This window comes from Gossypium arboreum, chromosome 12 (assembly GCF_025698485.1).
Source record: "Gossypium arboreum isolate Shixiya-1 chromosome 12, ASM2569848v2, whole genome shotgun sequence".
NCBI classification, from domain to species: Eukaryota; Viridiplantae; Streptophyta; class Magnoliopsida; order Malvales; family Malvaceae; genus Gossypium; species Gossypium arboreum.
In genome coordinates this window covers 118662791-118799941 of record NC_069081.1, presented here as the reverse complement: position 1 = coordinate 118799941, position 137151 = coordinate 118662791, and the positions used below count along the sequence as shown (strand labels likewise).

The 137151-nt window shown below is 30.3% G+C and overlaps 15 protein-coding genes, 1 long non-coding RNA gene and 1 pseudogene across 18 annotated transcripts; 9 read left to right on the top strand and 8 right to left on the bottom strand.

Annotated features, from left to right (window-relative positions):
- Positions 1-16859: 16859 nt before the first annotated feature.
- LOC108477261 (40S ribosomal protein S13) lies at positions 16860-18950 on the bottom strand. The gene is made up of 5 exons (XM_017779758.2): positions 18806-18950; positions 18605-18677; positions 18380-18518; positions 17724-17910; positions 16860-17170 (listed from the first exon to the last, which is right to left on the bottom strand). Exons 1-5 carry the CDS (start codon positions 18826-18828, stop codon positions 17137-17139), a joined length of 456 nt encoding a protein of 151 aa, XP_017635247.1. The 5' UTR covers positions 18829-18950; the 3' UTR covers positions 16860-17136.
- A 9039-nt stretch (positions 18951-27989) lies between these two features.
- LOC108479755 (LRR receptor kinase SERK2-like) lies at positions 27990-30891 on the top strand. The gene is made up of 4 exons (XM_017782529.2): positions 27990-28674; positions 28768-29028; positions 29119-29967; positions 30045-30891. The coding sequence occupies exons 1-4, from the start codon at positions 28248-28250 to the stop codon at positions 30524-30526; spliced, it is 2019 nt and encodes a 672-aa protein (XP_017638018.1). The 5' UTR covers positions 27990-28247; the 3' UTR covers positions 30527-30891.
- Positions 30892-32799: 1908 nt separating this feature from the next.
- On the top strand, positions 32800-36222 carry LOC108478395 (protein PPLZ12-like). 2 transcript variants are annotated; one of them, XM_017780853.2, is made up of 6 exons: positions 32800-33045; positions 34277-34397; positions 34529-34620; positions 35119-35215; positions 35486-35881; positions 35966-36222. In XM_017780853.2, exons 1-5 carry the CDS (start codon positions 32851-32853, stop codon positions 35854-35856), a joined length of 876 nt encoding a protein of 291 aa, XP_017636342.1. In that variant the 5' UTR covers positions 32800-32850; the 3' UTR covers positions 35857-35881; positions 35966-36222. The 2 variants fall into 2 exon arrangements, with proteins under 2 accessions (XP_017636342.1, XP_017636341.1); XM_017780852.2 differs by having other exon boundaries at positions 35957-36222.
- Positions 36223-40505: 4283 nt separating this feature from the next.
- On the bottom strand, positions 40506-42873 carry LOC128285661 (uncharacterized). Its single transcript, XR_008276180.1, has 5 exons — positions 42736-42873; positions 42034-42258; positions 41674-41838; positions 41194-41309; positions 40506-40901 (listed from the first exon to the last, which is right to left on the bottom strand). It is a non-coding gene; the product is annotated as an uncharacterized LOC128285661 (long non-coding RNA).
- A 389-nt stretch (positions 42874-43262) lies between these two features.
- Positions 43263-46111, bottom strand: LOC108477086 (uncharacterized). The gene has a single exon (XM_017779529.2). It carries the CDS (start codon positions 45841-45843, stop codon positions 43480-43482), a length of 2364 nt encoding a protein of 787 aa, XP_017635018.1. The 5' UTR covers positions 45844-46111; the 3' UTR covers positions 43263-43479.
- Positions 46112-55832: 9721 nt separating this feature from the next.
- Positions 55833-57414, top strand: LOC108476861 (probable rRNA-processing protein EBP2 homolog; annotated as a pseudogene).
- LOC108476860 (AT-hook motif nuclear-localized protein 6-like) lies at positions 57363-61122 on the bottom strand. Its single transcript, XM_053023430.1, has 6 exons — positions 60915-61122; positions 60280-60687; positions 58631-58698; positions 58387-58518; positions 58030-58191; positions 57363-57934 (listed from the first exon to the last, which is right to left on the bottom strand). The coding sequence occupies exons 2-6, from the start codon at positions 60629-60631 to the stop codon at positions 57641-57643; spliced, it is 1008 nt and encodes a 335-aa protein (XP_052879390.1). The 5' UTR covers positions 60632-60687; positions 60915-61122; the 3' UTR covers positions 57363-57640.
- A 1826-nt stretch (positions 61123-62948) lies between these two features.
- Positions 62949-65998, bottom strand: LOC108477198 (protein YLS7). Its single transcript, XM_017779669.2, has 4 exons — positions 65869-65998; positions 64785-65530; positions 64196-64470; positions 62949-63937 (listed from the first exon to the last, which is right to left on the bottom strand). The coding sequence occupies exons 2-4, from the start codon at positions 65296-65298 to the stop codon at positions 63128-63130; spliced, it is 1599 nt and encodes a 532-aa protein (XP_017635158.1). The 5' UTR covers positions 65299-65530; positions 65869-65998; the 3' UTR covers positions 62949-63127.
- A 7078-nt stretch (positions 65999-73076) lies between these two features.
- LOC108476589 (uncharacterized) lies at positions 73077-77461 on the top strand. Its single transcript, XM_017778837.2, has 2 exons — positions 73077-76903; positions 77126-77461. The coding sequence occupies exons 1-2, from the start codon at positions 76103-76105 to the stop codon at positions 77234-77236; spliced, it is 912 nt and encodes a 303-aa protein (XP_017634326.2). The 5' UTR covers positions 73077-76102; the 3' UTR covers positions 77237-77461.
- LOC108478884 (protein PSK SIMULATOR 1-like) lies at positions 73085-74396 on the top strand. Its single transcript, XM_017781340.2, has one exon. The coding sequence runs from the start codon at positions 73085-73087 to the stop codon at positions 74261-74263; it is 1179 nt and encodes a 392-aa protein (XP_017636829.1). The 3' UTR covers positions 74264-74396.
- LOC108476588 (probable aminotransferase ACS12) lies at positions 76920-80102 on the bottom strand. The gene is made up of 4 exons (XM_017778836.2): positions 79579-80102; positions 79360-79494; positions 78405-78565; positions 76920-78307 (listed from the first exon to the last, which is right to left on the bottom strand). Exons 1-4 carry the CDS (start codon positions 79948-79950, stop codon positions 77443-77445), a joined length of 1533 nt encoding a protein of 510 aa, XP_017634325.1. The 5' UTR covers positions 79951-80102; the 3' UTR covers positions 76920-77442.
- A 1574-nt stretch (positions 80103-81676) lies between these two features.
- LOC108478138 (cation/H(+) antiporter 23, chloroplastic) lies at positions 81677-87072 on the bottom strand. Its single transcript, XM_017780559.2, has 3 exons — positions 86737-87072; positions 84744-85724; positions 81677-83127 (listed from the first exon to the last, which is right to left on the bottom strand). Exons 1-3 carry the CDS (start codon positions 86962-86964, stop codon positions 81889-81891), a joined length of 2448 nt encoding a protein of 815 aa, XP_017636048.2. The 5' UTR covers positions 86965-87072; the 3' UTR covers positions 81677-81888.
- A 5434-nt stretch (positions 87073-92506) lies between these two features.
- Positions 92507-94867, top strand: LOC108479114 (xyloglucan galactosyltransferase XLT2). Of its 2 annotated transcripts, XR_008275545.1 has the most exons (3): positions 92507-94312; positions 94420-94467; positions 94551-94867. XR_008275545.1 is itself a non-coding variant. In XM_017781528.2 (2 exons), exon 1 carries the CDS (start codon positions 92747-92749, stop codon positions 94298-94300), a length of 1554 nt encoding a protein of 517 aa, XP_017637017.1. In that variant the 5' UTR covers positions 92507-92746; the 3' UTR covers positions 94301-94312; positions 94420-94867. The 2 variants fall into 2 exon arrangements, 1 of the variants encoding a protein (XP_017637017.1); XM_017781528.2 differs by having other exon boundaries at positions 94420-94867.
- Positions 94868-99392: 4525 nt separating this feature from the next.
- Positions 99393-101116, top strand: LOC108477392 (embryo-specific protein ATS3B). Its single transcript, XM_017779922.2, has 3 exons — positions 99393-99615; positions 99738-99845; positions 100659-101116. Exons 1-3 carry the CDS (start codon positions 99409-99411, stop codon positions 100980-100982), a joined length of 639 nt encoding a protein of 212 aa, XP_017635411.2. The 5' UTR covers positions 99393-99408; the 3' UTR covers positions 100983-101116.
- Positions 101117-103653: 2537 nt separating this feature from the next.
- Positions 103654-108551, top strand: LOC108478435 (DEAD-box ATP-dependent RNA helicase 7). The gene is made up of 15 exons (XM_053023421.1): positions 103654-104031; positions 104083-104295; positions 104505-104639; positions 104719-104859; positions 104974-105085; positions 105215-105285; positions 105401-105555; positions 105627-105738; positions 105835-105936; positions 106022-106082; positions 106681-106849; positions 106929-107025; positions 107179-107273; positions 107406-107539; positions 108038-108551. The coding sequence occupies exons 1-15, from the start codon at positions 103804-103806 to the stop codon at positions 108292-108294; spliced, it is 2082 nt and encodes a 693-aa protein (XP_052879381.1). The 5' UTR covers positions 103654-103803; the 3' UTR covers positions 108295-108551.
- A 1824-nt stretch (positions 108552-110375) lies between these two features.
- LOC108476781 (alpha-L-fucosidase 1-like) lies at positions 110376-112987 on the bottom strand. Its single transcript, XM_017779108.2, has 3 exons — positions 112211-112987; positions 111873-112112; positions 110376-111214 (listed from the first exon to the last, which is right to left on the bottom strand). Exons 1-3 carry the CDS (start codon positions 112759-112761, stop codon positions 110545-110547), a joined length of 1461 nt encoding a protein of 486 aa, XP_017634597.1. The 5' UTR covers positions 112762-112987; the 3' UTR covers positions 110376-110544.
- Positions 112988-119194: 6207 nt separating this feature from the next.
- LOC108477272 (probable protein phosphatase 2C 75) lies at positions 119195-122753 on the top strand. Its single transcript, XM_017779777.2, has 5 exons — positions 119195-119329; positions 119491-119950; positions 120157-120537; positions 120975-121080; positions 122060-122753. Exons 1-5 carry the CDS (start codon positions 119277-119279, stop codon positions 122386-122388), a joined length of 1329 nt encoding a protein of 442 aa, XP_017635266.2. The 5' UTR covers positions 119195-119276; the 3' UTR covers positions 122389-122753.
- The last annotated feature ends 14398 nt before the right edge of the window (positions 122754-137151 follow it).

Sequence of the window (137151 nt, the reverse complement as noted above, 5' to 3'; positions counted from 1 at the left end):
AGGACAAAAAATGACAGAGGGACTTATTTGAATTATTAAATGATAATGTACTTCACCAATTTCCTAATAATTGAAACGTTATAAATTTTTATACATATTTTACACTGCCATTCAATCGTTTAGAAATTATAAATTTTGGATGTAATTACACGCCAAACTATTCTTTAGTAAATAAAATCTAAATGAAATCTTTCTAAAACTAAATTTCTATATTTGATAACCTTTATATATAATCAGTCAAAGCATAACAGATCATATGCAGTGGAAACTTTCAACTCTGCCTATTTTTTATTTTAAATATCTTACTCTTTTTTCTTCTTTTTTTTGTTTTTTTAATAAATAAGTTATTAACCGTGTAACGGCGTAAATTCAAGGTTATCGGAACAGTGGTTTCGTAACCACAAATCTAATTTAAAGAAAAATTTATTTCAATATTTTTGCTTAAAAATTTATATGATAGGAAAATCGTATGAAAATATTGATAGAAAATTTTTTTACCGATTTAGTGGTTAGTTAAAAAGAGAAATTATTGAAGAAATTGGGTAAAAACAAGGTATCGGGACCTCTATCTCTTAAAACCGAGTCGAAAATAATTTTATAAATATTTATGAAATGTTAGTAATGTGGTATTAAAATTTCGTTAGGAAATTTTAATGTTTGGGTAGTCAATTAAATGAAAAGGACTAAATTGTAATAGGTGTAAAAGTTGCTAGAATGATTAAATAGCTTAAGAGTCTAATGAGAAAGGATTTAAAAGACAATTAGACCCAAAATTTATTTGGGCTGGACGGCAAGGGTATGAAATCAGCAGAAAAATTGATAAATGAAGGGTAAAATTAGAATATTGCAAAATTAACTAAATAAAGCTAGGACCAAATAGAAAATATCTAGATTTCTCTTCATTTCTCTTCAATTCCAGCAGCTAAAAACACCATAGGAGGGTTCTATAAGCTGGTCTTTCATAATTTTTGCACCAAGTGAGTTAATCCTTGCCTTTTTCTTGTAATTTTTGTGTTTCTAAGACTTTTGCAACTAGGTCCTACTATTAAATTCATTAGTTTTGGATTTCATGGATGAAATTTAAAGTCACCATGATTGATTTCTGTAATTTTATGATGAAATAGAATGAAATTAAAGCTTTAATTTGTTTATGAGATGATTTTATTAGGTAATTTCAATAGAAATTGATTTTTAGGACCTAATTGTGAAAATGCTTGGAATTCAAGTCTATTGCTGAAATTCTGATTCCTAAAGGTTGTAAAATAGTTTAAGGTGATAGAATAAAATATTAATTGAGAAAAATCAGTTCAATTGAGAGGCTAATTGAGTAGCGACAAAATTATCATTTATTAAAAACTTAGGGGAAAAATGGTAATAAACAGCTTGCACAAAAACAGTTTAGACAGCAACAGTAGACTAACTTTGAAAAATCATTATAAATTGTAGAAATCGAATTAGAAGATGAAAAAAATATGGAATTAAAGCTTATTAAGTCTAGTTTCTCATAGAAGAAATAGTGTAAGCAATGGATTTGTAAATTTTGAGATATAATGAATTTTGTGAGACAAGGTCAGAATGAATTAAAAAATTGAAGAAAAATAATTAGGGGCTTAAATTTATATGTCTAGAATCCTTAATGAGTTTATTTTTAAGAGAAACAAACGAGAACATCATTTGAATTTTGTATGAAGAGATAATTAATTTTTAGTGAATAAGGGTTAGAACTATCGACAGCAGAACAGGGGTGACTTTAAAGAATAAACTGTACTTATTGGCTAAACCAAAAATTCTGAAAATTTTGTGGTAAAAAGATATATGAGTCTAGTTTCAGGAAAAATTAATGGATCTTAATTTGGAGTTCTGTATCTCAAGATAAAAATAATTTAGTGACTATGACTCAAGTAGACAGCTTTGAATGAACTATAAATAATAGTTGAATTATAGAGAATGTTGCATATGAACATGAAATGTATTAAATTGATAATTAAATTTATTTATTTAGATCCAGAAGATTCAAATACGAAGCTAGATCGAGGAAAGGAAAAAGTTCGGGATTAGTAGATTTTTTGTTTACAAACAAGTATCAAGGTAAGTTCATGTAACTTGAATTATATTCTTAAATGCTTGAAATGCATGTTTTTGATATGAATATGATTTGAATGCTCATTATATGAAATTTATGAAACATTGATATATTTGATAAAAGGGGAAGAAATCCCGGTTGAATGAAAGGAAAATTCAATGGATCTCTGAAAAGGAATTGACGGTAAAAAGGATCTAGCCCGGACGGGTGATCCTATTCTGATATAGCCCTCCCGAAGAATATGTGGAAAATGGATTTAGCCCGGATGGGTAATCCGAATTAGGGTCTGAATTTAGCCTGGACTGGTAATTCAGATCCAAGCTCATTAGAGTAATTGTCGTTGCAGGGGATTTAGCCTGGACTGGTAATCCCGACAATACTCTATGAGTTTATATTGCAGGGGATTTAGCCTGGACTGGTAATCCCGCTGCAAGGTTGAGGTTCGCGGGAGTGTGCTCTCTGAAATGGAAATGTGCGCACTTGAATATGAATTGACAGACCCGGAATTGTACACTAAAAGTGTACCTCTGAAAAATCCATTGAAATTCCGATAAATTCAACGGGATAAATATGAAAAAATAACAAGGAAATGGAAATTATGATATTGATGAGTACACCAATCATGGTATATATTATTGGTACATGGAAATTATTGTACTAACTTGAATGTTGAGTTTGTGCATATTAGGGTAATGATGCATTGAATGGATGTAGGAATGTTTATTGTATTGTATTGAAAACATCACACTAAGTATAATTCTTGTTACATGAGCTTACTAAGCACAAAGTGCTTACCCCGTTTCCTTTTTTCCTATTTTGTAGTGTTAAGAGCTCGGAGGTTGGATTTGGTCAGAGACACATCACACTATCAACCTCAGGACTTCGGTATATAAAGAAACTTTATTTTGGAAATCAATGGTATGTATAAGCTAATAAAGTAAATGATTCTATGAAATGAATGTAAGGTCAGCCAATGGTATGGCTAACAAATCTTGGTTTAGTTATGTGATGAGGTTATCTTATAAAAATGCATGAATCTATCTTGAAAAATATGTTGAATTGGATTGGTTGATTTGGATTGGTCTCGATATAATATTGCAGGGAAGGTTAGATATCTGTAAAGGGATTATATTGAGTTTTCCTAAAAAAAAAAAAGAAAAAAAATTATTTATTTGTAAACTCCGGTAATACCTCGTACCCTATTCCGGCAATGAATACGGGTAGGGGGTATTACAAACCGAATACTTTAATTAAAAAAATAGAGAAAATTATCACCAAATTTGAATATAAAGAAGGATGTAGGGATGACAATTGGGTGAGGCGAGACTGATATTGTTAAATCCATTACTGTTTCATAATTGGCACACTCTGCTTTACCACCCTTCCTACTCTACTATAGATGTATAATCTTGAAATCTACTACCACCTCCATGGATGTTGGATGCATCCATCTCCATCCTACTCCGCTCAGTTTCAATTTAATTGTTGATACTTATCTTTAATTTTTTTTCAATCTTTTTGAAGTCAAGTGAATATTTAAGCATAATTCTTTAAAAAAATATTTAAACATAAAATATATAATATTTTTTTCTATATTCCATTATTATATTTTTTACCCTTTTAATAGTTTATATATACAAAGATAAAACAATGTATATAATGGAGCAGGTCGAAAATGGTAAGAAATTACTATAGTCGTCCATAGTTACTATTCAACAGAAAAAAATCCACTCACCCTATCCCATATCTATTTTTCAAACAAAAAAATGCACTTCATTTAAAATAAATCAATTCAAAATTCATGAGGCAGTTTAATTTTTGACATCCTTAATGTAAAAAAACATCCTTTTCTTTAAAAATAAATAAATAAATAAAGTGATGTTAGAGTATTTTCTTTCATTTTCCACTGCTTTCTTACCAACCAAATAGAAACAAAATCAAAATGCAAAATTTGACCTTTAATCAACCCAAAAATGAATAATGAGAGAATATCAAAAATACAAAGAAATATAAAAAATATTAAAGAGTACCAAAATCATAAGTGACTATCAAAAATTGGTTGATCTTTTAAATTTATTTCATTTATTAAATTTTTAATTTTTAAAAGAATATCAAAATTATAAAAGTGTATCGAAAATTATGAAGGAAGATCAAACATTATAAGAGTATATCAATTATTATGAAGAAATGCCAAAAATTATGCCAAATATTTTATCTTGTAACTAGTTGAATTGGAAAAGGCTTATTGCAAAGAGATTTATGCTGGTTGGCTAAAGTACTCCAGGGCAGATGAGGGAGTTTGTGGGATCAAAAATCGTTGATTTCTTTCTCCATCACATACTTCTATTTTTAAAAAAAAAAACATAAATTATACTCACAATCACATTTATTGATTACTCAACAGTGAAAAGTTATAAAATAATCATTTGATTTTTATTTTATTTTATTTTATAATCAACCGTTAAATGATTAATGAAAAGTTGACGTAGTAGTTTATCACCAGCCGTTAACTTTAACATTCAATATTTATATATTATGTCAATTTAGTATTGATTCTAAAAATTCAACTCTTAACATTTTTCACATTAACTAATTTGTATAAATAAATTATGAAATTATTGTAAGAAATATACTACTGCAAAACAAAATTGTTAGCACTGACTGGATAAATAAATTGTGTGTAAATAAATGAAATAATAACTATGTCGTGGAAGAACCACTACCTTTGAAGCAAATTCGCCCTGATCACTGTAATCGTATAGTGGATATCGCCTCCAAAGTTGACACAGTATTTTAATATTCGTACATCGGAATAAAGAAGTTAAAACAAAATTGGTGTTGCTCTTCTCAAAAGAATAGAAAAATAACCAGAAAATATAACTTGAAAAATTGATCGGAAAATATACTATAAGATCTTAAAATTTGGGTTAGAAGAAATTGAGTTTTTAAACCAAAAATGGTCATCCCTCGATTTGAGTTTAGATTTTAGAAATTTTTAACAAGTAAATTGATCTAGTTCAATAGTTAAGTGTTTTGAATATATGCGTGAGGTTCTAAGTTCAAATTTTATTTTTGGAAATTTTGTTATTTTGCTTAAACTTTTACCTCTTTAGCATAGTGTGATAGTTCCGATTGGTTAAATTTTGGTCACCGTCCTCGACGACTTTTTACAATTTATTTGGGTGTCGTAGAAGTTGATCGTGGGTGGGTAATCTAGTTGGAATAGAAAAAAGGCAGAGGGAATGGGGGACTTATTTGGAATATTAGAAGATTATGTATTTTCACCACTTCCCTAAGAATTGGAATCACTATTTATAATCATAGGAGGTTGTGCATATTTTACACGTGAGAAATTATAAATCTTGAATGTAAATTACACGCCATACTATTCTTGAGTAAATAAAATCTAAATGAAATCTTGATAAGATTGCATTTCCATATTTTATAACCTTTTATACATATATATTCAAGCAAAGTATACACTGGAAACTTTGAACTCTTATCAAGACTATATCAAATTATTACGAAGAAATACCAAAATTATGCCAAATATTTTAAATTGTTCATATCTCTAATTTCCATCATATATTTTTATTTAAAATAAATAAAATTATATTTACGGTCACTCAATTATTAATAAAGTTCATTTTTTATTAATTACTCAATTATGAAAAATTATAAAATAATTATTTAATTATTTAATTTTTATCTTTTTCTATCACTTGTCGTTGGATGACTTTAATATTTAACATTTATATGTTATATCAATTTTATTTTAATTCTAAAAATTAACTCTCAATGTTTTTTCACATTACCTAATTTATATAAATAAATTATAGACATGAAATTTTGGTTGATATTAGATAGTAAATGTATAGTGTCGAATAATTTATGTTGTTTTATATCTTTATTTACATTAAATTTTTTTAGAAATATTTATTAAAAAGACCTTAATTTTTTGTTAAATAATATTCAAAAGGCATAAAACAAAACTCATTTTACTAAAATAAGCTTAAAATCTAAAATAAAAATTAATATAAAAAACTAAGAATTAAATCAAATTATGATAAATAGTTCAAAAATCCTAAGGAAAACTGGACCGTGAGCAAATATATATCAATCCGGCAAAAACATTTGAGGGAGAAAATGAGAATGAACGGAATATCAAATATGCAATTACTAATACATATTTTGTGTCCAATTGGATGTCAGCATAAACAAAATAAACTTTTACTAATATTTTATTTAGTAACATTTAAAAAATCAATAAAAGTATTACGGAGGTGTTTATATTAGAAATTAGATTATATTTTCCCACTCTAATAAAAAAATGTGTTAATTATTTCATATACGTTAAATCAAAGAGTAAAATAGTCGTTCTATTTAAAGTTTCATCAATTTATATTGTTAAAAACTTGTCTTTGTACGTCAACATGAGGCATATGTGGCAAATCATGTGTTACTGTTTGATTATTTTGTCTACCATATCAATTTTAGTAATAGAAATGGATGACATTCTTAACAAAAAAAGACCAATTTCCTCTTTGATATAATGTACAAGGAATAATTTGCCTATTTTTTGAGTTAATAGGGCAAAATACAATTTAACACTTTATACAAGGGCTTCCACGATATTTGTACCAAAAATTTCTAAAAGCATACAAATAAGCTTGGAACGCTTTACACATGAATTTTTCGCTTTTGACGGTGATCATGTAGGGGTGAGCATTCGATCGGATTAAATACATTTTTTTTGAGTTGAGTCCTATATATTTTATCATTTTAATTTGATTTGAAAATTTTTTAAATCGAGTCAAGTTAAATAAAATTCGAGTCGAATCAAATCGAGTGAAATTGTTAGAGTTAAATTTAAAAAATTAAAAAAATCAAATTAAATTTTTGTTACAATATAATTAATTCCATATTAAGGCAAAAACATCTTTTTAATTATAATAATACAATATATTGTATTATACCACATATGCATATTAATAATGAATTTATAAAATAAACACAAAATATCTTATTTACAATGAGCTCCTTAATATAACATTGATAAACTAGTCTCAAGATCAAAATCTTAAGTTTGATGTATTTTCCCATTTCGAGTTTTATTTTCTTTAAAAAAACACACATAAAATTGGAATTTTAAGTAAAATTCATGATCAAAGTCCAAAATTAGATTAAGTTCTAAATTTTAAACAAAACATAAAATTTCAATAAATTTTAACCGAAAAGATATTCAAATTAATCTAGATATGAGCATAACTCCAATAGAAAATGGTTATTACAATACTAATAATAAAAAGTAGAGAAATAAATTTATGGAAATAAAATAACAAGTTTTAAATTCTAAAGTTATTAAAAATATAGTGACGTAAAGCATATTTTAACCACAATATCCCCACTTAGATGAACGTGAAATGGGCACGACAACAAGCAGCTCCACCTTTGACAACAACAAATATAGCTGCTCTTTCACATCAGGTTTTCGCCTGTTCGGTAATTTCCATTCAAAACAATGCAACGTCGCCAACATCAGCATAATAATTTTCTCTGCCATTGAAATCCCAATACAAATCCTCCTCCCTGATCCAAACAGGAAAAAATCGAAACTATTTCCCTTATAATTCCTTTTCTCAATGACATTCAAGAACCTTTCCGGCTCGAATTGAAGAGGGTTTTCCAAAAATTCGGCATCCCTTTGTATTGCCCACACGTTGAAGAAAATATTAGAATTTTTGAGATAGTGTAACCGGCTACGACAGTGGTCTCGCTCAGCATGTGTGGCATTAGCAAAGGAGCCGGTGGGTGAATTCGTAACGTCTCTTTCACCACAGCTTGTAAATAGAGTAGGCGAGGAAGATGGAACTCTTCAACGATGTTTTGTCACCTATTATTGCATCCAATTCCTCGAAAACTCTTTGCAATTTATCTGGGTGTCGTAGTAATTCTGTCATCGCCCACTCCATTGTTGCAAATGTTGTGTCTGTAGTACCGGCTACAATATTCTATACCCACAATTAAAGACAAAGGATCAAAGTTGAACAAATTTAATTAAAATTAAATTAATCGATCAAATCGAGATAATTTAATTAATTTGATTCTATTAATTTGCTTTTGATTAAAGTGTTAAATTAAAACACATTACGTAGGCTGAATGTTTATTTTTATATCAATAGCCGGATTAATTGATTTTATATTATAAATTTTATATACTTTAAAATAAGTTTCAATCCAATTAAATGTACCCTTTATTCAAAGGTCAAATATTTTTACTAATTTGAGATTTATTCAATATATTTTCAATTTTCAATTTATAGTTTTATCATTTAACACTTTTAGTATTTCAATTAAATTTTATTAACTTATCATATTTATTTTTTATCAAATATTATCAACGACATTCAAATTAACATTTTGAGTTGATAAATTTTGACGAAAAGTGTTTTAATATTAATAATTAAATTAAGACTTTGAATAAAAAAAATAAGAGACAAAATCCTAAATTTTATTGAAATGAAAATAATAACAATGTATTTTAAGTTTATTCAAAACCTAAGCATAAATACTAAATATATTTTAACAAAATAATGAAATCCGCCAATGTTGCTTATTTTTTCATTTAAATCAGAATCAGTTCGATTATTGAAATTTTATCTTTAAATTAGCTCAGTTACTAATTTTTATTTTTGAAAAATCGACTAATTTTTGAAGCTGGATTACACATCTTAAAAAAGATACCATAAATCTCTAAAATCATATTGTTTATAATTAAACGGACCAATTTCATGGATTGCTATGTGTTTTTTTTAACCATGCCTATATATATATATATATGGGAAGGGATCAACTTACATCGATGTGAAATTGGAGTAATTTACACAATTTCGTATATTTTTGTACGACTAATATTTTAACAAATCAACCGTTGAATTTATCGATATAATCGTACTTATCATGCATGTAAATTTTCAAATTGATTCAAGATCTCTATTGTATTGATCTAAAAAGATGTCTATATTAATACTTATTGAACGGTTTAAAGTTTTTTTTATATATAATAAATAGTTTAATAATTTTAATTTATTTCAAATTTAACATGAATGATTTATATAAATGGCGTATGAAATATAACAGTTGGACCTTTAAAATGTTAATCATACAAAAACATACGAGAAGGGCATAAGTACTTTAATTTTATATCGGTGTAACTGGATCCCTCCCCAAATGTGTATTTATATCTAATGTAAAACTTAAGTGGTATTACACCCTTCCGTAACTTTTTATACGATTAATATTTTAAAAGTTCCACAGGTAAATTTATCAGTATATTTGCACTTCTCATGCATATACATTTTTTAATCAATCTAATATCTCATCGTATCACTCTAGGATATTGTCTATATTAATATATATATATATAACGTTAAAATATGTATAATCCTTTATAGTTTTTGTAAATTTTGAAGTTTAGTAATGTAGTTTTATTTTTAGAATTCCGGGTTCCAAATTTAGTGTGTAGGCTTACCAGCAGCATAGCGTTTATTTCCTTCATGGATAATGAAGTTTTGATATCTCCTGTTTGTTTCAGGTCCAACAATTGCTGCAAAATATCCTTTATTTATTACGAAGGAATATCAAACACTATAAGACTATCATTTATTACGAAGAAATACCAAAGATTTCTGCCGGTTGGTTGAAGTACTCCAGAGCAGATGAGAGAGTTAGTGGGATAAAAAATCGTTCATCTCTTTCCATCACGTATTTCTATTTAAAAAAACATAAATTATAATCAAAGTTGTTTAATTATCAAAAAAATATTTAAGAAGTTTATTTACTAATTACTTAATTATAAAAGTTATAAAATAATTATTTGATTATTCAATTTTATCTCTCATTTTATCACCAACCGTTAAATGACTAATGGAAGATTGACGTGATAGTTTTTTTAAATTGAGATAATAACAATTATAATCTTTAACATTTATATATTATGTTAATTTAGTTTTAATTTTAAAAATTTAACTCTTTTAACATTTTCACATTACCTAATTTGTATAAATAAATTATAGACATGAAATTTTTGTTGATATTAGATAGTAAATGTATAGTGTTAAATTCTAAAAGTCATAAACAAAACTCATTTTACTAAAATAAGCTTAAATTCGAAAATAAAAAATTAATATAAAAAATAACAATCAAACGAAATCCAGCCAAATCAAATTATAATAAATAGTTAAAAAATCCAAGAAAACCGGACCATGAACCCTCCTAATAATTGTTGAGTACAATTATTTTGTTTTAATAGCTAAAACATTTGAGGAGAAAATGAGAATGAATGGAATATCAAATATGCAATTACTAATACATATTTTGTGTCCAATTGGATGTCAGCATAAACAAAATAAACTGTGTAATATTTTATTTAGTAAAATTTTAAAAAGTTTCATTAAAGTATTATGGAGGTGTTTATATTAGAAATTAGATTATATTTTTCTACTCTAATAAAAAAATGTGTTAATTTACGCATATTAGATCAAAGAGTGAATTGGTCCTTCTATTAAAAATTATATCAATTTCTATTGTTAAAAACTAGTTTATGTACATCAACATGAGATATACATGGTGTAACAGTCCAGTTTTAGCTAAATTGGAACAGTGGTTTCGGAACTATAAATCCGAAGTCGTAGAATTATTTTAATATTATTTTTGGTGTTTACAGCATGTTAATTGATATGTATGGAAATTTTGTAATTTAATTTTACCGTTTGTATGCTTAATTTGATAAAAAGGACTTAATCGCGTAAAATATAAAAGTGACATTCTATTTGTTAAAGTACTAATTTACTATGGTTTATTAATTGTTAAGTCCTTAAAATGAAATTAGGCCACTATTAAATTTAATGTACGGTAATGGCATGCATTATATGGTTTTATAATTAAATTATAAAGGTTAATTTGGTAAATGATTAATAAATGTTAATAAAATAAAACATGAAGTAAAAACCATGCATGTTCATCTTATTTTTGGCCGAAACACAAAGAAAAAGAAAACATTTGAAGGCTTTAAGGTTCGGCACACTTGGGAGTTTGATTTAGATCAAGAAAGGAAGAAATTGGATTTGGATCGGGGAAGTCGAAAGTTGTTGAATAGTCGTTCTGATCCGTTCGTTTTCATACGAGATTTTGGAAGTTAGCTACGAGCTCGGGGCTCGTCTTGGAACATCGTCACACTATCGATTGTTATTTCGGTACTTTGAAAGCTTGAAATTATGGCATATGGCATGTATAGGCTAATTTTTGTTATAATTGATTTTGAAATTGTGTACATATATAGCCATGCGGAAATGGCTCAAACATGATGTTAATGCTTGTGTGTATTCGGTCATGTTTTAAGCTTATTTTGGAAGTATATTTTATGGCAAATATGTTTGTGATGTTGGTTATATGATTTGGCAATGAGAAATGGTAAGTATGATGTATAATCGGCTTTATAGTTAGCTCATTTTGGAAGTATGAAAAGTAGTATAATTTGGCTTGGTAATAAGGTAAAATGATGAATATATATATATATATATATATATATTTGATTGTGTATTAGTTATGTTTATTCGGTTTGTAATGGCAAAATATACACATATATTATGCTTGAATGTTTGGGTTTTTAGGTACGATTCATGACGGAAAATGATGATTATATTTTGAGTATGTTTGATGGACATTTGAATAGCTATAAGTGACATAGTCATTTTGATACCGAATATGATTAATAATATTATAGTAAAATGCATATGAATTGGTAATGAACAAGATATTATTTGACTATTTGATAATGTTTGCTAATGTTTCATGTATGGATATTTAATAAGCTAAATGGTATGTCTTGTTTTGACTTAATGGGTGAATGTGCATAAGTAAATAGGTTGGTATGTTTGGTAATTAACTAATGACTTAGATGTTTACAAACGGATGGATTGATGTATGCTTTGTATACAAAATGAAACATGTTTGATGATTATTTAAGAGTTCGAATGCCATGATCTTTGGTCATAAGGTTCGGCTATTGGAGTTATAAAGTAAATGTATTATGGTATGATGTATATTAGTTGGGTCGGATAGGTGATTAAATAAATAATATTGATATGTTTAAATTTTAAAGCATGAATTGCTTATGTATTATAAGTAGTAAAGCATGTTTGGGCTGTTAATTACTATTCGAGTTTAAAAATTTTCGTGATTGAGTTAATATAATTTTGTGCATAACTTAAATTGAAAGACTACTCTGAGTTGTATTTTGGTCGGTAATGCCTTGTAACCCTAATCTGGTGATGGATTTACACGTGATAAGTCACGTGTTACCATTTGATTATTCTATCAGCCATGTCAATTTTTAATAATAGAAATGGATGAAATTTTTAACAGAAAAAACTAATTTCCTTTTTAATCTAACGTACACTAACTATTTTATTTATTTTTTGAGTAAAAAGAATAAAATACAATATAACACGATATACAAGAGCTTCTGTGATTTTTTATCAAAAATTTCTAAAAGCACACTTATAAGCTTGAAGGTTACACATTAATTTTTCAAAATTTTTAAAATTTTTTCGGATCACATTAAAATTAGTTACCATCGTAAATTTTAAAATGCTGACATTTTGAGAGTGTCTTTTCAGATTAGTCAAAGTTAAATTTCCAGTCCAAGAGGGCATTGATAAAAGCCAATAAAAGTATCAGCCGTCTTTTTTCACCTAGTAAATAATATTTAGGCACCCCTTTTCTAAGGCATCATCTTAGTTTTTTCTTCTTTTTTTTAAAAAATTTCTTCATATTTTTTAGTTTTATAATTTTATAATTTATAGTTTTTAATTTTATTTTAATTCATAAAAAAACGGTTGAGTTGTTTTTCTTTATAATTTTATAATTTTCTTATTTTTAAATTTTAATATTTTATAATTATAAAATTTTAAAAATTTAAATTAATAATCAAGTTGATAATATGCAGACAGTGAGGACTAAATATATTAAATTGTTTAGAAATAAAATTAACTTGATAAAATATATAAAATATTAGGGACTAAATTTGTTAGTTTATTTTTTATATTATTTTAATAAATTTCCCACATTACGGAAATACTAATTAGCCAACCAATAAACCATGCACAATCTCTATCTTATAAACAAGCTATCATTATCAACAAGGGGAAATCTCTATCCTTATCAACAAGGGAAATCTCTATCCTTATCAACAAGGGAAATCTGTATCATTATTAACAGGGATTAGATAATATATATATATATATAGAAGACCTGAAATAGTTATAATCAGATTCTATTTTAATTTTTATTTAATAAATAAATTAATTAAGATTAAATATCAAATCAAAACAATAATTTTATATAATTATTGATCAATTTTCGCCTTCCTTTTTCACCATTTTATATAATTCAAATTTTAATTTTAATTATGCAATAATTTTTTCCTTAGTATAAAATCATAATTAAGTCCTCCATTTCTTTATGTGAGTAGTAATAAATAAATTCTCTCAATGTTTTTTAAATCGAATCGATGACTAAATTGATTAGGTCATTAGTTTATCGATCAAATCAATTTAATTGAAAGTTATTAAAATTTTTAAAATTTAATTTAACCGATTTTTAATCAATTCAACTGGTTTATACTAATTTTCAATATACAATAAATTATGAAATTATAGGTATTTGGCACAAAGTCAATTATTAATTTACAATAAAATATGAATTTTAACATAAATACTCCATTTCTTATGGGAGTGATGAAGTCCATAATTTTTTAATAAAATTTAAAAAATGGTTTAACTAGTTCGTATCAGTTCTTGATCTAATCGTTTCAAAGTCTTTCTCTTGACTAGTACTCGACCAATTCATGGTCTGATTGATCCAATCCAGTTCAAACGTCCTCCCATTCCCTCTGCCTCTTCTCTCTTCAAACTAAAGTACCCATTGATATTGAACTTTTACAATAAAGTTGCAGTCCTTGTCAGTGACAACTGGTTGCGTCACCACGACGATCACGGTTGGACTAAGAAACTCAACATTAAAATTATTATTGAAAATCTCAACTCAAACTTGAGTTTAGTTCAAAATCAATACTAATTAATTGAATTTTATATCAACCACGAATCAGAACTTACTTATTAATAAACGGATTTAATTGTATCAACTCAAATTCTCATTAAAAAAAGTAATAATAAAATTCATATCCAAGTAGGAGTAATTTAAGTATTAATATACAACAAAGATGAGGGTACTTGGCACAAAATCAATTAAAAAGCAACACATGCATTTTAGTTCAACTCTTTGCCTTAAAATGAATTACCTCATACGGAGGCTCTTTTATAAAATTAATTCAAAAATTTTAATTAATAATGTAAATGATCTATTTTTTTTTATAAAATATGGAAATACCTAAAATTTATAGTACAAATTAGTGAGCCAAAGTGTTCGGCGCCACCAACATGCCATGTCAACAACCAAGATAAAAAAATTAATTTTTTGATAGAGCCATGTAAAATGGCACCACCCGTATAAATAGCTGAAAAATACTACAATTTCTAAAAATATGAGAGATTTTAAACAAATTATTCTTTTTCTGATAGAGTCAAATAATTTGGTGCCTCCAGTTTCTAACATCTCTGTTACCTTTTTTTTTTCCATTTTTTTGTTTTTATTATTTATTTATTATTTGTTTATAATATTTTAATTTTATATTTTTTGATGGAGCCATTTTAATTGACGCCACCATTTCATTTAATTTTTTTAAAAATATGTTTATTGTTATTTTATATAAATTTTGATGGGTTATAATTCATTTAAATACCTTTTTTAATTTGTTTAATATTATTTTATAATATTTTTATATTTAAATTTTTTATCATTTCAAGGCTTTTTATTTAAAAAAATAAATATACTTTTAAAAAAATAATAAAACATTTTTTGTCCTTTGTTATGTTTTTATTATTATTTGTTTATAAAATTTAAATTTATTTTTTGGGGAGACAATTATAAATGGCATTATCAGTTAATTTAAACTTTTTTAAAAAATATTTTTATTTATTTTTCTAAAAAGTAGATTTAATTTTTAAATAGAAGTCTTGAAATGATATAAAGCAAATAATAAACAAATAACAAAATAAATAATAAAGTGTTATAAAATAGAGAGAGATGGAGTAAATAAAGAACAAAGAAAACATGAAAGCAATAGAGAATAATCTACTTTATTGATCAAAAGGATCGTTACAATAATTCATTAGATTCTCTATTTATAGGCATAAGAAGTATAAAAGAAATAGAGATCTAATTTATTTAAACTACATTAAAACTTTATTTAGATCGTGATGGACATCCATTCAATAAGATATTCATAACATGAACAAATTTAAAAAAAAAATGTGTTTAAATGAACTATGACTCCACCAAAAAATTATATAAAAAATAAATAATTAAAAAATTAAAAAGAAAAAAAGATTTAAATGAACTGGTGGCGCTATTTAGAATGATTTCATCAAAAAATATAAATTTAAAATATTATAAACAAATTATTTGGAAACTGGTTTCCGAGATGTTGAAAATTGGTGGCATCAAATTATTTGGCTCAACTTAAAAAAAGAAAATTTGTTTAAAGCCCCACATGTTTTTAAAAATTATAATATTTTCTTAATATTTATACAGGTGGTGTTATTCTACATGGCTCCACAAAACAAATAATTTTTTTATCCCAGTTACTGACGTGGCATGTTAGTGGCGCCAAACACTTTGGCTCCACCAACTTGTACAGTATATTTTAATTCATTTCCGTATTTTATAAAAAAAATGAATCATTTAAGTAATTAATTAAATTTTTTAGATTAATTTTATAAATTAAATTTTTTAGATTAATTTTATAAAAAAAGGCATGCGGATTGACAGACAAAAATCATAAGGTAGCTTACTGTTGTGACCGATGATGATGACTGCTATTGGTAACTTGTTCCATCTCTTCAGCATCCGTTGATTTGAAGCTGCAAGGGTTGTTTTCACAGAAATGGGATAAACAAGACAAACCCAAGAAGGGAATGTAGAAATGTATGCGAGAAAACTGTACGACTATAACCGGATACATAAAAAAACTCCGGTTAGAGAAGTTCAATTCAATCGGAGAACTAAAATTTGTCGTAGCCGTAAAAAACTATCGCGAGTAATTTTATCAGATTCAAAGCATAGGCATTGATGAGGGTAAAACTAGCATTACGTCGTGATGACCATTTGAATGGCCGATTGAGCTTGTCGGGCTCTGGGAGAAATGCTACAATTATTGCTTATACTAAAATTTTGATATCAGCAGATGAAGATTTATTTACAACTTTATTTCTTTTTACTTACTACCGTCAAATGTTATTATTAATCCATTTTAGATAAATTGTGACCTAAATTTATATATTTTAATTAAATCAATTTCAATAGATGTATTTTTAAATTCATCTATTTTAGATTTTAGATTTCTCAAATTTTAAAATTTCTTACCTAAACAATAATAAATAAATTCATTGGATAAAATATTGATATAAATTTATTGCATATTCTTCAATTCAATTATTAGTAATAGCTATATTTTTGAATTTCAAAATTTCAATATTAAGGCCAACTCGTTAAATCTATTATCTTTCTTTTTCCTTTTTTTTTTTTTGATAGTATGCAAAATGGTATTACACATGCAATTATATATTCATCATATTAGATTTTGAAAATAATACAATTTAATAAATTCAAAAACTTCAAAGACTAAAAATGATTAAATAAAGTCCAATGAGAAAGAGGTGATACATTTTGGTGCCAACAAAAATCAAGTAAAATCAGAAGAAAAATGAGCTCTTAACTCTCTTTTCAGACAACAAATTTCTTAAAACATCCATTAATGAAGTCTTGCAACAGGACAACTCAACAGAACAGAAAAAGAAACACAATCTAACTCGCTCGGAGCATCTGCATTAAACCACCGAGTTACCCCGAACTGCACTATCCACATGCAAAATCTAAGCAACGAGGGTGCTGGCAGTCGTAGACTCACTGCAAACGGATAAGTTGAATCAATATTGCAACAAATTGATGAAAAAAGAAACATACAAACAGGAAGGGCATAGACCAATAGACAGACTTGGTCATCTGTAATAAAAAACAGTGCACCGAAGCAAAATTACGACACAATCTAATGCAGGGGCTTACGTATTTAAAAAAAGACAACCTAAATCATATCATTTACTAAACAAAATATGCAAATATGTTCTAACAATTCCCCTGAACTCCAACCTTAGAAATGGATTCGAGCAACCTACAATAAACCCATCATGTATTGCATAGAACAAATCAAGCAGGTATTCATTTCATTGAAAATCACAATATAAAACCAACTACATGAACAACCATTTTGTAATGGGATTATGCAAATACAGTAATAACTTAATGCCGTCATAACGTACTGCATCGCATGGCAAGACAAACAAAACACGCATCAAGGAAGAAACCAAAGAATATAAGTTCACTAACTAGACAGTAATTGCAACAAGGATCAGTCTTAGATAAAAACACAAGTATAAAGCTACAAACCGATGCATAGACTTACTATTTCCAGACAGGTGGAAGCTTCTTTGTTTTCTTGTAGTAACGAGCAAGCCTGTGAATCCTGCTCTCAACAAGAATCAACCGAAACTTGGAATCCTTATCCTTCCTGTTTCTCTCCAAATGCTTGCGGATCGCAACAGCCTTCTTAATAAGGTGGTACAAATCCTCGGGAATTTCAGGGGCAAGACCTTTCAAAAACAATAAAAAAATAACAACACATCAAAAATAACCCCACAACCTTTATGATTTAGTTTTAAAACTTAAGGTAATCAGTGAACATTTTACAGCTAAAACATAGTTGTAATCAGAATTTTGTAAGATTAAAACTTCCACTCCGACCAATAGCCTATTTTAACAAGAAAAATCCATGCCATCAATGTAATAAGAATTCAATCAACCATCTTAAACATGCTCAATATCAAATTCAAGCTAACATTTATCGCCTACATGGACAGCTAAACTAATAAACGAACCAATTGATAGGATATTGATATTGAGGTCTATGTCATAAGAATTTGATGAACTATTTTAAATATGCTAGCCTACACGGACAGCTAAACTAATAAACGAGATCAATTAGATTGTTTCGAGATCAATGTAGAATCCGGGCGAATATTTGGTGCAATTAACCCTATATATTTTACATTTATATATTACCGTGAGCCTTGAGGATACGCAAGATTTTGCTTCCAGTAACGCTGTTAACCTGAGCAATGCCATGAGAGTCACGAAGAATGACACCGATCTGAGATGGGGTCAAGCCCTTTTTTGCAAATTTGCAAATGTTCTCCTCGACCTAAACAGATTTACATATTTACATATCAAATAATAAGTAAATTTTTCATAGGGCATTTCTGTCAGAAAGGAAATTGAAAGACTCACATCTTGAGAAGAGATCTTGAGCCAGCTTGGTGGAGTTCTCTTATAAGGTAGAGCTGAGGCAGAAATACCCTTGCTGCAATAATGAAGGAAATGTTAGTATTTAGCTAAGTAACGTAGAAATACGAGTGTGTGTGTGTGTGTACATATATATATATATATATATATATAGAGAGAGAGAGAGAGAGAGAGAGAGAGAGAGACCCGCGGCTGTGCATGCGACCCATGGCGGCGGCGGTGGTGGCGAGATTTCTCTCTTTGCCGCTAAAGTTTTGAACTGGACAGTTGGAAACGAGGTGCAAGCGCAAACCCTATCTTTCTCTTTTATGCGGGGTTTTCCATTTTATATTTACAGAGAATTTTTGGTTAAAAAGGGTAATTATACAAATGGTCACCCAACTATTCCCGTGCTCCTGTTTCAGTCACCTAACTTTAAAAGTTTTCAATTTAGGACTAACGTTTGTATTCATTACTATTTTGGTCACCACTATTAAATTGATAAAGGTGATGGCAAGGCCTTTTTTAGTTGGTATAATACTATATTTAGTCTACAACACTTGCATATTCTACCAATTTGATCCAAATTAACTTAGTCTCTATACCATTAAAAAAATCAAATAAGTCTAAATTGCACCATAATTAACATTTATTGTATAAAATTATCTTGAAATTTATTTATTTTTCAATTGCAGTTCAATTTCAAACAAAATATTTCATTTATAAAACCATAAAAACTTCAAAAATATTAACACCGTTAAACAGTAAATGTTAACTCTATTCCAATTAGGCCTTATTTGACTCTTTTTAATAGTATTGAGACTAAATGATTCATTTTAGTAGAATACATAATCTGATTAGGTCCTTATAATAGAGAGACTTCTCAAATACATTCATATATTAGTATTATGTAATAAATATTTTCGTTTTGGGCTAAAAATCCATGTTTAGTAGACCCATTGTTACAAGATCCACCTTTTCTCATGGGTCAGGCCCAAACCTCACTCATCTCCTTCCATGGCCCAACACGGCACATCCGATCAGGCAATTTCACACATGTCAAATAAAATTGTTAAGAAGTTGAATAATTGAAATAGCATCACAATCAAAAACTAAGTTATCTTTTAATTTAAAATAAAATTAAGAATATATCATAGAAAATTACTTAACTATAACGATGTAAATGAAATAATAAATTAAAACAAAATTATGTAAACATATAACCGGACCTAAAATGAAATTAATCCAAAATCTAGACTCCCACGTGAAATTTCATCATTAATCGAACCTTCAGTGACTTTTACTTCTCTACTTTTTTTCATTTTCACTTTTCACATTTTTTTTTCTTTCTTTAAAATCCTACTCCATTTACATTTCACTTGTAGACACTGTAAATTTTAGCAACTCAAATCTTCATTTTATTGTTTCAACAACTAAGAGCTTCATATAATATGATATCTATTACTAAGTAGAAAGTCGAATAAAATTACAGTTGATTACGAGTCTTGTATTAATTATAAAATATAATTTAAATTATGTATTACGTAAATATAATTTAAAACTACGGTTTATTTTATAATCAATTTTTATATAAAATATAGTCTAATATTTTTATTATTCAAAACAGGTGTAATACTTTAGTATCTAATACTAATCAGTGTCAAATGTAATTGATAAAAATAAATTTTCAAAAAAAAAGTAGGGAATTTAGAAAATTCAAAGTCAGAATTTGTTTTGTTCAAAATATAATTTATTATTTAGTTTATGAATACGATTATTAAAGAAATTTTTTATTCCAAATTTGAAAAATATATATTAATAAGAAATTTACCTCTAATTAAAATTTAAATATACAATAAATAAATTACACGTGATAAAATAATATAATGACTTATAAGCATGGCACATAAAAGTTATTTTTATAACTTTATTATTTTCGGTTACTAAGATTGGACTAAATTTATTTTTTTAATTTTAATTAATATAAAATAGTGAAAACAACTTGAAAGTATTTGATAAAAAACATTTTAAAAAACTATGTAAGAATTATTGATTATTTTTATTTACTTGTAAAATTAATTTTTTAAATGTTTATGAATAATATTTTGCCATATTACCAATTAATTATATCCAAAAATCATAATATAAAACTCAAATTATTAAAATATAAAACCTAGACTTAACATGAAATAATCAAGAAGTGAATCGAATCAAATTATTATAAAATATTTAAAAATTTAGAAGAAAAAAAACCCACCTAATATCCTAAACCTAACCCCACTTGCCTGCTAAATTACAAAAGAATAGTTGCTTTTAGTAAATTATATAGATTAATTTTTTAATTACCTTGGTTAACTTGCCCTAAAGTTAGGTAATTTGTGTCCCCAATACATAATAGGTATGTGGAGTATGTGGCTTTTTTCATGCTAGGATCCTTTGTAGCCTACACTCTGCTCTGCTATCGGATAAGCATTACTGTTATTTTTTGTTGCCTACAATTATAAATACTCCAAATATGTGTTTGATACCTACTTATTTGTTGGCATTAGTTATGATTTTTCGTAATTATGATCAACTTTTTTTTAGAAAACATTCAATTGAAGTGGTTGCGGTTTTGTTATTGTAAGGATGAGAATCTCAAGTTTAAATCCTTGTAATCATATTTATTGGGTCGAGAGAGATTTATCTATGTAGTTTGAGGTATTTTGTAATAGAAGATTTTAAGTTTTATGAATTGTTGAGGGAATGTCGACTCTTTCGAGAGAAGTCTTCAGAATATTGTTTGTCAGGAATCAACGAATCTCAATATTATTTTCGTCTAGAGTTGTCTTTCAACTTTTTTGTAAAACTCAAGTGTTTGAAATTACCTGAAGAGGTGGCGAGTTTAACAAAGTGAAAGCATTTCGTTAGAATAGTCATCTACCAAAAAAAATGAGTTTTGCTTTTATTGTAAAGCCCAAGTGATAGCATAGTTGTTCACAAGTGTCTACATTATAGGCTCAAACCCTATCAAGCGCAAATGCTTATATTTTCTTAGTACGTGACTACGCATCATGTACGAGCTGATTTGATGGGATTCTCTTACACTACTGAATTGACTGTATTTTTAGACATTTATTATTTTAAGGACGAAAGTATAATTTGATCATTTACTAATCTATAATTTTATAAAATCTAAATGAAAAAATATCACATTCTCATTTTAGGTGGTCTCGACCACTATCAGCTCCCCTTAGTGTCGTCCTTATTGAGTGGACCACGCTTCAAATCCTTCTTCCGGAAAAACTCAACCTTCCTCGACATGGCTATCGGACTTGATTGCTTGAATGTAAAGATCCAACAAAGAGAACAAAAGCTACTTTGGTGTGCTAAAGGTCTCGCAAAAGCTACCCAAAAAAAGGCACATCACACTTTAAATTAAAGCCATGAACCCATACTCTTTTTCCACAAAAGTTTCACTTATGCAATAAGACCCATAAATTTTACATGTTTCCTTGTTCTGCCTGTCTATCTATTTGCTACAAAACTACAAGTATAGTCCACCCCATATAAACTTTTGGTAAATGAGCTTAACCATTTAAATTTAGGGTATTTTGTTTTTTTTTTTTGTTTTTTATGGTAAATGTGCATTCTTTGCAATTTAACTTGTCACTAATGGATATAAAATTTAGCTTAAGAAACTCCCTACCACCCTAAAAAAAAAAGTGATTTGATTTGACATCAAAGGGAACTTCATGCACACAACAAGTTTCTTTTGCCAAATTCTTTTTGGTTTGATGGTTTCCTATAGTCACCAAGGTGGCTTTATACAAACTTTTTTTTTTCTCATCTCCTCTACCAAAGGAGATTCTCCTCAATTTGATGTTGACATTATGCAATTATCTTTAAAGTTCCCAGCTACTTGCATATATATATAAGTCCCTCAATTATTAAATATATCAATTCAATCTTTCTATTATTAAAAAATAAGATAAAAGTTAAATAGTAATATATTTCATTTATATAAATATAAAATATTTTAAATTATTGACTATGTTAAAAGAGTAAATATTAATTTTATTGAAATCTAATTTTTTAATAATATAAGAACAAAATTATTTAATTTCGTATTTATATTAAAGAGACTTACTAAGTACTCCTAGTTACCGTAATATCTCTAAACAGCAGTTTACAATGTTATTGGTTTATTTAAATCTCAAAATACTTAAAAATTTTCAAAATAAGAATAAACAAATTCTTTTTAACTCCATGATTTATCTCTAATCACAAAAACAATTTTTCTGCTTTATCTGTCCCACTCTACCAAGTAATCAAAAAAAAGCTTTCAAAACACTTTGATGCAGCATGCTGTGCATGCATTAGAGACGCCCTCCCGAAGCCCACAGCAGAACGTGGAGCAAATAAAAGATCATAAAATAAAAATGGAAAAAAAAGGTTTCGGGAACACCACAAACTCCATAGCCCACATCACTGTTTTGGTCTAGAATAGACCGGAACAGAACCAGATTCCACAACACCCCCAACATATCTGTTTTTGCCTAAAAAGCAGCATCACTTCCATATAATATTATACTGTGTTTTTTTTTCCCCTTTTTACCTCTTCTTTTTTTCATGCATTTTTGTGCAACCCTAAATATTCTACTGTAAAAAACCACACTTTATGGTTTTTTTATTTTTGGGTATCCTAACTGCTACATGGTAACCTAAATGGAAGAATCCAATCTTTTTTGTGGTTGATAGAGGGAAAATTTAGAGACAACACAAAGGCATCCGATGCTCAACTCTTCTATCTATATTTTTTTGGGTTAACTGGATAATGATGAAAACTTCGATTTGTACTTTTCTTTTTTGGTTTCAAAATCAACATTTGTATCATTGTATTTTGATTTTATATGTTGTTGGGTGTTTTACTTAACTAACAAACTAAGACAATTTGATTGTTGTTAGTTGAATTTCTTTTTATAATTTGTTAGTTTAATTTTAGTTTCTTTTATTTTATATTTTATGTGTGTTATTTAGAAGTAAAAGTAGATTCGAATCGATGTCATCCATCTTTTTTAATCGAGTTTGATCAGGTTGAATATAATAATTAATTTAATTTTATAGACAGTTAAAATAAGTTAATTCAACCTATTATCGGTTATGAATTTTCACAACCGAATTAATTAATTTAACCAAAACCTTAAACCAACTTCTATTCGTTTTTTATTTCTAATGCTTTGAAAGAAACAAGAGGAGAAAAAATTTAATCAGTTTAATTGGCTGAACTGAACAATGTTAAGTTGGCTCCAATACATCAATTAAGACCTTAGTTGGTCAATTAGTTAAATAAATTATGAATTGATTGCTTAAGTACGTTTTTATTTTTATTTTTTGTTAATTGAATTAATCAATTATTTTTCTCTGATCAATTGAACAAGAATAATCTAAAAAATAAATGAATATTTTTTATTTGTTCAAAGTTAAATCATGACTTATTGCTATCTGAGAGATCTAATTAAAAATTATTAAAAAGTAAAAAAACTTGATTCAATAGATTTTTAATTGATCAGTTCAATATCATTCTTCAAATCGATACCTTAATTAACTCTCAATCCAACTAATTTGATTGACAAATTCAATTTTATTCAAATATCATTACTTTATATTATACATATAATATATTAAATGCCATCATTTTTTGCTGTTGCAATTTTGGTAAAAAATTGGAAATAAATAAAATTATATACATATCCCATGTTAGCATTTTGTGAATCCTGTGATACCTGACGTATAGCCAGCTTCCAGCATCCACTTGCTAATTACTAATGTGGTCCTCCACTTTTTGTATTTTTCCCTTTCATGTTCTTCTTCCCTTTGATTTGACAGTGGTGGTCAAGGACCTAGTTAGAAACTTTATATAGAGTGTTAATGTAAAATTTTAATACTTGAGAGGCCAAAGTTAAAATTTTGTCTTATAATAATTCAAATTAAATAATTTTTAGAAGGGATATAATTGCAAATTATCCATTTAACTAACAATTAAAAAATTAAACCAAATTTTTACTATTTAAAAGGCAAAAATAAAAATTTTCTCTTTAACGAAAGATCAAAGCTTACCCATACAAAAGAAAAATAAATTAAAGTTTCTTTGCTACTCCCACTAAAACAATGGCAAATTTTAATTTTTGCCCTGTTTTTATATTTTATTATAGGTTAAAATATGCTTTAAGTCCATGTATTCTTCATACATTTGAAATTTAGTCTTTTATTTTTATTTCTCTAGATTTAATCTCTCTACTTATTGGATTTCAAATTTTAGGTAACACCTTTGAAATTCTTTTATTAAATTTTATGCTATTACATTTTGAAATTACCTCACTTAGTAGCCATTAGACAACAAAAAACCGTTCCAATGAACTTGTATTTAATCGAATAATTTTAACATTGTTTACATTTGAACTTGGGTAAAAAGTAAAAGATTAAACTATTTGAAACAAAAATAAAAGGACTAAATTTTAAATATATAAAGTTACAATTACTTGAAACATATTTTAACATTTTCTATATGGTTTGTACTTCGTACAAGAATAATGCTTGCCGGAGCAGGCTACGATGTCTGTCTCTTTACACCCATCACCATTATTTGGGTTCTACTCTTCAATTACAAAAAACATCAAATGCATACAAAAGTAAATTATCTTAGCGAGTGAAATTAAAATTAAATTTTAATACAACGGAATTTCTTGTATTAGGAGTTAAATTGTATTTTATCTTTTTATTTAAAAATGAATAAATTAATTTATGTACTTTAGATCAGAGAGTAAACTGATCATTCTATTAAAAAATTCATCAATTTCTACTATTAAAAATTGTTCTTTGCATGTCAGAATGAGGCATAGTAGCACGCAACGTGTAACTATATAATTATTCTGTAATTATTTAGTTATTCATCGATCACCATACAAATTTTAATAATAGAAATAGTAGAAAGTTTTAACAAAAAATATTAATTTATTATTTAATTTAATATATACAATAATAAATATTTTAATTTTTAGTAAAAATGACAAAATACAATATCATTCTGGTACGAGTTTTCACAGGTACTTTTAGATGCGAATTCATTAGGGTTGAAGGATTTAAATGTAATCTTGTAAAATATATGTCATTTCTTTATATAATTAAAAAACTAATCCAAGGGGTAGAAAAGGTAGAAGGAAAGGAGTGGAGGGGTACATGTCAGAACCTGACCTTTCTGACACACCCCACCATAGTTCAAAATATAAAATAATTATAATATTATTACCTCTCTTTTTTTGGTGAAGGCAACGTCTTATATTTATTAATTTATTATTTTGAATTTGTTATTTTATCAACTGCGGTTTCACCCACCGGTCAGTTCCACTTGTCGTCTTGATCAGATTATCTTTTGACATGATTGGATGTCAAGTTCAAAATCAGGGGGAAGTGGAAATGGTCTTACGGTAGAGTATCTCATGAGATCCTAGAATTTCAAATTTCGAATTCCAATCCTCCGGGCTCCGGGGACATAACGGCTATTCCTCTCATTAGTAGCGTAACAGACCATCCATGTACCACCACGTGGCATACGTACTTGCTCAACTCTCTCAGCTTAAAGTTTCATGCGCACACCAATAAGTGAAGCGGGCGTTGAGAGGAATTGTGAGGAATCAACTCTTATATCGATTTTGGTTGCTTGTGAGATTAGTTTTGTTGGTTATTTTATTAAATTATTTAATTTAATTTATTTTAAATATATGTATTATTCAAATTCAATAATTAAAATCAAGTAATTAATTGATTTAAAGTCAATTCAATTATACTATTTTTAACTCTAATTTAATCAGATAACTTAAAAATATTGTTGCAAACGACTTCTATTAACTTCAAAAAATTAACCTCTATAAACCATAAAATCAACCTAAAAATAATTTAAAAATTATAATATTAAATCTGAAATCAAAATTGATTTATTCAGATTTTATTCTAGTTTGAATTTAAAAAAAACCATATAAATAGCCTTTTGAAATTTAGGCATATTTGTTAGGTAATAATTATTTCATTGATTTAATCTAAGATCTATAGGTTTCACGTGTGGACGTAATGCTAGGAATTAAAATAAAATGCTTCACCATGCTATTATTATTATTTGAATGTTGTATGGTAATGCGATTTTGATTAAAAACACTCCCACAAACAATAGTTTGTTTTAGTGCACTTATGCAATTAGTATCTATATATATTTATTAATCGTTTAAGTGAAAATTAAATAAAGTTTTATTTGAAATAATAAATTTTAAAATTTAAAATTTATAGTATTTTAAATTCAAATCTCATTTTTTACGAGTTTTTTATTGATTTTATATAAAATATAAAAATATCCTAATAATATAATTTAATAAATTGATAGAAATAAAATTTATGTATCAAATTAAATGTTAAATTTAAATTTAAATACTATATAATATATTAATCAAATAAAAAGATAAAATTAACCCAAAAATAAAAAGGGAAAGGAATGTAGTGAAAATGGTCAACCAATGTCTCCTTTTATCACAAGAAGCAAGAAACCCTACCCAGCAACTCAGCCCACTATTTATTCTTCACTGCTCGCTTAAAAACACCAATAAATCCAACCGTCCGTCATAATCTTTATCCCTCACTCCCTTTTTATTTATTTATTGGGTAAAATATAACTGCTGGTCCTTACATTTAATTTCAATGTTCAAACTGGTATTTAAGTTTTTTTCTTTTAAATTGATACTGAATTTAACTTTTTCTCTTTAAGTTTTTTTTGTAACATTGTTAAAATGGGAGGATATGGAGTAATTATTACATGTGACACACATACTACATCGTCAACTAAACGTACATGTCACGTGTAACAATTTGATTGATACACGTCATCATATTTTTAAGTTAAAAAAGATTTAAATGTATGACAAAGCCAAAACCGGATACTAATTAGAACAAAAAGAAAAATAATTTAAACATTAAAACCAATTTCAAGTATGAAAAATTAATGTTTAACCTTGATTAAAATGTGCCTTAAGTCCTTATATTTTTTTCATATTTGGAAATTAGTCCTATATTTATTTCAAAAATTTAGTCTTTCTACCTTTCAATTTAAAAATGCAAGTCTAATTGTTAACACCATTAAAATTTCAATATTAAATTTAGATTCCTTAAAACATTTTTGTTATATGATTACCAAGTAAGTTTTTTTAAAAATTTTCAAAATGCGACAGCAACAAATTTTATAGAAAAAATTTAAGATGACATTAACAATCGGGTCTGGATTTTAAAATCTAAAAGATATAGAGACTAAATTCTTATGAATATAAGTAGAGAGACTAAATTTTAAATTTACAAAGAGTATAATTACTAGAAAAAAGAGCATATTTTAACCTTTTCTTTTTTCCTTTCATTTTCTCGGTTGAATTTTCTAAACTCACTTTTTAAGCATTACCACTCTTCTCTACTGAAACAAAAACATGGACATCTCTGCATCTTTGTCCCTTCCCTTTGTCCTAAACACACTGTGACTTGAAAACCGAGTTCGTTCATAGTGACTCAGTGACCACCCATTTTCTCCCACCATTTATTTTACCTGTAAGAGAATCCAATAGACCAAAACCAAACAACAATGGGTTCCATGCCATCTCCTCTCTTCTTCTTCTTTTTTCTTCTCTTCACAATCCAATGTTGTTTCAGTTCAAACACTAGTGAGCTAAGAGCTTTAATGGATATCAAAGCCTCTTTAGACCCTGATAATCAATACTTAACTTCATGGACCACTAAAAGTGACCCTTGTTCTTTTGAAGGCTTAGCGTGTAACGAACAAGGCCAAGTAGCCAACATTTCCTTACAAGGCAAAGGATTGTCCGGCAAAATCTCACCGGCCATTGCTGAGCTTCAGAACTTGACCGGTCTTTTCTTGCATTACAACTCTTTATACGGTGAAGTACCGAGAGAAATAGCTAACTTGACTCAACTCGCCGATTTGTATCTTAATATGAATAATCTATCCGGTGAGATCCCGCCGGAGATTGCTCAGATGGATAGCTTGCGAGGTTAGTGCTAATACGTTTTGTTTTTTGTATTTAGCATTGGGTTTTTTTTTTTTTTTGAGATTTTTGAGCTTTTTTTTTTTGGGATGAATGTAGTGTTGCAGCTGTGTTATAACCAGTTAACTGGGAGCATACCAACACAGTTTGGTTCTTTAAAGAAGCTTAATGTTCTTGCTTTACAATCAAATCAACTCACTGGTGCAATCCCTGCAAGTTTAGGAGATTTGGGTACTTTAATAAGGCTTGATTTGAGCTTTAATGATCTCTTTGGTTCAATCCCAACAAAACTAGCTGATGCTCCACTGCTTGAAGTTCTTGATATAAGGAACAATTCTCTTTCAGGCAATGTTCCTCTTGGTAATAATCTTTGTTCTTCTATCTTGCTCTTTTTATGACCAAAACATGAACTGTGTTTGATTTTGTGTTCTTGTTGTTTTGATCTATAAGCTCTCAAGAGATTGAATGATGGGTTTCTGTTTCAAAACAATCTGGGTTTATGTGGCTCTGGTTTTGCATCACTTGAACCATGTAATACCTCTTATCAAACTAATCCAACCAGACCTGAAGCATATGGACAAGGGGTAACTGGTATGTCTAGAGAAATACCAGAGACAGCAAATCTAAGGTTGCCTTGTGAACAATCTCAGTGTTCTAAGCCGTCGAAATCTCGAAAGGGTCCGATTCTCGTCGGCCTAGTTGTTGTCACAGTTGCATTATCAGCTATAGGGTTACTCATATTCAAACAATACCGTAACCGAAAACCGAAGCTCGGTACCTCATTCGAAGAACCTGAAGCCAAGGAGGGGTACAGGAAGAAAGGTTCGCCGCTCGTTAGCTTCGAGTACACTAATGGTTGGGATCCTTTAGATGGTAGTAGGAACTTCAATGGCTTCACACAAGATGTGTTGCAAAGTTTTAGGTTCAATTTAGAAGAAATAGAGACTGCAACTCAGTACTTTTCGGAGTCGAATTTGTTGGGAAAAAGTAACTTTGCTTCAACATATAAAGGGTTCCTTAGAGATGGATCAGCTGTCGTGATTAAAAGCATTAATAAAACTAGCTGTAAATCAGATGATTCCGAGTTCTTGAAAGGATTGAATGTTTTAGCATCGTTGAAACACGAGAATGTAGTCCGGTTAAGAGGATTTTGTTGCTCAAAAGCACGCGGTGGGTGCTTCCTCGTTTATGATTTCGTCCCAAACGGAAATTTGCTACAGTATCTCGACGTAAAGAATGGTGACGGCACGGTCCTAGATTGGTCTACAAGAGTTTCCATTGTTAAAGGCATAGCCAAAGGTTGGTCTCTAGTTATGTTTTTTGCCTTGTTTTAAGTGGGGTTCCTATTAGCTAACTAGACTTGTTTGTTGGAACAGGGATAGCATACTTGCATGAATACAAAGTAAACAAACCGGCTCTCGTTCACCAAAACATATCAGCCGAGAAAGTGCTCGTCGACCACCGGTTTAATCCCCTACTTTCAGATTCTGGCTTACACAACATCCTCACCATTGACATTGTCTTTGGTTCACTCAAAGCCAGTGCTGCCATGGGTTATCTCGCACCCGAATATGCCAACACGGGTCGTTTCACCGAGAAGAGCGACGTTTACGCGTTCGGGACACTCGTTCTCCAACTCCTTTCGGGTAAACAAAAGGTGACCAGCTCGGTACGTTTAGGAGCTGAAACTCGTAAGTACCAAGATTTCATAGACCCGAACCTTCACGGTCGGTTCTTTGAACACGAAGCGGCTAAACTAGCAAGAATAGCATGGCTTTGCATTCATGAATGTCCTATAGAAAGACCATCAATGGAGGAAGTGGTCCAAGAATTGGGTAACTGCAATGGCCGTCCTTAAATGGTGATGATGATGTTGTCACTTAACTACTCACTGAGGCATGAATGGGGCATGCTTTAAATTTGTGTCCTTTTGCTAAGGACTATGTATGGGCCTTTTGTGAATTTTGCTCATGTGAATTCAACCTCGTAAACGCTAATTTTATTTTGTTATCCAAGAATTTATTTCTAGGCTTTTTTAATTCACTCTTTTAATTTTGTGCTTGAAAGTAAGCTTTATATGTTATGCTGATATTTTTAGGGTGTAACCGAGCAGGCGGAGTTCAACTTGAAATTTGTAGCTTTATACTCTGTTTGAGCTCAATTAAATAGGTATGTTTAAGTTTTAGTTCGACTCGAGATATAATTGAGTTATTTGAGATCAAATTTTATTGAATTTATTTATTAATTTTTGTACTCAAGCTCGAGCTCGATTTGATAATTGAGTTTTGGGTTATATATATTAATGGTTAAAAATATGAAAAGTTTGATAAAGCTTCTGAGCTATTCGAGTTGAGTATTAGTAAACTCAAATTCAACTCAACTAATAGCTCTAGCTGTTTGAACTTGGTTTAATAATTACCATACTGAGTTTGAATTTTTTTAAATCGAACTTGAGTAATTTCGCGAGCATTAGCATCTCATTTACACCTTTAGGTCTCTTGAATCTACGTTATTTATTATGATCGATATAATCCTTTCTTGGCACTTGAAAGTAGAAGTGTTCATAGACTAAATGAAGCCAATATTTGAATCTAAAAAAAAAATTAGGTATGAATTTATCCCAACTTAACGTGTCTAAATAATCTGTTTTAAACTATAAAATTAGTCGAATTAAGCTAAAGTTAAATAATTTAAACTCAAACCGACTTAAACCGGACCAAATGACTCATCAATATCTCTACTTAAAAGCCATGGGGCCTAGAGGGACAAAATTATATATCAATCATACAATGTTTGCCTGTCTGTCCTTAAAATGGGGAATGTCATGAAGTAGAATGTTGGCTTTTTTTTTTTTTTTGTTAACAGAGAAATTTAACAATATTCTATTTGATATTCAACATATATCCAAGTATGAATTCTTTTAATATTTTTAATATCTTTAAAAATCATATTTTATTATTTATCTCTAAATTTGTGTTAAAAGAAGAGATTTATATGAATTCTTTAAATAAATTGTAATCCTGGATGAGTATACAATATGAAAAATCTTTGCTAATTTTTTTTTAATTTTGATAGAGTAAATTAATTTTTTTGTTTAAAATAGAAAAATTTAGTCCGTGAATTTTAAGTGAGTAATTAAGAATAAATTACATTGTTTACTTTTTTTGTCATTTTATCGTATTTTTTATTAGTATAATAATAAATTTAGTCCTCAATGTTTACACATTCTATCAAATTGGTAACAAATTTAGTCCTCATTAGGTATCAATAAATTTAAAATCAAGACCAAGTTGTTAACATGTGTAAATATTGATGGCAAAATATATTATTCTATAAAATTAAGTCCAATTTAACAGAATGTGTAAACATTAAAAGCTAAATTTATTATTGTATTAATAAAATAAGATAAATTGATGAAAAATTAAACACAGTAAATAACTATCCTTAATTACTCATTTTCAAAATTGAAAAAACTAAATCAATAAATTTCTTAAAAAAACTAAAATACTTTGAAAAAGTAAAATTTGGATATTTGAGCCACATGGCCCTGCCAATAAAGAGATGATATTATTAGCAAAGGCTAAAGTCTGGGTCTTTCTACTTTGTAAAGATCATTAAAATTATTTTTATTTGGTACGAATTGTGTTACACAAACTCGAGAGAATATCATACGGGAATTAACGTATATTCAATTCTTACCATAGTCCTGTTCATACTAAATCTCTCACTTATATTCGTGATCTATTAGACATTTGATATTATATAAATCAGGTTTTGTTATTAGTAAAATTGTTAATGTAATCGTTAAATGATACATTAAATTTTATATAGCTAAATTTAAAATGAAAAATTTAAGAAAAATGAATATGATTAAAATATGTTTTAAAAATCTTAGTTATGCCGCAATGTTTTAATTATTTAAAACTTTCATTTTAATATAAGATTTGATGTGTAATTTAATAGTTAAATTATTGATTTTAATAATAAAAGGACCTAATTAATATAACTTCGAAAGTTTAGGATGTAATTAAAATGATTTAAAGTTTAGGTACTAATTTAAAATTATGGGTATAGTTTGGGATGTTTAGTGCAATTAAAGAAAAAAAAGGTCGTTTTCTAAATTACCGCTAAATAAACTGAATTTTATTTTGATCTATTTTTCGATCGAGAGAAAAGAAAATAATGGGGAATACGTCTTGCATGTTTTGTACCTGCGTCGAACAGGGGAATATCGGCGTGGTGGAGCGGTTTGGCCGGTTCGAGAAATTGGCGGAGCCTGGCCTCCACATATTTAATCCTTTCGCCGGTCAGTATCTCGCCGGCATCCTTTCAACCAGAATCTCCTCCCTCGATGTTCGCATCGAAACCAAAACCAAGGTAAATTGTTTAATTCACCAGCTATTTCGATTACATACATGATTCCTTTTATCCTATAAGATTATTCGTAGCTAGAAGAATTTGAATTCAATTGATCTTAAATTTGTGTTTTGATCAGATTTATTTTTTGGTTTGGTTATGCCACGATTTCGTTTGACGGTTTTACTTCTTGTAGGAGAAGAAAAAGGAATGGATATTTATGTGTGTGTGGAAAGAAATTTTTGAATTTTAGGAATTTTTATTTTTATTTTATTGATTCGAACTCCAAATGTATTGAATCTGGCTTTTTAAGAGTGATTTGCTATAATTGAAATAATATTTTCGTTGGATTTGTCAGTGGCAGATCTTGACATTTGATTTGATCTTCTTTTGTCTAATACTATATTCGAGTTTGTCGACTCTTTTGTCTTTGTCTACACGAGATGGAGATTGAAATGGTGTCGCCGTCACATCGGTTAAATTTTGGATTTGTATATGATTTTTCTATAGAAGTTGGCTCCTGCAGTAACTAGCTAAGATATGCATTGAAAATTAAAAAGGAAATGCAATCTTACTGAAAAATCATATGAAGAGAAAAAAAAAAGTTATAGTCAGCTACAAAAAGGGAAAGGAAATCGTTTGATATTTGGTTGGAGACTTAAAGTGCTATTGGAAAAGCTAGAAAGTTGATTTAGCTTTTGTTAAATTTACATAATTTATCATTTATGGTAAACCTTTTTGGTTTTTTTTTTTAAATAACATAACTAAGCTAATTATATAGGAACATTCTGATAAAAAAAAAACACTCTTTGACTTATCAGTTTTAAGGATATCTAGAATTACCATCGGAAAAAGATCAAAAGCCTGTAACTCCTTTTTTTTAACTAAAGTTAGTTTAGCTAACAATTTGTAATTTGATTTTGTTTTCTAGGTAAAGCAAGATCTATTGTTCTTCTTGAGACAAAATATTCTGTATTCGTCTAATCAAACCTTTTTAGTTTTAATTTGTGAATTCTGATTTATTAGTACAGTAAATAAACAAATTGCAATATGATTTAATCACAATAAATTCTATGAATAAAGTTAAACAAAGAAAACATGTCATGAAATTAACAATTTTAGTTTCAGAAAATATTTAAATATGTTTAATACACACACACATAGACACATACCCGTCCCTCCATCCCTGAGTTCTGTTACTCTTTTCAGAAGGATCAATGAGTATGAAGATGAAAATGTTACATATTTGCAGGACAATGTGTTTGTGCAATTGCTTTGCTCGATTCAGTACAGAGTGGTGAAGGCACATGCTGATGATGCATTTTACGAGCTGCAAAATCCCGATGAACAGATCCGGGCCTATGTGTTTGATGGTAATTTTCTTTGCTCTTCTTTTCTCATATCAGCTTATAAATATATTATGCTATTCATTTGTAATTTATCCTTCCCCGTTCTCTCCCTTCTATTTATTTCTGTGACTAAAACGTTTCATTCCTTGGGGTAGTTGTTCGAGCTCTAGTTCCTAGAATGAATTTGGATGATCTCTTTGAACAAAAGGGTGAGGTTGCTAAAGCTGTTCTTGAGGAACTTGGAAAGGTAATATGGTGCATTCTTTTTCTCAAATTCACCCTCATTTAGTTAATTATTCAAGTGTCCTCAAATTATGTGCATAAGACATTTGTATGATAGACACATTTTGGTTTAGAAACAGCTGAGCTGGTGGAAAAGATCCTCTAATATGTCAGTGGCCTACTTGTTCTTTCAATTTGTATGTGTCAAAAAATAGATGGTTAATGAAATACATACATACCCTGCATTATACCGGTCCTTTTGGCTTGCATTTTCTCAGAGTATGAACGCCTAAGGAGGAAGCCGAGAAGGGGAACATGCATTTTTCTTTTGTAAACTATGAGATTTCGGATGCTACATGATAAAAATTATGACTACTTCCTATCTAATTGCACTAGAACGAACAATTATGTTTCCATCCGAATTATTATTATTATTTTTTAAAACTTTTCTCCATCTTTGTGCTTGCTATCTATCTTCTATGAGGCTTTTCACGCATGTACGGAATCTGAAATTATGTATTAGGTGATAGGAGATTATGGATATAGCATTGAGCACATACTGATGGTTGACATTATACCTGATCCTGCTGTGCGCACGGCAATGAATGAGATAAATGCAGGTAATCTATCGTTTAACAATGAATAATGTTCGCACTCCATCATCAATTATGGTTCTTTCTGTTTTTGCTACAAGCATTGAAAAATTAAAATCTTGTTAAAACATAGGAATTACCCCCTAAACACCAGTTTTTGTGAGAATCATGTCTGCCTAAGCTATGAATGTAAATGATGCAAACTAGAACATGCATGGTACCGAGTAAATTCAACGACCATGAGCCATTCATCTGTAAGTTAAACAAAGACTTTGCAATGATTTTGTCTTTTACCAGCTCAAAGACTTCAGCTTGCCAGTGTGTACAAAGGTGAAGCTGAGAAAGTGCTCCAAGTCAAAAGAGCAGAAGCTGAAGCCGAATCCAAGTACCTGGGTGGAGTCGGTGTGGCCAGGCAGCGTCAGGCAATCACAGATGGGTTGAGGGAAAACATTTTGGACTTCTCTCACAAGGTGGAAGGCACCTCAGCCAAGGAGGTGATGGATCTTATTATGATCACACAATATTTCGACACGATCAAGGACCTCGGCAACTCCTCAAAGAACACTACCGTGTTTATTCCCCATGGACCTGGTCACGTTAGGGACATTGGTGAGCAGATCCGGAATGGGCTGATGGAGGCATCAACTGCTCAAATAAATGTTGAATGAATATCAAGACAAAACAATCTAATAGGTTGGTATTTGTGTTTAGATTTGTTATATACATTGCGTGTACATTGCAATTGCTTTTGATGGACCTTCGGCTCAGTCTTTGCAGGCCGTAGTGACCCAACTTTTCTTACCATTGGCTGTCGGCTGCAGTTGCAGGTACGTTTCATGCATTTCAGTGTCTTGGGCCAATGGCTAATATTGGCTTTTAGAGCTAAACGCATAGCTTTTAATTATACCAAGAAAAAAGCATGGCCACAAATATTTTTATGTAATATTCTATGACTGATTGAATTAATTTTATGTGATGTATGTAACTAGAAATGAAATAAAATCGTTTTTGTTCATAGTAGGGGAAAAGAAAAATTCTCACTTTCTTTTGCAAAATATTAAAACAAAAATATTTTCTCCCAATTTATACATCTCAAATTATTGATCAAGACGAATTCGAGCACTGTAATACTCGATTTGAACTATTCGTAAATTTAATTGAGCTTTCCATTTTAATATTATTTTTATTATGAAATTATATTTTTAATCTTACTATAAAGAATGAGTTTAATCGAGCTCGGGTAGCTCCATTAAGTCTCGAGCTAAGCTTGAGTTTAGAAATTGATGTTGATCAAACTCAAGCCAAGTATTGAGCCTTGAATTTTAAATCAAGCTCACGCTTGCTACTATTCGAGTTCGGCTTGGCTCGATTGCAACCCTAATAGGTATACTACTAGTGAAATATTTTAATTTCTCGAGTAAGGTTTAAATACAGTCCCATGTTTGTGTAATTCTTAAATTTTTATTTTTTATTTTATATCTTAAATAAAACATGTGTGATCTCTAGAACCCTATCTTGTAGAGTCTAAAATATCCATTTATATAATACTAAATAATTTTCTAATATCAAAATATTATTTTTTATAATATTTATATTTTTGATTATATTTAATTAAAAATATTTATTATTTACATAATAATTCCGGTTGAGTTGGGCTGTCTAAATTACAAAAGATTCTATCCAATAGTGGTCCAATATGAGCAAGACCTATTAGATTGAACAAAAAGTTTCGAGTAAATTCTTTTTAATCTGCAAATTTAATGAAATCCTAAGCAGCATGACATACTTACATGGGAAAAAAATTCCAAAAAAAGAGAATAAATAATGAGGTAAGAGTTAAAAGTTTATCCGCAGTTTATCCGCCTTTTTAAAAATTTATCTATACTAACATTAAAATAATTACGATAGATTATTTTAGTTTATCCCCGCAATTCTATTTTTTTTTTTAAAAATTATCAAATAATATGTTGGACCAACATTTTATTTGTTTTGTTTTTGTCTTCATAAGTATGAAACTGTTTATCTGTGAGTCAAATGAAAAATGTTGTCAAACTTTTGAAATTCAAATCCATTTCACCAACTTAATTAAATTGAAAATTTTATTATTCCATATGATAAGTAAAAAGCAACAAATTTTGGTTAGTAGTTAGAAACAATGACCAACCTAAAAGATATAAAGGTAGAAGACGACAAACCAAGGTGGTTAAGCCCTAAAATAAATAATAATAATCTCTACAATAATAATATTCCATTTTGTTTTAGCTTTTCAAGAAGCTGGTAACCAAAATGTCCCCACTGCTAATAGTTATCATAATTTGGGGTGCATCATTTACGTAAATTATTTGTAGATCTTTTTTTTCTTTTTTATGGTTTAAATTTCACTATGTTTTGTTTAAATTTATTTTAGTTTAGATTTTAATATATTTTTATTATAATTTTTGTTCTTTTTAATGCTTGATTTTAATTATAATTACGTGAATTTGTACTTGTAACCTATAAAATATTGCTAAATTTGTTAATTATATGTTAAAATGATATTTCAATATTTTATTAACTAATACATTATTTTTATTGTATTTTGTTATAATAATAGATTAAATGTAAAATTGTTTCTGAAATAAATTCATGTAAGCTTTGTTGTAGGGATGTAATTAAAACTTTTTAGGTCTAAATTAAAAAAATGTTTAAGTATAAAATAAAAATTATACTTCATTTAAATGTAATGAAAATATTAAGACTTATATCTAAGGAAAAAACAATAGTTTATATATATTTTAGATAAATCTTAAAATTATACATAAACTTTGATTTAATGTGTAATATGATACATAAATTTTAATTTAGTATAATTATATATTTAAACTTTGATTTTGGTTCATGAAAATTTAGTTTTGATTTAATCATACAGCGTTTAAATAAATAAGTAAACAAACTAATTTATTTTTATTTTGGCCATAACTCGAATTTGTGGATGATATTATGTGCTACACTTTCAAACCCGCATCTTTTAAATTGTTACAATAATAAAGATGTTAACCAAATTAATACTCGATCAGTTATGACTATCAAAATTAATTTGATTGATGATCCAATTGGTTCAACCAATATTATAAGGCCAATTAAAAATCATTTGAATCGAATTTAAGCTAATTTAAATATTTAAATTTGATGTTATAATTTATAAAATGAACTATTCATGTTTAATATTATTTTCTTATTTTTAAATTATTTTAATTGTAAATTAAAATTGTAGTCCGCATTTGAACCTACTTTCCTGTAGGGTATAAAAAAGGTTGGGGGTAAAATGAGATTTCCCTTTTAACTGTTAAGCGGAAATTAGGTTTAGGTCCGGCAAAAGCAAGATATGGAAGTTCAATCAAAGCTTTATAAAGTTATTTTTAACCTCACAAAGTCAAAGTAAAAAGGGCTTTTTGGCCCATAAAATGTGGACCAAAGTGAAAAACTGTCTCTACTTTTGGAAAATTTCAATAAAATAATTAAGAAAGGTTTAGGCGTTTTGAAAGGGAAAAAAAAGAGTGTAATCATGAAATTAGGAGAATATAAATTATTTTGTTTTGTAATGAGTACGAATCATCATTATTACTATTAGTAGGTAAATATAGTTGGGAGATTGGTAGGATCTACACTAATATTAATTGAGGTTTCTATTATATAAAATCAATAAATTTCCTTTTTTCAATTTAATAAAAATAATTATCCGCAACACATATTTTTATTAACGACTTTCTATATTTTATGTAAGATTTTAAGTTTAAATCTAAGTTTCAACACTTGTTTCAAAAATGAAAATTTTGTATTTTAACTCTAAATTAATATTTGACATGATTTAATTTTTTATAAATATAAAATTTTAAACTCAAAAATTTATATTTTATTTTTCATAAAATTTTAATTTAATTTTGACCCTTTCACCAAATCTTCTAACTTTAATATATTTACGAGATATTACAAAATGTTTTGTCAAATAATAATAATACTATATTCCTAAAACCTAGGGGGAATGAAAACCCCTTCTAGGCCTAACACCCACCTATCTTTCTTTAATTTCAAATCTCCCAAAATCGATGGGTGTTTTAAAGTTTTTAACTTTTATTTCCCTTTTCCTATATCAAATTAAAAATTTTAATTCAATTGACATTAATATTATTATTAATAGAAGAAGACTTGAATTTAAGTATATTGATGAACATTATCCTCCTATTTAAAAATTAGAGAAGAACTATAAGTAATTTTAGACATTATATAAAAAATAAATATGATAAAAATTTATAGTGAAATTAATATTAAAAAATCAAAAAAAATAAAAGAAAAAACCTCAGTTTGACAACAATGACAGGATAATAAATATTAGTATTACTTAATAATAAATGTAGATCTGAACAAATTCATATAATCAATTTATTGATTACAAAATATTTATAATTTTGATTTTATGTATAATAAAAAACTAATGGTTTCATATTTAATTTTTGTAAATTTAGATACCCTAAAAATATTAAAAATTTAAAATTGATTTTTTACGGATAGAAATAATATTTTATTTAAATTTGAACATGAATAGTAACCTTGAAAATTTTATAGATAATAAACAGATTTAAATTTAGATAATTCAAAATTACAAATCTCTAACCTCTGCCATTCCTATTCCAGGACTCAAACCGGATTTGCATAATAACAGTCATTTGAAAATTAGAGCATAGAGAGGAAGACTATACTTTAAAGCAACAAAAAAAAGGGGGGCAAGGTCCACAAAATTATGACTACCAGTGGCAATACAACTCAACATCATCTCACATTACAATTATATGGATCTGATTCTGCTTCAATTTCAAAAACAATCGACAACCATATAAGTGGGTAAAAAGAAAAAGGAGAAGTAAATTGGTAAAATTACCATGGAAACCCTTATATTAAGAGTCGGATTGCATTTTCTCCTTCTGCTTAAAAAATAAGCAAATTAATCCATGTGTGTTAGACTAAAAAGCAAACAGGACATTTTGTTAAAATTTCCATCTATTTATGCTGTTAAAAACTAGTCATGTACATTAGTACAAGGTATGGCATGCCTCACGTACAACATTGGGTTTTTTTTTTAAATAGTACAAATAAATGAAATTTTTAATACGAATAATTAATTTGTTCTTTAATCTAATATACAAGAGTTAATTTGCCCCTTTTTTTTAGTAGAGGGGACAAAATACAATCTGACCCTTAATACAAGAAACTCCATGGTACTTTTACCAACAATAATATAGTAATCAAGAAAAGAAATGGTAATAGAATTCTTTACTAGGTATTTGAACCAAGTTCAGATATTACAGTTAACATTATTGGGAAGTCTTTTAACTGAATATCATCCTTAACTCATACAGTTTTTACTGTTAAATAGTAAAACAGATGAAAACACCTGTGATTATACTGAAAAAGAGAAAAAAAAGTTAATCATGGCGTAACATGAAAGTGTCAAGATTCTTTGTATAAGAAAGAGGGTCCTCCTCTTTGTCCTATACTTAATGATTATACTTTTCTTCCCCTTTTTATTAAAGAAAAAATAAATAAATTAGTGGAATGAACAATAAAAAGGCCATACCATAGGGGTATAACAAAAAAAAAGAAAGAAAAAAGAGCCGCCTCTATGGTTGGTGAGCAGTCAACATTACTTGGCCTTGCCGACAGCTCCCCTTATCCCTCCCTAAAAATTCAAGTAGTAATGACCAAAACATAAAAAGGGTTGATCCAAAATATGTAATTCTTCAGTATTTTTGTTATTAACATGCTGGTAACTATGTATGAAGTTCGATTTTATACAATTTTACCATCAAAAGAGGAAATGGTTTTCGAGTTTTTAGCAAAAATTTTTATCGTATTGTCAATCAATCGTGTATCATGGAGAGTGATACAGTAATTACTTAAGAAACTGAAGCCATAACAGACTAATTTTCTCGTATGCATGTATGTACATTTGGGGTTCGTTATTGACTTACCTTTTTTGCAGTGGCACTGTTGTCATCACCTCGGATGTATATATACGTGCATTAGCAGTCCGTTTGAATGCCTAATCATGCCGGAATGGACGTCCAGTGATTCCACTTTGAAGTTCCTGCAAAAAGTCTCTTCGTTAAAAATGAATAAAATCTTAGTCCAACATGCACACGTTTCCTTCGTTTCTCCTTTTTCTAGACTTCTAACATGGTTATACTTGATTTTTTCAAAGTTCTTTCATATATTCCAAGGCTCGTACCCTCATATCCATGCCCCAATATGCGTTTAACCGCGTGTTTTACACACAAACACTTCAAAATCGGAGTAATATAGTTTTAAGTCAAATATGGCACCAGGATACCCTATGAGCCAGTCTTAATTTTTATATGTAAGTTTATATACATGTATTAGATTTGAGATTTTGATATTTTCATAGTCCCTAACAATATTCATAATCCATTGCAACGTGCATGGATACATACCACTAATACCAGTCAATAAAGCTCACAGAAATTTAAGAACCAGCAAAATCGGGTCAAGTTCGTTGCGATATCTCTATCAGCCATCGTGTACCTCCTAAAGCCGACAGTCCTCTCTTTGCTTCCATTTTGCTCAAAAACTTTGTAGCAGCTATCTAACCGATAACCCTGTGAAAAAATTTCAATATTCAATCTTAACATCAAAAAGTTTGAAATAAAAAGGGTCCCAGCTAGAAAGCAGCAATGTCACCATAATTGGAATGTTTGAAAGACAAGCTACCGAAAATGATGGAGATTAAGCTCGCCAGTAAATGATAAAAAAATCGAATAGAGAGAGAGGAGGAAAAAGCCGTTACTTCTTACTTTTTTTTTCCTTGACTGTGACAAGACAGACATCCACTCTCCTCAAGGTGGGGGCTCCTCCACATTAACAAAACCAGACAACCTTGGTTACACAGTTGAGTCATATCAGCAAGTAAGTGCCTTACAGCAACAAAGATATGTTTCCAAGTTCATCCGAGGTTGACCCTTCTTCAAGTGGAAACTAAAAATCTGGTTCACCACAAGCTTCAACTGGTTTTTGCATATCTGCAGCACCAACAATGATACTATAAATTCCAAGGCCTATTTTGGCTGTAAAGCATAGTCCAAACTTGTTTTTCACTTCTTCTTCTTCAACAAACAGTTAATATGCAGACATTAGTTCCGATAATCAATGATTTTTCACAAATGCAATAGTATTACAAACCGATGCTCCAATCAAGAGTCGGTCTTTACAAGATTCCTTATCCTTTTTGGATTAGATATACAACAAAGACACCAAATAGGCACTGGCATACTAAGTTTTCAAGATATGAGGCAGTAAAACGGATCAGCATCGTTCTAGGAACTTACTGATGTATCATAACAACACGAATATGGCTAGATCATCCTTGTACTGATTCCAGTTTGGATTACTAGATCATGAAAGTTCATACAGAAGATGAATGTAGGAAAAGTAAAACAAACCATATATAACATACAGCTCAGTTGAATTCGGCCAGTAAAAGTAAAACTGAAGCTTACCATCTTCAAAAACTCATGAAAATCCCTCAAATTTTTTGCATCTTCATTGAAAGAGCATGTTGGGGCTTGGGATGACAGAATATTGGTTTTAGACCCCAAAAACTTGGAGCATACCACATTTAGAATAAGAGACTTCATATCTTTATGAGAATTTTAAAATTATAAAATATTCATATAGTCCACTTATTTTTCAACTTTTTTCAGATAAAGACTTCTTCACATGAAACTATAGATATAGTAACTGTCCTTCAAGCATTTAAAATATGATGATAGGAAAAAAGGCATACATGTGCCAGGTTTATGCAACAGATTCTAGTACAATTCCCTTACATAATAATTGATAAAAAAATTTACATTGATGTATTTGACATGCAAATACATAGGCTACCATTGTATAACTTCAGCCATTGTTCTGCAGATAATCCCCATTCTTCTCTTACAAAATCAAATTTTTTATAAATATATCGAAGAAGATGATACTGTATTCATTCAGTCACTATGGACAAAAGAAAATGAAATCACAGTAGGACAATAAAGTGGTTATTTTCATTCAAATCATGCAATCATTGAAATTTCTAACAAACATTCTCTAGCTACTACATCACTATCTATATGTTTTTTCCTGATTTTTAAATTGGAACAGAAGTGAAGATGGACAAAAATAAAAGACAATTGAAGAAAGAATTCGATCAAATCCTAAAGTTTACAATTCTACAAAGAGTTAAAAGAAAAAAAGCATTACACTTATGGTGCATCTGTAAAGACTCCATTGAGGATGTCATCCTCACTGCCGATCATAAATAGATCCGCGTCTTTTTCTTCCTCGTTGGAGAAATCCCTCCTGCCGAGCTTCGAATGAGCTGCAATGAATATCATTTTTTGAGCCCTTTCGAGGCCTATCCGTGAGTGTCTGTGTACACAAATCCACTTCATCAAAGACCAGTTACGTTTAAACCCGCATGATGTTGCATGTAAGAAGATAAGCCTCACTGCAACCTTTCCTAATGATTTGTATTCGCTAAGACAAGTTTCCCATACCAGCCTACTGCTTTGGGGGTTAGCGATCTTCAGTTTTCCGGTCACAGAGTCCCGTTGTTTAACTTGAACGGCTTGAGCATAAAGTGGTTCTAACCCTTCTGATCTCCATTTCATGAGCTCCATCAGTGCAACATGTGCTTCTTCCTTGGTAACCAAACGAGTTATGAGTTTATCAACATCTTTTTCTTGCTCGTGAGTCAAACACTTGAATGGTGGAAGGTATTTTCCGCTGGTATCCCGTATCAAGTAAAGCGGATCGAGAATAAATGCAGCTGACCATGCGGGGTGGTAGTTCTTTCTAAATCTCTTTTCAACGATTTTCTCAACAGGCGCTTCGGCAATGTTGAACTTGGCGCACCATTCCTTCACTTTGACCCTCAACTCCTCCCAAAGAGGGAGGCATTGCCCGATTAACGGCCTCTCCACCTCAATCTCATGAGCCATACCTCTGATCAACTTCACCAGTGCATAAACGGCCCCTAAATCATTCCAAAACCCTTCATTTTGAACAATACTGGCAACTTCCCTCGCAACTGGATCCTCAATACAGATCCCCTTGTAAGAATCGTCCAATACAACCATCTGAAGCACTTGTGAACAGTTCAATATGTCCTCCAACATTGCAAAAACATGTGCAATGTTACTGCTGCAATGGCATTCGTTGAAAGGAACTCGTATCAACCCAGCACAATCAAGCTCCTGCATCTTATACTTTCGAAAGCTGTTCCTAGCTTGCAAATTATTATTTACAAAATTCGCTAGCTTTAAGGAATTCTCAGTGACAGTCCTGAAAAGAAGAAGCTCTTTGCTAAAATCCTTTATCAAACTAATGAAACCTTGAAGCTGACAAGAAAGATTAACCATCCAATTATTCTGAATCTCCAAATTCTTCAATGCCTTCACCTTATGATCTGAAACAATTCCTACACATTTCTGAACACCATTTCCCGGTATCCCCATTACCGTCTCCCACAAAACCTCCTCAGCTTGCTTGGTACTCACCGGTCCACCGGTGAAGACTGCCTTCTGGTACAAGCTACTCCCATTCGGAAGATTAACACTAAATTTAACAAAATTCTCCTCCACGCATCCAAAGTTACTACCACCACTACTACTACTTGTATAACTACTGCAACAACAACTTTTCCTCTTCCATCCATCAGAAGCAACTTGAAAGAACATTGCATCCCTAATTCGAGCCTCGGATTCGTCCTTGGCCTCGTAAAACTTATTATCGAGCCGAGCACCGGAAAGGTCCCTTCTTGAAATAGCCGGCATCCCAACTTGGTTAAGGAAAGCTCTAAACTTTGGGTGTTCAAGGCTAGAAAACGAAACCGACCCACAAGACTCATAGAACCAGTCAGCTAATAAATCAAACGCAGAATCTATTTGACCCTTACTTAAAGCTGGACCAGGGGAAATTTTAGGACTCTTAAGCTTCTTAACACTATCTTCCAACATTGCTAAAGCGCCTAAATCTTCTTTTCCACCAGATAAAACCAAATGATGTTGAGTCAACCCAACATTGTTGTTGTTGTTATTAGTATGACTCGTGTAACTCAGTAAACGAGTAGACTCAACTATAGCCAACGAGTTACTATTGCTATTATTATTGGTATCATGACTATTATTGTTACTTACTTGGTTTCGTAAAAGAGAAACAGCAGCTGAAGGACTTCGTTTACGATGATTATGATGATACGAAACCGAAGGTGAAGCTAATGAAGATATAGGCAAAGGGGATAACGAAGGATTTGGTCTTAAAACAGAGCTGAAATTGGGGCAAGTGCCGCGTTTCAAGTGCTCGGCGGCGGTCCTGGACGGGTTCGAGGCCGAGAAAACGGCGTCGCATAAGGAACACTTGAGTTTCACCGCTTTCGGTAGACTACTCTCTGGGTTCCGAACAAGGATCGGTTCGAGATGTGCCCAATACCAAGCTCCTTTGCCTTTAGTAGCCTTGGTTCGAACCGTGATGAGCCCTTCGTACCGTTTGTTGACGGCTTTAGCTGCTGGGTCTTCTGTAGATGAAGAAGAAGGGTCAGTTGGTGGCATAGAGATGGTGGAAGCCATATTTGTTTTTGAGCTATACAAAGTGATGATGGGGTTTGTGAAGGGAAACTGCTATGGTTTACTGGGTCACTTTTAAAGCCATAGTGATAACTGAATTACACACACACACACACACACACACACACACACACACACAGAGCTTTGAAAATGGTTTTGATTGAAAATAGGAGCGGGAGAGAGATTGAAGAATAAAGAAACACTAGGAAGGGGTATAAATGCAGAAAGAAAAAAAAAAGGGGGGGTGTTTTCTATGCTTATGATTATAGTTGTAATGTCAAACTATTCATTCATTACTTTAAAATGAACCCATATTGGATTAAATCGCAAAGAATTTGATAATTTTTAATTAAGATGTATTTAAAAGTAGTGTTTAAGACTATAAATGAGATATAGATATTCATAAATTATTTGGGTTTAACTTTTAAAAATCGAATTTAAATTGATTAAATATTGAGTCAAATTTAAATAATTTAGCTATGATTAAATTAAATTCAAGCATTATAATATTTAATTGAAGAATTCTTGAACATAAATAAACTTTTTTAATATAATTTTATTTTTGAAATTACATTTTTACCTTTATTATATAAATAAAAAGTTCAGTTATGAACGAACTTAAATGACTCGATTATGCATCGAATTGAGCTCAAATCAAATATCAAATCCTAAATTTCAAGTAAAATTCAATTCGACTGAATTACAATTCTAATAGTATTCAAAGAATTTTACTCACGTTTATAATTTAATTCCGCTTTTTAACTCAAAATTCAACCACAAATGAAAGGAGGATTTTATACTTAATAATATATATTATAGAAAACTTTAATTAAAAGTTCCTATTAAAGATGTTTTAATTTTTATCAAAAATGTATTTCTAATCTTTTATTTAAAAGAAAAACATTGTTTTTAAGTATTTTATTATTGTTCTAAAATTGTTTATATTTGCTACGTTATTTTTGTCAATTTTGAAATAAAATAATATACTTTTTATCTATGGTCTTTAAAAGTTGTATTAACTATTCACAAAATATTTCATTCTCATCCACTACTTTTAAATTTACATTTATTACTGTTAACCTTTTATTATTAATATTTCATTTTCATCCAAAATCTCTATTAATACTTTTATTCCCATCCATTAACTTTTACCTAGGTAGAAGTAGCAGGGAGGTCCTTGTATTTAAGGATAGATTGTATTTCGGCCTATTTACTAAAAAACTAAATAAATTAGTCTTTATACATTTTGAAACATGCAAATTAGCCCTCCGTTAAATTTTATTTGTTAAATGATGACGTGAAACGTTAATTTAAATAGTTAATTACTAATTTGGTCCTTAAACTATAGCTAAAATATCATTTTGATTTTTAAATTAAAATAAATATAATTTGTTAAAAAGATTAAAATATATTAAAATATTAAAATTAAATTTTTTAAATAAAAATTTTAAAATATATGTAAAAGATTTTAAAAATTACAAATTTTTTATTATCTAACTTTTAGGTCGGAACCCAAAACCATAATTGTTTTACAAGACTTTCTTTCCTATTCTACGAACCCGTAAAAATAAAAAAGATTTCACATGCTTGATTAAAACCGTAAATAAATAAATAAATACTTGATTGAAGCCAAAAGAAAAAAAATAAAAGTTTTGATTACTCACTTTCAAATTTCTCACACTTTTGTTAATGTTCAATTTCATCTTTATCACTAATGCTTACAATTAAAAGGTACATAAAATTTATTTAATGTTTATTTTGTCTACTTTAGTGAATATTTATTTTACATCTCTTGAACTTATCAGTGTTATAAAATTTCGATTACTAGTTTTCGCATTTGTAGATCTTATTGTTTAATTTCAATAAGCTTTAATCTTTAAGTTATTAGGTTTAACAATTTTTGGGTTTTGAATTTTCAAAATAAATTTCTAGGACTTCAACAATGAGTTTATGGGTTTTGAAATTTTAAAATTTAATGTTTTTAATTTATGGGAAGAAATAAAAGATAAAGTGAAATTTTAATTTAAAATAAAACTCTAAAGTCACCAACATGTCTCCAAAGGTAAAGAAGAAGCGAAAGAAGCTCATTGTCTTCTTCGTCACCAAAGAGATGTAAAATCGAAAGATTTTGTTTATTTAGTTTGATTGTATTTTAATAGTAATTAAATTATTAATTTATTAAAATTGGTGCTTTTAGAATTGCACTGGGGAGCGTCTTTAATAGGTAAGATTATTGTCTCATTATATTATCTAGTTCTCATCAAATTGAGAATTTTATGGAAAGAGAACTCAATTTTTCCAAATAATAAAATAAAATAATAAAAACACCATGATTCACCAAAACAGAGCTTCTTCGAATGTAAGTTTTGGGTTTAATAGATTTAGGTTTAATTTTGTTTTAATATAATTTTTAATATTTTTAATAATTTATATCAATTTTTAAGATTCATTTAATTTTTAGAATTATTGTTAAGAAAAAATTTTAAAAATCAAAATAATCTTTTAGCTATAGTATTAGGGACCAAACTAATAATTAACCATTAACAGATAAAATTTAACGGAGGGGCTAATTTGCACATTTCAAAAATGTATAATGGTTAGTTTGCCTATTTTTTTAGTAAAAGGGTCGAAATGCAATCTACTCCTAAAATACAATGACTTTCCTAATACTTTTACCCTTTTACCCGTAATATTTTAAAATTATATTAACTATCCATAATTTTTATTAATATTTCATTCTCATCCCGATTATCACATAGATTGTCGTACAAGCTACTACGTTAATACAAGTAATTTTTAATAATCTAATCAAATTTTTTATCTTAATAAATAATTTTAACTTAAATTTATAAACTGATGACCAAAATATTTTTTTTAAATAAATTCAAAATGACAAAAAATAGAGTTTGAAAAATAAATTCATGATTATAGGTTGATGGTAAAATTCACTTGTAAGACTATTGGGGAGGGTCGTGAATCAATGATTTCATATTAAAACACTCAGTGGAAAATGTCCTCCACTTTACGAAGCCACCTCCTTTGACGCTTCTAACTTCACAAGCACAATAGGCTTCTTCTTTATTTTTTAATTAGTGGTTAGAATATTTTGTTCATTTTATTTACCTAATATATAAAAATAAAACTCATTTGCTTTTATAAAGTTATTCAGGATTATTATTTGATGGGATTAAATATATATATATATATATTTTTAAAATCTACAAATTAAAATATTATCATTTATTTATTTTTTAAAAATTAATTAAGGGTACTTAATTATTTTTATTCCACTTGTGAAATTAATCACTACACACTAATCTATCGAATAATTTCTCATTGTTTTATATAATCATTGTATTTTATACTCTAGATTATACACTTCGTGCAAATAAAAAAACTAATTTATTGTTAATATAGAAAAAAAAACTAAAATATGGCATTTTTAATCCATGTAATATTTAATACTAGCAATGAAGCATTGTGTAAGTTGTCATATTAGTGTAGTTAATATTTTAATAATCTAATCAATTTTTCGTCTAAAATATAATTCAACTAAAACTTGAAAATCAAGGACCAGAGTAAAAAAATAAAAAAAAATGTCAAAATGACAGTAAAAAAGATAAATATTAAGGATTAAATTTTAAATTGTACCATAAAAAGACAAATCAAAGAGCTATGGTAGGTCTATGTGGATGAGAAAAAAAAGTCAAAGGAAAAAGTAGTATATTTGGTTGGATATGTGAGAGGGTGATGGCTCATTTTCACCTTAAAGAAGCAAATGGCACCACATCCTCTCAAATCAATGACTTTTATGCCTTTTTTTTTTTAATATATATATATATATATATAAAGTAAATTATATAATTCAAAATTTTCTAAAAATTAACAAATTCAAAATTTACGATATGTTCTCTTATCAAATAAAACTTTAAGTCACTTTGGACACAATGGACCCATTATATTTTGAACATTTGCCTTCTCATCATATTAAAGACTCTAATATTAAAAATTCGAATCGGTTAGATTATCGTTTTCTTTGTTCGATTCAATTTAATTGGTGGTTTAATTTTAATAAAATAAATTATTAAAAAATAATAAAATTTATATTAAAAATGTTAATATATATAACTAATTCAACTAGTTCAATTCAAGTTCAATCAATTTTTTGTTTTGGTTCCGAACGTTTCGCTCAAAATTCGATTAATTTTTTTGTCCATATTGATATACCAGTTGATTCTTAATATGACCGACTGGTCTAGTCCAATTCCACAAACCATGATTCTTAAATCTAAAATCGTAAATTTGTTATAATCAATCATTATAATTACATAACTAAATAATTAATTCATTACAATTAATTAAACTAATTACAATAAACCTAAAATATAAAAAAAATCTAAAAGAAAACTCATACATTTATATAGAGTGTGACTGAAACCTCAAATCATAAAATTTAAAAAGAAAAAGAAAAAGAAAAAAGGATTACTTTGAAAGGAATACTACAACTAAAAAGAAGTACAAGAACATGAAGTAATCAATGAGTAATGGTGATAACGGCTAGGAAAATAATCATAAAAGATAATTATATTGAATAATACAAAGTTAATTAACAACAGAATTTTGATAAAGATTAGGAATATTCAATTAACTAGTTTGCATGAAATTAATTCATTATCATTTTTGTGAGTAAAGACACATGCCAAGAAAAATAAACAAGGTCACGAAGCAGAATTACAGCAAATAATTTGGATCGGGTTTGGGTTTATATTTTATTTTCAATTCAGTTTGATTTATTTTATTATTTAAAATTAAGATAAATTATACGAGTAGTTATCCAATTATAAATAATTTTTTAAAAAATAAATTATGAAAAGTTACTAAATGATCACATAATTATATTTTTTTTGTCACTAGCTAGCTAACATAGAATAGAAACACCAAAAATCTAAGATAATTAGATGATAAAAAAACAATTATATAGTTAAATAATAAAAAAGAAATTAATTAATAGTTGAATGTCTATTAAAATAATTTGAATTATTTTTTATAAATATCTTTTGATATTGTATTGAGTTTATATATAAAATATAATATTGCAAGTGTTTTGTCTTTTGCGTTGCGTAAAGTGAAGAGGGTAAACTAAAAAGTACTTTTTCCATCATTGTTTTTTCATTATTGGGGCTGCAATAATAATTAGTTTTAGGTATATATATATATAAATATATAAAACAACACATGTTTTTAATTTTCAACTTTTATTATTATTATATATTATTATGTATTTATCTTTTGTAGGAGAAATCCAACCACTGAATCTGATTTTTTTTTGGTTATATATGAAATATTAAACAGTACTTTTTGGACTGGCTTAATCTTTACGTTATTTAAATTTGAAATTAAAATGTTATTTCTAGAAGAAAACAAAAAGTATAATTTCTATTACAACTAATAAATAAAAGTATGATAGGTTAAAAAAGTTTTAAGAAAATGTAAAAAATTAATTTCCTGTCGTTAATTAAAATAATTGATTAATTTCTTCTATTAACGATTTTTATAATTGATCATGCTGACTATTAAAATAATTTGATAGACTAACCAAATGATGACACATGATATATTCTAGTTTAATCTAATATTTTTCATAAAAAATATTAAAAATACAAAAATATGAACTTATAAAAATAATAAACATTATCAAAAATATATAATTTCTAATAAATTTTAATATTTTATAAAATTATAAAATTAATAGTACATATTTAAAATTTTATAAATACATATTAAAGTTCTATAAAAATTATAAAAATATAAAAAATTTGAAAGTGTTAAATTTGATATAAACTTATAAAAATTATAAAAAATCATAAAAACTTGGATGAGACCAAATCAGTCGGTTGGACCGGTTACACCGAAATCGGCAATGGTATCAATAAGTGCTAAAAGTAACATGTTTTAACCTCGATCTTAATGTGTTTTTGGGTGATTATTCGATGTTAATTGTGAATTTTATACTTCTAATTCTTTAGATTCATTGTTAATGCTTAATAGAGCACTTTTGAGCAAAATGAGCAAAAAATGAGCGAAAACTTAAGTGTCGGAGCAAACTACAGGAGCCACACAGGCTAAGACCATTCCACACGGCTGTGTCGATTTTATGGAATTACGCACCGAACAGTAAAAAATCACGATTTTAAGTTTTTCAGACATTCTAAGATGTATATATGTCAAAAATAATAAAATATGAGTGAGCCGTCAGATAATATTCAATAAAACAACTCAAAAAACACCATTGAAGCCGATTGTGAAGCAATTTGTTGTCAAGATTGAAGATTCCTAGTTGATTTCTTAGAAATTTATCACGAGTTTCTTTGTTTATTGTGGTTATACTGTATATTGGACATTTTTATTTTCAAGCATGAACTAATTTTCTAAAATACTTAGGGAGATGAATCATATAATGGATATTGTCATTTGATTTTTATTTTACGCAATAAATACTTAGTTTCTTATTCTCAGTTATGTGTGCTTAATTTTTAATTTGATATTTTATATTATTAATCATTATTTAACGTGTTTAAATCAATGATTGAATAGACTCTATTTAATAGTAAATATCGCGTAATTTGGTGGAATTGCATGCAATCCTAAAAATAGGACAACATAAATCTACCAGATTAAAGTCAAATTTAATAGGAGAACTCATAGCATGAATTAATGCAATAATATTTTAATTAAAAATAATTTTTAATTAATTAACCTAGACTCAGTTGCTCTTATGTTTGAAAGAGTTATTAGCATAATTTAAGAATTTCTATAGATCAATGTGTTAAGTAAAGATTATTGGGTATTGTTTCGCTTATTGGTTGTTACTCAATTATTTTACTGATTTGTTCTTTACTATGTTTGGTAGTTAATTAATTTAGTTAATTTTAGTTTTTAATCAATCACTAGAATTGTTCGATTAAATAATAAAAAGACGATAATTACTAGTACTTGTAGTCCTTATGGGAACGATATATTTACTCACTGTAGCTATACTATTAATTAATAGATGCATTTATCTTAGTCTAATTTTTAATTAGTTTCGTGACACATTAGGTATAGATCTAGAGAAAATCATTAGACTGATCAACTTGAGAATTTGACGATTGAATCAATTTTTATTTCTTAATATATATATTTTTAATATTTTATTTAATTGAACTGGACAGATCAATCAAACTAGCAAATCAGTGGCCTGGCTAGTTCAATCACCTGTCCGATTTTAAAAATCTTGATCAGAATATTTCATTTTGACATATGCTAATAGTTGAATAATGAAATATTGGTTCCCAAGTCAACCTGTCTAATGGCTTTCCTCGGATCGATACTCTTACCGATTTTAGGTTGACCATCAATTTAAGTTTTCTTTTATGATTTTTTTATATCTTTTATAAGTTAATATCAATTTTAATATTTTTATAATTATTTATAAATTTTAAGAATTCTAATATGTTTTTTTTAATTTTAAACAAGTTCTTATTAATTTTATAATTTTTTTGTAATTTATTAGAATTTATTATATATTATATAGTTTTATAATATTTATAAGTTTTATATTTTTTATAATTTTAAAATTTTATATTAATTTTAATAATTTTAATAATTTTAATTTATAAATCTTTTTGATCTTTTATATTTTTATGATTTTAATAATTTTTATAAAAAATATTAGATTAATTCAAAATTGCCACGTGTCACCATCTAGTTGGTCCATCAATTTATTTTAACGGTCAATGATAGAATCATTAACGGAGGAGTTTAATTAATAATTTTAATTAATGAGAGAGCCTTAATTGAGTGCAAATCTAATACAGAGGTTTAATTGATTTTTTTTTGCATTTTCTTAAGGGTTATTTTGATATATAAACTTAAATAAAACAAATAAAATTGGTATAATTTTAGTTCTAAATTTCTACTTTATATTTGACATGTGAATGATAGTCCTGGTTTTGATGAATCAGAATTGTATGAATAGGGAAAATCATAATATTGTTTTAGGAGAGATCAAAGATGAATTATAATTTTTTAGGGTTAAAGTACAATTTTACCATTAATTTATATTTTCATAAAGTTTTAAGGAACTAAAAGATATATTTACCATTTTTGAGAACAAAGCCATTGTCTGCTCCCTTATCTACGTTCTTGCGTATGAATATACTTGTATTGCTATTGCTAAAACTTCTCACAATTCAAGGACAATCTATGATTGTCTCATTTCACATGATGGTCTGAGGGTAAAGGCAGGGGGCTGGTAGGGCCTCCCTTAAAATGGGATATTGCTACTTTAGATCCTCAAAAATTAAAAAATTAAATTAATATATAATAAAATTATAATTTACCCCTCCCAAAATGCTACAATTTTGGTTTAGTCATTTTGAAAATCATAAATATATAAATCAATACAAGAGTAAAATTGAATTTTAATTCTCATAAAAATATATAACTTATTTTCCACCTCTCAAAAGAATAAAATTTCTAACTTCACTGGGCAGGGTTGGCTCCCTAAAATGGGAAGATTATGCTTTACACCTTCTAAAATTTATAAAATTATAGTTTAACCCAAAAATATAAAATTTTGATTTATTCCTTAAAACTATAAAAATATGAACTAATGGTCTATTTAAGAATGAGTTCATACATAATTTACCTGTCAAATTAGTATCTACTCTACCTACACAAATAATAATAATAATAATAATAATAATAATAATAATAATAAGGTAAATATGTTATTAAATATACTATTTTAAATAATTATTTAATTAAGTTGGTCTGACTTGTGATTTAAAATCCTATAGAAAAATGTTTGAAGAAGACAATCTTTTTCCTAGTCCATGTACGAGAATTGACCAAATAAAAACAAAAACAAAACAAACTACCAACTACATATATTTTAATATATTTCATTTATTATTATTTTTATATAACGATAAAACAATATATTAATGGATTAAAGGCTAAATTCCAGCTTTTCTCCTCTATTATGCCTATATTTAAGAATCGGTCGATATAATTTAATTATTTAATTTTATAATAATTTTAGCTTTAACTATTTTTCCTTAAAGTATTGGCACAAATTTTTTTAATTTTTTTTAAAACTCATCTTATAGATGTGATTTTTTGTTTATATATGTTGAAATGAGTGCTTATAAAAGAATTTCTTGTCAACCAGAATAATTAATATTATAGAAGATGAATTAAATTATGTCAAAATAAAATATAGAGATTAAATCTCAAAATTACGAAAGACTAAAATAATAATATGATTATGATTAAAGTATAAGCGTGTAATAGAATTTTCATTAGTAATGAAAGTGAATTGGTAATGAATAATATATAAATAACTAATTACCATAAATATATTTTCATGTTTGTTAATAAATATATTTTTTATTAATTTTAATTAAAAGTATAGAAAATACAAGGGTTAAATAATTTTTGGGCCTGAACTTTTTCCTAGTTTAAGTTAGATCTTGAATTTAACAATTATTTCTACATTGAAATTATGAACATTCATTTAGTACAGACATTAATGTAAAAATAATTATTAAATTTAGATTCCAATAATAATCTAACCCAAATAAAATTAACATCAAAGTGACGCTTTGGGTCTCATTCTCTATGTAGTAGGCTTTGTTTAGTTTTATTTTATTTTTGATTATTGGTGATAAAATTTGAGTTTTAAATATAAGATCTAAATTTAATTTTTAAATATTTTACTATATCCCTATAAAATATTTTTCATCTCCTGATTATTTTAGAGTTTAAAAATTTCATTTGAACCAAATATTATTATTCCTATAAATATTAAATAAAAACATCATTCGAATTTTGATATAAAATTATAAATCAGTATATAATAACTATTTATATAAAAATATTTAAATAATAATTATATCTAAATCATAGTAATTTATCTTTTGGTAAAATTCTTAATTTTATTCAAATAAAAAGTTTTTATAAATGCTATAAAGAAAAGAAAAGTTTTCATAAAGAAAATCCTTCAAAAATTTTCTGACCATCCTTGCCGCCAGGCTAGCCTCTTCCCACCGCTCTATCTCGGCCGCGCAAGGCGTACCAGGAAGTTAAATAAGGTAAAATTTTTAAACTTTGACTTTAGCTTCGCTGATTTCTATTATATTCTGCTTCATCTTCAAGCTTGAAGGCCGTTATTGAGGCTTTTCAGCCGCTGCCGCGAAATAGCGACTGCGACAACGCTATTTGAAACCTAGTTTTGGGTATTTTATTTGCTTTGTCGCTCATATGGATTTTGATTGCTTTATGTGGGAGTAAAAACGGTGTTTAAAAAAAAAAAAAACAAATCTATTTGTATACTTACGAGTTAATGCCTTTTGATTTCCATTTTTTATAGTAGGTTTTTTTAGGCAAATGGGGTTTCAAAGTAAAGAATCAAGCTTACAAGCCGAGAATACAGTGGATGTTTTTTTAGGCAAATGGGGTTTCAAAGTAAAGAATCAAGCTTACAAGCCGAGAATACAGTGGATGATGATGATGATGATGATGATGATGATGATGATGATGATGATGTAATGGAGGATTTTAATGGGGAAGAGTCTGAATCTGGGCCTAAATCAGATATGAAGTTAACGGAGTAGTCAAAGAACGCTGTATACAATAGGGAAGGCCTCATCAATAAGCTCAAATATATCAGCTGGCCAGAAAACGTCGACTGGATGCACGAACTTCCCCTTGATACCGATCAAGAGAAAAAGGTGGATGTGAACGATGATTCAGCAAGACAGCTCATGTTTTACACTCAAGCATTGGAAGGGGCGAGGCTGGCATTCGAGAAGTTCCAGTCAATGGGGTTGCAATTCCTTCGGCCACCAAACTATTACGTGCCACCAAACTATTACGCGAATATTCCTACATGGAGAAAGTGAAGGGCAAGCTTTAAGCGCAGAAGAGTCAGAGTCGGATCAAAGAGGCCGAAAAGAGGGAAAAGCAAGGAAGCCAAGAGAATTGCTAAGGAAGTTCAAGCTGAGAAGTTGAAAGAAAGAGCTAAGCAAAAGAAACAAGAGATTGAAGCCGTTAAGAAGTGGAGGAAACAAAGGCAGCAGAATAGCTTTTGAGACGGAAAAAAGGGTTTACCGGACTTAGGTTTCAAAGACAGTAAATCATTCGAGAGGTCAAGCAAGAAAAGACCAGAGGTGTCTCCGGGGGATTGATCTGGAGGTAAGGCAAAGCAAAGCAGTGAAAAGGGCAATAATAAGAAAATACAACAGGGAGTTCTGGAATTCCAAGTTCGGGTTCAGAGGTAGAATAGGTTTTAAGAAGCAAAACACTGCTGAAACAACAAATGATCTTAAAGGCTATTGCAGGTAACAAGAAAAGGAAAAGGTGATAGATTGTTTTAAGCATTTTTGTTTAAAGTCTAAATTGTTGTTTAATCCTTATCTTTTTAATACATTGTTTGTGTAATGGTGATTAGTCAAATATGCATTTAGAACTTAAAATCATTGTGTATACAAAGGTACTTAATGAAAGAAATGGTACACCAGTCTTCAATCATTCATAAATTTTCTATCAATGAGTGATACAACACTAGAAAATACACCATACGGAGTGAAGAAAGCCAAGTACGGTTCCTAACGATTAGGAATCCTACCTAAACCTAACAAGACAGTACAATTAGGGGTTAAAAACTTCATGATGTTAATACCTAGCTTTAAAGGGCTTATATTTGTTTCGGACAAGGATTTCATGTCCGTATAGATAGACCATTGTGCATGGTCTATCAGCTCGAAACTTGACACTGTGATAGACTACGGCTGTTTGATTCGTTTTCAGCTGAAGGCGAGTTATTGTCAATACTAGAATTTCTATAGCTCTGGATAGGGTTTAAAGAACCTGAATTGTCTCCATGGAATGAATAGGTGAGAATTGGCTTGATTCCACCATAGGACACATTAATGTCTGCAGGCATGGAATCTGTAGCCGTAGGACTGACGATAGTCACCGTGGGTTCAATTCTCTGTTTCTTGTGCTTCTGCTCCTGCTTGTGACTCGGTAGGAAACTGCCGACAACAACCTGTTAATTCATAAGGTTTCAGATCGTGACAATGATCCTTGTATATATGTTAGTGTTTTTTACTACTTAATATCTTTCATACAATATGGTTTCACCTGCACAGGACCGGCAGCTACCAACAGACCAGCAAGTCCCCCTCCTAGAACACGACCATCTGGACCTGCCAAAGAAATACTCATCCCACCCGACCTACTCTTCGTTCCGCCATTGTTAGTAGGCATATATGAACCAGACAATGAAAGGATCTCGAAATGTCCCTGGACGAAATAATAGGGAAGCTAGATTTTACTAAACGGGAAAGACAAGAACAAAGCAAAAAGCTTACACTTGAAGTAAATCGGAACCAGTTTTCTAAATTGGTTGAATAGGCCTAATAACACTAGGAAACTAGTAACTAATATTTCATGCATTCTTACGCACTCAAACTCGTATTAGAGGACGAAGGGACACACCTCGTACGTCAGAGTACCACCGGATGAAGTAGGCTGACGAAGGGTAACATTTGAAATAGTTCCATTTGCCGAGAGGACGCAGATAGCATGAGCTCCTTGCTGAGAAAAAAACATCACCTTCATTGAAACGTCCTACAGAAATCATAATGAAAGTGAGAGACACACAAAAACATTATAGCTGAAAGTTATAGAAAAAGTCACTTGTACTGATCACCCCTATGATTCATCGACAAAGAGGGCATACCTCACCAGCATTCACAGTGATCACATGAGGTGTGAAATTTGTCCCGACAAAATATGCGATTCTGTCACCTATATATAAACAAGTACTCAAATTAGTAAAACAAAAATGAATCAGCAAATCTTTTATAAGCATGTTGATTGCATCTGAACTAAGAAGATCAAATAACCAAGCAGAGTCATAGTAGAACTTGATGCACCAGTCGATGCATAAGTCCAATGAGGGGACAAGAAACAAACCCCATATCGTTGACATCCGAGTTCCGTGCTACTCACTAAAGCACACCAAAAGTATTGCACAACCCCTATTGTGCTGTTAAGCTTAATCATACCCCACGAACTAAATATATACATTGACTATGGTGCTCCATAATGGATTTAAGACGGTAATTGTACCTACTGTACGTGTTTCACTAGACAACAAAAGCACCTTAGATGTTTCTGGGTGAGGAGCAATCAATAAAACGCAAGACTTGTACACCTAGGCATGCTCTCTTGTAATGCTCTCTTGTAAGGCAATAAACATGAAAAAATCGAATTTCCCTTGCATTTCCTTTATTTTCATCTTTGTAATTAGCTTTACCTCTAATAGCACAAAAATGGATATCATCAAACTCTCTACGTATCTTAAAACATATTACGTACAACACAACATAAACATATGATCTTTACTTCACTCAGATGAGTGCTTCTCTTGTGCTACACGTCTCGAGCAATAGAGTGTTTATGAAAACTTAGGAAAGATAATTCGGTTTTCATATTGAGGTTCATGTTTAAGATGGAATGCTTGTAAATTCAAGTCGAACTAATTCTGAACTAAAGCACCTTGAGTTATTCTACCTTACCAACTAAAGCACAAAAGCAAAGGTGGCACTGGCACCTTGAGTAACAACATTCTGGTACTTTGCTGCCAATTTTTACACTGTCTAAAGGCAAGTATAGCACTCTGGAGACAAGAGAGATTCTCCTAGTAAATCAGCTTGTCTGACTCAGTATCTACCATTAATTCCTCCAGATATGGACCAGAATCTGATAAACTGGTCCCCCTCACGATTTTTTTTTTTAAGGTTACAAGCAAAAAGTCCCGGATAGACAAAGGCCAACAAAGCCATAGATCTAGTGAACAAAAAGCGGTAGAAAACCTCGGTCCAGACTAAGCCCTAAAAGACAAAAAAGGGGTAAAATGTTATGGAAGCTTCTGTATTAGAATTCAGATTGTAGTTTGTCCTCCTTACACAAAATAATAGGCAAATTAGTACTGTTAAAAATCAACATCGTGGTGATAATTACACAATGTCTGTTAAGTGTACCTCATTTTAACAAATAGGGACCCAATTTTAACCATAAATATGGATGAAATTTTAACAGAATCTAACCCATAAAATACAATCCATACTTTTACTCAAGAAAGCCCAGTTCATCATAACTCCTAATTCTCAAATCAATGAGCTATATACCTCTCTTAAACGCTTCATAAAATTTACCTATAGCTTTTGTTTTGCTCGCTACCTATTAATAACATAGTAAGTTGAAAGTTCAATTGTTGAAACTCTTTTAACATTTTAGCCCAGATTTTCATTTTCTGAGACCCCAAGATTTTGAACAAAAAAGGACAGAAACAATTTATTGCTATAAAATAAAATTTCAGAATACCTGGGTTGGTCTCGAGCTCATAGTTAAGCGACTTTTTGATGAACGTGTCAACTGGTTGGGCTCTTCCCTGATTCCAACCAGGAAAGTCTCCGTTCATCGGAATCGACGCCGATATCGGCATCGGCGACAATGTTATGGCCAAAGATCCATCCGGTGCGTACTTTCTCGGTCTTCCTCTTTTCTTCTTCATCATCTCTGAACCGGTGCCATGTCCCGGCGGCACTACCATGCTAGGCGGAGGTGCAACGATGCTCGGAACTGTAGGCCCCACATATGAGGCCACGTGGAAGCCATCTAGACCTTCATCTCCTTTCACTGTGACACCGAGCGTAGGTCCCTCTTTGTCCTCCATATATGTGAAAAAAAAAAAACAAATCGCAACTGGCTAAAACCCTAAAACCCTGCAACCTACGATTGAAGATTGAAGCTATTTGTAAAAATTTAGAGCGATTAAATCGAAAAAAAAAACAGAAAATTTATCAGAAAATAACACAACTTGAGCTCAGTTACAGAGTAAAAAAAGCATAAAAATAGAAGAAGAAAAAAGAGTTTGAAAAAAAATAAGATAATAACTTTGATAAAAAATTCGAAGATCAAAAGGAACTCAGTTTTATGAGCATTAAATTTGGATTTACTTTTTCTACAATGAAAATTTCGTGGCTTAAATCTTCATTTTTGAGAAGACACAAAGCTTGATAATGATTTTAAAAAAATAAAAAAATAGCAATAATTACAGAGAAGAAAAATGCAATTTTTTTGGCATGAGGTAAGAATTTGTTCAGCAAACAAAGAATTTAGGGTTTTGCAGGAGAAAAGGAAGACAAACGAATAAAGTAAAAATAATTAGAAAAAAAGAGAAAATATAGTAATAAATCATTTAATATTGTGAAATTAATTAATAATTAATAATATTTTAAGGATTGTTCTAGGGAATTTTATTTTAAAATAAAGTTAAATTTATATGGATATTTTATTTTTTTAATATTATCTAAAGATAAATGTCAGTATTTTATTCTTATTTGTGATTTTTTCTAAAAAATTATTCTTATAGTTAATTAAATAATTTTTATTATTTTAATTACAAAATTCAAAGTATGAATTTTGGTTAATAAAACGGTTCACGTCCGTCTTGGAAATTTAATAAAATATTTTACTAAAAGGTGATTTTCTTTGATGGAGTTTAATAGTAGAATTTGTGGGCATAAATTAAAATAATATTACTTAGATGAATTAAAATAAAATTAATTCAATATAAAATACAATATTTTAAAAAATTGAAATATACAGTCGAGGTTGCTGAGATGTGCAGTATATTGGATGATTTATTTCTCCTTATAAAATAAAGATATGATGAGGTTATTATTCAATCAGATAATCTTGTAAATGTTATTTTTATTTGTGAGAGAAAGATAATTAGACGAATCCAATAAATCCTAGCCTTTGAAGAGAAATGAGCCTTGAAGTATGTTCTTAGAGAAACTAATTGGATAGTTGATGCTTTGACAAAAATGACTCTATCGAGTGACGAAGCTTTGCGCATGTTTGAGGATCACCCTTTAAAGATTATAGCAATTTTGAAAGAATATAACTTTCTTGATAATTTATCTGCGATCAACTCAATGTAATTTATTATTTAGTTTACTAAAAATTTGAAATATATAATTCTAAAAATAAGGGTAATTCGAAATTTTAGTTAAAATTAATAATTCTAATGACATTTATAGACTTTTATATAATTAAATTTAAAAGATTACCAATTTCTTCTTAGAATAAATTTTCACATATTTTTCACTGGCTCACATAAAAGTTAACTAAAATAATCTCTCTTTTTTTTTATATATATATTAATCTAATCATTTATATTAAATAGTATTTTTATAGTATATTATGAACTGTAAGAGCCATCCATGGCATTTTCCAACTACTAACAATCTTCTTTTGTTTGTTTAGTTAAACCAAAGTTAACTAAAGTTAATTAAACTAAATACCCTCTTATTTTCAGGAATTTACTGTTAATGCCACTGTTATAAATTTTGCAGCACTAGAAGCGTGGTTTATGTGAGATTGAAAATGGTAAAAGTAATATGAAGGAGATTGTAAAAAGTTTGGTTATATTTTATTTAAAATGAATAAATTAGTATTTATATATTAAATTAAAGAGTAAATTATATATTAAATTGAAGAATAAATTAATTTTTTCTATTAAAAATTTCATTCACTATTAAAAATTAGTATGACTGATGAAATAATCAAATAATTATATGTGACGTACTACGTTTATTTTATGTTAATGTACAAAGAATAAATTTTAATAGTAGAAATTGATAAAACATTTAACAAAAGATCAATTTACTTTTTAATCTAATGTATAAAGATTAATTTGGTCATTTTTAAATATAAAAGATAAAATATAATTCAACTCTAAGTATAAAAGCCTCCATAATACTTTTATAGATTGAAGATGCATTATCAATTATATCGAGATTGTCAACATAACGATTACTAAAAATTTTTTGTTGAAATTACGATTAGATCTCTTCCAAAAGTATATAAATACCGGACATGCTTTTGCTAAAAGCATTAGTGTTAATTAAATTTAATCATCAGCCACATGTAGCAAGAAACTGAAGGAAAAAGAAAAAGAAGAGTAGAAACATACCAAACAAAAATTTCTCTGGAAAGATTTGTTTTCTTTCCTGTAAAGAGTGAATTTTCCCTAGTAAAATAGCTCAATGTTACAATCTGCTACAACAGGTATAAACACAAAGGACTTTCCTTACCTCTTCTCATACATCTCACTGAACTGATTATGTTACTGCTTTCAATTACAGAAGCACGCAATCAAATCTTATGACGACGAGTTTCGGTTGCCATCGAATTCTCTTCTGATAATTTCAAGCACGAGTTCATTCCAGGTATCAATAGGACCTGGCATGCACCAGTGCAAGCAATCTTGAGGAGGTGGCTTTCCGTCTGGACCACGTTTTGTGATTTTATTTGGATCCGGATTCCTATACGGGCCTGGATGGCCATCATGGCGATACGAAAAGACTTCGGTAATGTCCATCAACTGTAGCTTGGACTTATTTGTTGCCTTCTTAACAGCACGTTCAAAACCCGAGACCTGTTTCTCATGCATTATATTTGTAAAACCGTTCTCCACTAACTCACTGATGGCTAAAGGTTTTTCCTTTCCAGTACATGATCCACCCGTATTCCAAGCCCCGCCCTCGTAATGATCAGGAGAAAAGGAACGTACGATAGTCAGACCGGTGTAATTAGGGTGTGTAAGAATTGCGGAGAGAATTGTCTCTACAGATATTCCAAATGCGTCGACATTGTTGACTTTCATGGGAGGAGATCCATTTGGCCACCATAATTGTCCTCCCACAATCTCATTGTTCAAGACATAGACAGATTGTTTGGCAAACCAGTGGCCGGAAGAAATAACAATCACATCAAAATTTGGGATGAACTCCATTAATTTATCATCAGGAGCATCAAGATGAAGCTTGGTAACACCCTCGGGAGCAAAGTCAATTTTTTCAGTGGTTTCACGAACAAGCCAAGAAGACCATATCCGGACTATCATTACAGATGTTGACACGAAATGCCATCGTTGCATTCTTTTGTTCCCTCGATTTTGTGGAACTTCAACCTAAAATGATCCCGAAAGTAGATATAAGAAAGATCAATCTATTGTATGAAGAAAGATGAACCCTAAAGGTACAGAGATGCATATTACTAACATTAACTAATGGAAATAATATTTCAAACTGCATGAGCCTATCACAAAGCTACAAACAATCCATTCCCGGACATACCATTGTTCTAATATTTCAAAGCCAAGAAACTGCTCGATGTGAAACAACGGATTAAGCCAAGAAACTGGCAGTTTAAGAGTGTAGATACTTGCCTGCCAGAGAAGGCACAGCATCGATTCCATCTGATTTCGAGCGACAGAATCACCAATGAAAGCAAGTGTCTTTCCTCTCATCAACTCGAGAAACTTATTGGCATCAAATCTGGGGAGGTCACATTTAGAGGGTTTCCAACGCCAATTCTCGTATTCCTTGTCGGGCCTCCCATTGGCCTGGCAATTCTGCATCTGTGTTATGACAGGGCAAGAATTGTTGGTGTATGATGGTCCTTGTGGATCATAGAACCACTTTCCGTTGTATAGGTCACAGCCTAGAGAGTAACCAATCGAAATGAAAATCAGAATCTCCCCGAGCTTGAAGAGACTTTATACAATAATACAGGGGACTAAAAGAACTCATGATGCGGGACTCGAGACTTAAACAACATCAGCAAGCTACCATGTTAGACATCTAGCATAAACCTAGTGATAAAACATAATAAACTAGTGTAAAGTTGATCTAAAATCGGATGGAAGATTCCACCTATACTATAGCAAAAACGAGCGAACAAAAAAGAATGGCAGCCACGGTTAAGTTGATCTAAAATCGGATTTTAATTCAAAACAAGTGTAAAAGGAATACTACCTGAATCAACAGAATTGCTCTCAGATGTATTGCTAGACGGAAAACCGGACATGTCTGCCTTCTTTTCTGTTGCTCTAGACGACAGTTTTGGAAGCTCTGTAGGTTTCTCCAGAGTCTCATTATTCTTCAAGTCAACTGAATCTTTGCCACTAGAAGACGGTTCTACATTAGACTCAGATGCCATTGAATCCTTTTCAACAGATCTAATGGAAACTTGTGCTTTTTCATTATTAACAACAACAGAACTATTTGAACTCATCGTGGGCAGTTCTAAATTCGACCCGGATGACGAATTGCTATAGCTGTAATCTACATTCTTCGATGCAGGCAAAACTATTTTCCTATCAACACTGTAAAAATATCCTCTAATAGCTGAACCGATCGGAAACGAAACTAGAAGCCAAGAAGCAAAAATCAAGAACATTGCTAGTATCACAACTGAGGCTGCAATGGAAGTAAGGCCCCGAGGGAAAGCAACCATTTTACCATTGCCTTTTGGGGAAGCCAATGTCATGGTTTCCTTATTAAGTACTAAAACGAAGTGAAGATCGATCGACTAACTAAATAACAACTGTATATAACCGAAGAATCTGAGAATTTCACAGTAAACTTCTAAATCGATAATTTATAAGCATTCAAATCGATTTAAATCAAAATTTTCTTTTCCAAAGTTCATTGCATATGCTTCCATCAACGAAACCATCTAGTAAATCCTATTAACGAATCTCAGAAGAACATCAAATTTCCTGGAAAAAGAAAACAAAACAAATCTTAGGAGAAAAAAATCCGTGATTAAAGTAATCATTGATTAAACTTGGAAATTAACATCAAAAAAGGAAAATCTTAAATCTCCAATAATTAAGGAATTAGTATAAATCTATCAAAGCTCGTTCTGAAATAGAAACTTTTTATTTTGACTATAAGTAAAATTACTAAGAATAAATCAAACATCTAAAAGAAGTTCTCTGTTAATCAATATCCAAAAACATCACTAAATAAACTAAATTAGATTTGAATGTTGCAGATATGGAAATTAAAAAAAAAAAAACAAACAGAAAAACCTGAAATTCAACTTCGAACTTACAGTAATTGGTGAAATACAAAGGAAAATGTAAGGATGGACTTGTGGAATTTTGTAGCTGGATCTTAGGGAAAGCGAAATCGACTCGGATTAATAGAGGGAAAATCAAAATTTGGGATCGGGTAATCCAAGAAAAGGAATATTATCATTTTTTATTGCCGATATGTGTTTAAATTAGGATAATATAATTTTTGGCCCCTGAACTTAAGAACTAGATTCATTTTGGTATCGAAACTTGGCAATTAGATTTATTTTGATCCATGGGCTTTAAAATTTTAAAAGTTTAACATAGCACTCTGACATTATGCCATATCATCACTTGAAAATTAAAAATATATATATAATTTTAAGTGATGATGTGATACAATTTTAGAGGGTCATATATAGTGTTCTAAAAACATATAGTGTTAAAATGACTTAGATGAAAACTTTTGAATTGTTCAATGACTAATTATATAGATAAATTATAGATGATAACCGATTTACTAATAGTTCAATGACTGATTTTTCAATGACGTGTCACATGTACCTCATGCTGATGTACATGGACCAAATTTTAACAATAGAAATGGATGAAATTTTTAACAGAGATAACCATTTTTCTCTTTGATCAAACGTATAGAGACTAATTTGTTTTTTTTTTTTAGTAGAGGAGATAAAATGCTATTTGACTCCCAGTACCTTGGCCTCCATGATACTTTTACCGATTCTTTCCTTCCTGAAACAAAAAATACCCTTCTAACTTACACATGAAAATTTAATCCTATCAAATTGAAAATAAACTCGTTTCAAATTGATTTATCATGAAAAATCAATAATTCAAATTCATCCAATCTGAATCTAAAAAACTTAGACTCAAAATAATTGAAATCTCAAATGACCTAAACAAAGAACTTGAAATGGCTTAACTTGAAAGACTCAAACTTCAAATTCGAATGAATCAAACCCAAACAACACCGATATTAACTTAATCCAAATTTACCCAAATTAAAAACAATCTGACAGGTTTTATTAAAAGGGTGGACACAGTCAGTCCACTCTTTACTAATTTACTTTTAAAATTTTATTGAGCAAATTCAATGCATGCAGTAAATTATAAAGCATGTTAGCTAGGCCTCATGAAGGTACGTAGAATGATGATGATCACACGTGCACGTAGTTCTTGGATTAAAGGCAAAGCAAAAACCAAAAGGGGAAATGAGAGAAATAAACAGAAAAGAGAGCATCATCTTATATTCTTTAACAGATGCTTCTAAAAGTGTGTTTGGTTATGGGACCATTTTTTTCTTGTAGGAATGTCCAGCCAAAATGAAACAACTGTTTCCTTCAACCAGAGACTTCCTTGTGTCTGTTCTTCCCTTCATTGCCCATTAAGATCATTATTCTTCAACATTTTCCTTTTTGTAGTTAATATATGGAGAATTAAGGACAGTTCCCCTTCATTCTAGTTCTATGTTTATTAAAATTATTGGATAACAATTGTGCAATATAGACGAGGATGAAGCTAGAAAATTGCTTTAGGAGTTAAAGATGAAATGTAAATTATTGAGGAGTCAAAGTATAATTTTATTATTATACGAACATTTAGTTTCATAAACATTTAAGCAGTTACATGAAAAATCTATCATTTTTTAGGGGGCAATGCATCTGCCTACTTGAAGAGTTTGATGCAAACACGAACTTATTTAATTCGAACTTAAATTAATCCGAATATAAATTGATTCAAAATCAAAATCATACAAACTTGAAATAATTTGAAAAAATAATGCAAAATGATCTAAACCTATAATAACTTAAAATCAAAATCGACTCCAAAAATATTGAGCCTCAAAACCAAAAATAACCCAATAAAAAATGACCCAAATCTAATACAACTCTAAACCTAAAATTACATAAAACCTAAATTCCAATAACTCAAAATTTTTAAAATCTAAATATCTCCCATCTAAATCAATGATTCCAAACCCAAATCCCATCTATTGGTAAGAAGTGCATATATAATAATGGTTTGGGGAAGAAAGTGGAATAGTCATCACCCAAGCTTCTTCTATATGGATGCAAGTGGCATCATCACCTTTGGCACTATAAATTTGTTGATTTTTAGCATCACATTCACACACACAGACTTGGCCAGTTTTGATTAGTTAGTGAGCATATACAGGCCTTATTTCATGATTTCATGTGGAGTCACCACCGGACCGCGTGGCTGCACCCGACCTAGCCAGTGTGCTGCGGCCATGCCATACCATTAGCATCCTATTCTGCACGTTGGCTTACGCATGGGGTTCTCAAGGCTTTTAGCCCACAATCTCATCACAAAGCATTGAAAAAAAAAATAGACGCTAGATTAAAGTGTGATTTCAAGATATTTTTTGGCCAATACATTCCTTTTCATTGTTTATTTTTTTAAGTCCTAGCATAGCTAAAGTATACTTAAGAAGATATACTTAAAAATAATTTGGATTTATTTTTATTACTTCATATAATTATTTTTGGGCAATGATACCATGCCAAATCCAAGCCTTTTGTTTTGGTTTCTTTTTTTTTAAGATTTAATATTAGTATTATTTAGTTATAATTTATTTATTATTATTAATATAATTCCTAAAAATTAATTTAATATTTTTAAGCTTAATATAACCTTTGGTATTTCAACTTATTTTTTTCCTAATTTGGTACTTAGACTTGACACTTTATTTTAATTTGGTACTTAATTTTGTTGGGTCCAATTTGGTTCCTAAATTTGCCAAACGTTATACAAATTACTTCTATATATTAATAATGCTATTTTTTATAAGGTAGAAAAAATAATCAATATATGATCGATAAGTGGCAAAAGATATAATTTTTTTTGTATTTAAATGTTCAATTAATTTTAGTTTTATTTATTTATTTAGTTTTATTAATTTAAAACAATGAAATTATTTTATATTGAGTTTTAGAACTCTTTTCTTATTCAATATTAATTTGTTAAGTATAGCTCAATGCGTAATTTTTAATATGAATTTTCTTTAATACTAACGATATTTTGTAGCATAACATAAATTTTTTAACACCATTAGTGTTTTAGGAGAAATTTGTATATCATTTAATAAGTTTGGGTATCAAATTAAGAAAAAGTATCAAATTCAAGTAATAAATTGGACAAAAAACTTAATTTAAGAAAAATTGTCAAATTCAATACCAAATTGGACTAAAATATATATATATATCAAATTTAAAAAAAGTCAAATTCAAATACAAAATATTATATTAAACCTAATTTTATAAAATTCTAAAACCTTTACCCTTAAATCTTAATTCTAAACCTTAAACACTATATCATAAAACAATCAACTCTAAAATTTTGAATTTATCTATAAATCTTAACTTTGTGTTGGATCACTTCCATTTCCTATTGCTTTTAACTTTCAATACATATGAGATTTAAATATTTGTATGTATTTACCACTTTTAGATTTCGATTTACAACATATTTTAGTATTACTCATATCTATTTAACAATTTATGTTTATAGTTTATAAAATTTCTCAATAATATTATCTATAAGATTCAAACCAACATTCTCATTTTATAAAAACATAATTAAAATGCAAAATATATGAACCACGGGAGTTAGGTGAGATGACAACTTCACCAGTGGTCGAGGATTTGATTCTTACCCTGAGTATGGAGCAGCTTTAAAACTCGTGACAAACATTTACTTCTTTAATAAACCTACAAAATGTGAAGGATTAATTACTTAATTTACTCTAATAAATAGCATAATATATGAGTTTTTATATATAACTTTATATAGAATAGGCTTTAAAGATAATGTGGCTAATCCTTCATTTAGAAGAAAAAAAAATAGAGTTAGAGCAAATAAATGTAAATAGTAGAAAGTCAAAGGGATTGAATAGATTAAAGGCATAGATTTTGAGGTGCTAGATCTTGGTCTATTAATATTTGATACATTTTGTCTTATTATCTTATGGGATCTAAAATATTCCCACACTTCGTATACCCAAATATTTGGTTCATTGCATCCATCCTATAAGGTCTTTCACTTTTTAACTTCTTTTTACTATTTTATAATCTACACTTAAATCTAACTATTTTTATTAGTTTACACTAATTACATCGGATTCGATTAAATTTGAAGTTAAATTGAATTAAACTTTAAAATAGAAACTAAAACTTTCCTAGTGTTATTTTTACTATTTATATGATTTGAACTCGAAATTTTATTAAAGTGTTATTCATACATATTTTATAATTTATGAAGATATTTTTTCGGATTTATGAATGTCCTCCTAATAATGTTATTTTCAGGGTTAGGGTGAAGCTGAAAATTTTTCTAGGAGGAGAGATTAAATTATATATTTTATGAGACACATACACATATTTATATAATTTTTAGAAAGACTAAATCAAAAGTACATCATTTTAGGACTAAACTATAATTTCACCATTATTTACTTAAAATTTTATAAAATTAAAAGGGTTAAAACTGAAAATTTTCATTTTAAGGAGATCAATCACTCACTTACTCTCTTTTTCCTCTATTTTAAAGTTCGAACCTAAACTTCCCGTCTATAAATGCAATAAATGTATCATTACACCCCATACGTTGTAATTAATTTTAATAAATATAAAATTTTGGAATTTAAAATAAAATGTAATAGGATTTTATGGGAGGCTGCTCTTCCCAACAATCCATTGAAAGAAACAAACAAAACAACCCAGCATAAGATCATATATATTATCTTCTTCTCAATTGTTAATTACTCAATAAAATAAATAATTATTAATATTTGAAGAAAAAAAAGTAATCATATATGTAGGAGGGTTTGCCTATTTATTTACAGACAAGTAAACCAGGGATTGTCTTGTTTGCCATGCAATTGCTAGGCAAAAAAAATAAAGGTAAAGAAAAAAAAACAAAGAATAAAGAAAGAAAGCATCAGCCTTTAATGTTTTAAAGACCAAAGTAAAAGGAGAAAAAAAAAAAAAACAACAGAACAAAACATTGTAAATTAAAATTTTTAGAAATGTCAAATTTTGAAATTAAAAGTTCCATAATTTAAATATTTTAAATCATATTTTTTAATTTCAATATATATATACTTTTTAATACAATTTTTTAACAATAACACCGAATATTTAGACTAGGTTAATATGGTATATGATGATTAATTGAGTTGAGTGATGTCCACCAAAAAAAAAAGGTAAAAATAAAAATAAAATTAACCAACCCCAAAAATATTCCCTCTACCCATGTGACCTGAAATGAGTAAGTGGGGTTTTCTTTTTAATATATATATATATATAATTGGACAACCCAAAATTAAATGTTAATTTTGATAGAGATAAAAAATATTTAATTTTGAATTTGGCAAATTTTTCATCTTGATCTTTGAAATTTTTTATTTATATTAGTTTCAAAATTTAATAATTTTTACTTTGGTCTTTGAATTTGGATTACATTTAAGTATGATAATGTGACACTTTGAGATTGTATCATGTCATCACTTAAATTTTAATTTTTTAGGTTTTTAGATATTATATAATTTTTGAAAAAATTCAAGTGATTACATGGTAAAATCTCAAATTATGACATCATCATATCTTTACTGAATCCAAAATTTAAGGATTAAATTGAAACAAAATTGTCAAGTTCCAAAACTAATATAGATAAAATAATTTGGAATCAAATTGAAAAAAATATAAATTTAGGGACTAAAAGTTACTTTATCCTGTTTTGGTACTATATAATCCTCTATCTTATTAAATTTTATTTAACTTTATGCATATAATTTAATATAAGTTCAATCCAATATTCCCATTCTTCATCATGATCATCATCCCTCTTCTTCCAATTAGTCAACTCTTTAAGTTACATTTTCTTCATTAAATCTTTTTAAATTACTATTTTTTTCTAATTTCTTTGTCATATAGCACTTATCCTTAAACTCATGGCCTAAGAGGCAATCATTAAAAATAAATAAATAATTAATTAATCTATTCATTTATTTATAAGAGAAATGGGTCAAAACCAATTCATGGTTAGTTTTAATTAATGTATTGATGAATGGCATTGATGTTTAAAGTGATTGAAAATTATAAATAATGTTTGATTGAATATGATTACAATTGTTTTATTGAATGTTGACAAGCTTCATTGAATTTACATTTGATTAGATATTAATCCAAATTTTAATTGATTATAAATTATACCTGTAAGGAATAGGTTCGAGTTTAATTATATACGATATTATGATTTATGTTTTAGGAATTCAATGATGTACTTTCACTTTATGAATTAATTGTTTTTCAAGTATTTTAACTCTTGAGTTGAAAATTCTTTTTGGTGGGATTGAAATTTAATTAAAATTTTTGTGATAACTAAAATGTAAATTTCTTCATTGTAAGTTTAAAATTATGTAATTTTTAGAAAGATCAAATCATAATTTTATCATTTTAGAAAGATCAAAATGTAATTTTGGAATATATTAATTTACCATTTTAAATTTCAAAGGATTAAAACACAAATTTTTTAATTGAAGAGACCAAGAAGCTTGCCTACCTCGCTCTTGTTCGACAGAGTCACTCTGTGAACTCATTTAAAATCTCAACAAAATCTAAAGATAAAACCCATAATATTTTAGGTGTAAAGGGTCCAACCAAAAATTTGACCGTGGCAGAATATATGTATACAATTTTTTTTTTCTTCTTTGCTCAATCATTTCTTTTTCTTTGAAAATGTTTTCTCTCTAGGATGCCGCTGACAAAGCATTTTAAAGAAAAAATAATATTTATAAATGATAAAAATTAATTTAATTAAATTATTGACATTAAAAAAGTCTAATAATGTTGAGTAACATGTTATTTATTAAAAAACATATTTAAACTCAATAAAACAATATTTTTAACATAATTTTTAATAATTGAACTGCTTTCTAGTCTCTAAACTCTTATTATTCTATTTATTTATTTTTAAATAATTTAATTTTTTTTAAAAAAATTAAAACTGTTCCTTTATATAAATGGTACTGCCATTTGTAAAATGGCCTAGGCAGCATCCAATGAACCACACCACTACCATTAACCCTTTCAAAGCGTTCACTTGCCCTTTTTCTCTGCAAACCTCCATTTTCTGTTTTAAACCATTTTCCTTCAAAAAGGGTCCCTTTGCTTTTTCATTTCTTTTAATTTGATCCTTTTTTTCCCCTTTGAAATGGCTCTTGAAACTTGGTTGATCAAAGTGAAAAGAACTATATCCAAACATCCAAACCATAAATCCAACGTTGGCGTATTATCCTTTGAGATTGCTAGCCTTATGACAAAGCTTCTCCATCTTTGGAACTCACTTTCAGACAGGGCCATAATCCGACTTCGTAATGAATCGATACGCTTCGAAGGTGTCACAAAGCTCGTCTCCAACAACGAGCTTTTCCTTTTGAAGCTATCGTGTGCCGAACTAGCCGAAAACATCAACCTGGTAGCCAAGTCCATTTCAAGGCTAAGCAGCCAATGCCAAGACGCCAAGCTTCGGTGTTTCGACCAATGTTTCGATTCATTCGCCGATTCAGGTCATGATTTTCATCTCTGGGCCTTGAGTTCCAATGACATGGAAGCTAAGAACAAGAAGATGGCAACGTTGATAGCCATTACAGCAGCTTTATATAAAGAAATGGAAGAATTATCCACAATGGAGAACAATTTGAGAAAGTGTAACTGTTTCTCCATGAAAGACCAGCAAAGGCTTTACTGTCAAAGACAAGAGGTTAAGCATTTGAAACAAAAATCCTTATGGAACACAACATTCGACAACGTTGTTTCCATCCTTGTAAGATCGGTTTTCACCATTTTAGCAAGGTTCAAGCTAGTTTTCGGGCTCGGTTTTTACAAATCAAACTCAAATTTCTTGAAACCCCCTCTGGATACATTAGGTGCTTCAGCTTTAGCCTTACATTATGCAAATCTAATCATTACATTAGAGAAAATGATAAGATCACCACATTTAATAGGCTTGGATACAAGGGATGAGCTTTATTCAATATTACCAAGCACCATTAGGTCATCATTAAGGGGTAGATTAAAAGGAATATTAGGGTTCATAGCAAATGACCCATTGCTTGCTGTTGAATGGAGATCAGCTATGGGGAAGATATTGAGCTGGTTATCACCATTAGCACATAATATGATCAAATGGCAAAATGAAAGGAGCTTTGAGCATTGGGATTTCAATTTGTTGCCTAAAACAAATGTTCTTCTTTTAGAAACCCTTTTCTTTGCAAATAAAGAGAAAGCTGAAGCTGCCATTACTGAACTATTGGTGGGTTTGAATTATATTTGGAGATTTGAAAGAGAAATGACAGCCAAGGCCTTGTTTGAATGTAGCAAAATAGTTTAATGGGGATTTAATGGTATTGTGTTGTTGTTTTTTGGGGGTTTTGATTTTGATTTTCTGCCAATTTTCGTAATTTTAGACTTGAAACAAGTTTTGTGTAAATTACATGAATTATGTATATAGTCATGTGAAAATATTCCTTTTGTTTTGATGTTGAACAATGGACATATTATCTGCTTTTGTTGTTATTAGAACAAAAATACTGGATCCAGACTCATTAGTCTATAGTGTAGTTTAATTATTTCATTAATGAATTTTACAAAATGTTGTTTTGATTAGATGGGGACTAAAATTTTAATTTGGTAAAATTGATATTTGAGTCTTACCTTGAATTTTTTTAAGATTTTATTTTAATTAGATAGCTTGATTTGAATTAATCATTTAATTATTAATTTTGTACTTATAATCACTAATGTTATAATAATAATAATAATAAAACTAAAAAACTTGTAAAACACCGGGTTTATTCATTGTAAATTGCCCATTTCTCGAAACTCACTTTTATTGAGATTTTATTTTGATCTTTAATTTCAAAATTTTAGTTGAGTTTTAAAATACTAATATTATATTAATCACATTTTTTTCATTGATGAAACTATTAATTTAGGTGTCAAATTGACAAATTTAATCTGATGCAGAACACATTTAAAGCATGTGCATTAGATTGTAAACACGTGTATTAACTAATAGACAACCTGAATATAATGTGTTAAAAAAAAACGATTTTAATACAATTTAAGAAAGCTATATTTTTAACACATCAAGTTCATTAGACGGAGCTAAAATCTAAATTGAGCTAGCATTTAACTCTCAAGCTCACAAAAAAAATAAAGATTGATACTAATAAAAACTCGATTAGAATATTCTGATGTTCGAAAATTAATTTAAGATCTAGGTCATAGTTTTGAAAATATTAGCTACAATTAACCATTTCTTTTCATAATATAATTTTTAACCCCTGAACTTTGCAACTAAATCCACTTTAATTACTTTTTCTTTTTTTTTTTTACTTTAGTATCTAAATTTGACAACAATATTAAAGTGTCACATATAATATTCTAATAACTAAATCAATGGTTGAACCGATTAGACCACTGGTTCCCAATACAATTGGTTTGTTACCAATAATAACTAAATAATTAATTAAAGATTCATAAAAATTTAAAAAACATAAAAAATTCATTAAACCAGTTCAACATATTCAACTATTGGTTTTTTTCTCAGTTTCCAATTTTACCGGTTTTGAGCAATTTATTATTCAACTGGTTCAACCCTTTGCTTGGACCAGTATACCGATTGGTTCTCGGTCCAGTCAATCCAATCATGTTCTAAGAATACTAGCCATATCATCAATTCATGGACCAAAATGAATCTAATTGCCAAGATCAAGTACCAAACTGAACAAAAGAAAAATACAGTTACAAAAGTAGACCAAATTGCCTAGTTCAGGGGCCAAAAGTTATAATATCCGTTTTATTTACGTTTTATGTTCCTACGTCCTATCGATAATCCACGAAACTGAAACTGATTGCTAATGACAATTTAGTCGTAGTAATGCCTAATAAAGTTGGTCACACGACCACTTTAAAGGTGGTTTGACCTACCAAATCCAAAAGCAAAGTGATAAATTCCCCTATTTAAGTGCAGGTCAGCCTACCGTTTTTTCCTATAATTAATCTTTGTTGCTCAAAGGTGAGCCTACCTTATTGAAGCTCAGAAATGGTGCAGTTGGGAGATTTGGTATTTTAGCAACTCTTCTAACCCACTTAGCACTATCAATATATAGGAAAAATATTGCATTCAAAGACAGAACGAAGAACTGACCTTTGGAGCTGTTTTGGGATGGCAGAGATGAAAGCCGAAGGACATGCGAAGAAAAGGACAATCAGGCTGCCACCCTCGGTCCCATTCCTATGGGAGGTGAGGCCTGGAATAGCAAAGAAAGATTGGAAACCAGAGGCTTCTGCGATTAGTAGGGTGTTACCACCTCCAACTCCGATCAAGTTTATAGCCTCGATTCCTTTTAATTGGGAGGAAAAGCCAGGTACACCGTTACCTAGCTTTCTCCAGCCTGCAGTGGAACCGATGGGTGTGCAACTGTCAGCAACGCTCATAACTCCGCCTCCACCACCAGTGTACTCTCCAGCCTATTTTAATGGCTGCAACAGCAATGATGACCAAGGTGACGATATTGAAGCATTTGGTTTTGAAACAGATGATTCCTTTAGCTCAGCTTCATCGATCTTGGAAAATAGCAGCCTGGCAGCATCAACGGTGGTTTCCACTATTGTTCCAGAGCAGAAAACTTACCAGATAGACAACGATAGTGACCATCCGGAAATACCTTCCTCACCAGCTTCGGAAACTGATAGTACAAGCAGCTATGCAACTGGCGCTTCAAGCCTTGTAGGGGCTTCTTTCTTGGAATGCCTTTTTCCACTGCTTCCACCTAATGCTGGATTCCTTGAAAAGGTCAGGTACCCTGACGAGGAGTCTCAAACAGCTCAAAACAATTTCGATCGTGAGAGTAATAACACCGTAATCATAAGGAAGCCACCAACACTTGGAGAGTTGATAATGATGAGCAGGAGGAGAAGTTATCAAAGAAAAGCTGCTCAAATAAGAGAGAAGAATATATCTATGGTAATTCAGCCATTGCTTATAGTCTAAAACTCTAGAACATAACTGTTCTTTCATTAAAGGAAAAAAGGAGCAAAATTTATGCATTTCTTTTGTCCAAATACCACATAATCACTTTTTGTCAATAGTTTAGAAATAAAGAAGTTGTAATTCTAACTAGCTGCTAACTTGCTAAAGATCTGCAAATTGACATTCTACTCTTCACTGAATGAAACACTATGACAGGAATTTCTGAAGGAAAGAAGAGCTCCGGGATGCTGCATCTTTGGAACTGGCATCAAAATTATTGAAGGATCGCAATTGAAGAAGTTCGAAAAAAGACTGAAGTTCTTCTAGGACTGCTTCACCATTCATCAAGAAGCTTCAGAAAATTAGGATCTATATGATTTTACAGGCCTGGAATGTAAAATGTTATAATTAAGCTGCAGTTACTTGAAGAAGTCATCTGTGTCCGACTTAGATATTGTGCATTACCCACATCCTCTTGTTTAGCTATAAAAGGAATATCTACGACAGTAAAATCCTACTAGTGATTGATGCAATTAACTTGAATTTAAGAGATCTGTAGTGTTTTCAACTGCTTTTCGAATTCTTTCCAGAACTACAGGAATATCCTCCTCGGCTAAGGTTGTAAAACAACAACGGAACCATCCCGGTTCAATGCAATGGCAAGCTGAACCAGGAGTTACATTGATCTTACCCACATTTAATAGCTTATCCCATAGCTCAAGTTCTCCTTTCTCACTGTATGAGGAGATTAATTTGCTCATATCAGCCCAACAATACAAGCCAGCACTACTATCTGCACATCTAATATTTAATCCTTTCAGACCAGCTACAAATAAGGCATGCATATTTTGTAGCCTCCTTTTATTGGTCTTAATGTATTCCTTGATGAATCTCGCATCCGAAAGCATTGAAACTAGTAACCTTTGAGTTGGAGCAGAAACGGAAGAAAACCTAGTTAACTTTCTAGCAGCAGCCAAAACATTCTCATTAAATGAATAGATCACTCCAACCCTAAATCCTGGAAGAGAAAGGTCCTTTGATAGCCCGTAAACTATATGAACCCTGTTTTTATCAAAACCCTCTGAATCAAGAACTTCAGCCATGCTAACAAACTCTTCATTCCCATACATAGACCCTGCAAATATTTCATCCGATATGACATGGATGTTCTTTTCTCGAGCAAAGTCCAAAATAGCATAAAGCATCTCCCAAGAAAGAAGATTGCCAACAGGATTTGCAGGGTTCGAAAGGAGAATTCCCCGGATTTTTGTTCCATGTTTTCTTGTCTGGTTGAATGCTTGATCGAGTGCTGTGATACTTAACGCGAAGTTGTCAGTGCTGCGACAATGGACAGGTATTAGCTCCACTCCAGTTCGAAATTTCACGTCCCTGTCAAATCTGCAGACAGATTTTCTAATTAATCCAATAAAGCCATTTACCCTTCTGTGTGTGATTTGGGGAGAGTGTTTTTCTGAAAAGAGGGACAAATAGTTACCCAGGATAATAAGGTGTAGGAACTAGAAATGCATTCCCCTGATCTGCCAAGCAGAAGCATAAGGTCTCGATTGCTGGAGTCGCACCAGCAGTTAAAACCACCTGTGATGGTTCAAATGTGACAGCTCCTCCCATAATATGAGACATAAAACCTGCCATAGCCTTCAAAAGCACCAAACAAATGAATAAATAGAAACAACACCAAACAGTCCCAAAAAGCATCCCAATTTGCATTACTGTCTAATTCTTTATAACATAAGATGATCGTTGTTAAATGTAACCATCGAAAGGATAAACTACAAAAGCATAACGCTTCCATTATAGCTTCACGTCTCTCGATCTCTACTACCACTATGAATGAATGTGCAGAAAATAGTATGAAAGCTCCACTATAAAAAATCTCAACAGTGAATGCGGTGTGTAAATATAAACGCAAATATTCAGTTTGCTACCATTTATCTGATTCTTAAGCTTCTAAACCAATTAAACTTATTCATTTCCATGCATGCTCTTATATGATTGTAATCACACAAAAAAATATCCAAATTTCTATACCACTGAATAGTTTAACCTCACTGTTCCACCTATGCTTTTACACACACAAAAAAAAAATAAAAAAATAAAATCTAAGAATATTTCGACTTCTTATTGATAATGTATATTTTCTCCTACAGATTAACAACAAATGTCACAGTATCCCAAATCAAATCCATTCTCATTCAGGTGATTATTCAGAAAGAAGATTAAAAGTTAGGATTTCATAATAATTCTGCATAGCAAGACTTATGCATTTATAATTTACTTGTAAAGTAATATTAACAGAGGTTCCACCATAAGATTAAAATAGAATAAGTATACAAACTTATAGAAGTTCATTGCAAAAGCACTTCCATAAGCTTATTAAACATCCAATAAAGCAATAAAAATGTTAAAGAATAGGAGAGATTTGAATTTACTAGCTTGAGTTCCATTGTTCCATCAAAAGGCTGGTAAGTGGCAATCCCGTTAATATTCAATTCACCATTATCTCTTCCGGTAATCGAGTGGCCCAGGTTCTCCGACATCCATTTCTCAATCAAATCAAAACACAACTGGAGAAATTTTTTAATAAAAATTAACGGCTAGGATTAAGAAACGAAAATGCAATGAAACCATGTTTAAAAAGCAATGCTTACCCTATTCTCTGACAAACCGAGCTGGATAACTCCATCCGGGTTACTTAATCTATCGTACGGATCCTCCGAGGCCTTATCCAACCCGATATAATACGGCGATTCGTTCAGCTTGGCAATGGAAATTGCTCGGGAAGATATACGAACCTGTCCGATCGAGCGAGAGAACAAATTGGAGCGGGAAGAGGTTCTCGTCATCTCCGCCAGCTTCGGTGACGAGGTGGTGGGAGAAGGAGGATTGGACTGAGGTTTGGGGGAACGATGTCGTTTGAGGTAGAGTTGGAGGAAGTAGAATAAAGCGCACGGAATAAGAGAGCCCAAGATTAGGCCTCCTCTGCCTTGGACAACGCCTTGGAGAGGTACGATGAGGCGCATGGCGGCGGCTCTAACTGGCTTTCTGGTTTGAACGACGAGCGGGGCAGGGTCATGACCCAGCGGGAAGGACAAGTGTGTCTTTGGACATATGATATTTTGATAAGATATGATAGAGTGAAAGAAGATTTGCACCGAGTTGGTGGTTAAAATTGTTAAGGTGATACGAATTTACAATTATGTCCTTATCTGCAGCTCCATTACCGCTTTTTCTGTCTTATTAAAAGTGAGTTCTAGTTTTCCAATATAAAAATTATAATATAATTTTGGCCCCTAAACCCTACAACTAGAACCATTTTAGTACTTATATTTTTTGTTTGACTTTAGTCCTTGAATCTGTCAATTATATCTATTTTTATCTATAAATTTAAATTCTGCCAAAATTTAATAATGTGATCAATATTATTAAAAATTAAATATATTCAATTTGATTCGATTTTAAAATTAACTAATTAAATTCAAATTTATCCTAGAGACAACTTTAAATAATCTCAAACTCACAATCCAAACTCAAATTAATCTTATATCTAAATTAACAGACCAAAAACTAACTTAACTCGTAAAATTAAGTGGCACATTCCAACATAATATCTAATTAAAACATAATTATAATAAGCATAATATTAAATTTTACCTCAACGTTTACATCTTTTATCAAATTGGTTCTTTTTTAGTTAATTTAGCCAATAATCTTTTAAAAAAGAATCAGACACTTTTTTTAATGAAAATATTGACTAAAACATTAATTTCTAGCAACATTAACGTAGCAATCTGCATGACAATCCATGCGCTTTATGTTGACATGTCACTATTTACCTCATATCTCACATTATAAATTATAAAAATATCTTTAAAAGGAAAAATTCAAAAAAATTATAAAATTCAAAAAAAAAAACATGAAATACACATGGATTACCAAAAGTATAACAACTCGATTTTCAATTGTGTCGAAAATATAGTTTTAAATCCCCTTTCTATAAATTGGATCTATAGATATTAAATTAAAATATTTAAGTTAGTATAAAAGATTATTAAAGTTTAATCCTTCAATTTTACCTATTAATTGCTTAATTAAGGTATAAGAATTAAATCGTAAAAATCTTATATTTATAGATTTTAATTTGTTAATGATTCAAAATAGTAATTAGACCATTTTGTCTCATCCAATAGTGGAGGATGATGTATCATCCATTGACTTTGATTGGGTATGATTAAGTTTTGATTAATTAAATTTTAAATCAAGTATATAAAGGTGTGTTAATGCAATATTGTCATCTCTTTCTTTCTTCATCCATTGAACTAGCATACAGAAAACCTAAGAAAACCATTTTTGAAGCTTCAAAACTTTGTCCTTAAGGTAATTCAAGTTATTTTCTTGTAAATTTTATATTTTTAAAGTCATGAGAGTTTGATTTGGCGGTCTATGTACCAATTTGTAAAATTGATAAATTTTTTAAAAGTTGTCATTGTTAATTTATTGAAGAAATTGATGTTAAATTGATAACTTTTAAACTTAAATGTGAAAAAGATAAGATTATAATGTTTAATTGTTAATTTTTGTACGTAAAGACTAAAGTAAATAAATTATGAAATGGATAACAAATAAAATTAAGTCTACAATAATATATAATACTATAAAATGAACATTAAAAAAAAGTTAATTAGCTAAAATTTTAATAAATGAAAATATATAAAATTATTAAATATTAAATTAAAAATAATACAAATATTTCAAAAATTTGAAAAGAAATATGAATTGATATAAAATAATGTAAATAAAAATACATATTAATATCATATTTAAAAGCATAGTGGAATTCAACCCAAACAGATGAGCAACTCTAAATCCATAAATGCAACTATAAAACAATGTTAATGAAAACTTTGGCAGTTCATTTCATTCGAAGCAAATAAATAAAGAAAAAATATATATCGTTGACCTTAAAAATCATATCTTTGAACATCATGCTTCGTCCCCACCCCTAAAGAACAAGTCGAAGAACAATCGGCCATCTCATGAATCGCATCTGTAGAAACGTAGTGTTGCACCACCAACACCGATGAATGCAACGCAAAGTTCGACGATACTAAAGTATCGCCGATTGCCCCTAATTCCGGGCAACTTCCCCAGTCCGACAGTCCTTCAGTCACCGGAGATACTTCCCCTTGTCGTCTTCCTATTATGTACAAATCAAAAAAGTCTTCACCCAATGATCTGATAGCTGCTATTATTTCTTCTCCATTGTGAACGACCATTTCTGTATAATTTATACCGATATTGCTCATCAATTTGTCTTTGAAATCTTCTATATGTTCATCGTCGACCCGTCGTTCACGGTTGACACTAACGTTATGGCTTAAATCCATTGCTTTTTCACCCGGGACAAACCTAGCCACCGTTAAACAAACATCAGGGTGACCAGCCATCCTCCATGCGTAAGCCAATGCCTCTCGGTCGTCAGGTCCACCGATAAATAACATCGCGATTTGTCGAGCAAAGTTGCCGGGGAATTTCTCTTGTGAGTCGAACATTTTCGACCCTATGCCACGGTCGACTATCATCGCTACCGAACATGGCGCGTTCGTCAACACGTTCATGTTAACATTAGAAAAATTCGAGTTCCCATTCCCCATCCTACCATCACCTTTCACTTCCTTATGGAACGGTAATATTATAAGGTTAACACTTTTATCCTCAGCTAGGCTACATATATCAACATGCATGGTAGCGTAAGGCGATATAACCGACATCGTTTGGACCGCCACCGCGTTGTTGGTTTTCTCCAAATTCTCGAACGCACGGATGATATTAGCCGTTTCGTTTTTCGAGTGGTTATTATACCGACCTTCGTCATTGTTATTATCGTCATGCACGATGAGCATCGTGGTTGTGGATCGTTTCGATAGTTCAATTAGATGGATAGCAAAGACGGAGAGTGGTGAATCATTGGTGCCATTTGAAAGGTGAAGGACACTAATGGTTCCCATTACATTACGCATGGAATGGACACATGCAAGGATACGTATCTCCGTGTCTGGTTCCGATCCTTTGATGCTCCGATTCATGTGTCTCGTGATTTTCTTCGTCGACTTGTTGGCTAATGCGATTATGGGTTCTATTAAACATGACATTACCAGTAGCGTAAGAACCATCAATGGAAATGACTGGTTGTTTAGAGCCTGATAAGAAAGATGAAGTCACAAATGTAAATATTTGTTTTTGTTCAATAAGGTTAAATTACTGTCATGATCCCTCTACTACACTTACATTATGGATTTAGTCCTTATACTTTCATTTAAAAATTTTAGTTTAATTGTTAGCATGGTTAAATTTTTTCTACTAAATTCATTGATATGACACTCGTCTAATAGTTACGTAATAAAAAATGATGTTAGACTTAAATTTAAGAGTAGGGTATATAAAGTAAAAGGACTAAATTCTCATAATAAAAGTAAGATATTAAATTTTAAAAATACAAAGATTGTAAGTAATTTGATTCCTCTAATTTTATAATGTTATTAATTAATTCAAATAGTTAAATATTTCTAAATATTTTATTAAAATGTTAATCTGATTTTACTTAAAACACCATTTCTAACTCATAATACCATATAAATTTTTTTTTTGTCTGGCTTTTTTTTATAGTCACAAATGACCTCATCTATTTTATGAAATGAATCTAATTGTGTTTGAGCTAAAATGATATTCAAATAAAGCCCTCCCAAAATCAAGCTTAGCTCTGGGGGCTGTTTAAGAGACCAGCCGCCCAAGGCCCAAGGTTGAAAGAGGCCCCCAAAAAATATTTTTTTTAACTTTTTATGTAAAAAAAATTCAGACTTAAAAAAATTAATGAAATACCTAGGCTTTTCAAATTTTACCATTAATGCTTCATTTCCTGTGGCCCCAACAAAATTTCAGCTTCTATTGTATTACATTTTATAATTTTTTAAAAAAGGGGCCCAATTTATTATTTCGCCTAGGACTTCAAAAATGTTAAGAATGGGCATACTCCCAACAACAATAACTCCAAAATAAAAAACTAATTTTAGTTAGAATACTTATACCAAGGTTCAAACTGGGAAAACTCCTTAATAGGGATGAGCAAAATTCGATTCAATTCAAAAAAATAAAAAAAAATCGATTTTTGAATTATTCGAATTGAGTTAATTGAGTCAACTAGAATTGTTTTTCAAATTTCTAATTAGAATCAAGCTGAGTTTTCAAATTCAAATAATTTGAATAAACCTAATATTAAACTACCCCACCTCTACCCCCACAACCCCCCTCCCTTTCTCTTCAACTTTTTTTTTTAACTTTCCCTCCCCTTTTACTCCCAAAAATCAAAATCTTCCAAGAATCTTTTATTTCTCCCCCTTTACCCCAAAAATCAAAATCCTCTTATTCTTTTTTAATTAGTTGTTTTTATTTGTTCACTTCAATCTTTCTTCGTATGATTATTTTTAAAAACTTTAAAGAAAAATATTTTAAAATTACATAAAAATAAAAAACACCAAAGTCATTTTTTAATTTAACTCGAACAAATATATTCGATTAGATTTCAATTCCATTTCACTCAACTCGATTTGAGAAAATTTCAAATCGAGTTAGGATGATAAAATAGGATTCGTAAACTCGATTATCTTGAAATTTTTTCATTTGATTCGATCGAACACTCACCCCTACCCCTTATCGTAAATATATATAAGGACTAAAGTCTAGATTTAAATTTAATAGGTGATCAAAACTATAATTTCACCAATCCAAAAACTATTGGAGATGAAAAAGAAGAGAGTACCTTTATGTCTCGGCCTGTATTGAGGACGATGAGAGCCAACACACCTTTAGTATTCATAAGCAAACCCAGAACCAGACTGTCCATTGTCGACATCTTGTAATGCAATGAAATAAAGAACACACTAGCAACCTTTGCAACCCAAGACATGACAACAACAATCACTACCATTTCCCATGGTGTATTTTGAAACATATACCACAAGTCAGACCGTAATCCACTGATCAAAAAGAACAAAGGCATCAATATTCCAGTGACAACATCCTGAAGCCTCTCTAAAATCTTGGTTCTAACAGTGTCATCGTGTGGCAAAATAGCTCCAAACATGAAAGCACCCACAATAGAATGTGAGCCACAAGCATCGGTTGTCAACCCACAGAACAAAATCCCGGCCATAATGAACCAAACATGGGTGTCACTAATGATTTCGCCTCTCGAGGTACGATCGATTAGCCAAGCAACGGTGGGACGGAGAGCGAATATAGATATGAGGATGAAAATGCCTGTAGAGAGTACAGCGTTGTATTTTTGGCCGTTGAAGATTGATATTGCCATTATAAGGAGGAACCATGTGAATAAATCGCTGATAATGGCGGAACACATGGCTATTTTGCCGATGTTTGTACGGAGGAGCTTGAGATCGGCGAGGATTTTTGTTAGGTCCGGGAAGTTGGTTGATGTTAACGCGATGGCCCAAAACATTGAACCCCTACTGTCGAAATGGTCGGATTTTGTTACGGCCATAAAATATAAGCCGAAGCCGAAAAGAAGTGGGAAAATAATCCCGGCGGCAGCGATACTTACTACTTGAGATCCAGCTTCCATGATAAGCGTAAATTCCATCTCTAACCCAACCAAAAACATGTAATATGTCAAAGCCAAGTTAGCAAATGTCTCTAACACCAATGTTGTTTTGTGAGGGAAGATGTACTTTCTCGAGAATGAGGTCTCGGCAAGCATCGTGGGGCCTAACAACACCCCACACTGCATGGAAACCACCATAATTAGTACATTATACATAGATGCATGCATGCATAATTATGTATATACTGACAGGAGGAAAGCCAGAAAATTGTTTTTAGGGTGAGAAATAATAGTAATTTTTTAAAAGGGTAAATAGGGGTAAAGTAAGAAAATTTATCCAAGAGGTTGTAATTAAGTTATATATCTTTACAATACCATTTTAATATTTTATGTTTTTATAATTTTAAAATGATTAAATCAAAATTTTATATTTTTTAGTGTAAACATAATTTTACTATTACTAATTTAAAATTTATAAATTATAAAGAAACTAAAAGAAAAAATTTTCTATTTTAGGGATCAACTACCAGCCCCAATTTATGCCCTGTATACTAACATATGATTTCATAAAAATTGAAGGAATCACGAAGAGAAATTTCCATTTTCTTAGAGGGTAAAGACCCCTATCTTGGCCCTTGTATAGGGAATTCAGAGGGGTAAACAGGGGTTATATAGAGAAATTTTCATTTGAAAGGGTCCGTCTTCACCCCTATATAGAGAGCCAAATCCAGAGGGGTAGACACTCGACAGGGCCCCAAAAGGAAAAATTACCTTTTGATCCCCTAATACATGATAAAATTTAAAATTAATTTAGCAAAATTACAATTTAACCTGCTTCAAATGAAAAGATTTCTATATAACATTATACTAACTTATGGTTTCATAAAAGTTGAAGGGATTATGTAGACAATTTTCCATTTGGGAGGTTGGTCTTCGCCCCTATATCCAGAGACAAATCCAGAGGGGAGGGCACTTCAAATGTGAAAATCACATTTTAGTACTCATATATAATAGAATTAAAAATTAATATACGAAAAAATCATAGTTTTAAACCCTTCAAAAATGAAAAGATTTCAATTTAATCCCTTTAACAACGATGAAAATAATAAATCTAACATAAAATAAAATTTTACTTTAACCCCAAAAAAATTATAATTCAATTTCAACCGGATTTGATATATATTATACTTACGAGGATGTGAGCCACGATCGGAGGCTGACGTAAGGATTTGAGGATGAGCAAGAGAATCCGATCAACAAAAAGGACAACAAAAAGTTGGGTTAACAAGAAAGGAAGGGAAGTATTCAAAGAGCTATGATCTCGCCATAAAGGATCATGGCCGTTCTTTTTTATGAAATAACACGCTTCGATGATATCATCTGTTTTCTTTATGATATAGTGATCGTCGGAGGCGTTCATGTTGTTGATGCCGGCGACGATGGAAATATAAAAATTCAGCAGCTAACGAGCTGCCCTAGAAAAAAAAATTATTCGAAGAGAAATTAAAAAAGATGTTAATATAATTAATTGACGGTTTGCCGTTATATTTGGTATTTGCTAGCTGTTTTTACATTGTGATTTTGTTGGTTTGGTTTACGTGTACAACAATTATTTCATTTTAATTTTTGTTAATCACAAAACTGTATTCCCCTGTCTAATTAGAGTAAATTACACCATTAATCAATAAATTGTGGGTATGTTTTTATTTTGATCATTTAACTATTTAAAAGTTTTTATTTAAGTCACTAGCTATTAAAATTGATACTGTAAGCTTTTTTTGTTCACACTGCCTGCACCAATCAAAAGCTTTTTTTTTTCCTTGTCTTCTGTAGTTTAATTTATTTTTATGAAACAGATTTTGACGTCATGAATCTGTGAATCAAAATTTAAAGAGTTTTTTTCTCCAATCTCCAACTCTGACCTTCAAACCAATTTGGATCTAAGGTATGTTTTTTTACTCACCAATGGATACTGATCCACCGTATTAATTTGTTGAATCGTCACTTGGAGTTCGTTGGTAAAACTTTATTTAAAAATAAACTTAACAACCTAGACTTAAATAATTTTTTTTGAATAGTTCAATGACCAAATTGTAACATTTTTTAATTAAACGACCAAAACGAAAACTTACCCATAATTTAGTGGATAATGGTGTAGTTTACCCTATATATAAATATTTTTCATTTGGGTTAAAATATGTCATAAGCCCGTATATTTTTTGAAAATTTAAAATTTAGTCCTTGTACTTTAATTTTCAAAAATTTAGTCATTCTACTTTTCATATTTCAAAATTTAAGTCCAAATGTCAACAATGTTAATTTTTTAGGGTTATACCTCATTTAAATTAAATTAAAAGCTTGGGGACTAAAATGATAAATTTTTAATGAATAACAATGACATTGGATTTACTTTAATTACGTGGAAAATCAAAATTTAAAAGAAAAATCCATATCAACTTGCCATTTGTGATTTTAATGGGGTGATCAAAATGACTGAATTATGTAACGTGCATGTCTAAATTGTAAATTTTTTTGAGTGCCTAAAATTAAAAAAAATTATAATTGAGTGACTATCTGTGCAATTTACCCTTAATAATTTGATTTTTAAGTAGTTGTTTTAGAAAATAGTTTTTTTTTAAGTTTGAGAATTGGATAAACTAAAAATAAATATTTTTTATAAAATAATTAAAATACAAAATTATCATTATATGTTTATTTTATTTTAATGAATTAGATTTTGTATTTACATCAATTAACTTGATGTCAAACTCAAACGATGAATTAATATACAGTATAAATAAGTACCAAATTTAGATATTAAAAATATTATGTTTAATTTTGTAAATATATATTATGCGAAGGAAGGCGGTGAAATTTATCTGGGTAGTTTGATGAAACATCTCAATGGTTTTCACTGAGATTTATTTATGGGTATCAATTATCCTCCATCAAAGGAAGTGATTTCACCCGAAGTACAAGTATAACATCGACGAAAGAGTTCGGCCCAATTATCGGCCCAAAAGTTGACACCTAAATGGGTCTCCCTAAGCCTAAAATCGCCACCACCACAAGGCCCAATATCAATTCATGAAAGTATTTTTTAGTAGAATATTGAATAAAATATTATTTTTTTAATAATTTTGACGTGAAAATTCATTTAACAGTAGAAGATTATTTTAAAAAAAATGTAAAATACATGTGAATTGCCGTGTAGGTTGTTATTTTTAAAATTTTAATATTTTAGTCGATATTTCTATTTAAAAATAAAATTTTATATTTTTAAAAATAAAAATTTTATATTTTTAAAAGATTAGTGATCAAATTCAATTTTTTAAAGATTGAGAGTTGAATTTAATTAGAATAAAAACTAAATTTAGAGACAGATATAAATTGGGGGTAAATTTTATAGCATACATGCATGTTTAAATGGGAGGCCTGCACATTTCAAATATTTGACTTCCATTATTATTATTTTAATTTAAAAGGAAAAAAGAAATTTGTGTTGTGGCAGTACCACATTGAATATAGACATTTTGGTTTGTAATATTAATATTTCACCAAGTGCACGTGGCATTGGAGAAATCGATGGGCATATATTATATTGATTTTAGTTCACTTTCAATCATTACCAACATAGTATTAACTTTTTTTTAACTATAATAATTGATTGTATTTTAACTCGACCGATATGATGAGTATTATTATTAATATAAAAAGACGTAAATTTGAGTGTGTTGAAATATATTATTTTTCTATTTATGAATTGTAAAAAACTATGAGTAGTTTTAGGTATTAAATTAAAAAGAACAAATTTAGCCAAAATTTATAATAAAATTATTAAAAATTTTAAAAATGCAGTATTTGTTTATTTTGAATTAATGCAATTCACGTTAGGGTTAATTAATTATAGAGTAGACAAAAACAGATATGGATACAACGTTATCACTTTTTAATTATTCTTTTCCTTACATTAAGCCACCGACGACACCTTTCAATTTTTCCACCAAATTAAAGAAGAAAAAGAACAATCAACTTTGAATTATTCTTAACTTCACAACTTTAATTATGAACTAGAATGAAAGTCATGCAAAGTTCGAATAAACAATATTCAAAATATAAGCAAATAAAATATACGCATGCAAGGATGAAGTCAGAAATTTTTGAGACAAAATAAATAAAAATATAATTTTATTATTTTAATAGTTTATATTTTAAAATTTTAAAAAAATTAAATCAAATTATTATCATTTTAAGAGTAAAAATATAATTTTATCATTATTAATTTAAAATTTTATAAATTTATAAATAAATCTAAATAAAAAATTCATTTTAAAAGGATCGAAATCCCTACCAATATCCTTAGCAAGCAACTAATGTCTAATCTTAAATTAATATAAAAATAAAATAATAATAATAATAATAATAATAATAATAATAATAATAATAATAATAATAAAGTAATAAAGCAAAGCTAGTTAGCACTAATAATAATTTTCTTTTAAGATCCCACCACGAATAAATAAATAAAATCTTAAACGCAGGGCTAAATTATTTGTGTACATAATATATAAACCTAAGATGATGCTATGTCAATAATTGTGTTAATAATTTATGAAAATTTGATCAAATTAAATTTTTATGTATAAATTTATACAAAATCAAAATTTATGTATAAAATTACACATTAAACTAAAATTTGTATATAATTTTGAGATTTATCCATAAAATAAAATAAAATAAATAATTTCAAGGCCGTTCGATTATATCATGTAGTAAACGATTGAACCTAACAGGTGTCTATTTCATTAGAGCCATTGTTTGTCACGTGGCGTAGCTTGCATCATGAGTCAACAGTTTTGATCCATAAATTTTAAATATTGAGTTCTAATATATATTATTAATAATATTATATGTGGGTTTCGAAGTCTGTGAGTTTAATTTAATTAATTTAATTTATTAATTTTATTTAGTCCGATCAAATAATTTAGTACTTGTGATTATTTCGTCATATATTTATATTTTAATTGTACTTATCACACTTTCAAAAAAAAAAACTGTGCCATTTAAAATTATATTTTCGTGCTACCACTTTAAAAATTTTAATTATTATTCTTAAAACACACTTTAAAAACCTAATTATATAAGATAAATATTAAAGCTATATATGAATTTTAATTTCACGTATGAATCTTGATTTGGTACAATATAATTATATACATAAAAATTTAATTATGGTATATGTTATTATACATATGTTTAAAGAAATAAATAAATCAATTTATTTTTATATTATATAAGCATAAATATTTGGATATGCATACGTAAACATAAAATGATTTTACCGTGATTGAATGAAATCAATATTTTTTTATAAAATTATACAAAATTAAAATTCATATATAATATTATATATTGGATCAATAGTCATGTATATATATATATATATATAGGTTTAATTTTTATCCCTTTTATTATTTAAAAATATCATTTCATGTATATAATTATCGTAAGCTAAACTAATTTTATAAAATAAAACTAATTTTAATATAAAATACAAAGAAAATTTCGTGGAATCGATATGTAATAAAATTTTTACCTATATATTTATGGATAATTTATTATCTGATCAATATATTTGAACAAAATGTGTTTGATTTTAAAAATTTGAAATTTATTCTTCTTAAAACAAATTTATTTTATAAATCTTAATTACTTTGCAATAGATTATTTTCTAAAAGAGTTGCTTTTCAAATAATTTTTCATATCTTTTTAAGAATGTGTTATTCTATATTAAATTGCAATATGCATATAAAGATGCAATATTTCACTGCAAATTGTAAAAATAAAAATAAAAATTAAGATTGTTCCTTAAAATAAATTGCTTTAAATTGGTAAACTTTTAAAAAGAAATAATCCTCTAAAATGGTTGATTTAGTTTTGATAGTCAATTAATAGAAAAACTTGAAATTGGTTAAAAAGTAATTTATTATTTTGACAAGGAGAAGCTCGATAATTGTGTAAATACTTTAAAAATAATAATAAATAAATATTTTAAAAATATAATAAATAATAGAGTTGTTTGAGTTTCAGCTCGATTAAATTTATTCATAATGGTAATGACATAATTTTATAATATAAATATATGAAAAACTTGATAAGTCTTGCTACTTGTTCAAGTCAAGTAACACTAAGCTAAAATTTAGTTCGATCGATAGCTCAAGCTTAATTTGATAATTATCAAATCAAATTCAAAAATTTTTATTGATCTCGTAAATTACAAGCATCAATGTCTCATTTATACCTCTAACCACATGTGGATCATATTCAGAATAATTTTAATATTAGGTAAATTATGTTCGATTTATACTTTGTAATATTTAATTCTAGTTGATAATAATTTTGTTGTAATATCTTTATTATTGTTAGTCAATATAATTGTATTTATACCCATCCCCAAAATATCAAACAAAGATTACAATTAGAAATTAACTTTATGCTTAATTAGAAATTGAATTATCAAGTGGATATAGCTTAATCAAGAGGGGTAAAAAAAAGGAATTGAATAGAGAATAGTGGGGCATGGTGCTGTTAAATTGAATCACCGACAATTGTTGAAAATAAACTTGATACAGATACGGTAAGGATAAATACATGATGAACTGACTGTAACGTAGAATTTGTGAATACAATGTAGAATAGATAAAAAAATGGGATAAAAAATAAGTTTAAAAAAAATCAGATAAAACGCACACGACATATGCGCATATTGAAAAAAAAAACCACTCATCATAACTGTAAGTGATAGGATTTAAATCTTAACCTTCAAGATGTGGGGTCTCAATATTTGTCAATAATACCAAATTAAATATTAGAGTAAAATTAAAGTACTAATTACTATATTAACCCATTATGAATTTACCCTAATAATTAAATGGTTTATGTAAATTAGTGAAAGCATCACACATTGTCGGTTGCGCTCACAGTGAGTAACCCAAGCCACGTGCCATTAACATTGTGGCTACTGCCTATACAAAGACAAATACGAACTTCCTCCAAGGTCTCGATTGTGGAGACTTCATTTAGCCACTTTTATAACCGCCATCGCCGCCGCAAATCCCGCTACTCAGCTCACTATCACTTTTTTTCTGTCACTTACCTCCGCCGGAACTTTTCCAAAACGGCTGCTCCGATAAGTGATCTTCATGCTTCCGATACACTCCCCAAAACCCCCTTCTTCTCCGACGAAAGCCACAAAAACACCTGAATTGAACTCAATCAAACGCAAAAACTCGTCGAGTTCTTTCCAGTCACAAAATTCTTTCGTTTTCCCCAACAGTAATCGCTTATGGCTTCTTCTGGTCATCGTGTCGTTACAAATAATCATCCTCCTTATGGCTCGTGGCCTCCCTCTTTCTCACCGCCGTACCCATTTTCCTTCCCCTTTGTCTTACGATCATAAACCCGTTCAAAATCGTGCTAACTTTTCGACACATCGTTCAAAATCCGCCGACATTTCGATTTCCTCCACCGTTTCTTCTCCACCCGACCGGTGTTCGTCGGGTCGGATATTTGTTTACGACTTGCCGGCTGTTTTCAACAGGGAGTTGTTGGATAATTGTGCGGATTTAGACCCATGGCACTCGCGTTGTGAGGCTTTGTCAAACGGTGGGTTCGGGAGGGAAGCCGCCGGATTATCCGGCGTTGTACCGGAGGGTTTGGTTCCAGCTTGGTACTGGACTGACCAGTTCGCCATGGAAGTTATTTACCACAACCGTGTCTTGAGCCACGAGTGCCGGACGATGGAGCCGGATTCCGCGACGGCGTTTTACATCCCGTTTTATGCCGGACTCGCTGTCGGAAAATACTTGTGGCTTGGGTATAGTTCGAAAGATCGTGATCGATACTGTGAGATGATGTTGGAATGGATAAAGGATCAACCGTATTGGAACCGCTCCGATGGCTGGGATCATTTCATGACGATGGGTCGTATCACGTGGGATTTCCGGCGGTCTAAAAACGAAGATTGGGGTTCCAGCTGTATTTACATGCCAGGTTTAAGGAACATCACACGGCTTTTAATTGAACGGAACCCTTGGGACTATTTCGACGTTGGCGTCCCTTACCCAACCGGATTCCACCCAAGATCCGATTCCGACATCGTCCAATGGCAAAACTTCGTCCGTAACCGCCGCCGTAAAACCCTCTTTTGCTTCGCCGGAGCTCCCCGAGCCGCCATCAAGAACGATTTCAGAGGGTTACTCCTCGACCATTGCAACAACGCTTCGGGTTCATGCAAAGCCGTGGATTGCACTGGTAGCCGTTGTTCCAACGGCACCTCCGTCATCCTGCAGACATTTTTAGATTCCGATTTTTGTCTCCAACCCAGAGGCGACAGCTTCACCCGCCGGTCCGTCTTTGACTGTATGATCGCCGGTTCGATCCCGGTCTTTTTTTGGCATCGAACAGCTTACCTTCAATACCAATGGTTCTTACCCGATGACCCCAAATCATACTCTGTTTTCATCCACCGTGACTTAATCAAAAACGGTACCTCCTCCATTAAAACCGTTCTTCAAAGTTACAGCAAACAAGAACTAAACCAAATGAGGGAGAAAGTGATTCAATACATTCCCAAATTAGTTTATGCAAAACCCGAAAAGGGTTTAAACAATATAAAAGATGCATTCGATATCGCCATGGATGGAGTTTTGAAGAGAATTAAAGAACAGGAGCAGCCTGGATTCAAATGGAAATGATTATATACATACGTACGTAGATTCTTTCTTTTTCATTTTTATTTTTTGAAGAACAGAGCAGGGGAAGACATGATTGTATTTGTATTTCTCTATATACGATAATAATATATGTTACACAGATGTAAAGTTTTTGTTGGGGAAGATAATATATCAGAGTTGCAGAGCAGGTCAGAAAATTTCATCAAACATATGTTTTTTTCCTTGAAAAAATTGGTAGATTGAGTTTCAGGGGCTGTGTATATTTGTGCAGATGGCATAATTTGTCTGCAGTTTCAGTGGCAATGAAAGCCAAGTAGTTGATTTTGGAAGAAAGGTATTGTTTTTCCCAATTTGGGTTATGATTGGATTTGGAATTTTAGAGATGATAAAGAAATAAAAATATATCACATAACCCAAATAAGTCATAATATATATTTATTTGTTGTAGTCACCTGGATCTTCATATTAGATTGTTACATGTATTCAACCATTACTATGAAGATGGGAATTTAATAATTAAAATTTTATGTGATTATGTGATATAGTGGAATTCAAGTTTAGGTAATAATATTTTATAATTGTTGATAACTTCTTAGTGACAAGAATATTATTTTATAGATGTGAGTTTGTATTTGATTTTAGTAATCTCATTACCTCTCTCAATAATAAAAAGAAAACAAAGTAAATATAGTCGTTTAAGTTAATATTGCTTCATTGCACTTTCATGGAATCTAAGGTTAGATTTTAAATTAGACCTAGCTATTATCTCAAAATAAATAAAATATAACTTCAGTATCAACCCCTATTAAGAAGGGAGAGTATTCAGTTTTTTGAATTTTTTTTAACTTCAGTATTTTTGGAGCTTGATTTTAAAAGGGTGTTTAATATTATTTCTAATTGTTTAAATTTTTTTCTCAAAATATCTATTAGAGTAAACCCAATAATTAATTTTTTCTTTCAATAAATTCATTAAAAGATAAATATTGATTTCAAACTTTAAAATTACTACATATTCAATATGAATCCTCGACCAGCACCATTGATTTCTACAAGCATTTTTTGAGAGTAAAAATAAAGATAAATAAAATGGTGTTTGGTAGGTGATGGCCTTAGCTTCTCATTAAAAAAGAAAGGCTTTAAAATGATAAAGGAAACTCAACCTTTGGTTACTTTTTATTTTCTTCTGAATTCGCAGCAATCCACTTATTTTATATAGTAAAAAATTGTTCAAGGCCTTCCAAAAGGAAAAAGAGAACATTAAACAAGTGGAGGAATCATTCTTCTTGAACAAGTTCCTCTCTACTTGGTAGGGTAATCGATAATATATCCTAAATTAACCCCCCAAAAAAACAAATGTGATTAAATTATTAATAAATTAATATTTTATTTAATTTTAAAAATTATAAAATAGTAATTAAATTATTTAAAAGTTTTCATTTTAAGTCATTGGAGAGTTACCGTTGCTACTATATGATCTTCTTCATCCGTACCTACTGCACCAAATGAAAGCTTTTCTTTTCCTTCTCTTCTACAGTTCAATATTTTTTTTTTCATGAAACAACTTAGATCGTCAGATCAACTTGGATTTAAGATATGATCTTCCACTCGTCGATGAGTATTGATCCACCGTACTGATTGTCGAATTGTCACTGAGCTTATTAGTTGAATCTTAAAAGAAATCTTTCGAATATTTTAGTGACTTAAATGAAAACTTTCGAATAATTTAATAACCATTTTGTAATCATTTGAAGTTGAGTAACAAAACCGTAAAGTTACTAACAGTTTAATAATATTGAATGTAGTCCTTTTTTTAAATAGTGAGTATGGAGCTATGATAATTGTTTGTGTTACCGTGTTTTACTATATAAAATTATTATTTTACCGTATATGTATAATTAAAAGGTAAATATGTGTTATAGAAAACAAAACATATGTTTTATGTTTACTTTTTAAAAGGGATAATAATTTATTTGGCCTTTCAATTTTATAAAATGTGATTTTAATTTTTATTTAATTTTTAAATATTTTTAGCCATTAAATTTATATTACTTGTTAAATCACTTAAAATAAATAAAAATTAATATTTTTAATTTTATTGATGTAACATACACATGAAATTATTTTTTAATTTTAAAAATATATATATCACATCAACAATAATAATAAGCATTAATTTTTTAAAATAATTTAATAAATAATATAAATTTATAAATTAAAAGAGAAAAGTTAACTTAAGTAGTAAAATAAATTATTTTATAAAATTATGTTGTACTATATAAAATAGTGTTGATAAATTTTTTCTTTATTTAAGTTGAAATAGACAGCTACAATTAAATAATGGCATGGGAAATTTTTGTTCCAAGATACAGTAACCTGAGCTGAGACTGACCCACTCAAATGCTTTTGTTGGGTTTCTCTCCACAGAATGGTACGTTAGATCTAAATTGTGCACATAAAATGAAGGTTTTCGTTTTTCCATATATGAAATCTAGAAAATAATTGGGAAAAAGATTTTTCCAGTTTTTCTCAATTTTAAAATTAAATAAAATCATCCTTCTAAAAAACCAAAATAATTTAATTTTTAAAATTTACATATTTTATCAATTTAATCGTAATTTAATAATTTATCCACAATATTTGTGAAAACGTTGAGGAAAATTTGTTAATTTTTTAGAACTAAAGTTAAAATGATCATATGTAAACATTGAAAGCTAAATTTGTTATTATACTTAATCAAAATTATATACAATTGAAGGAATACATTGATTTTGTGATTAAGGCTCCGTTTGTTTCACTGAAAATGACTTCTGGAAAAGCTAATATTTTTTTGTATTTGGATGAATCTGTATAAAATATTTTCTGTTGTTTGTTAGATTTCTTAAAAATATTTCATAAAAGTTGTTTTCAATTAAACAAACATACATTTGAGATTTTTTATTTTTCATTATTTAATTGAGTTTATTTTTATCTATAATATTTTATTTTACATTGTTTTTGCATATATTAAAAATATTATGTTAAATTCAGATTCATTACAACGTCATTTTTAATTACATGACTACTAATTGAGTATTTTTATTTAAAATGTGACATCAACAAAATTGACAAAAAATTAACTATGTCAACAATTGGACTTGATTTTCAAATTTGAAAAGTAAAGGGACTAAATTCTTGAAAATAAAAATATAAAGTCTAAATTATAAATTTGTGAATTGTACATAGACTTACGTATTTTAACATTTACACTACAAAACATTTATTATTAAAATATTAATATTAAATGTTTTCAATAATATGTGAATAATATTATTTAAAATTATTATTTTAAAATAGAATTGAAATATTAAATAATTTATTTAAATATTCAATTATATTTATTATATTAATAATTTATTATATGACTAAATATAAATAATTAAATATTTATGTTTAATAATATTGAAAAATATAATATTTTAAATATATTTAAAATAAAAATAAACTTTATTATCAATATAATAATATTAAGCTTGATTTAAGTTAATTTTTATAAAAAACAAAATTATCTATAGATGAGCTCTTTTTCGAAAAATGAATTACATTTTTCAAAATGGTAAGTCATTTTACAGGAAAAAGTGTTTATTTTACCTTGACCTGTAAGTTATTTTCCGTTGACCAAACTATTTTCTTTGAAATAAACACAGGAAAATGTAGAAAACAATTCCCGTAAAACATTTTACATGTAAACAAACAGACCCTAATTATCCTTAATTGATTACTTTCAAAATTAATATGAATTAAAATACTCCATTTTTTTTTTTGTTTTTACCAAAATATTTAACAAAATAAATGTAGTTGTTAATTATTTAATAAAAAACGTATTTCTATAGTGTCAGGTTTAAAGTTGAAGCTTGAAGGTGCTTTTACTTGCTGTTACAGTAAAAATAACAGTGGCGATGAGATTAAATATTGTAATGTAAAACAAAATATAAGTTAAACGCATTACACCACAACCCACCGTCCATCCAAAGCCATCCTAAGCCGATACGTACAAGCTTGATATTATAGACATGCAATTATTTCGCTAAATAATTGGCAACTAATGTATATTCCATGCATATATGAAAATAAAATCCTAAACCAAAAGAATTAAAATTCAAGATTTGCTAATTTAATTAATCTATATATATATATTAAAAACTAAAGATTGAAAAGATTTGTTGATATAATATTAATTAAATTAAATTCTCTATATATTAAAGAATTGAAACATATATTGAATATTTTTATCTCTTAAAAATTTAAATTAATTGTAAATTTGTTAATACAATAAGGAGATTGTGGTGGTTTGTGATAGTTTAAATGTTCATGATAATTCATTTAAAGGGTGAAAATTTAGAGACAATGTTATTAGAATCGAACCGGTTAGGTCATCAGTTCGTCAGTTCAATTGATCATTCTAATTCAATTAAATAAATTATTAAAAATTTATAAAATACCCGATTTAACTTGCCCATACCAATTGTCAAATCGACTGATTTAATGTCCTTATTAGAATCAATATTGTGACTGATTCCCCGTTCAGTTGGTTTAACTGACTAATCCTATCTAATTCAAACAATATTAACTATAAGATTCTAAAATGATTAGAAGGTGGGTTAGTGAAGAGGATTGAAGAGAATGAGAGACTAGAGAGAATAGAGAATATTTGAGAAGAGGAAGTGTATATCTTCATATCTTGATGTTTATAGGTATTTAAAGAAATATTTTTGATCATTCGTAAAACGTCATGTATTATTTATGTATTGATTTTAAATTAATTAAAACATATATAAACAACTAATATATATGATGCGTAATTACGAAATATAAATATAAATGAAATTAAATAAAAATAAAACTCCATTGGATTGGATTTAGGTGCATTTTGATAGGCACCACAAATGGAAGCAAATCCCCAATTTTCAACTTCAAAGGAAGGTTCGTAACGATCATGTAAACTAAATGGCATATTTACCCTCACCGAGCGCTATCTTTCTCTTTGTGAATTGATTTATTATTTATTTATCAAAAATAATTTATTCAAATTTAATTTTAAGCTGACAAGTGTACATTCCGCTTTAACCTTTCCTTTGTTTTTACCCTCATAAATGTGCTGGTTATTTTTGGTTATCATTATCAACCTTACTTCTTCCTTTTGTGCAGGAAAAAGAAAAAGTGGGTTTTATTTTTCGATGGAAATGAGTAAAGCATCAATTGTTTTTCTCTATTTTGGCTTCGTATTCATCCATTGTGATGCTAAATCGATCAGAGAAAAGCCTCAAGCTTTTGAGTCCTTCAATGTCAGTTATATACAGGTATCTTTACATGTCAATGAAATTCTCGTAATTTATGTGTGCGTGTGTGTTTTAAATTCTTATGAATGAAAATAAATTTCCCAATTTTTTATTGCAACTACAAAAAAAAAAATTGAATACAGAATTTAGGGAGCTGTTCTTACTCGGTGGTTTTTACAACGAGCTGTTCTTCAACTACTTACACTCGAGATCAAATCAGTATTGCTTTCGGTGATGCTTATGGTAATCAGGTTCAATTTTTTTTCCCTTTTCCCCTATTTGATTTTTTCATTACCATGGTTGCTTATTGGTTAAGAATAATCTGTTAATTGACCAGCTAGTGGTTTTCAATGTTACTGTGAATTAAGATGCTTTCCGCGCCCCCTCCCCCTTTTTTCTGGGTTTAGTTTCAACTCCATGGGAAATTTTAGTTATTACAATTATAGGGTTAGAGTTTAATTACTTGAGGAGAGAAATTAGAGTTTGATTAATTTTTGGAACTATAAAACTAGGGTTTGATACTTGAATTTGGCTTCAATGTTTAATTTGGTATTTGAGTTTTTTTGCTTGATGTTCACTTTGGTACAATTTTTTAATATGATACTTGAGTTATTTTTGGCTGTGTTTGGCTTTAATGTTTAATTTATAGCATAAGATTTTTTTTTTTAATATAGCACACATGTCAAACATTTAATGAGCCACATAGACCAAACGTCTCGGTACCAAATTGAACATTAAAGTTAAACTTAGGTATCAAATGGTATATTTATGGTAAAATCCCTAAGGGATTACTTCAAGTGGTTTAAAGATGATAAATTTCCTTGAAATTTGTTTTTTTCCCTACTGAACTAGATATTAGCTTCTTGTGATAATGATGGCTGCTTAGTCTATTTTTTAAGCTGATTTATAGCTCACTTTCAAATTTCGATGAAAAAAAGGGGGAAAACTTTGTGTATCAAATATCATAATATATTTCTGGTGAATTTTTCTATGGCTCAAGGTTGATTTATTGTAAGGGAAAATATGTTGTCTTAAGGATATTGATTTTATTCTTTGATGATCAGATATATGCGCCGAGGTTGGATGATCCAACTTCTAGGGCATTTGAACGATGTTCTTCAGATACCTTTGAGATTAAAGGACCATGTGCGTATCAGATCTGCTATGTTTATCTCTACCGAACCGGACCAGATGGTTGGAAGCCCGAGACGGTGAAGATTTATGGCTATAATTCAAGGGCTGTTACATTTTACTACGACACCTTCATTCCAGGTGACACTTGGTATGGATTTAATTATTGCAATAGCGCTTCTTCTTCGCATCGATGGATTGGCCAGACATCGTTCTTATTTGTTGTTCTTTGGTTTGTACTCTACGCACTCATATAACCATGGCTTGTCAAATATACCTATATCCAAAAAGATTTGTAGAATGTGATATGAACTATGAAGTACATGCTGGCATCAACATTGTTATTCTCTCGGTTCTAGGTACTTGCACCATAATTAATGCCTGTTAATAATTCCAGACCGTTGCATATCGGTAGTTGAACTGCATATCTTTATGTTTCATTGCGATTTCTGTAGGATAGTGGCACATCTTCTCTTTGTCGTAATGGGAGTCCCCAACTTGTTGTGAAGGAGCATGTTAGAGAGTATAGTATTCAACTTAGTTTGCATATAAGCCGTGTGGCTTTAGAGTCCGTTCTCCATGCATATTATGAACGTTGTAGCATCTATCTACTTATCTACCTATATATGGATCAAACTAGGGATTGAGGTCAACTGAATACTAGAAATCAAGTCCTTTACTACTTCACTCTGATTCTCCATGCATATTTTGATTGTTGTAGAATCTATCTACATATATCCTATTTTGAAAAGGGAAAAGGTTAAGGGTTGTTTAGGGGTCAAACTCGGGACTGAGGTCAACTGAATTCTAGAAAATGTGTCCTTTATCTCTTCACCGTGATTCAGTCGTAACGAGAGCTTTAGAGTACATTCTCCATGCATGTTTTGAATGTTGTAGAACCTATATATATATATTTTCTTTTTTTGAAAAATGAAAAGTGCTGGTGTTGTTTAGGGATCAAACTCGTGATTGATGTCAATTGAAAACTTAAAATCAAGTTTTTTATCACTTCACGCGATTCAGTTGTAACAAGAGCTTTAGAGTAAATTCTCTGTGTATATTTTGAATGTTGTAGAATCAATATATTTTCTTTTTAGGGAAAATGGAAGGGGTCATAGTTTTTTACATATCAAATTCAGGATTATTTTTTTATCACCGTTGCAGAACCTATATATCGGTGCCAATAGCAGGGGTGGACTGTGGAGGGAGGGGTAGGCAATAACTTTGGCCTCAAAATGGAAAATTGCTTATATGGTTCCTTTAGTTTTTAGGAAATCACAAGTTAGTGTAATAGTAAAAATGCATTTTGGCCTTTCAAATTATTTTTATTCATTTTTGACATCTTAAAACAATTTTTTGCTCCTAGTCAGTAGTAGCAAGATGGTGACCAAAGAAGGTTGAGGACATTGGTATCCATAACTGCCATTGCTTTTTTTTTTTTTAGTTCAAGTTGGATTTGAGATAATTATTAATTAAAACTAAAAAGCTTAATTAAGCTCATAAAATTTTGCAGTTAGGTTTTAAGTGCGAATTTGGTTCAAATTTTGGAGTGCAATTCAAGAATGATCCGAGTAAAAATAAATTATCAATACTAATTAAAATAAAGAGTGTTTTTTGGCCAAATTTAAAAAAAAAAAGTTTAATTAAACTCAATTATTTATTCAATTTGTGTGAGTTTTGCTCGTTTGGAGTTAAAATTCAATAATTATTGAATCAATTTTTTTAAAAGTTGCAGTTGAATAAACTTAATAGTACAAATATTTCATTTACATCATTTCATTAACCACCTCAGCATAATTAATATTTGATTTTATTTAATTTTTTTGTAAAATTATCTTTTCATGAATTAAAAATTAATATTAAGTTTGGGTTTGATGAAGATGTTATATGATAAAAGAATTATTATGTGACGATTTTAAAATGAATAATAAATGAGCAAATTATTAAAATAGTCATTTTTGATTGATTCAGATTATATTTTAGTCAATTAAATTTTTTATATTCTTTTTATTTTTCACTTTGTTTTTCTCCTTTTATTGTAGTTTTTTTCATTTGTTAAAATTAGTCTACAAGCTTGCCTCTCTCAAAAAATTAAATTGTTCAAAAATAAAAGTATAGGGACTAGTTTTAATAAATAGAAAACATAAAAAAAAATTATGTCAAAAGAAATGGAGAAGGGAGGAAAATGGAGAGAAGCAGAAAAGAATGAAAAAAAGTTAAAAAACATAAATAATAAAATTAAATTGTTCAAAAAAAAAAATATAGGATAGATTACATAAATTAACTTAAATTTTTGTTTAAAATGACGATTTAATATGTCACGTTAGTGTATTGTTACACCGTTAACGATAATTAATGGTTTAATCACTAAAATGTTATAATGCGATAATGTAAGTAATTAAAATGTAACATTTTAAACACAAATAGCTAAAATATAATTTGAAATAAATAAAAGTAATTATTTTGATAGTTTACTCTAATAAATAATAGCAGTAAAAATAATAAAATGAAACAGCTTAAAATCAGATATTATTCCACAAAGTTTTGTACGGGAGATGTTTTGATCAATTTGGAATTAGTGTGCATCATGCGGGGTTACAATCATGATAATATATAGGTAAATTATACAAATGATGGCCTGATTATTAGTATATTTCAGTTTTAACCATTCAATCATAAAAAGTTTCTATTAAATTCTTAACGAAAGAGATGACATGGCTTTTTTTGAGATGACGTGGCCTTTATCCATAGGATTACGTAAATATTTACACTAGAATAACAGAAAAAGCAAATTCTACTCAAGGCGGTCAAAACTAACAACCCAGATCTAACGGCGCACATCCAAAACTGCAGAATCTCAAAATCCAACGGTCCAGATCCAATCCACCGCATTAATATTGTTATTTGCTCTTCCGGTTTCCTTCCCGCGCTTACCTGCCACATAAACTATTGCAGTGAGAGAAAGAAACTCCCTTCACTGAGACATTCTCGCATTTCTTTTGTTTTCTACACAGATCTTCAATCTCTTTTTTTCATTTTTTTTTTAAATTTTCAGTTGTTAAAAATCTAAAATCTAAAATGCCTTCATTAGCTTTATCCGATCATAAACACAAGAAAGAAGATAAAAAGATGAAGAATAAACTCGCTTTAAAAAATCCAGAAACCGATAAGAAAGTGAAGAAACTGAAGGATCCAAAGGTTAAAGAAGATGAAAACGATTTGGAGGTAAAGAAGAGTAAGAAGAAACGGAAGGCATCGGAGCTTCAGTTAGAAGAGGACGAAAGGAGCGAGACGAGCTCGGAGATCGTCGAGCCGGTAGATGTGAAGGTGAAGGTAAAAGTGAAAGTGACAGAGAAGAAGAAAAAGAAAAACAAAGAGAAATTGGAGAAGGATGACGAGGATGAAGGTAAAAGTGAGGATCCGAATTTGGTATCGAGGTTTCGGATCTCGGAAGCAGTTAGGAAGAAACTTAAATCGAAGGGGATTGAATCCTTGTTTCCTATTCAGGCCTTGACATTTGATGTTATTCTTGATGGCACTGATTTGGTTGGCCGTGCTCGTACCGGTCAGGTATTAATCTTCGTTTTTTGAAATATGCATGTACTTATTTGATCTGTTGATTTGAATTATGAAGGAACCTTTTCTTAGAGAAATATCATATGAAATTTACGGTTTAAATTGTGTTCTCTATTTGCTTACTTTTAATGTTTAACTGTGATTGATGCACTATGGCTGTTAAGCTTTGTTGGCCTGGTTTATGGTTGTTTGCTATTGTGCAGGGTAAGACACTGGCCTTTGTGTTGCCAATATTGGAGTCTTTAACCAACGGGACTTTAAAAGCATCAAGGAAGAATGGATATGGCAGGGCACCAAGTGTTCTGGTACTTTTACCAACTAGGGAACTGGCTAAACAGGTATAGTGCCACTAATCTGATTCTTCAATGGTGTCTTTTGTTTGTGAAGTTTATGTTAAATTAGCCCCTTCATTTATAGGTTTTCGAGGACTTTGAAGTTTATGGCGAGGTGGTGGGGTTGACATCATGTTGTTTATATGGAGGAGCTCCCTACCACACCCAAGAGATGAAAATGAAGAAAGGAGTTGATATAGTTATCGGGACACCCGGCCGCATAAAGGTAACCTGTTCAAGAGTTTTTGTTAGTTTAGAGATGTCATTAAATTTTATATCCATTTTATTGAAATATTTTTACTATTTGAGGATGTTAAATGTCCCAGTGCAAGTGTTGCAGGATCACATAGAGAGGGGGAATATTCACTTAGGTTCATTGAAATTTCGAGTTCTTGATGAGGCGGATGAAATGCTGAGAATGGGATTTGTTGATGACGTGGAACTTATATTAGGTATGCATTTGAGTGAATGATGTTTTACTTTTTTCACAGCTTGTACCTTTATTCCAATTATTGATACCACTTATCCCAGTGCGCATCACTCTACTGTGATCTACTTATGGTAATGATTTAATTTTCCAGGCAAGGTAAAGGATGCAAGTATGGTTCAGACACTTCTTTTTAGTGCCACCTTGCCAGACTGGGTGAAGGGTGTATGTTTCTTAACCGTTCATGTGTTGTAGTATTTTATTATCCGAAATAAAAATGTTAACTTGGATTTCTTCCTCTTCAGTTTTTATCATGAATTTTATTCTTTTTCATTGCCAGATTGCAGCAAGATTTCTTAAAACAAGTAAGAAGATTGTTGATCTTGTTGGTAAAGAGAAGATGAAGGCTAGTACCAGTGTTAAGCATATTGTCTTACCCTGTTCTAAGTCTGCAAGATCACAGTTGATCCCAGATATTATTCGTTGTTATAGCAGGTCAGTTTGTAGTTTTAAAATAATTTACATTGAAAATTTAGATTCCGGTTGATGATTTGGCTATAATTCAGCAGTGGACGTACTATTATATTCACTGAGACAAAAGATTCTGCTTCGGAGCTGGCTGGCTTATTGCCTGGATCCCGAGCTTTGCATGGGGACATACAGCAAGCGCAACGTGAGGTGAAGTGTTATGTAGAATATATCATTTTTCATGCTTTCCTTAAAGCAAAATGAATTTTGTTGTTTTACCATTCTCATTTATATATATGCTTGCAGGTAACCTTAAATGGGTTTCGGTCAGGCAAGTTCATGACATTAGTCGCTACAAATGTGGCAGCAAGAGGATTAGATATCAATGATGTGCAGTTAATTATCCAGGTATATTTGGATACACATGTTTTACAAAAGCTCGTAATATGTTATCAATTCCTTTATGTTTATATAGCATTAAATTCTGTCGCAGTGTGAGCCACCGCGTGATGTAGAAGCATATATTCATCGGTCTGGACGAACAGGGAGAGCAGGTGCATTATAAGTCTGCTCATATTTATTTATTTAGTAAAAAGACCTCTTTAGTTCCTCTTAGTTTTGAAATTGAACCAATTGCCACTCTAAGAAAATTAAAGTAATTTAATCCCTATCAATTTCGAAAGTGAGCAATTAAGAATAATTAAGCATGGAGTTAATGTCTTTCATCAATTGGTCATATTTTTTTTATTAGTATAGTAACAAATTTAACTTTCGTGTTCACATATTTTGTCATTCTGACCTTAACTCTAATAAATTCAACATCAACATTTACACATTTAAACAAATTTTGCAGGATAAATTTTCTAAATTAAGACCAAACTAGCTAACAGAATATGTAAACTTTGAAGGCTAAATTTATTATTATACCAATCAAAATCATGTCCAGTTGATGAAAAATATTAATGTTGCGATTAATTGTACTTAGTTGCTCATTTTCGAAATTGACATGGATTAAATTATTTTGATTTCTTTTGAGAGGAGTCAATTTTCTCAATTTCGAAATTGAGAGGGACTAAAAAGATTTTATCTATTTATTTATATTTTTTGTTATTGAAATTTGAAGTGATACTGATAAAGTAACTAAAATTTCAGGCAATACTGGAGTTGCTGTCATGCTTTATGATCCTAAAAGGTCAAGCATATCTAAGATAGAAAGAGAATCTGGAGTGAAATTTGAGCACATATCTGCTCCTCAGCCAGTTGATGTTGCTAAATCTGCTGGTGTAGAAGCGGCCAAAATAATAGCCGAAGTCTCTGACAGGTATACACTAGCAAATGATGTTATTTTATCTCTTCTTTGTAACTTTTCAACTCAAATCTTACCCTATATGAGATTACAGCGTAATTCCTGCCTTCAAGTCCATTGCTCAGGAGCTATTAGAGACTTCTGGTTTATCAGCGGAAGATCTACTTGCCAAAGCACTAGCCAAGGCCGCAGTGAGTTCTCTTCCTCGTCCATACCCGACCTTTTGATTCTCTTCATATTATGAAATCATATTTTCTAGTGTTTGCATTATTTAAGTGATAATTTAACTCTGGTTTACTTTCCAATTTGATTGAAAGGACCTAACCATTGCATGATTTTTTCAGGGTTATTCTGAAATAAAGAGTAGATCCCTTCTAACATCTATGGAGAACCATGTTACATTACTTCTTGAAGCTGGAAAACCTATTTACACACTTTCGTAAGTTTATGAAACCTTTTTCAGTTGTGTATTTTTGTAATTGATGAAATTCTTCACGCACGTCTTCTTTTTCTTTTTTGTTGATGAACTCTTCTAAATTGATTCATTTTTTTTTTCTTTTTTGATGTTTAGATTTGTTTTTGGTGTGTTGAAAAGATTCTTGCCTGAGGAAAAGGTTCAGTCAGTGCAGGGACTGACCCTTACTGCTGATGGAATGGGTGCAGTATTTGATGTTGCAGAAGATGATGTCGGAACATTTCTGGCTGGTATTTTTTCTTTTCATGATTGAATTTGTGATTTTATGATATGCTGCTTCTTTGTTGTTGCCTGACCTGCGCATTCATTTCACTATATAAAAATGTGTATATGTTTCCCTCAAGTTATGTGATTGGTGTTGGTTCAAGTTCTTTTTTCATTTTAGTTTTCCTTTATTTACCGGCTAGTTGTTAGGATTTCTGATTCTTTTCAGAGAAACCTACAAAATGTCATCTGTCTTAGAGTCGGTACATCCCAACACGTTCGAAAATTTTACCTCTCAATTCTGTTGAGAGCTTGAATGCTTAAAGAGGCAATAGATTTACAAAACAAGAGTGCCTTGTTGAGGTGCTTGAGATGTCGAATGATGCGCATTGCACATAATCACCCACTAAGAGAACTCATACTTGTGCTTCATGAGGTTCGACCTATGTCCTGTAAGGCATTGTGGGTATTCATTGCTCATGGTTAGTAGACAACACTTTAATGTCTAGGTATTCTGGTTTCAGGGGCTGAAAATGCAAATAATGTTAGATTAGAGACGTTGAAGAAAAAATTGCCACGTTTACAAGAAAGAGACCAGTCAAGAGGGAGATTCGGTGGTGGTGGTGGTGGTGGTGGAAGAGGTGATAGAAGCGGCGGCGGCGGAAGTGGTGGTGGTGGTAAGTTCTCTGGCGGCAGAAGTGGCCGAGGCGGGTTTTCTGATAGAGTAAACGATCGGTTTTCGCGTGGTGGCCGAGGTCGCTACAATAGCAAGAAATGGTGAGAGCTCACTAAAAAAATATATATATATATAGATCTGTGGTTTGATTTCAGTCATCAAATTAAAGGGAAATAGCTTAAGCTTTTTGTAAGCAAAATTATTTCTGAAGATGAAGAAAATGTTCTTAATGAGCCTACGGATTTTTTTTATTTATCTGATTATTCAGTGTTCCTCAAAGGGGTTTTGTTTTTCATAGTCCCCATGTTGGTGAAGATGTAAAAAAATTGCATCTAAATATGTATATTCCTTGCCTACAAAAACCATAAGGAAAAAAAATTAATACTTTTGGAAATATAAACCGACGAAATATATGTACAAACTTTTGAGAATTTACCTAAAAAATGGAATCAAATCAATATGCATAATAAAATATAACGAATTAAAATATGAAATTTCAACCTAAATATTCAAATATTCAAAAATATCATCCATTAAATGTTATAAAGGTTATATTTGTACATTTTGTTATACAATTATAATATTTTTAAAATCTAAAATGAAGTTCAAATTTTCATAATAATAAATTTTAAGATATACTAAATCTTCTGACAAAATATATTTATCAAATTTGATTTTACATTATTTTACACACTAAGTTTTGATCAAATGAAAATTATAAAATGTTTATAATAACGTAGTTTAAGTTTTAATTTAATTAATACTATATCATTATTTAAATATATTTTTCTTTTGATTTGAAGATTAGAATAACATTACAAATAAATAAATAAAAAGACATCGTATATATATAAATCTATAACAATTCCTTGCTTGGAATTGCTATATAGTTGTGAAACGAAATGGTATTAAAATAGTTTAGAGAAAATCAATCATTACAAGTATTAAATTAAATAATTAATTTAATATTTAATTAATTAAGAAAAATTAAAAAAATTCATACATTTTTTCATATGATGAAATATAAAAATCAAATCTTAAAATTCTCAAAGTTTTTTTTTTACTTAAGAGTCTCATTAACTAGTATAAGAGTAATTATAAATTTATAAAACTATAACATGAAACACCTTAATAATCTTAGGAGTTTTTTCATTAATATATAAAATCAATATATCTTTCATATTTATTTAACAATCCATGACTTTACATAAGCAAGTCAACCTTTGAAGCGAAGGTTTCAGCACCCAATTTTACATTGTGATACGTGTAGTGACTTAAATATACATATATATATATATCTGTTCTATAGGCTCGTACCTCTGTGTCTTTAAGTTCAAAAAAAAAAAAAATAATAATAAATTGACAGCCAGCTTCATTTCATTCGATATGCAGAATATTTTCAGATTTTACAAAGAATATTTCTTATTTCTTTAAGAAAGATAATATTTTTATATAGCAGAATCATTATTTCTAATTTTTTTAATTTTTTAAGCCATTTTATGGACAAATCCACCAACATCCCAATCATCTTTAAAGATCACAAACTTAAAAAACCAGCAACTAAAATTGCACAACAACTATTATTATCAAATCTAATTTAATATTGGTATTAATATCATCTTCTCTTTCATATTATTTCAAAAAAAAGATTTAAAATTATTAATACAATGTATTAACGGAAGTCAAGATGGAGGTTCACAATGAGAGAGGATAGTGTTCTAGACCAGAGAAGAAGAAAGAACTTCCCTTTAGGATGTCTGTCGTCTTTTATTACCAAGTCAGATTTCAAGTTAGACTCTGAGTTAGGTCATTTTAATTATAATTATATAACAATTTCTCCTCCACCCGGTCGAAAAACTCTTCTCAAACAATCTAACATTTATGAAGTGTGTGTAATTTGGGGCTTACCATATAAGTTTTAACTTGAAGCGTTATTGAGCAAGTTTTGTTTGATAGTGTGACACAAGAGTAAAAAATTGTATTGTAGAATACTTAGAACTGTATTTCCCGTAAGAAAAAAAATATTGATACTGCATTTATTTCGTTAAAATATATTTTAAATATTCTTATTTTTTCTATATTTTTGTTTTTAAAATTTTAGATCTAATTATTAATACTTAAATTTATTGGTGTGATATTTTGAAATGGTAAAAATACTTAATAGTAATGTAATAAAAGAACAAACATTATAATAACATGAATTATTGAGAATTTTAACAGGATTACATTTCTCAAAATTAAAAAAAAACTAAATTTGAAATGTATGAAAAATAGAAGAACTTAAAGCACAATTAAACCATTTCTTTATTCCAATGAAAAAACTAAACTATATTAATGTTGAAAACCCAATTGCTTCTAGGGTTTCCAATAAGGATCTAAATGCAAACCAATTGAAGATATCAAAGGCAATCCCTTTGATTCCTTTACAATAATCCTCACAGCCCTACAATGAAGTACCTTTTCAAGTCTATGTAGCCTTTTATATCCCACTGTGGTCCCTTGCACCACTTTCTTACCATCCACATATATTTCATGCTTTATGATCCTTTGTCCTAGTCCAATTGGTTCTTGAATCCTCACCACATTGAATTTCATTCCTTCTTCGCCATTGGGTACCTTTATTTCGATCCAATGCTCGTTTTTATTTTCCTTCGGTGACCAATACGTCCATACATGGTCATTATCCAACACGTTCTCTGGACCAAACCCACCACCCTTTCCTCCTCTCTGGCTGCTAACTTTTACAATACATTTTTCAGCCAAATTGGTGGAGAATATCGTATCGATCGCGGCTCGAAATTCTTTTAATCTATGAATATCAGATTCTGATATGAGTCCGGTTGAATTGGGCGGTACATTGAGTAACATGACGCAGTTCCTACCGACCGAGTTGTAGTAGATGTCTAGAAGCTGGCTTAACTTCTTTGGTGATTGCGATTTATGCCAGAACCATCCTTCTCGGATTGAAACATCACATTCTGCAGGCAACCAATTGGTTCCTTTTGGATCTCCCGTATTGAGATAGCTTGCATTATTAAAATACAAAAGTCAGTTGGGGAACTTTTAATCACACATTTCACACATGGATAGATTTAATGTTAATAAAGTAGTGCCAACTAATGGCATGCAGCTACTAATCAAATAAATTGCGAGCATCAAAAAATAATTGTAGATTTTGATATTCGAAAAATTCACATATAAATAGATTTAATGTTAATAAAGTAGTGCAATATAATGGGATACAACTATTAATCAAATAAGTTACGAGGACAAAAAAATTATTAAATTCACATAATTTTAAAAATAATTTTATAAATCAACTAAATTAAACTTGGAGTTTAATTAGAGGTGGAAAGCCTAAATTACATGTTGTTTTAATAATCATTAATCAAGAAAAGCTAAAAAAGTGATTGGGATAAGGGAAAAAGGAAAGGGCTTTCGTTAATGAGCACTATATCCACTTAACCTACATTAAAATTAACACCCATATTTTAGATTGGTCAAATTTTACATATGTAACACTTAAATTTAGTCATTTTATTATTTTATCAATTTTAAAAATTGTAATTATCTCCTAAAAATAAAATTAATGATTATTTTAACTAAACGAATAAAAAAACTTACCATGTTACCATTACTCTATCTATACAAGATAAATTTTTTTCCAAAGTTTAGAAAATTACTCGCCAATGCTTGCGTTTCCGATCGACAGCAAGGTACTATTTATGGTAGACCAGCTCGTGTTTCCGGCGAATCCTTTTTCGTTCCCGACCCACCGTACACCAGGACCGGCATCGGAAAATATGTTGATCGAACTCTGCAACTCTCTCACCATTGCAAACCAATCAGAGAAGTAGTAAGACATGTTCTTAGCATCTTTACCCTTGAATCCATCAAACCATATCTCCTTCACACTCCCATATCTGCCAAATGTATGTCAAAATGTTTCAATGATCAGAATATATAGAAAGATCAATATAATTTAAAGAAAAAAAAATGGGTGTTGGTTTTTGAATCTTACTTAGTAAGCAGTTCTTGTAACTGAGCTAAATAATACTCGTTGTACTGCAAATCATGGCCGTATCTTTTATCATGACGATCCCATGGCGAAAGGTAGAGCCCAGCATCGATGCCGCCGCCGCCATGGGTCTTGACAGAGTCGATGAACTCTTGTACAACGTCGCCGTGGCCGTTTCTCCAAGGAGACGATATAACGGAGTGGTGGGTGTATTTAGAAGGCCATAAGCAGAAGCCATCGTGGTGTTTTGCGGTGAGGATCATTAGAGAAATCCCTGCCCCGGCAGCTACGGTGACCCATTGTTTGGTATCGAGACCGACGGGGTTGAACATTGATGGGTTTTCTTTGCCGGTGCCCCGTTCGGAGTCTGTGAATGTGTTGACACCGAAATGAAGGAACATTATGAGTTCTCTTCGTTGCCATTTGAGTTGTGAAAATGTTGGAAGTGGTAGCACTGGTAGTGGTGGTGTTGGAACTTGTTCAGGCCGGGAAATAGCCAATTTTGACAGCTCGAGGAATGTGATCATGCATACCAAATACCAAAACTTAGCCATAAAGTTTATGGCCTTGGTTGTTTGCTAATAATGAAGTGGTGAAACGAGAAAAAGCATAAGATGATAAGACGGTAATGGATGGGACCAAACAAAAAGAGAGTATGGCAGATTCGATGACAAGCAAAAAAGTGAAGCATGAAAGAAAGAAGAAAGAAGAAAGCTTTTGTTCTTTTTCTTTAAAGAATTTAGTGACAGCATTCACGGGTTGCATTGTCCTTCTCAATTTGTATGAAGTTGAACAAGGCACGTGTAATTCATAATATTTCATACCATAATAATGAGATCTTCTTTAAAAATATGTAAGCTTATGTGTCATCTTGACCTAATTAGGGAATATTAGAGAATGAGGGGAGACGGGGCCTTGCTGGTGGAGGTGTGGGCAGCCCGTTTTATTCCATAGTAATCCTCGTGTAGTCATGAGTTGGGTTAAGTTAAATTCGGGTTGGGCTTATGTATGATGTTAATATATTTATTGAGAGGTCCAATCTTTGATTTATCATCTGTCGGGTTAGTAGTTGAGCTTCAACAATGTCGAGATCCATGTGTAGTTCACAAAGGAGGAGAATCTTGGTTGGTGGAGCTACGAAGATTTGAACTGCAAGACTTACGGGAGAGGTGTTAGTGTAAGGCGTAATAACAATTATGCAGATAACCTAACTTGTGCACAGGGAGACTTGAACCACCAACCTAAGACTTATAGGCAACATACTTGGAGTATGGTACCACTTGAACCAATCGAGGCACCTCCTATGTGAACCAAACATGGCTCTCAATAGATAGGGCTGTAAACGAACAGAGGGTTCGATGAACAGTTCATTAATAGTTCGATTTTTGTTTGTTCATTAAGTTAAATAAATGAACATGAACAAGGTTTTGAAGCTCGTTTGTTAAATAAACCAAACATAAACATGAAAAAAGCTTGTTTAATTCACTTATGTTTATGAACAAGTTCGTTTATGTTCGTTTAAAGCATATTTATTGTTCCATTAGCATATATCAATAAAATAATTTTGGTTTGTATTTTTTATTTATAATATGATTATTAATATTTATATTTGACTATTTTATATCTAAATATATATATGTTTGTTTATTATTTGCTTGTTTATCGTTCATGAATATTGTTCTTGAACATTGTTTAAATGAACATGTTCATGAGCATTAAATAGACGAATATAAACACGCATAATTTTAAATAAATAAAAACGAACAAATATTTTGAAATTTTTAACGAACACAAACAAACTTAAAAATAAACAAATGAACATGAACAAAAGTTTGTTTATTCAAGTTCGATTCCTGTACAGTTCTTTCGATAAAAAAGAGACAAAACACCAACATAAAAATAATAACATAAAATATTACAAATTTAGAAATGAGTTAAATGAAGTCGAACTTAAACATTGAATGTTTACTCATATTTTAAATAGAATGTGAAAACCTAATTTTGCCTGAACTCTTTAAAATCTGTTATCAACCTTCAAGCACAAGTATGTGCATAAAGGAGAGGCTGTTGGGTTATTTTTCTATAGGCATAAGATTTTGGGCCTCATAAAGGATTCGGTCTCGGATTACTTAGAAGACTTGTCATGCCACTCCCCCTAGAAAGTTTTAATGAACTCCGGTGCGCGCCTTCTTTTATTTTTTTTTATGAGATGAAAAATATTAAAATTAATTTGTTTAACAAAATAAGCTATTATGAAAATGAATTAATTGCACCAAACATCTCCAATTTATAATTTTCGTTTTAATTTGGTCCTTAAACTATTAATGTTATATTAATAAAGTCATTTTGTTTCTAAAATTATTAAATTAATCGTTAAATGAAATGTCCGATTTTACATGACATAACTTAATAAAGAAAAATGAATATTAAAATTTTTGATTTCGTGGTTTTCAAGCATTTGCATAAACTATTGTTCACTCTTTGTTTTTTTTTTCCATTTTATTTTATTTTTACTTTTTAATTTTAAAAGTTATGCGGTAACATTTTAATTTTCTTTAAAATTTTTATTTTAAATTATATCATATTTAATGGTTAAACTAACGATTTCAACAATAGAAGGACCAATTTGATATAACATTGATTGTTTAAAGATGTAATTAGAATATTTTGAAATTTGAGAACCAAACAAAAACGAAAATCATAATTTAGGAATGTTTGATGAAATTAACTCTATAAAAATTAGTGAAAGTGATTACTCTTTGATAATTCATTGCTCTAGTGTTATATTTAAATTTAAATTCATATATTTTTTCATTTTTAGATCTTGATGTTGGTGATGAAGGACAAACTCTATCAACATGACAAAGGCTTCGGCCTTAGCTCAATAGAATATTACGGCACATTGACAGTAGACTTTGCCACAACTCAAGAACGACATATCTAGAGTGATTGCAAGCACCCATCAACATAAAAAAATTTATCTCAGATGGTCCAAAGCGGCGGACATAATCGACAAAAGAACCAAAGATCAACCAAATAGGAGAGGACAATAATAAAACCATCCCTCAAATAATTTGCAAAAGCGAAACTAAAAAACTTTTACAACACAAGATAAAAATCTCCAAAAGCGAAGACTTAATGAAAAACAAACAAACAAAAACAATATAAAACATAAGATAACACAGGTCTAAATCGGCTCGTGAAAGTATTTATTATTTCGAAATACTCTCAAAACAAAAACATGTTAAGAAGTCGATGAAAAGCCAGCATTTGAATATCTACAACCAACCCACTTTTCAAAAGAAACTATTGGTGGCTAATAGAGGTTCAGCAACAACAAGTACCGCCATCTATCCATCACAGCTCGTGAATACAATAAAGATACCACAAAATAGATTTAAAATTTGAAAAGAGAGAAGCCACAATGAATACCACGAAATAAAATAAAGAAAACTAAGCAAATAGCTCATAAAATTCTAATTTAATTTTAATTAGAACTTTTCATATCTATTATTTATGAGCAAAATTTTCTTCTATTAACAACACATAGCTTATTACATTCCAACTCATGCTATACTTTTATCACAAAAGTATACGTATTTAGACCACTTTCCATTAACATTATTGTTGATTTTTCTTTTTTGAGGTTCATACCATACAAGATAACATGAATGGCCACATGTTGAATTATTGGGTTTTTTTTTTTTTGTCTCAATTTAGTTGATTTTCGATTGGTGTATTGAAAATCTAATTCAATAATATTTTATTAGACCAATTAATAATACATTAGAACCTCAACTCAATCCATCGGACCACTCAATCCAAAATTGAGTCATTGAATTTTGATTGGTTTACTTTTTTTTTTTTTTTTAAGATTCATTGATTTGAATTATGATTGTTGTGACATTAACATTCAAGAAATCCCATTGGCAAAAAAGCAAGAACAAGAACCACAGAATTTGACATTATCATCAATGTATTAATACATTTCTTTTCTAATATTTTCAATAAAAAAGTTTGATTGTTTGGTTTTATTAATATACTTATAGTAAATTAAATAATTATTAAAAATTGTGATTTTTAGATTATAAAATAAATAGATTTTATTGAGATTCTATCATCATAACATATTTATTATAAGTGTTATACGAGATAATTCAAAATTTTTTAATTTAAAGTGTGACAAAATTATTTATCTGACATGGCGATATCACTCTTTAAGAGAAAACAACACCGTATTTTTTAAAAATAAAAAACCACGTTATTCTTTTAAATAATTATTTAATTTGCTATATTTTATAATAAAACCTGTTTAAGTTTATTTACTTCATTCCTATTAAAATTGATTTAAAATATAGAAAAAATAAAATTTTAAATACTTAAAACAATGATGTTAAAACTTTAATAATTAAAATTTGCTAAATCGTGCTAAAATCTTATTAGCAAGTAAATATTTCAAATTTAAATTCCATCGCATATTTTTAATTAATGTGTTTAATGATTAAGGTTATTTTCGAATGTTAACTATTAGTTTGTTTAAGTTATTGAATTGTAAAAATAGTTGTTATATGATTTTTTTTTTTGTTTATATCGTTTACACCAATTGAAAACTTTTTTTTCTCTTCTCTTCTTCAATTCGATTCTTTTTTTACATGAAATAGTTTTGAACGTCACGAATCTGCGAATAAAAATCTAAAAAACTTTCTTCTCAAATTTTCGACATTGACTGTTAGATTAACTTAAATCTAAATAATGCTCTCTTACTCATCGATAGGTACTGATCCACTATATTGATTTTCAAATCATCAATTAGAGGTTACTAATTAAACTTAAAAAAAACATAACACCAAGTAACTTAAATAAAAATTTTAAGTAACTTAAATAAAAATTTTAAGTAGTTGAATAATTATTTTATAATTTTTAAATTAAAATATAAATTTACCACTAATTTAGAGCTTACTTAAAATAGATGATGTTTTAATTTTGGATTAAATCACATTTTAATTAAAAACGTTAAAATTAAATTTCTTAAATTTTAGATAAATTGATCATGTTGAATTGATTTGAAATGAAAAAGGGACGTATGACGTATCCCCACATGCCGAATTTTATTGACCAATTTCCCACTCCAACTCACGCTACCACTTCGATCAAAGAAAAAATAAACCTCAAGCTACCACGTGTCCAATTTACAGCTCATGCTTTCATCGAATGGGTAAGAAAAAAGGCACTAACGACATAATCAGTGGACCCTTTGGTCACCGATTTATGTCTGACAGCACTCCCACATGGCTAACACGTGTCCCCAATCCCGCCCCGGTTTTTATGTACTTCCAACTTCGAGCGTCTCGACAATGTTGAAAATCTTGCAAACCGTATAGGAGAAAAGTCACATGCAATTTCTGGTTGAAAATGTGACAGTAAATCAACTAAATTTGATTGAATGGGGTGTCTATGTTGAGATTTTCCCTTCTTTTTATTAAATTATTTAAATTCTTTGATTAAATTTGGCATTTAAAAAAATACTTTGTAGCTTTTTGACTTTTTAAAATATTAACCGTTAAAATCGTCTTTTAAATTCGAATAATATATAAATTAAATTCTTTGAAATAAATATTGAGCAATGAAAATTACGAAAACTTTAAGTGTATTTGAATTATTTTTAATTAAATTAACTTATTCCTAAATGTTTCATGACTTTATTCACAAATATTAAACCATATTTTTAAGCATATTTATAAAAATATAATTGAAATATTGTGTAGATATAATTCTACATAGTAAAAATAATTATAAATTTAATTATTAATAACAAAATAAAAACATATTTTTAAATACAAAGTAAGTAAAATAAATATTAATTATTATATTGTAGATAAAATAAACACAAACAATATGAATATCATAATTATATAAAATTTCTCAAAAATAATTATATAACAACTAGATAATAAACAAACTTTTTTTCAAAAAAAAAATGAATTTTATATGATGTTTAAAGTGTTACAAGTATACTGTAATTAAAGTACAAATATATGTGAAAGTAATCATAAATATTAAATTAGTTCAGCACAAATAAAATGTCTGAATAATCACAAAATAAAATTAAATTATTACAGCATAAATGAATTGAGAACTACTACGATCTAGATTAAAGTTAACAAACTGAATTATACCTTAAATATGACAATGCATATGATAAGAGTTAAAGGCTTATGCATATAATTACACATGATGTATCAAAAATTGATGGTCAGACATGTTCAACCAACAATTTAATTATTAAAACACTAAATATAATACTTTAAGATTGTATCTGGTTATCACTTAAAAGTTTATATAATTTTATTTTAAATGATATTGTGACACGATTTTATAATGCTAACTTTTATATTTTTCAAACTTAAAGATTAATATTTACTTAATTATTAAATTTAATTGTTAAAATGAATAAAAAATATAAGTACTAAAATTCGCTTATTAGTCGAAAGGTTGAATCATATAATTTATTAATATTTTAAATTCGATAAACAAATACAAATGAAAAAAAAATCCTCGCCGGAAATAGCTTTGCCGACCGCAGTCGCCTGTGACGCTTAGCTTTGTTTAAGGGACAACACTGCCTTTTTCTCAACCTGTCAAGGATGGACCACACCAGGCCACCTGCGCGGCGCTGGTTTCTTCACATTCCGCCACGTGTGTCGAGGTCGCGCAATTTCAGGAGAGAGAAAAAAGAAAAGAACATTTGAAAGTGAAAACGTATTACATGAGGGCCCATCCCGCTAACTTTTATTAATATACACGTGTCAAATTTTCAGCATCCCTACTTGCTTCATTTCGAACAGGTCGGGGCCGCCACTTATAGGAGCTTCCCCTATACGTGTCACCCTCTCCAGTATCCAAGCAAACGTTTTTTTCCCCCAAATATATCGCGATACGCGAAATTGACTAGACATGAAATTAACGTTTCAACGGGAAGATAAAGTCCTTCTGGGTTATGCACGTGTCACGAGGGAAACAAATAGTGGTTGGTAACGGGTAGTGTTTCGGGCAACAGGGGCAGTTTCGCATGAAGCTGGCTTTACCCAGTAGAAGGCTTACAAGTTACACGAGAAATAGAACGTAACGTTACACGTTGCCATTTTTTTTTATTATACGTTTCAAATAAGTTTTGAACAAATGAAAATATACACTGTGTTGTACTTCTCGTTTCCTTTGTATTTTTTTTTTTTGTTTTGTGATGATTGAGAAATTAAGGGGGGATTTTTATTGAATAATGTTAGGCGGAGGAGATTTTCAATGACGGAGGTTTATAGGAGAATGCTGAGTGATGAAGATGAAGATACGCCGGCGAAGTGCCGGCAACGACGGCGAAGAAGGATTGAGATGAGGAGGCATGCTGCTGTCTCGGCATCGGGAGCGTTACGGAGTCTGGGCCCAACGGAGGATCCTGCGGAGAGTTCAGATTGCGGTCGTGAAGGGAAGCGGCTACATGTGCTGGAAGCCGGTGATCTGTTAGTGACTAACAGTACGCATAGTTCTTCTGGCGAGGAGGAATCTATGGCCCGGAAGTCGAGAGCGGAATTGAATAACGGGCCGGTTTACGGAACTATGTCGATTTCCGGGAGATCACGTGAGATGGAGGATGCTATTTCTGTTCGGACTGAACTCTGCCGGCCTGATATTAATCGTCGGAGACCTGTTCATTTCTTCGCTGTTTATGACGGTCATGGTGGCCCTCATGTAAAGCTTTAATGTATTAATATTTAATTTTTTAAATTAAAGAATTTTGAAAATAAAAAGAAGGTTCCAGATTAAAAAAATGGCGCTCGCTTGCTCTTTTTTGTCCATAGCAGCAGAGATGGGCAGGTTTATCGTAGGGGTAAATTTGTCAGTTTACAATCTGATTTCTGAGTATAGCTTTCTAAAATCTTTTTTTCCCTCTGCAGGTGGCAGCACTGTGCAGGGAAAAGATGCACGTGTTCATAGAGGAAGAATTGATGCGAGTGGGTTGCACGAGAGAGAGCGAGCGCGGGAGAGACGGCAGCTCACAAGAGGCTGCGGCGGCTGGGGAGGAGGAGCGTGAAAAGAGGTGGCGAAGCGCGATGAAAAGGAGCTTTGAGAGAATGGATGCGGTGGCGACAAACACGTGCGCGTGCGGGAGCGTGGGACACCATTGTGGATGCCACTCGATGGAGGTGGCCCTCGGTGGATCAACCGCCGTGGTAGCCTTGTTAACGCCGGAGCACATCGTCGTCGCCAATTGCGGTGATTCACGTGCCGTCCTCTATCGCGGCGGGAAGGCAATACCCCTAAGTTTCGATCATAAGGTTCGCTTTTTGTTTTTTTGCCATTGTCTTCTTGCTTTGATGGTGTGTGGGCAATCCCCAACATTTCGCTGACATCTGGTACTTAGAAAAATAATCAAATATTATAAACTGCCAAATAAGTTATCACTTTTGACCTTTTTTATAATCTTATTGGAATGTTATATATAATTTTAACTTTTTAAATTTGTGATTTATATTAAGAAATCTTTAGTTTATTGATTCTTTTATAAAGTTATAACTAAAAGATATTAACTAGCTGTAGTCGATAATACTAATTAATAAGATATTCTCTGAACAGGTGTCTGTCTTTTCAATTGATGAAATTCTTTATTGACATTTTTAAACATAAAACTATTGTTTTCGTATTCTTTTTTTTCTCTTCCAATAAAATGAAGTACTATTTGATCATATTTTCTACATTGGTTTCACTTTTTCAGCCTGACAGACCAGATGAACTTGCACGGATTGAAGCTGCTGGAGGTCGGGTTATCTTTGTTAATGGAGCACGAGTTGAAGGCATTCTTGCGATGTCCAGGGCAATAGGTAACCTTTTTTCTCTCTAGCTTTAACAGTTTATTTTCCTTGAAATCTATGTTATACAGATTATATCAAATTAAGCCCTAATTTAATACTATTAAAAAAAATCTAATAAAGGCTAACATTTATGGTTTAAAAAATGACATGAAATTTATTTCTTCATTTACCATTCAATTCCAAACAACAGAATCAATTTGTAGAATCATAAATGGCTTTCAAAATACTAACTCTCTTAAACAATAATCCATATTTTTGAACAGTAATTGTTAACAGTATTGAAACTTGGTCTTAGTTGATTCTTTTTAATAGTATAATGATTAAATTTATCCATTTAATCGTTTAGGGACTGACTTGATCCAGTCTCTATAATAAAAGTACCTGCCAAGTGTATTCTCCATTTATTATCATTCTGATTTATGCTTTACTCGTATTAACATTAATTGTTGGGGAAGCTATGGCTTCTATAAAAATGGGGTATTGCATTGCAATATATCTTTATGTGTTATTGGATTTCTTCCTCATCCGGGTACGTTCTATCACCATTAATTGTTGTGGAAGGCATTGCAGTATTGTTTTCTTTTGTCATGTATTTGCTTCACTTTTTCTCTGTTCTCACTGCTGGAGAGTGTCAAACTTGTTATATACCTTAAAACCAACCGAAGCATACGATATAGGTTCCATTTTCAAATAAAAGATCTTTCTAATGATCTTACAATTGTGAAGTCATTACTGGATTTGCATTCAAATTTGTTTCTGTAATGCGTTGTTGTTGAGAGTTGATGATGATAATGTCCTCGTACTTCCATAAGAAACACATTAGGTCATAGCCCTAACCATGTTGGAGGTGGCTAATTTTTCGATCCCAAAGTTCAAGGCGATTTGTTTAACACAAAAGACGAAAGCACCATTGGATTTTATTTGCCCGTGCTCTGGCATCAAATACCATGGATGCTTACTCTTTTTAACCTTTTATGATTCTGAGCAGGTGACAAATACCTAAAACCGGTTGTATCATCGGAACCTGAGATAACATTCACAAAGAGACAACCAGAAGACGAGTGCTTAATCCTTGCAAGTGATGGTTTATGGGATGTTCTATCTAGCGACTTGGCTTGCGAGGTTGCACATGAATGTCTTAAAGAAGGAAACAACAGTGTATTCAACGCAGGACGATCAAACCAAAAAGACGACGGGACTGAAGCATTATACCCTTCTCGCAGTGTACTTGCCGCTGCACTGCTTACTCGGTTGGCTCTTGGACGAAAAAGCTTGGATAACATCAGCGTCATAGTTGTTGATCTAAAGAAAAGTTGACAACAACAACCAAAACCAGAGGTAAAAACCTAGATGTTTTATATGAACCTTGCATGTAAAATGACTCATGCATGAATCATGATGGTAAAAAGAAAACATGCAGAGGTACTTGCAGTTGCTGACTTAGAATTGAATTAAATTGACTCGGATTTTATGATAAGATTATTAAATGGGGTAGATTTGAGGTGGGATTGGCACTCTATGAGAGTACCAGGACCCTATCTCCTTCCATTAAACCGCGGGCTCGGTTGACAATAATCTTTGTTCGGGTTCGGTTGACTTACGAGCCTTGATGTCTGGATGCCCGATGAGTGATTATAATTGAGCATATTTAAGCAAAAAAATAAAAAATGTTGTTCTTTTAACCTGTTTAAATAAGCTTTTAGTTTTTAATTTGTACTAAAATAAATTTTAACATAATTTTTATTTGAAATTAAATTTATTTTAAGGGATAATATGAGTTTTGGTCCTGAATTTAGCAATTAGGTCTAATTTGATACTTATATATTTTTTATTTATGTTGACACCGAACTTGACAAGTTAATTCATTTTAATCCTTGAACTTGAAAAATATAAATTGTATCACATTATCACTTGAAAATTAAAATTTTATATAAATTTTTAGTTAAAGACATGATATAATCTTAGATTGTGTTACATATAGTGTTTTAATGTAAGATTATTGAAGTCGTCAAAAATAAAACCTACTTGAAAAAGATGAATTAGTAGAAAACGACACACAAGGTTGTATCGTATTCAGAGAGATCGATGATAATTTTATTTATTTAACAAATAAGTAAAATTAAAATAAATAATGGATTTAGAATTAAAAAACTAAAATTAGAAGTAAAACAATGTAAAAATAATAAAAATATAAAAAATAAAATGAGGAAAACTCTAGAACTTAATTGATGCAAAGATGAATTTCAATATTTTTTTAATAAATCAATTATAGTTACTGATGATCACATGGTAATTAACCTAATCTCTTATTTTCTCGATAATCAAGACAGCCGTCATTAATTGCTTTTCTTATTATAAAACAATCCTACAACAATCGCTCTGGAACTTAATTTATCGTAGCCTTGAGAATGAAAGAAACACAATTCTAACTAGCAAATGCATAATTAAAATTTATTTAAGTTAGATCACATGCCCACACTATATATAATCATGCATTCGTAAGAAATATTAGAAATCAATTGATCGATTAATTATCTAATTGACAAAGTAATCATTCTAAGTTATAAAATACCAATTGAATATTTAACAAACTTGAACGATTATAATTAAACTAGAAGACACACAAATACTAAAGAACAAAGAATTATTAAGAGCAATTTAATCTCACAAGCTTATAGAATCGAATTTTGAATATTACTTCAATTAGAAAAGAGGAGTTCAATAATCCATGGGAAAATAAAACATAAATAGAATTAAATTTGAGAGCGGAGATGATTCGTCTCTTTTCTAAGATCTTATTTATAGAGTTATGGAATTTTAGTTGACTTCCAACTAAAGTTACAAACTTAATTTAGACTTAAATACTCAAAAAGTACGGAAGTAGCCTTCTATCTCAGTTTTAAAACAATAAACGAACCCACAATACACGAACAACAACATCGCAACTTGGTGAAATGGCATTGCAACACGGGGCTTGAGGTGTTGGATGTTGGGTTGGGGCACCACTTGCTATTTTGGGTCTGTTAGGATCGACCCGATTTAAGCAACGAACAAGTAAAAATAACAGAATAAATTGATAAATTGAACACACAAATTTAACATGGAAAAACTCCTCCAAAGAGGATAAAAAACCACGAGCAAAGATAATTTTACTATAATAGCAAAAGAACGAAGAGTGCAAAAGATGAATATAAAAATTAAACCCCGAAAACCCGAAAACAAAGAACCCTCAAAACGTAAATACAAAATTCTCTAAATGTGTTATGAGTTCTAATCTCTAATGGGTGTATTTTCTAAGGTTGTAAAAGAGCCTATTTATAGGCTAAATTAGCAAGTCAAATAAACTATGCTAAATATATTATACTAATAAATACTAAATTTTCTAGAAAGAAAATATATTTTTGTTTAACTTGACTTTCAAGCAATCTCTTAGAATTTGGGTCACACAACTCTAACAATCTCTACCTTAACATGAATTCTTTCAACGCCATCTTTGTCAAAGCCCGCCACGGGCCTATTTTGAATTATGCAGGGAATTAATTGAATCGAATCTGTGCTTAGAAGCTGGAAGATTACTAGCCTTTGACTTGTGCACTGTGTAACGCCCCCGTACTTGAGACCGTTGCTAGAGTCGAGCACGAGGTGTTAACGAACTTAATTCATTAATTAAACAGTTCAAACAATTTATTTTTAAAATTTCTAGACAAGCTGGCTAACTGCGTCACAGTCGCTTAAAAATTCATATCTCGAGTTCCAAAACTCGAAATTAAGATCCGTAAATTTTTCCTGAAACTAGACTCATATATCTATCTATTAATTTTTTTCTAGAATTTTTGACTTAGCCAATTAGTACAGTTTATTCATTAAAGTTTCCCTGTTTCAGTGTTTGTCTACTCTGACCTCTGTTTACTACGAATCAATTTTCTCTCTGTACAGAATTCAAAGAGCTATGCCGTTTATTTATCTTAAAAATAGACTCAATAAGGAATCTATAAAAGTAAATTATAACTCCTAATTATTTTTTCACAATTTTTAGTTAGTTTCTCAAATAGGAACAGGGATCTCGAAGTCATTCAGACTCTGTCTCACAACAATTTAAATATCTCATAACATAAAATTCAATTGCATGTACCATTTCCTTTATGTGAAACTAGACTCATTGAGATTTAATCTCATATTTTATTCAACCCCTAACTCAATTTCCACAATTTATGGTGAATTTCCAAAGTTGCATCACTGTCGTAACCCAAAACTGTGAAGGCTAAATTTACTCAATCACAACTATTATTCACTAAATCCATACAATATCATTTCATCCATCATGGAAAGAACACATAATTTTGCTTCATAGGCATAGATCCATAATCTCAATGTCCTCATCATGTCATTTTCATAATATTCACCAGTACTATATACATCATATATCAAGGCATCACACATAAGTTTAGTGTACATACCTGTACAGCTTGTAATTTAACTTAAAAACATACTCACCAATGGCTTGTCTCATTGGGACCATTATCGAATACTCCGTCAAATTACTCGTTGAACACTCGGAATATAATCGGATTCACGGAATGCATGCACATAAGTGCCATGCCCACAGCTAGACAAACTCAATAGCCTGTGGAATATATGTGTAGCCAAGCTACCATGTAACCCACCCATAAGTGAACTCGGACTCAACTCAACGAGCTCGGGTGTTCGCATCCATAAGTGAACTCGTACTCAACTCAACGAGTTCGGAACTCAAATATCCTAGTGACATGTAATCTGTATCCTAATCTATTCCTAAGGTTCAAACGAGATTTTTTCTCGATCATATGCCTTTGCCATCTTTCTCGTGATGTCAATATCGATACTCCGGTGGCAACTCATATTTTTCAAGTATTCCACATAATTTGTATAATAATTCAACAATAATTATAACATGCAACAATTCGTAAATAATAATCATCATACCATTATAAATACATCAACAACATATAATAATGTTACATCATTTACATAATATCAAATTATTCACATATATGTATACTTACTATTCATATAATATCATAACATTAACATTAAAATACACATTGCATTATTAAAATCATATGAACTTACCTTGTATGCGAAAATGGTCATTTTTACCATTTTGTCCAAAACTTGGTATTTTGCCGATTTTAGCCCGAATTTCGATTTTCCTTGCTTATTAAGCTTGGAAGCTTGGCCAAACCCTAACCATGGCTGCTCTTGGTACATTCTGCTGGAGCAAGAAGAAAGGGACACATTTGGGGTTTAAAATTTGTCTTTTAATTCATTTTACTCCTAAATGACCAAAATGCCCTTTTTACTATTCTTTAAAATTTTACCCAAACAAGGTCATTTTTGTCCAAAAAAGTTATACAATGGTTTAATTATCATTTAAGGACCTCCTATGTAAAATTTCACGACAATTAGACACCTCTAACATATAAAAAATTAACTTTTGTACTTTTTACAATTTAGTCTATTTTACGAAATTGAGTGCCCAAACATCAAAATTTTCGAACGAAATTTTCACAAAATCATTTCGTGAAATCGTAGACCATAAAAATATAATAAAAATGAAATTTTCCTTATCGAATTTGTGGTCCCGAAACCAATGTTCCGACTAAGCCCAAAATGGGATATTACACACTGCCAAATCAAAACTAACCCGGGTCTGATTTTCACAAGCATAATGCCCTAACTTTTCAAAACCTGTATCCAAAAGATAACCTCTCTTCAACGAAACGATCATATATTTTTCCCTCCTATTACCAAGTTGCCTTCGCTCCAGATGAATTGACTTCGACTCCGTAACAAACGAGGGATGTCCGATTTCACATGTCACTGTAGATCCTTCTAGAATATAAAGACTGGCAGTTCTTTTATCTTGTAACAAAACGAGAGCTCCACAAGATACTTTAATACCGCTCGACTCGATGTTGATTCTGCATCCTTTCAAGTCTAAAATACTCAAAGAGATGAGATTCATTCGTAAATCAGGTACATACTTGACATCTGAAAGTGTCCTAATCGTCTTAATACCAATTACCTTATTGGATGAATCGTTTCCTATGCACACAACTCCACCTTCAACTGAACTGTATGTGGAAAACCATTCTCTATTAGGACACATGTGGAAAGAACATCACGAATCTAAGATCCACTCGGACGTGAGCTTAGAGTTATCACTCGTTGACACTAACAAGAAATCATCACCATCTTCATCGGCTAAATTAGCACCAGCTACATCTTCTTCGTTACTCTCAGCAGCTCTTTTATTTCGCAGTTTATAACAATCTGCTTTAACGTGACTTAACTTTTTACAATAGCGACACCTTTTGTCTCGTTTCTTTGATGCTACCAAAACGGAAGCTTGCTTATCTGCCTTGCTATCCAAACCAAACTCATTGTCGAGTTTGTCTCTATTAAACAAATGACCCTTCAAATCTTCAAATGAGAGTTTGTCTCTACCATAAATCAATGTCTCCCTGAAAGACTTGTATAAAGGGGGTAAAGAGCACAATAATAGCATAGCCTGATCTTCATCGTCAATATGAACCTCAACATTCTTTAAATCATTTAAAAGAGTAATGAATTGACTGATGTGATCTCTAAAAAGCTCACATTCGTTCATGCGAAACGTAAATAGACGTTGTTTCAACACTAAATGGTTAGCCAGAGACTTAGTCACATAAAGAGTTTCTAACCTTTTCCACAATATGGATGAGGTCTTCTCCATCAATACCTCCTGCAACACTGTATTCGTGAGGCACAACTAGATTATAGACAAAGCCTTTTTATCAAGCTCTTCCCATTCTGTTTGATTTAGATTCTTAGGCTTTTTCCCGGTAACAACCTTTTTCAAGCCTGTTTGAACTAGAATTGCCATCATCCGAACTTATCATAGATTGAAATTTGTCTCACCATCGAACTTATTAATTTCAAACATTGTTGTTGTCATCTCTGAATGGGCTGATTTATAAAAAATTAAACTAGCTCTGATACCACTTGTTAGGATTGACTCGATTTAAGTAACAAACAAGTAAAAATAACAGAATAAATTGAGAAATTGAACACACAAATTTAACGTGGAAAAACTCCTCCAAAGAGGATAAAAAATCACGGGTAAAGATAATTTTATTATAATGGAAAAAGAACGAAGAGTACAAAAGATGGAGAAAAAAACTAAACACCGAAAACCCGAAAACAAAGAACCCTCAAAACGTAAACACAAAATTCTCTAAATGTGTTATGAGTTCTAATCTCTAATGGGTGTATTTTCTAAGGTTGTAAAAGAGCCTATTTATAGGCTAAATTAGCAAGTCAAATAAACTATGCTAATAAATACTAAATCTTCTAGAAAGAAAATATATTTTTATTTAACTTGACTTGCAAGCAATCTCTTAGAATTTGGATCACACAACTCTAACAGGGTCAGCACCACGGCGCTGGGTTGTGAAGCCGTAGCCTGCTCATCTTTGTTTAAGTCTTATTTGAAAATGCTCCTTATATCCTTTATGACTCGCGACATTATATTCTAAGCTTGTATGCACTGAATTTAAGTTACAGAAACATGCGAAACAATCACTCGTAGCTAACTAACATAAAATCAAGTAAAAATAGAGAAAAGTAGCAAAGCATGCATAAACAACACTAAATGCATAAATGGAGATAAAATACAATATTTCTATCATGGAACAATAAAAAGTAAAGTAAGAAGGGTTCGAAATATATGATATATGTGTACTTATCACTTAGCAATTGGATCAGTTAGTTGTAACAGTCAAATTATTGGTTTCTAATTCAATCAACTTGATTGGTTCAATTGCTATACAACAAGAATTAAAAAAGTCAACTTGATTGGTTCAAATTACTATACAACAAGAATTAAAAAAATAATTAAAAATTTATTAAACTAGTTCAAGTATTGACTTTTGTCACAATTTTTTATGTTCAATTTTCAATTCAATTAGTTCAACTATTTTGTTTGGGTCAATATATTGATCCATTCTCGGTTCAATCGATCTAACTGATTAAATCCAATAATATTTTAATAACACTAGTCACAGCATAAAATTTAATTAATGGACTAATAAAATTTTTTTGATTCAATTGACAATTTTTTTAAAAATTATGTTGCAAACAAATTTACTTATTAGTTAAATTACCCAAATATTGATGGAAGATGAGATATGTATACCAAGTCAAGTTACAATTTGAATGGAAATTTTTGAATTCTGGTCATTTAAGTCTCAACAAACCTTATGTTGATGACTTACATATTCAAATTTATAAAAGATTTATTAATGTAGAATAATTGACATTCAGCTTCATCTTTGGGTAGAAGTGATCACAAATTACAGCTAAAAAAAAATTCAAATTTTGTGACAACATTAATTGGTGATCTTCTCTTTATAGCAATTAGCCCCGGTGACAAGTGTCGTTGCCAAAATATGTCGAAAGGGATGTGATGAAAGGTGGTGTATCTTCCAAATGTGATGATCCTACAAAAATGGGAACTGCCATAAATAAGTTCAGTGATAGTTCCTTTTTATAAGGTGATGGCCCCCCTTTGATATCGTGGTGGTTTTGCATATACTGTCTAAATCGTTTCAAATATGGAACCCAAAACAAGTCTATGTCATATCCAACAGTAGTTCATTTGATGTTCTTTTACTCTCTTTTTTATACAATAAAATCTTTAAACTCACACGCGTATTTATTTAAATTAACATAGACAACCTACGGATCAATTTCACAATCTTAAAAATATGGTGAACACTTTTGATCAATAGATCAAATGTTGGGGTTCGATAGCTGCAGGTTTATGACAAGTTATGTCAATGGTACTTTGGTATTATTGGTAAATGCCTTAGGTTCGACTCCTCTCTTATGTAAACCACTATATTTATTTTAAATAAAAGTATAATATAAGTCTGTATACTCTATACTAATCTAGAGCTTAGTCTCTCTATTTTTCAGAATTTAAAGTTCAAGTTCAAATGTTAATATTGTTAATTTTTGGTATGACATTTTTTCAGATTTAAAAAAATATAAAACTTATAACATATTTCAACCTTTATTCTAACTTAAATTTGATCTTATATAAATAATTTCTAAAACTATTTTAATTTTGTTTCAAATATATTTTGAATATTAATCCCATTATACTCATTCGGATTAGAGGTGTTTATCAGTTAGGTCGGGTACAACCAACATCTTAGACCTATTTGTTAGGCTTGAGCCCAACCCGACAAATAAGCTTACAATTTTACCTAAGTTTGGTCCGACCTGCTGATGCGGTCGTTGAGAGCACCAAAAATATCCTATTCCCTGTAAAATAACGAAAGATAAATAGTAAAGGGAAGTAGGGTCGAATCCTCAGGGACCGGATTATATGAATGCTTGTTTCTCGAAATCCTAGGCAGAATCGTGCCCAAGAAAACCTACGTTCCTGGAAAAAATAAAAAAAAACAGAATTTAAGAATTGATTTTGGAAGGAAAAAATAAAATAAAAACAGAATTTAAAATTTACTGAAATTATGATTACGAAAATAATAAAAATAATAAGAGTTTTAAGAGAAAAGAAATTCTTATGGGAAAGTTCCAGCCTCCGATTGTCTCATTCCACCTTGGGCTCAATCCCTGGCTTTTGGATGATCCTTCTCGACTCAAGTAAGCCAGTTATAGCGGAAGAGGATGCCTACGACCACCAGCTCCAAAGATTAGACTTACGATTTTTAGGGAACCTTACTCTAGCCAGTAATCTATGCTAGATCAATGCTTCTCAATGGCGAATCCCACACCATTTTGTCTCTTTGGCTCGCCAACCTCTGACGCAGTAAGTTAACAAACCGACTATGCAATCTTTCCAAAACATACAAAGCGGCCGCCTTTGCATATACTGAAAAGCTTACTTCTTAAGGGCCATGGACGGAAGCGTAAGCCCGAAGTGCGGAGAAACGATGAATACTTGGTGAGAAGGCTAAGTACGGATTCTAAACCTTAAGAACCCTTTTTAGGGAAATATTGACAACTTTTAGCTAGAAGGGTTTTTAGTGGCTCATGATAATGGTGGAGAATAAAATAAATATAAAAATGGAAAAGGGAATTTTATTGAAAGAAAATATGAAGAAACAAAAGCCTAGACTTTCAGGGAGAGAGTGTTTACAGAAAAATATGCCCCCAAATAGAGTCACTTCACCCCCTATTTATAGTGCTAGGGAGATAGTCTAATTGAACTTAAATTCTAAAAAGATAAATACATTTAATTAAAGATAAACAAAGATAATTAAAATAAAATCCTAAATTTAAATAATCCTAATAATTATCTTAATATTAATTATCCTAATAAAATAAAATAAAATAGAGTCTTCCAAAATAAAATCTCTTCTATTTACTTTTAAGTCCTTGTGCCTTCCATGTTCGCACTTTTGGCACCATATTTGTCCCACGTTGCATATTGGCCCATTTGATCTTCAAATTGACGTTTTTTCCCTTGAATTTACTTTTCGCCTCCAATTTAGTCCCTAAAAGATAAAAAGACATAAATAGCTCAAATTAGTAGGCTCAAGCTCAAAATAAACACATGATTAATATATAAAAACACGTCATTTTAGAGTATTATCAAATTCCCCCTACTTAGCCCATGCTTGCCCTCAAGTATGGTTTCTATCGACTGTGGAAGCTAGATTCTGCCATAAAAAAAATATCACTCCTAAGTTTCATAAAAATTAGTTAAAAATGCATATAAAAAATAAAGAGACCTCTAAGCTTGCTTTAAGTAAAACAGAAAAAGTATTCCAATTAATTCACACAAAAATTAAGATCGACTTGAGTTATGCTATTTAGGTAAATTACCAAACCTACTAAGACACCTTAATTATTTCCTCCTTTAGTCCCCGAAGTGCAACTTTATTAGTACTTATTTTTTTCTTCTTCTTTTTTCTTATTCTTTTTTTGATTTTTTTATTTATTTACTTAGGAATATATTAAACCTTTTAACGCGAAGAGAGATGACAACCCAAGCACCCCACCCCGGTTACTCAGCCCAACATACTCCTAAAATTATTTATTTTCGGTTAGCGGAGATTTACCCAACACGTCACACAACCTCTTGACACAAAGTAGAATGACAACCCAAGCACCCTACCCCGGTTACTAAGTCAGTCACGATTTGAGCCATACTCATAACCTCGGCTAGCGGAGTTTTACTTGTCACGTCACACAACCTTTTGACGCGAAGTAGAATGACAACCCAAGCACCCTACCCTGGTTACTCAGTCAGTCACGATCTAAGCTGTACTCATAACCATGAAAAGCTTTTATTAAAAATTAAACGATATTTAAAATTCTTAAGAACTCAAGAAAGAAAAATTTAAGTGTCAAAAATAAGTTTCAATAATCACCTAATAGCCATGAACATTAATTAATCATGAATCATTTTAAGTGTTCACTTTATATTAAACTTGTTCAATTTTATGAAAAGTAAGATAGAATTAACCCTATTAATCACAATTATTTTTAGCCTAATAAAAACAAAATAGTAGAGATGGCATCAATTATGAGAAAAATCATAGCTTCCTTAGAATGTAAGAATCGTGCTTGTAGGTCAAACAGTAGGCAATTCATGGTAAAATATTGGGCATGAAAAGAGGCAAGATATTCTAAAAAAAACAGAAAGCCAGCAACAATAGCAACAACCAAACCAGCAGCAATAACAAAAATTCAGCAGTTAAAACAAAATAAATAACTTCCTCCTCCCTACTTAAAACACATAGTCCTCGATTGAAAGTAAAAGGAAAACAAATAGGTAGAGAAAAAAATTTAGAAAAACTCCCCATGTAGTTACCGTCGGTTGGCGCACACGGTGGAGAAGAAGATGGCGAAGCGGCAAGAGGTGGAGACGGGGTGGGTGACGCGTGCAACGGCGGTTCAGCTTCGGGTTCCCACCATGGTGGCTGAGAAATCGGTGGTGGGTGGTGGAGAAGAGAAGAGTCGGCGGTTATGGAGAAATTTGGGGAAAAAATGTAAGGTTTGGGGGTTTTATTTGCTGAAAAGAGATGTTTGGCTGCAGGTTTTGGGGATTTTAGGGCTGGAATATGACTGTTTGGCTGTAGAGATATGGCATTCTGGGCTGGAATAGAACTGTTTGGCAGCAGTGATATGGCATTTTGGGCTGGAATAGAACTGTTTCGTACCATGGATAGGGTTGTTTTGGTGCACACTTTCTGTCTCTTTTTTTTTTTCTTCGTATTTTCGCTCAATTTCACCTAGATGGAAGAAGAGAAATTTATTAATATTTAACTAAAATAAAATAAAATAATAAATAATAAAAGAAAATAAAGAAAAATAATAAATAATAAATAAAAATAAAAAGAAAGATTGGGTTGCCTCCTAACAAGCGCTTGTTTAACGTCGCTAGCTTGACGCCTCAACTAGAATTGGAATTGTTCCAAATGAATTCTTTCATTTGTATAGGCTTGGAAATTCTCATTTTCTATCACATCCACCATATTTGGGCTCAATTGTTCTTGCGCCTCTTTATTTGGTTTGGTATTTTCCTCCAAGGTGTTGATCCCTTTTAAGTCGGCAATGGTCTCATCATTCTCTAAAAATGTGCATTTGAGATGTTCGGGAAGTGGTTTTAACTTCAGATCTGGTGTTTGCATAATAGGAGGTAGAAGTTTAGTATTCATGGGAGCTAATAATTTATTAACAGATTCAAAATCATCAAACATCATTTTAGGTTTATCTCCATAAGATGACTCAAAAGTTTTTTCTACTGATTAGTTAATTATGTCGACACGATTTACGTTCAAGACTTCACTTGGGTGACTAATAGTGCCATAAACGTTAAACTTCACGATCTCCTCGTCAAAGTCCATCGTGAGGGTTCCGCTTCGTACATCAATCTTAGTATTCGCAGTACTAAGGAAAGGTCGCCCCAACAAGATGTCTGAAGACCCAAGAGTGTTATCCTCCTCCATTTTTATCACATAAAAATCTGCAGGGAGGATAAGCCCATTGACTTTGACTAATACGTCCTCGAGGACCCTTCGGGATGCACAATAGACCTGTCTGCCAATTGAATGGTAACACCTGTCTTTGTTAAAAAACCTGCGTTAAGTGATTCATAAATATAGCCTTCTTAATTCCCAAATGGCCAATTTTGCAGGGAATAGCAAACATACCCCTATCTTTGCATTTAACCGGCATTTTCCACTGTAGAACTGCGGAAACATTCTCACCAACACTTACCTTTTCATTACCTGTTAGTTTTCGTTTGTTGGTGCAAAGTTCTTTGAGGAACTTGGTATACCGCAAAATCTGTCTAATGGCATCTAATAGTGGTAAGTTGATCTCAACATTCCTGAATGTTTCGATGATCTCCTTATCTTCCTTACTTTTTTGACACTGATTTAATCGTCTTAGGAATGGAGGTTGGATTTTTGGTAGTGGGGGTTTCGCTTGGATTTGTTCGTCATTTTCTAGAGTTTCCTGGGTAATTTCTTGACCAAGATTCTTGCCAGGAGCTGGTTCCAGGACTTTTCTGTTTCGTAACGTTACTGCATTCGCATTCTGTCTCGGGTTTGGTTCTGTTTGTGATGGTAGTTTCCCTTGAGAGTTTAATTTCTCAATTGATGTGGTCAACTCCCTTAAGGATGCTTCGGTTTTCTGCTGAAAACCCTTTATTTCTCTTTGGATATTGAGAGTTTGCTGTTGAAAATCAAGGACATTAGTTACTAATTTATTGACCAAAGTTTCTAGAGAATTACCTGAATCTTGCGACTATTGTGGGGCCCGATTTTAGTATGGCTGGTTATATCGTGGATTAGCCCCATAACTAAAATTAGGGTGGTCCCTCCATCCTGGGTTGTAAGTATTGGTGTAAGGGTCGTATCGTCTTTGTGGTGGCCCAAGAAAATTTCCCACAACATCTAAATGGGCCATAGAATCGTCACACAGACTAGGGCACGCATCAGTTGTATGTTCAGGTGTAGCACATATTCCACATACTCGGGCAGGTTTCGATATTTCTGTAATAAGGGAATTCACAATATTAGTAAGTCTATCAAGTCTATCCTCAACGTAGAATTACTTAGCTGGTGAACCCTTCTAGGGGGTTCAGGATTGGCTCGAAATTGCTGGGAATTCGCAGTCATTGTGGATATTAAGTCTCTTGCTTGTTGTGGAGTCATGTTGACTAACGCTCCTCCACTCGTGGCATTTACCATATTCATCTCCATGGGTTTCAAGCCTTCATAAAAGTACTGGAGTAAAGACTGTTCCATTATACTGTGTTGTGGGCAACTTGCACACAATTTCTTAAATCGCTCCCAATAATAGTATAGAGTCTTTGCGTCTTTTTGCCTTATGCCCACAATTTCTCTTCTTAACTCAGTCGCTCGTGATGCAGGGAAAAACCTGTTAAGAAATAAACGAGATAGATCACCCCAAGTTGTAATGGATCCAGGAGGTAAATAAAATAACCATTCCCTTGCTGAATCTGCTAGGGAAAAAGGGAAAGCGCGCAATTTAATTTGATCCTCAGTTACCCCCTAAGGTTTCATACTCAAACAAACCATATGGATTTTAAATGCTTATGGGGGTTTTCATTTTGTAACCCACGGAAAGTTGGCAGTAACTGAATCAAGCTTGACTTTAATTCAAAATCAGTATCCATAGTAGGATACGCGATACATAGTGGCGGTTGTTCTGTCGGTGCTTCGGCCAGTTGCCGAATTATCTGATCCATCTGTTGCTGCGCTAAATTAGGGTTTTCGTCAACCCTAGCGTCAAGGACCCTAGACTCTACTTCGTCGTTGATTCTAATTTCTGGCGGTGGATTGCTTTGAGTTCCAACCACCCTTGACTGCTTTTTCCTTAGTTTTGTTTCCTTACGATTAGCTTTTGCAGTCTTTTTGATTTTTGAGTCGAATGCAAGAGTATCTGGAGCAGATCTGGTCATAGAAAACAAAGAAAAACAAGATTAGTATGTTGTCGGTCCCCGGCAACGGTGCCAAAATTTGATGCGGTCGTTGAGAGCACTAAAAATATCCTATTCCCTGTAAGATAACGAAAGAGAAATAGTAAATGGGAAGTAGGGTCGAATCCTCAGGGACCGGATTATACGGATGGTTGTTTCTCGAAATCCTAGGCAGAATCGTGCCCAAGAAAACCTGCGTTCCTGGAAAAAATAAAAAAACAGAATTTAAGAATTGATTTTGGAAGCAAAAAATAAAATAAAAATAGAATTTAAAATTTACTGAAATTATGATTACGAAAATAATAAAAATAATAAAAAGAGTTCTAAGAGAAAAGAAATTTTTATGGGAAAGTTCCAGCCTTCGGTTGTCTCATTCCGCCTTGGGCTCAATCCTTGGCTTTTGGATGATCCTTCTCGACTCAAGTAAGCCAGTTATAACGGAAGAGGACGCTTACTACCACCAGCTCCAAAGATTAGACTTACGATTTTTAGGGAACCTGACTCTAGCCAGTAATCTATACTAGATCAACGCTTTTCAATGGCGAATCCCACGCCATTTTGTCTCTTTGGCTCGCCAACCTCTGATGCAGTAAGTTAACGAACCGACTATGCAATCCTTCCAAAACATACAAAGCGGCTGCCTTTGCATATACTGAAAAGCTTACTTCTTAAGGGCCATGGATGGAAGCGTCAGCTCGGAGTGCGGAGAAACGATGAATACTTGGTGAGAAGGCTAAGTACGGATTCTAGGCCTCAAGAACCCTTTTTGGGGAAATATTGACAACTTTTAGTTAGAAGGGTTTTTAGTGGCTCATGATAATGGTGGAGAAGAAAATAAATATAAAAATGGAAAAAGAGAATTTTATTAAAAGAAAATATGAAGAAACAAAAGCCTAGACTTTCAGGGAGAGAGTGTTTACAGAAAAATATGCCCCCAAATAGAGTCACTTCACCCCCTATTTATAGTGCTAGGGAGATAGTCTAATTGAACTTAAATTCTAAAAAAATAAATACATTTAATTAAAGATAAACAAAGATAATTAAAATAAAATCTTAAATTTGAATAATCCTAATAA

Bases quoted from the DNA above. Each gene is read 5' to 3' on its own strand.
- LOC108476589 (XM_017778837.2), top strand. From the start codon at position 76,103: ATGGCAGAGATGAAAGCCGAAGGACATGCGAAGAAAAGGACAATCAGG. The intron at 76,904-77,125 runs GTAATTCAGCCA...ACACTATGACAG, and splicing joins GAGAGAAGAATATATCTATG to GAATTTCTGAAGGAAAGAAG.
- LOC108478395 (XM_017780853.2), top strand. From the start codon at position 32,851: ATGGGGAATACGTCTTGCATGTTTTGTACCTGCGTCGAACAGGGGAAT. The intron at 33,046-34,276 runs GTAAATTGTTTA...ACATATTTGCAG, and splicing joins GCATCGAAACCAAAACCAAG to GACAATGTGTTTGTGCAATT. The intron at 34,621-35,118 runs GTAATATGGTGC...ATTATGTATTAG, and splicing joins TTCTTGAGGAACTTGGAAAG to GTGATAGGAGATTATGGATA.
- LOC108476860 (XM_053023430.1), bottom strand. From the start codon at position 60,631: ATGGAGGACAAAGAGGGACCTACGCTCGGTGTCACAGTGAAAGGAGAT. The intron at 58,699-60,279 runs GTATTCTGAAAT...GTTTATATATAG, and splicing joins TGAGCTCGAGACCAACCCAG to GTGACAGAATCGCATATTTT. The intron at 58,519-58,630 runs GTATGCCCTCTT...TGATTTCTGTAG, and splicing joins TCACTGTGAATGCTGGTGAG to GACGTTTCAATGAAGGTGAT.
- LOC108477392 (XM_017779922.2), top strand. From the start codon at position 99,409: ATGTGCTGGTTATTTTTGGTTATCATTATCAACCTTACTTCTTCCTTT. The intron at 99,616-99,737 runs GTATCTTTACAT...AATTGAATACAG, and splicing joins TCAATGTCAGTTATATACAG to AATTTAGGGAGCTGTTCTTA. The intron at 99,846-100,658 runs GTTCAATTTTTT...TTTGATGATCAG, and splicing joins GTGATGCTTATGGTAATCAG to ATATATGCGCCGAGGTTGGA.
- LOC108479114 (XM_017781528.2), top strand. From the start codon at position 92,747: ATGCTTCCGATACACTCCCCAAAACCCCCTTCTTCTCCGACGAAAGCC.
- LOC108479755 (XM_017782529.2), top strand. From the start codon at position 28,248: ATGGGTTCCATGCCATCTCCTCTCTTCTTCTTCTTTTTTCTTCTCTTC. The intron at 29,029-29,118 runs GTAATAATCTTT...TTGATCTATAAG, and splicing joins TTCAGGCAATGTTCCTCTTG to CTCTCAAGAGATTGAATGAT. The intron at 29,968-30,044 runs GTTGGTCTCTAG...TTGTTGGAACAG, and splicing joins TGTTAAAGGCATAGCCAAAG to GGATAGCATACTTGCATGAA.
- LOC108477261 (XM_017779758.2), bottom strand. From the start codon at position 18,828: ATGGGTCGCATGCACAGCCGCGG. The intron at 18,519-18,604 runs GTGAGTCTTTCA...AAATCTGTTTAG, and splicing joins TCAAGATCTCTTCTCAAGAT to GTCGAGGAGAACATTTGCAA. The intron at 17,911-18,379 runs GTAATATATAAA...TGTTTTTGAAAG, and splicing joins GCGTATCCTCAAGGCTCACG to GTCTTGCCCCTGAAATTCCC.
- LOC108477086 (XM_017779529.2), bottom strand. From the start codon at position 45,843: ATGGCTTCCACCATCTCTATGCCACCAACTGACCCTTCTTCTTCATCT.
- LOC108476588 (XM_017778836.2), bottom strand. From the start codon at position 79,950: ATGCGCCTCATCGTACCTCTCCAAGGCGTTGTCCAAGGCAGAGGAGGC. The intron at 79,495-79,578 runs GTAAGCATTGCT...AAATTTCTCCAG, and splicing joins TCGGTTTGTCAGAGAATAGG to TTGTGTTTTGATTTGATTGA. The intron at 78,566-79,359 runs GTAAATTCAAAT...GTGCTTTTGAAG, and splicing joins GAACAATGGAACTCAAGCTA to GCTATGGCAGGTTTTATGTC.
- LOC108478435 (XM_053023421.1), top strand. From the start codon at position 103,804: ATGCCTTCATTAGCTTTATCCGATCATAAACACAAGAAAGAAGATAAA. The intron at 105,286-105,400 runs GTATGTTTCTTA...TTTCATTGCCAG, and splicing joins TGCCAGACTGGGTGAAGGGT to ATTGCAGCAAGATTTCTTAA. The intron at 107,026-107,178 runs GTGAGTTCTCTT...TGATTTTTTCAG, and splicing joins AAGCACTAGCCAAGGCCGCA to GGTTATTCTGAAATAAAGAG.
- LOC108477198 (XM_017779669.2), bottom strand. From the start codon at position 65,298: ATGACATTGGCTTCCCCAAAAGGCAATGGTAAAATGGTTGCTTTCCCT. The intron at 64,471-64,784 runs GTAGTATTCCTT...GTTACTCTCTAG, and splicing joins GAGCAATTCTGTTGATTCAG to GCTGTGACCTATACAACGGA. The intron at 63,938-64,195 runs GCAAGTATCTAC...GGATCATTTTAG, and splicing joins TGCTGTGCCTTCTCTGGCAG to GTTGAAGTTCCACAAAATCG.
- LOC108478138 (XM_017780559.2), bottom strand. From the start codon at position 86,964: ATGAACGCCTCCGACGATCACTATATCATAAAGAAAACAGATGATATC. The intron at 85,725-86,736 runs GTAAGTATAATA...GTTTCCATGCAG, and splicing joins CGATCGTGGCTCACATCCTC to TGTGGGGTGTTGTTAGGCCC. The intron at 83,128-84,743 runs GTACTCTCTTCT...CTTTCTTATCAG, and splicing joins ATACAGGCCGAGACATAAAG to GCTCTAAACAACCAGTCATT.
- LOC108476781 (XM_017779108.2), bottom strand. From the start codon at position 112,761: ATGGCTAAGTTTTGGTATTTGGTATGCATGATCACATTCCTCGAGCTG. The intron at 112,113-112,210 runs GTAAGATTCAAA...TACATTTGGCAG, and splicing joins TTACAAGAACTGCTTACTAA to ATATGGGAGTGTGAAGGAGA. The intron at 111,215-111,872 runs GTAATTTTCTAA...TAATAATGCAAG, and splicing joins GGAAACGCAAGCATTGGCGA to CTATCTCAATACGGGAGATC.
- LOC108478884 (XM_017781340.2), top strand. From the start codon at position 73,085: ATGGCTCTTGAAACTTGGTTGATCAAAGTGAAAAGAACTATATCCAAA.
- LOC108477272 (XM_017779777.2), top strand. From the start codon at position 119,277: ATGAAGCTGGCTTTACCCAGTAGAAGGCTTACAAGTTACACGAGAAAT. The intron at 119,330-119,490 runs GTAACGTTACAC...GAATAATGTTAG, and splicing joins AGTTACACGAGAAATAGAAC to GCGGAGGAGATTTTCAATGA. The intron at 119,951-120,156 runs GTAAAGCTTTAA...TTCCCTCTGCAG, and splicing joins ACGGTCATGGTGGCCCTCAT to GTGGCAGCACTGTGCAGGGA.